Source organism: Trichomycterus rosablanca, chromosome 14, assembly GCF_030014385.1.
Source record: "Trichomycterus rosablanca isolate fTriRos1 chromosome 14, fTriRos1.hap1, whole genome shotgun sequence".
In the NCBI taxonomy this organism is placed as follows: Eukaryota; Metazoa; Chordata; class Actinopteri; order Siluriformes; family Trichomycteridae; genus Trichomycterus; species Trichomycterus rosablanca.
Window position 1 is genome coordinate 25385416 of NC_086001.1, and position 144179 is coordinate 25529594.

The 144179-nt window shown below is 39.7% G+C and overlaps 1 protein-coding gene, 2 long non-coding RNA genes, 2 other non-coding genes and 2 pseudogenes across 6 annotated transcripts; 3 read left to right on the forward strand and 4 right to left on the reverse strand.

The window, feature by feature from the left end:
- Window positions 1–9270: 9270 nt before the first annotated feature.
- LOC134327178 (5S ribosomal RNA) lies at window positions 9271–9379 on the reverse strand (annotated as a pseudogene).
- A 4568-nt stretch (window positions 9380–13947) lies between these two features.
- LOC134326774 (zinc finger protein 850-like) lies at window positions 13948–97709 on the reverse strand (annotated as a pseudogene).
- On the reverse strand, window positions 20336–25170 carry LOC134326831 (uncharacterized). 2 transcript variants are annotated; one of them, XR_010014591.1, is made up of 4 exons: window positions 25082–25170; window positions 23388–23543; window positions 22181–22255; window positions 20336–20695 (listed from the first exon to the last, which is right to left on the reverse strand). It is a non-coding gene; the product is annotated as an uncharacterized LOC134326831 (long non-coding RNA). The 2 variants fall into 2 exon arrangements; XR_010014590.1 differs by having other exon boundaries at window positions 24996–25083.
- Window positions 35761–40980, reverse strand: LOC134326803 (tripartite motif-containing protein 16-like). The gene is made up of 6 exons (XM_063008956.1): window positions 40375–40980; window positions 40163–40258; window positions 39214–39447; window positions 38549–38708; window positions 38193–38252; window positions 35761–36355 (listed from the first exon to the last, which is right to left on the reverse strand). Exons 1-6 carry the CDS (start codon window positions 40963–40965, stop codon window positions 35823–35825), a joined length of 1674 nt encoding a protein of 557 aa, XP_062865026.1. The 5' UTR covers window positions 40966–40980; the 3' UTR covers window positions 35761–35822.
- On the forward strand, window positions 76276–76347 carry trnaq-cug (transfer RNA glutamine (anticodon CUG)). The gene has a single exon. It is a non-coding gene; the product is annotated as a tRNA-Gln (tRNA).
- LOC134326841 (uncharacterized) lies at window positions 94599–95093 on the forward strand. Its single transcript, XR_010014603.1, has 2 exons — window positions 94599–94861; window positions 94989–95093. It is a non-coding gene; the product is annotated as an uncharacterized LOC134326841 (long non-coding RNA).
- A 3306-nt stretch (window positions 97710–101015) lies between the features above and the next one.
- trnai-aau (transfer RNA isoleucine (anticodon AAU)) lies at window positions 101016–101089 on the forward strand. The gene has a single exon. It is a non-coding gene; the product is annotated as a tRNA-Ile (tRNA).
- Window positions 101090–144179: the final 43090 nt, after the last annotated feature.

The following is a 144179-nucleotide window of genomic DNA, read 5'->3' on the forward strand; positions in this document are numbered from 1 at the left end:
TCAGTCCTTACAAACCCAATCATGTCCTCACAAACCAGCCATGTGTCACGTCTACTCTTACACAAACTACTTAGCCTACTGACTGTACATAGATCGTACAGAGCACAATTTAAACATAATGAATACAAATATGAAATGACATCTAAATCACTCCTCAAAGTGTTACAAGTACTGTAATGATCACTGTTTCTGTGCTTCAGGAAACTGTGCTGACTTTTGTACCAAGTCCTCACAAACCAAACTATGTTCTTATAAAGCAGTCTCAAGTCAGGTATACAAATACACATCCCTCATAACTGCCACAATGTTGAGCTGATCTAATTATGAATAGACTGCAATAAGTGAAATATTTATTTATCGGGATGTCTGATTCAAGATGGTCTTGAATTATTACGTTACTTGAAGCAAACACAAGGTCATCGTTTATCTAGTGAGAAAAAGGAGATAACACAATTGTTGTAGAGTACACCAACATGACTGTTGCAGAAATATCAATTAGAAGTAATCCTAAATAAAACCAAGTAACGATCACCGACTATCTACAAATACACTCAATCCCACATCCAGCTCTTACAAACCCAATCATGTCCTCACAAACCAGCCATCAGTCACATTCACTCATACACAAACTACTTGGCTGATTCAGACAACTACACAACACAATTATTATTAAGTTAAATAACTTTTAGCTCATTAGGTGAGCTGCTAGATGTCTCTGTTGCACTAAGAGTTACATGTAAATGCGGATTAAAGAGCTTTTCAGAGAACAATGTTACAAGCTTTTCTAATGGCATCTACAGAGATAAACAACAAAACATATTTGTTGAATACGTAAAAGAGTTAAATTTACATTAACCCTAACATGCATTATTTAAACCTACAGTCAGTATTTATTGATAAACCAAGGCATATAATTATGTATTTGCTCTGTCTGAGTGAAATATGGAATTTAAAATCAAATCCTCCATGTTCTTGAAATGGATGTTTGTCTATTTGTAGAGCACACCACAACTGATTTATACCCAGTTCTTAAATACTGACAAAATGTCATTATACCTCTTCAGGTTCCCCATTAACCCCTTATAAACCAATCCCTGCTCTTACAAACCAGTAGGAAGTAATCCTTAATGAAACCATGCAAAACGTTAATGGTCACTAACTTGATCTACAAATACACTATAAACAAAGCCGTGTTCAGTCCTTACAAACCCAATCATGTCCTCACAAACCAGCCATGTGTCACGTCTACTCTTACACAAACTACTTAGCCTACTGACTGTACATAGATCGTACAGAGCACAATTTAAACATAATGAATACAAATATGAAATGACATCTAAATCACTCCTCAAAGTGTTACAAGTACTGTAATCATCACTGTTTCTGTGCTTCAGGAAACTGTGCTGACTTTTGTACCAAGTCCTTACAAACCAAACTGTGTTCTTATAAAGCAGTCTCAAGTCAGGTATACAAACACACATCCCTCATAACTGCCACAATGTTGAGCTGATCTAATTATGAATAGACTGCAATGAGTGAAATATTTATTTATCGGGATGTCTGATTCAAGATGGTCTTGAATTGTTACGTTACTTGAAGCAAACACAAGGTCATCGTTTATCTAGTGAGAAAAAGGAGATAACACAATTGTTGTAGAGTACACCAACATGACTGTTGCAGAAATATCAATTAGAAGTAATCCTAAATAAAACCATGCAAAACGTTAAGTAACGATCACTAACTTTATCTACAAATACACTCTGAAGCTCAGCATTGTGTATAATTGTGTTGTGTAGTTGTCTGAATCAGCCAAGTAGTTTGTGTATGAGTGAACGTGACTGATGGCTGGTTTGTGAGGACATGATTGGGTTTGTAAGAGCTGGATGTGGGATTGTTCAGAGTGTATTTGTAGATAGTCAGTGATCGTTACTTGGTTTTATTTAGGATTACTTCTAATTTATATTTTTGTACAACAGTGTCGATGTTCTGTGTACATTTTATTTTGTACTTTTTTGCTCTTCATAAATAAGGGGATGGATCAAATGATTATTGCATTTGCTTCTCAAAGTGTCTTGTGTCATGACCATCTGGAGTTAGACATCCCAGTAAATAAATATTAGATTTTTTTAAATCTGTTCCTAATTAGATAGGTTGAGCATTGTGTCCTATTCTGTGCTCGACTAAGGCATTTGTGTGTTTTTGTATACCTGACTTAAGGCTGCTTCATAAGGTTTGCTGATTTTGTATTTCAGGATACTGTGTTGACTTTTGTACTAATACAGTGATCATTACAGTACTTGTAACACCTACAATATAGATACAGTGTATCACAAAAGTGAGTACACCCCTCACATTTCTGCAGATATTTAAGTATATCTTTTCATGGGACAACACTGACAAAATGACACTTTGACACAATGAAAAGTAGTCTGTGTGCAGCTTATATAACAGTGTAAATTTATTCTTCCCTCAAAATAACTCAATATACAGCCATTAATGTCTAAACCACCGGCAACAAAAGTGAGTACACCCCTAAGAGACTACACCCCTAAATGTCCAAATTGAGCACTGCTTGTCATTTTCCCTCCAAAATGTAATGTGATTTGTTAGTGTTACTAGGTCTCAGGTGTGCATAGGGAGCAGGTGTGTTCAATTTAGTAGTACAGCTCTCACACTCTCTCATACTGGTCACTGAAAGTTCCAACATGGCACCTCATGGCAAAGAACTCTCTGAGGATCTTAAAAGACGAATTGTTGCGCTACATGAAGATGGCCAAGGCTTCAAGAAGATTGCCAACACCCTGAAACTGAGCTGCAGCACAGTGGCCAAGATCATCCAGCGTTTTAAAAGAGCAGGGTCCACTCAGAAAAGACCTCGCGTTGGTCATCCAAAGAAGCTGAGTGCACGTGCTCAGCGTCACATCCAACTGCTGTCTTTGAAAGATAGGCGCAGGAGTGCTGTCAGCATTGCTGCAGAGATTGAAAAGGTGGGGGGTCAGCCTGTCAGTGCTCAGACCATACGCCGCACACTACATCAAATTGGTCTGCATGGCTGTCACCCCAGAAGGAAGCCTCTTCTGAAGTCTCTACACAAGAAAGCCCGCAAACAGTTTGCTGAAGACATGTCAACAAAGGACATGGACTACTGGAACCATGTCCTATGGTCTGATGAGACCAAGATTAATTTGTTTGGTTCAGATGGTCTCAAGCATGTGTGGCGGCAATCAGGTGAGGAGTACAAAGATAAGTGTGTCATGCCTACAGTCAAGCATGGTGGTGGGAATGCCATGGTCTGGGGCTGCATGAGTGCAGCAGGTGTTGGGGAGTTACATTTCATTGAGGGACACATGAACTCCAATATGTACTGTGAAATACTGAAGCAGAGCATGATCCCCTCCCTCCGGAAACTGGGTCGCAGGGCAGTGTTCCAGCATGATAATGACCCCAAACACACCTCTAAGACGACCACTGCTTTATTGAAGAGGCTGAGGGTAAAGGTGATGGACTGGCCAAGCATGTCTCCAGACCTAAACCCAATAGAACATCTTTGGGGCATCCTCAAGCGGAAGGTGGAGGAGCGCAAAGTCTCGAATATCCGCCAGCTCCGTGATGTCGTCATGGAGGAGTGGAAAAGCATTCCAGTGGCAACCTGTGAAGCTCTGGTAAACTCCATGCCCAGGAGAGTTAAGGCAGTTCTGGGAAATAATGGTGGCCACACAAAATATTGACACTTCAGGAACTTTCACTAAGGGGTGTACTCACTTTTGTTGCCGGTGGTTTAGACATTAATGGCTGTATATTGAGTTATTTTGAGGGAAGAATACATTTACACTGTTATATAAGCTGCACACAGACTACTTTTCATTGTGTCAAAGTGTCATTTTGTCAGTGTTGTCCCATGAAAAGATATACTTAAATATCTGCAGAAATGTGAGGGGTGTACTCACTTTTGTGATACACTGTACATACATCCACATGATTTATCACCATTATTTGTTATCCACATCCCACTTTATTATACATGATTTATATTTGATTTTTCATAGACCTAGCAGGGTTTTTTTTAGGGGTTCTTAATTGGAGACTGTAAAAGAACAACTGAAAGCATTAGTTTTGGTGATTTTGAAAGTGGATTTTACTGTTTCTCTAGTGTGATTGGCGAATTTTTAACCTGATGACCAGGATGTTATTTGCCATATTTTTGAACTTGTCTACACAGTAGATAACAGTTTATTTTAGTTATGGAATAACTAAAGCTATAGAATAATGTTATTTGGTTCAAGTATTGAACCAGCTTTTAATACAAGAAATGGGTGTTACAGGTGTCTGTGGATTCTATATTCTGTTTGACTTTTTGGCTTTTTCATTGGTAGATGGTGTACCTGATACTACAGTGACAAGAAGGAAAGTAGTTCGGAGGCCATGGACAACAAAGGAGGTCCTTGCTGTAATGAGGCATTTCAAATATCGGTCGTATTCAAACCACAAAGGGTCGTTTGGCTTCAAAATTGGAGTGCGAGAAATGCAAGAAAGCAGAATTTCCCATTTAAGAAGGGCAAATTTTTTTGTTTAAAAAGTGTCTTAGATACTGTTTTTAAGATAGTTGTTCCTGTTGAAAACTACTTCCAATAGTCTCCTCACAAAAATCCCTTTTGATGGTTTTGAGTTCCATATCAAAGGGTGTGAATACTTATGTACCTATTATGTTTAAATGTTTACATTTTTAAAAGATTTACAAAAATGTCTGAAAACATGTTTTCTCTTTGTCATTATGGGTTATTTAGTGTAGATTTTTTTTAAAGAAAACTAAACTCAAATCGGATTTCGAATATGTCTGTAACGTAACAAAATGTGGGAAAAGTGAAGGGGTGTGAATACTTTCTGATGGCACTGTATATTTATATATTGATGACAGATTGGCCAAAACAAAGCTGTCTTTAAAATATTGGTTACATTAGATTGAAAAGACAGGCAGATTATGTGTCCTTTTATGCCTTTGATTGTCCTCTTAAGACAGTATCTGCTCATGTTTGTGTTTGTGTATGTGGTGTGTGCTGATAAACCATGTGTGTCCTTTTAAACACTCTTCAGGTCATGTCTCTCTAAGGCTGTAAAATGTCAGGTATATGATATTTCCATGATTTTAAAATAAAAAGGTGATTCTAATTTGGATGTATCTTTAGCAGGTTTAAATACATTTTTGGGAGTTACTTGCACATTGATAGCATATGTGTAAAGTGGTGTCCCCATAAAGTAGGTACTGAGTCAGGTGTCCTCATATACCATAATTACCAGTATGTGTGTGTATGTGTAGTGTATGTGTGTATTTGTGCAGTGTTTGAGTAGTATTTGTGTATATGTGTAGTGGCTGTGTGTATTTGTGCAGTGTTTGAGTAGTATTTGTCTAGTGTCACACTCTCACACGAACACTTAGACATACTTATAATTACACACACTCACGCATGTATTTGTTTGTGTAGTGTATGTGTAATGTATGTGTGTGTATGTGTTTGTGTAGTGTCTGTGTAGGGTTTGTATGTGTTTGTGTGATTGTGTAGTGTTTGTGTGTATTTGTAGGGTTTGTGTATGTTTGGATTGTGTGTTGCTTTTTGTGTCTGTGTACGTTTTGTGAATGTGTCTTGTTTGTGGGGTGTCTATTTCTGTGTAGTGTTTGTGTAGTATTTGTGTGTGTTTGTGTGTATGTGTAGTGTCAGTGTGTATTTGTGCAGTGCTTGTGTGTGTTTGTCTAGTGCAGCGTTTCTCAAAGTGTGGGGCGCCCACACCTTACTGATGAACACCTGAAAATCTGCTTGAGAATCAGTATCAGCAGCTCCTGTTCAGACCACATAAACCTGACTGATACCATTAAGAGCAAATCATCAGAATAAGGTCAGTGTGATTCAGTCACTTGACCTGTAAGCTAAACATCAATACAGGAACTGAAGCACATTTAAAAAGCTTCAAAGCTTTTTTAAAACATGATGAAAAGTAGATAGAAATGTAGATGACCTGTAGACTGAAACAGTAGATCTCAAGCCATGAAAATGTGGGCACTCTTGGACTAGATTTACAGAAGGTAAATGTGGATGTGGATACAGAGGTATTTGACAGGGATGAAAAGAAAAACAGCCACTAATACAGTGATAAGACCTGAACTCTCACAAATCACGTTTTTGGCACAGATTCAACTATATCTTTTTTGCAAAGTGTTTGCAAAATTTATTTAATTTTTTTATATTGAAATAGAAGACTGATTGAAGGAGCAGTTTAATGATATGTCAAAAAGTGGTTTGATAAAGTACAACAGAAACGACTGGAATAAAGGTGAAAGGAACATTCATGATCTTTGAAGTTATTTCAACAAAGTTAAACTTGATCTATTTTTGTCAGCATTTTGTTGAAGGGGGGGCATGAAAATTCCATCTTCCAAAAGGGGGCATGACAGAAAAAGTTTAAGAACCACTGGTCTAGTGTCACACTCGCACACACTTTAGACATACGTATAATTACACACACATACACTTACACACTGTACACACATACACACTGCACACACACACACACACTGTACATACACACACTGTACACACACACACACTATCTCTCTTCTGTGTTAATTGGTTTATTTTGTGTTTCCTCTCCAGATGTTTGTCGGTTCTCACTGGATCCAAACACAGCATTTCGACAACTTCTTCCGTCTGTCTGAGGAGAACAAAGTGGTGACCAGCAGTAGAACATTACAGTCGTATCCTGATCATCCAGATAGATTTGATTGTTGTCCTCAGGTTCTGTGTAGAGAGAGTGTGAGTGGATGCTGTTACTGGGAGGTTGAGTGGAGTGGGGATCATGGGGTTCATATTGTAGTGTCATATAAAAGCATCAGCAGGAAGGGAGATGATGTTGAGTGTGTGTTTGGATATAATGATCAGTCCTGGAGTTTGTACTGTTTTTCATCCAGCTTTGCATTCTGGCACGATATGGAAATGACTCAAATTCCCATAATGCCGAGTTCCTCTAGAATAGGAGTGTATGTGGATTATGAAGCAGGAATTCTGTCCTTCTACAGCGTCTCTGATACAATGAAGCTGCTCCACAGAGTTTAGACCACGTTCACTCAGCCCCTCTACCCGGGGTTTGGTCTTTCTGCACAATCAGAAGTGAAACTGTCAGATTTAACAAATTAAATGAAAAATTTACATGAAAGTGTAACATTAAATTGTTTGGGTGATTTTAGAATCTGTGAGGCAGTGATACATTTATGAAGACTTCTCAAGTCTATTATAAGAAATATCTTATTATAAAAATGATCATTTTCCTTTTGAACCACAGGTTGGTCGTTTTAGCAGTAGCGAGTGCTTATGAGTAGTAATAACTGAGACATTTGGTGTTTCTAGGCTGTTGTAGTGTCATGGATCTTTGCATTTCTTTTGTCTTTTTGAACATTAAAACTGTGGAACTTCTCCAAGTCGGTCTGGGAACACCAGCAAGATTTTGATCTTCAAAAGTTACGGCATGGACTTCATCTGACACCTCCTTCCTGGTTTACGACCCTTTTAACTAGCAGGACTGGCTCCACAGACCCCTCTTCTCAAAACAAAAGACAGACTTGCACCATTAAAAAAACTTTTTTTTTCCCCAGAAAACATTTTTCCCAGAATTTCCTAATGTTTATTACTCTAGGGACCCCTGGCTCAAGAAAGTTAACCATCTGATGGCTCTTCAACGACTCATCCACAGCTGCATAGACCTACCACTCCAGACATTAAGGCACCAGGCCATTCAAAGCCCCCAAGATCTGCTGGAGGAGTTCATACCTACACACTCACCGAAACACACACACAAAGATCTATGGCAATTGTTTTATGTTTTGTAATGTGTGCCCTGTTTATTTTATATTGCTCAGGGTAGAACTGTTTAAATATTATTCTGATCAAATACAAACTTAAAATCTCAGAAGTATTTCATGCTCTATTGTCCCCACTGAATGTATGTGTTATAAAGTTTATCTGTATGGCATGTATAACTCGTACGGATGAAGTTGTTTTAGTAATCATGTATCAGTCAATGTGTTTGTAGTAATGACTTTATAATCATATTAATGTGTGCTAAAGTTATCCAAACACGACTTGATGCTAAGAGTTAACATATCCCAGTATATCTAGGATTGTTTATACCAGCCTATATCTAGTATAAACGTTTAATTGTAGTAAAAGTTAAAATGTTCAATGCTAGATGAAAGTGGTCATTTGGAAGAGCTATAGCACCAGCTAGTGGTTACTAGTAAGTTACTCTTTTGGTGAAATTTGGGAAGCTAAAATGCCGATGCTCTTGAGTCAGTAAGTCTACCAGACATCTAACAGCCACAAGTGCTTATTATCCAGTTTCGGTCGCGAAGACAGAACCCAACCTCGTCACGCAATGCATGGTGTGAGTCTCCTCGCAGAGCTACTCCAAGGAAGCAGACAACCAGACACATCTTCCCCCGTTGTTGAGCCGACCTGGACAGAGGAGAAAGAAACTGCTCCGTCTGTTGAGACCGGTCAAAAGGGCTCCAACGTGAAGAACCATCGCTGGACACATAAACATCCCGATTAGACGCATCTCCCTAAAAAGGTTCCACTCATAACTTCTTAGTATTGAGTTTAGTTTCTCTGCTCATTCAGCCTACATCAGTTTAGACCCACCACTTATCCACCACTTATCTGCCTCCACGATGAGCCTGTATAGAGAGAGAGATTTGATTTTTAAAATTAAATTTTACAATGTGCAGATATAGAAATTACTTTTTAAAAAACTATTTTGTACAGGAAACAAATATAACAGTAAAATTAAAAAGTAAACTGCAAATTTTGCAAAAAAAGTAAAAAGCTAAATTTTCGATTAAAGTGCATAATGCTTTTATACAACACCATGTTTTTACATTATTTAATGTCAGTTTATAAAATGCATCAGTTTATGAAAACCATAATGTATCAATATTTTACACTTAACCAGAACATAAAATAAAACTACTGCATCATGTCCAGGTTGTTTTTTTATCTTGTTCTTCTTGCTGCTATAAATGTTCATATTGGCTTGATCTAGAATAAAATTCAGTAGAATCAGTAAAATCTGTATGATATGGTAATATGAGTTGTTTTACTGTTTTACTGTACTAAGAATTGAAGTATGAGCTGATCTTTGTCTCATTGTGTAGCTTTGATGAAGAAGAAGCCGCTGGGTCAGTGTGTAACAGGAGGTTTGGTGTGAAGGTGGGTGTGTGTGGATAAAAGCTTCCAGCACCTGGTATTACCAAGCGGTCTCCCATCCAAGTACTAACCAGGCCCGACCCTGCTTAGCTTCCGAGATCGGGTGTTCTCAGGGTGGTGTGACCGTAAGCAAGAGACGCTGCAAACAAGCTGCTTCTTATAGACGTCCGTCGTTCAGCCTTTCACTCCGCTGTGTGTCGTCTTTTACTTTCTCTGTTCTACATGCAGCTTTTCAAATAAAAGATCCTGAAACAGTGACAAAACACACAGAGAACCACACACACCGCTCAGCTGCTGCTGCTGATCCTCTTTCACCTGCATTTAGTACAAAAACAGCACAACAAATCATCTGGATTCAACCTTTTCTTCACCATGTACCAGAAAAGTCGCTCACTGCTGCCTACAAAACCACACAAAACACTTTATACAGAAGAACCTTTAACTCTCTCTTACTTTTATTTTTATTTTATTAATAGATAAATAAGACATTATTATCTTTAAAACATGAACAGTTAAAAAAAACAAACACAACAGCAACAATTTATAATAATAATAATAATAATGTCACAAATCTGTACCTATTGAACAAGATGTAATGTATCTCTAGCACCACTAGATGAGAATGATGAACTCCACATGATTATAAACTCCACTTTAAAAGTCAGTTAAACTGTAAAGATTTTAATTTGGCTTTTTTCAGTTTATCTGATAATAAATGCAGTACAAGGAGACCTTTGATTTTACCTTTGAGTTATTTGATGATTTTTGTTATAATATTTGTTGTAATATTATGTCATATTTATTTGCTCTTTCATATGTACCAGAAAAGTCATCATTGCTGCCTGCAACACCTTACACAACACCTTTTCTTGCTGATGTGATGTTGTAATGAATAATGTCCAAAATAAATAAATTAAAGCCTTAGATGACATAAACAAACATTTGTTTTATGCAACTTTAAACCTGTAATAAAAGATGAACATTTTAAATGTGTCTTTATTTGCTTTAACTAAGCTAAAGTTTTTAACAGGGACAAAAATGAGTTTCTGTAGCAGCTTGTTTATTAGATTAAGTCCAAAAGCGGGTGTGGCCCATATGGGGATCAAACCTGCGACCTTGGCATTATTAGCACCACGCTCTAACCAACTGAGCTAACCGGCTGATGACCAAAGGCAGGGCATATACCCACATACCCGATTCTACACTGACAGCCCTTCAGTTATGGAGCTGCCACACAGAAACGATGGAGAGCTTTACTGTTGTTGAGCAGAACAGATCTTCCTGTGAGATGACTGATGTTCATGTATTTTTCTTTTAAGAATAAATAAAAGCTGATGCTTTTAACCTCATACTTTCCTAATACTTTTATTCTACACGGTCTAAATTTCTTTTAGTCTTCTGCCATGTGCAGTGCAAGAATTCACTAAATTACACAGCAGTTCTCTTTTTATTTACTTATTTATTTATTTTTGCCATTAACAAAATAGATAGTAACCACTTATAAAGGTCATGCCAAGTTCATTAGGTGAAATGAAGCCAGAATTAAAGATGGCAGAAGAACAGGGTGGTATTCTTACTTTCAGTGATTAAATTACTCAGGTCAGAAAGTCCTGATACACAGCACATGCTCACCTGACTCTCTTAAACATGCTCCCCCTAATCGTTAAGGTGAATGTGGCCCGTACGGGGATTGAACCAGGGCCCCTGCCATTATTCACCACATGCTAACCAACTGAGCTAACCGGCCAGTTCATCTAGGCTCTGTAGATCTTTGTACATAATTCTACACTAACTCCATTTACCCAGCTGCATGGCAGCACAAAAACCATTTGAGATTCTGCACACTTACAGTGAAGATCAAAGCAAAACTTCACAACGAGAAATCCAGACTTCAATGAATTTCGTTGAGGAATAACAGAGAACTTGAGTGACTCCCATTCTTAATCCATAGGGTTTAATATGATGTCGACCACCCTTTGCAGCTATAACAGCTTTAACTCTTCTGGGAAGGCTTTCCACAAAGTTTAGGAGTGTGTTTATGGGAATGTTGACCATTCTTCCAAAAGTGCATTTGTGAGGTCAGACGCTGATGTTGGATGAGAAGGCCTGGCTCACAGTTTTCACTTTAATTCATCCCAAAGGTGTTCTATCAGGTTGAGGGCAGGCCAGTTAAGTTCTTCCACACCAAACTGGCTCATCCATGTCTTTATGGACCTTGCTTGGTGCACATTCACAAACTGTTCCCACAAAGTTGGGAGCATGAAATTGTCCTAAATCTCTTGGCATGCTGAAGCATGGCATTTCTTTCACTGAAACTAAGGGGCTGAGATTAACTCCTGAAAAACACCCCCTCCACCAAACTTTACACTCGGCACAATGCAGTCAGACGAGTACCGTTCTCCTGGCAACCACAACACCCAGACTAGTCTATTGGATTGCCAGATGGAGAAGTGTGATTCATCACTCCAGAGAACACGTCTCCATTGCTCTAGAGTCCAGTGGCGGCGTGCTTTACACCACTTTGCATTGCGCTTGGTGATGTAAGGCTTGGATGCAGCTGCTGGGCCATGGAAACCCATTCCATGAAGCTCTACACACTGTTCTTGAGCTCATCTGAAGGCCACATGAAGTTTGGAGGTCTGTAGCGCTTGACTCTGCAGAAAGTTGGCAACCTCTGGCATCCGCTGACCCAGCTCTGTCATTTTACAAGGCCAACCACTTCATGGCTGAGTTGCTGTCGTTCCTAATCACTTCTACTTTGTTATAATAGCGCTGACAGTTGACTGTGGAATATTTAGTGGTGACGAAATTTCATGACTGGACTTGTTGCACAGGTGGCATCCTATCACGGTACCACGCTGGAATTCACTGAGCTCCTGAGAGCGACCCGTTCTTTCACTAATGTGTGTAAAAGCAGTCTGCATGCCGAGGTGCTTGGTTTTATACCCCTGTGGCAATGGAAGTGATTGGAACACCTGAATTCAATTATTTGGATGGGTGAGTGAATACTTTTGGCAATATAGTGTATTTTGTAACTGGACCTCGTGTATTATAAAATGGTTGTTAATAGTGTACTGTCTCTTTAACCCTCCTATTACCTTTAGGGTCAATTTGACCCCATTCAATGTTTAACGTCTTTAAATAATTGATTGACATAATTTTTTTGCTTCATATTTAATGACTTTTCCTAATTTAATGGGGACAACTGGGTAAATATAAAATTAACATGAAAATATGTTTTTAATGCCCTGTACGCATGTTGTACGCATCGGTGTTCTTTTGGGTCAGTTTGACCCCAGGCTTATTTAGCTGTATAAAACATATAAAAAATATCATATTTACACACATTTGTTTTGGTTGTTTAGGGTGACATTGAAGTCACTATGAATTGTAATTTAACAATCTTCAAAAAACTTTAAGGCCCTAACCTCACATACTCATAACTGTAGTAGTGCCAGAACCACTGATAGTTCACACAACATGGGGGAGGGGAAAACATCCTCGTGAGATTTTTGATATTTCCCATGCTGTGGGGACAGGAAAATATGGTTCCCGTTAATAGAGACAGAGGATGATGTTGAGGAGGACCCTGTTGAGAATGAGTCCCTCAGTGTTGACCCTTCTTTTGTCTCTCAACCACCAGCAAACACACTACCTTCCAAAAATGAAAAGTTATTATGGTCTGTCTCCCCACTTAAACAACAGGGTAGACTTAGTGCTAATAAAATCAGCATTTGAGCTCTTACTAACACCATCTCTTGAGAAGAATATACTTCAGATGGCAAATTTAGAGGGGAGGTGTGTGTATGGGGACAGTTGGAAAGACTTGGATGTGACCCACTTGCAAGCCTACATTGAATTGGCTCATTTTGGCAGGACTGTACAACTCAAAAGGTGAAGCAACAGTAAGTCTTTGGACTGCTAACACTGGAAGAGCAATATTTTCAGCCACCATGTCTCTAAACACAGTCCATGTTTTTTCCCGTGTCATACGCTTTGATGACAGAGAATCAAGGCAGGGCCGACGAGAGCGTGACAAACTTGCAACAATATGTACCTAGAAAGTATATAAAGCCAATAAAACACCACTTCAAATTTTAGATTAATCGATGAGATTTTATAGTAATCTGCATATTCCTCCATAGTCGTGCAACAGGTATTCTGGATGTATAAGGGGGGTGAGTACGGGTTTTTTTTTTAAGGCTATTTAAGTGGTCAACGAACAAACATAAAGTATGTGACATAAACTTGGGTAAAAACTTTAATTATAATCATTTTCTAGAGGTTTAAATTCTGTTAGTAAACTTGAAGGTAATAGGAGGGTTAATGCAGAAAAGTACATTGAGATCTTAGAGCAACATGTGCTGCTTTCAAGACATTGTCTTTTCTAGGGACATCCAGCATTTTTTAACAAGATGATGCAAAACCACCTGCTGCACACATTAACAAGGTGTGGCTGAGGAAGAAGAGGGTACGGGTACTGGACTGGCCTGCCTGCAGTCCTGACCTGGCCCCTTTAGAGAATGTGTGAAGAATTTTGAAAGGAAAAATGCGATAGCATTCATAATATGAAGAATTCTTGCAAACACCATAAAGACCAGGGTAAAATTCTTCCACTTGAAAGATAAAGTTGTTCTGTGTTTATTAAAGTAGATTAAACTTGAATAAAGAACAAAAACAGATTCAGATCTGAGGTTGGTACATTTCACCACATTACTTTTAATGATTAATAATCATATTCATACCATCATGTATATTTAATAATTAAACTAGAACAGTTCTAGAAAAAGAAAACCATACAGCTTTACCTCCTGTGTGAATGTGCTGGTGTTGTTAGAGAGAATAATGCACAAACATACTTTCCACACTTTTAACAGTGATGTAGTTTTTTTGTGTGAGTTTGTTGATGTCGTTTAAGATTACTTTCATAAGCAAAAAACTTTCCACACTCTGAGCAGTGATACGGCTTCTCTCCAGTGTGAACACGCTGGTGTACCTTAAGGGCACTACTTTGAATAAAACTCTTTTCACACTCTGAGCAGTGATACGGTTTCTCTCCTGTATGAACATGCTGGTGTACTTTAAGAGCATTACTGTTAGCAAAACTCTTCCCACACTCTGAGCAGTGATACGGTTTGTTTCCTGTGTGAACACGCTGGTGTTGTTGGAGTTTACTCTGTCGAGTAAAACTTTTTCCACACTCTGAGCAGTGATACGGTTTCTCTCCTGTGTGAACACGCTGGTGTACTTTAAGCTCACTACTTCGAGTAAAACTCTTTTCACACTCTGAACACTGAAATGGCTTCTCTCCTGTGTGAATGCGCTGGTGTTTTTGGAGCGTACTGTGACGAGAAAAACTGTGTCCACACTCTGAACACTGAAATGGCTTCTCTCCTGTGTGAATGCGCTTGTGTTTTTGGAGCGTACTCTGACGAGAAAAACTGTTTCCACACTCTGAGCAGTGATATGGCTTCTCTCCTGTATGAATGCGCTGGTGTCGTTGGAGATGACTCTGCTTAGTAAAACTCTTTCCACACTCTGAGCAGTGATATGGCTTCTCTCCTGTGTGAATGCGCTGGTGTTGTTGAAGATGACTCTGTGTAGTAAAACTCTTCCCACACTGAGCAGTGATGAAAGTTCTTCATGTTTATGCTTTGATAAGACTGTAGAAACTGTTTCCTTGGAAAGCAACAGAAACAAAGAAACAAGTCGATTAATTAGAATTACTTTTACTACATTAATACCACAATAATATTAAACTCATCACCTAGTAATAAAAACATTAAATTCACTTCACGTCTAAGTGAGAATCTGAATAATAATGTGAATTATAAATATATTGTCTGGCCCTTTAAGAATGTTAAGTGCACTATAGGGCGCAGGGAGCGAGTGTGTAGGGAGGATTTCGGAATTGACCGTTTCCGACTGTGCTCCTGTTGTTCTGCACTGAGCTTGAGTGATTTAAAGTAGCGTTCTCATTAAACCACTCAAATGTTTGGACTTGAATGAATTATTTTACATTATTTTACATCACCGTCATCGCAACATTAACATTTACATTAATATTTTTTTCTTACCATATAGAACTTCTGTATTACAGGCAGAACTAATCGTACACGTTCATACACTTTTAAGAAATAGCTATAACTAGAAACTAACCAGTTAACTTTTTGAAATATATTGAAGTGTTTAGCCTGCTATTATTGTGTTTTGTGTGGGCAGTGAGAGGTTACAATGGCTATATGTTAATATGTTATATGTTAATATGTTTAAAAGTGTAATTGATACAGATGCATTTACAGTTATGCATATTTATTATAGATCAGATGGGATAAGCAATGTTTGACGTTCTGATTGTTTAATTTTTTTGTAATAAAACATTAAAATATTGTGATTACACAATATTTCGTCTGCACAAAATCCATACTACTGTCCAGGCGTCATCAACTGTTTAAAAATTATCTTTCAATATTTCCTCTTTGGAGTGGAATTATGTTGGGGAATCTACTGACAAAACAGAAAACACTGACGACATTTTTTCAGAAAAAACAAGAGAGACTAATTGCCATGTTGAGGCATGGTTTGGTATAATCAAGCATAACATCCTAAACAAAAAGAAAGGATTGCATCCAGGACAGTTTGTGAGAAAAGTGCACAGTTCTCTTCAGGGCAGGTACACTGAGCACATTGTCAACCACAGTTTCCCTGATGGCCTTCTTGTAAAACCACTTCAATTACAAGACATCAGCCTGTCTCAGGAAATGTGGGCCAAACGTCAGGAGACAAAAAGCACAGAGGTTTCTCGGTCAAAATTTTGGGGCTTAAACCAGAGACCCTCTGATCACTGGTCCAGTACCTTAGCCACTGGGCTACAGCTACAGCAGTGGGACTATTAATTTGAAACGTGGTTGTAGTAACTAGTACGGGTGACTATTTAACTACTACAACCTTTGTCTTTTCAAAATTTGCATTTCTCAATTTTTGTAAATTTTGCAAAATTTTTTATTACTTATTATACACATGCTGGGGGACTTTTAACTTAGATTGTGGTTGTAGTAAGTAGTACAGGTGACTAGTTAACTACTACAACCTTTGTCTTATCAAAATTTGCGTTTATCAATTTTTTTTTTTTTTTTTTTTTTTTAATTATTTGATTACTTACTGCACCCATGCTGGGGGACTTTTAATTCGTTTTGTGGTTGTAGTAACTAGTACGGGTGACTAGTTAACTACTACAACCTTTGTCCTTTCTAAATTTGCGTTTCTCGATTTTTGTTAATTTTTAAAAAACTTTGATTCGTTACTGTATCCATGCTGGGGGACTTTTAATTTGTAATTTGGTTGTAGTATCTAGTACAATTTTTGTACAATTTTTGATTTGTTACTGCACCCATGCCTTGGAATTTTTAATTTGTATTGTCATTATAGTAACTAGTACAGGGGACTAGTTAAGTACTACAACCTACATCTTATCATAATCAGATTTTCTTCATTTTTGTTAATGCTTTTTATTATTTGTTTTGTTTCTGTACTCATGCTGTAGGACTTTTAATTATTATTGTGGTTGTAGTAACTAGTACAGGGGACTAGTTAAGTTCTTCAACCTCAAGTTCTTGATGTGTACTGTACCCATACTGTAGGACTTACAGTTAGGATTGCCAACCGCCCTATAAATACGGAATCGTTCCTTATTTGCAAACTAAACGTCGTGTTCCATATTGAACTGATCCGGGACGCGCTTTGTTCCGTATTTTTATCAGTGGGAGAGAAATGCTGCAGATTAGACTGAGACAGGGTGATGTGTATGAAACAGAAGGAAACGGCTGCTACCGTGGGAATTAGAAAGTGTTTAGTTATTATTTTAAGTAGTGTTCACTTTTAATCTTTGTAACGCCGTGTGTGCGCAAGTTAATCAGCATAACAACCTGTTTATTACTCCGCTGTTTATTTTCAGTGTGAAGATGGATTGTATAAAAATGTTGTTTGCACTATTCAGAAAAAAATGTTACATGATGTTCTTTATGCATGTTGTTTTGTCTAAAATATGGTTCTGATTTATTACTATAAAGAATAATGTCTCTATGACGGTGTAAGACCCTATGCCTTCCGCCAACCCGACAGCCCAGGGTGTTCCTTATTTCCAGTTCTGAAAGTTGGCGACCAGTGGCGGCTGGTGCTAAAAATTTTGAGGGGGGCGCAAACAAAACAACATTAAAAACAAAACAATAAAAAACAAGCCTTTAAAAGTAGCACTATTTGAACACGAATTTTGCCCTTTTTTTCTTCAAGTGAACGCTTTGTGAAAGCGTTTTTTGTAAAGACAAGACTGAATTATCTCTCATTTTGGAAGAAATGCTGCTCCAATCTGCAACTAACTGTTTAACGTGAACCGAGCTGACGAGCCGCAGCTGAATGAATCAGTTAATGAGTCGACTCGGGGATTGTCCAATCACACGGCGTTTAAAAAAAATAAGCCAATAGTGACACACTTCTAATAAGAGTGGGTGTGTACGGTGTGGAAAATTTAAAACAACCAATTAAAGAGCAGCCTCAGACCACGTGCTTGCCAAGAACTTCTAAAACTCAAAAACTCGCTAGAACTTCAGCGCAGATGAACCTCACATTTACTAAATAACATTAAATAAAATTACCAGAAAAACATTTTTAAACAAATTCGATTGTAGTTTGTTCCTTGTTTACTGAGGCATCAGTTCGTGCAATTTAATTAATTTTTGAACGTTTATTAGCCGAGAACGAGCCGAAAGAAAGTGGAATGTCCAATATAAAACTAACTTTACCACGGTGAGCAGGTGAGCTTCAGAGCGTAAGTTGCTATAGTAACTGACACAGGCTCTCTTTAATCCCGGTTTCTGGAACGAAAAACCTCGAGTTTTCATTAATTCTGAGTTAACTTACCCGGTTTAATCACTTAACCCGCTTTCTGGAATACCCCCCACTGCTCAATTGATTCATTTTGGTGGATCGGTTCAAATGAATCGGTTCAGTAATATGAATCGTGTGTGATGCTAACAGTTAGCGGAGCAGCTAATAGTTTGTTTGTTACGCGCTGCAATCAGCGAGCTCCAACCGCCCACCCCTCCCTCACTGTGGATGCGCGCATGTCCTAAAGTCTCAGTTTTCAAGGTAAACCTGAAGCAGAAATTCGGCGCTTCACATTTAAAAAATACCGTCACCATTTTTGAATACCGCGGTATACGGTAATATCGTCATACCGCCCAACCCTAGTCTGATGTTCTTTACATCTAGTTTCTCATCCACTCCCAATAACAGTGCTGTACTAATACTTTTAACTTTTACTATAAACCTGTAAAACAACCTGTAAACAAAGCTACAAGAACTCGCTGTTTCTATCAAACATTACAAACTGTAAACAAAGCTGAAAATGTGACGCGTTTATATCAAAATGTTAGATTTAATAATGAATAAACTCTGAATCCGTTACAATCCACTGATTCATCGGTTCAATGAATCGGTTCATCAGTACTGAATCATGTGTGGTGCTAACAGTTAGCGGAGCAGCTAATAGTTTGTGTGTTTAAATAAAACTGGAGTTAAAGCTCCTCAAATCCTCACAGTGATGTTTTATTATAAACTCTAGTTTTATTATTAATTAGAATGTGGTTATAATTAAATATAAGGGTTATAATTAAATACATATTTTACTTACAGATGAGGCTCTACAGTACAAACACAGCAGCTTCTTGTTCTTCTTATGATGTTTAATGGCGGTTGGCAGAACAACTTAAGACGCACCAGCGCCACCAACTGGACTGGAGTTGAACAGCAGCTTAGCAGTAAAACATCTCCATTAGCCCTGTATCTCTCAGCTACAGTGTTGGGGGGAACGCGGTACAGTCACGTGATTACTTTTTATCTGTAACGAAGTCATGTAACGCGTTACAGTTACATATTTGTAATGACATTACAGTTACTGTGATGAGGGATGAGTCGTTCCGGAATGAACCGATTCTATTGAATGACTCTTTGAAATGAACTAAAAGAACCGAGTCGCTCCTCTAGTATAAGGATAAATAATTAAGGAATAAACTTGTTTAATGATGTTAAATCTGATTGGTTCATGGCGTTTGTGTTTTAAAGCAGAAACAAACACAGACACATCTCTGCACAAGAGAGGATTTTTCTGAAACTAAATAAATAAAGTAAATAAATGGAATTTGTTTGTAGATGTGATTCCAGTATACAGTATTTGTTTGGGTTTTAGAATGTAACGTGAAAGTAAAGTAATGAGGAACGAGATTATATTTTCCAGGATGTAATGAGTAAAGTAATCCCTGATAGCACATATACGTCTCAGAGACGTCTGGAAAAGGTCGGAACATCTTAAATGCATCGCGTTCCATTTAACTTGATCTTACATTGGTCTTATCATCATCACCGCGTTCTACATATTGAACGCATACGCATATACGTCTTTTTGACATCTGCATTATGCAGCAATTTTCACCCGAGCTGCAATTTCCCAGTTCGGATTCTGACCTCGTCGAACTTTCACACCATATGCTCACAACATGAAAAAAGTAGTTAGTATTGTATCCAGTACGCTGGAAGGTAGAATTATTACTGTTTTTTTAACCTCTTTCTTAACTCGCACTTAGGACATAACTACACTGGGCGAGTCGCAGGCTCCTCAGTTCATACAGGCAGGCAGACAGACGTGACCTACCTTACTCAGATTAATCATTTCCCGATGAATTTCTTCACACACCTTTCCGTTTATATCCGTCAGTCAATTCGGGGAGAGTGGGGACGGTTGCAACAAGGGGCAGTTGCAACATTATTAATCACAATATTAATAAAAAGGCTTGTTATAACATTCGAATATATATATATCTCCTTTTACTGGTAGTAGTATTTTTACAGCCACATTAATAAGTGAAAACCCTATCTGTACACAAATACCAGGCCCAAAAAGAGTCTTTGCAAAATTATGTTAAAGAATGATTTTACTACATATCGATGAATGTTGCAACTGCCCTGTTATGGGTCTATTCAAGTATTATTTTTCTACAAAAATTTTTCGCAAAACGAAAACGAAGCAAGACACGTTGAAGGTAAGCACACTTATTTTATTGCAAATAGTAACAGAAGTAGCATAGATCAATGCCTTCAGAAATGTTACACTCTTCTTTGCTCATGTGTTCCATGTGTGTTGTGACATGCACAAATGTAAAGTTCTGCAAGAGTCAAAGTAATTAAACACTTTACGAAGCTCTAAATGTGGTCTGCATTACAGGAGTGAGGAGGGTAGCAGTTTTTATACTACCACGCAGAGATGGTCAAGAATCCATGCAGTGCAGGTGCAGCAGATGGAAATTGGGTTAAAACTCCACTCATCAGAAACTTTCAAGACAACTCAAACCCCTTGCATGGCTGCTACAGGCAACACATATGATGTCTGCATTCACCTAGAAACAAAAATAGCAAGATTTACAATACAAAAAAGGTGCACTGTAGAAATTCTACAAGTAGTAGAAGGAAGTGTCCTTATAACTGTGTGCATTGGTGTGTGCGCACTGCTGCAACAAAACACTTCATCTGGTAAACACACTTTGTATTACTTATATTTAACTTTTAACATTCAACTAAATGTCTTAAGATTCAAATGAGGTTTAAGTTTTTGAGAAATGTAACCGACAAAAAAGCCTGTGCTTCCCTCCAGCTAAAAGAAAGCAGTGTAAACTCACTTCCACTGCATAAGCTTAATAAAGCACCTGAACTAAGGATGCTGTGTGAGAGCTCTGCTGCAGCTGGCCAACATAATGCTCCATTTGGGTCACGGTCATCAGTTGGGCCCAAATAGTATAGCTAACCTTTTTTTTTTTACTCTATCAGCTGGCTAACGGAGCTTCTGTCTGTATCACACACATACCAACAGTTTCTGTAATATTCAGAAGTGTTTAAGCACTGTGATATACTGCATTTTGAGTTTCCTTTTAATTAACCGTCAGTTGTTTGTTAAGTTTTTACCATTTGTCTCTCCGGAATGCCTAAATCCTAAATTATAGCTGTAGTATCTCATTGTTTGAGCACTGTGATATGCTACAGTAATTTGCACAGAGCTGAAAAAAGTTTACACTGCTGCTTTCACTTAACCACAAGGGTTTTTGTGAAAGTTTATTACTCAGCATGCCAGTGATGGAACTAACAAAGCAGCCAGAACTCATTTATTTGTAAGTAGTACTGCAATTTTGAGTTATGCAATGAAGTTCAGCTCTGCATTTTTTGTAAATGAGCAGTGAAATTGGGCATTGATGACCTTCCTTCACTGACTGGTGCAGCATGTCTACTAGAACATGCTTTGCTCATCTTACTATCAAACATTTGTTCCGTTGAAACCGCAGGGTCTGAGATTACCAAGCTGTATGGAGTTCTGTTAGTATACCATCATCTTAGTAAAAGTGAGAAGTCTAATTAAATGATAACCATGGCAACAAAGTTTTAATCTTATGATGTGACGGCTTGAGATTTGATGAACACTTTTGAAACAGGAAATGTAACAGGCAACGTTTATTCCAAACTTTTTGTTTAATGTTAACATTTGTCTGCCATTTCAGAATGATCTACAGCTGTTAACATCTGCTGAGTGAGTGTGTTGGAGGCTCAGGAGGAAGCATTGCAGAGTTACGATTATTGGTTAAACTGTCCAATCGAAATTTTATTCACATTTAGCAAATGCTTTTGTGCTTGTTATTAACTGATAATTTAAGACTGAAAGCAAACCTAAGCTGGTCATTGTATGTGGGCCATAAAATTGAGCTCATATCACAGTTCAAAAACAGAAATCTATTCACCAGTAGAAACTATAACAGCATTAAGGAAAAAACTATAAATAAGATGATTCATTATAGGCAGTCAAGTTAACAACCATACAAATGACCAAGAGAACTTACCAAAGGTGACCAGGATTGGGATTTGGAGTTTCAGCATCCATTACCAAGTGCTGTCAAACAAATGAAATTGAGTCACTAATAAAGAAAGAAGAAAAAAAGGGAGTAATTGTAATCATTGTAATCAATTTGTTCAATTGCAAGTGAAATGGTCATGAAAGGATGCATATGGTCAGCAACAATACTCAAAACAGTCTGTGACATTCTATAGACACAAGGCAGGCTGGGTTTATGGATTCAAGCTGTGTCAAATATGTGATCGGCCATTTTCACAACGTTAGGATTGCAGCAGCTCTGCATGAGGACCCATTGTTCAACTGCCAGATGAAGATACAGACCTTGTGCACGGCTACAGAAACCAGTGTTAATTTTGCTGCTGTGCTGATAGAAAATGTGATCAGCTGGAAAGTTTCTACCAACTCAGACAAAAGACAGCTACCTGTAAAACGTGCAAAACTAACATTCTTCCTGGGGGAGGCAAAAGAAAGGTTTTTAAACACCACTAACCTGACACGACACTCAAGAGTACATCACCCAAGGCACGTAAGTATTACAGCGATCAGAACACAGCACAGCTAGGAAAACCCACAAACAAAAAGAAATCCAGCAAACTGTGGAGACCACATTTGACCAATACCAAAAGTACAGCAACCGGAAGGCTAAAGAAATCACGTCCAAAGTGATGGAATTTTTAGTGCTTAATATTTCACCAGAAGCCACACAATGCCATTCCTATTCTTCAAGTGTTGCCTTTCCCGAGCTGTATCAAGCAGTTTAATCACACAGATTAACTTATGTTACCTCCCTGAGTTTTACAAGCGATACATGGAGTTCTGAGGTCAGTCCCACATCCAGAAGCTCAGTGGATTCATCCCCACTTTGAGCTACACAGTGCAGCTGTGTGGACAAGAATTCACAGGTAGACAAAGTTTCAAATGTGAACGACTCGGCAGATACCGATTGAGGGCAGGGCTTTTAAAAAAGCAAAGAATGTTTCATCTTGAGACATTATGGATGCAACATTTCCAATCAACCACATTTAAAACGCTGTTGAACTCCGAACACTAGTTCAATTTGTGTGCAGAACTGTACTGTGGAGGTATTTTACAAATATTTGCATGAGTCACATATGGCTTACTTAAAAAAAAAAAAAGAAAAAAAAGAAAAGGAAAAAAAGGCCAGACTGGCTATATACACAGGAGTTACCTACATGCACCCTGTGTGCCTAGGAGTCATGAACCAACTTCTTTCTCTTCAGCGGAAGTGAGGTCCTTTCACTAGAAGGGTGTCTGTATTTACTGCCAAAGATCTCACAACCAATGTCTGGAAGAGACCAGTCATCTGATTCTCCACAACCACCTAAGTTCTGCAAACAGGGCAAAGAGAAATTGCACATAATTTTTCAGGCATTAGAAAACATTTGATAATTAATAAAGGGAGCTGTTGACGTCACATTGAATGAACGCATGAACATGAAGCTATGAAATGAAGACAAGAAGCTACCCTGTTACTAAGAAAAATGTATATATTTGATGGAAAATGGGAAAAACGCCAAGAACCATCCTAAATTTATGGGTACATTTAATGCCCAATGTTGGCATTCATATTTTGTTCTGAATATTTTCACAAAAAGATTTACAGCTTCAGGAAAAACTACGGGTCTGTCAGAGAGCAATTCAGCTTAAACCCAGTTACTAATATTGGCGTGACACCGACTACAGAAAAACAACCTGCCTTTGATCGAAATACATGTTCTTATACTAACGCATCTAATCTCATATGCTCTTAATACTTGCATGCATAAGCACGTGTAGTTTGGTTAACACGATAAGCATGCATATGCCTTAGGCAAGAACACCTAATTTCATCATTTTAAATCATGTTGCCATTTAATTTCAATTAGAAAAACTGATAAGGAATCAGGTATGTTTCTGCTTAGTTGATGTTTAAACCTGCAGCCACACTAGCCATTTATGGATAAGACTAGAGAACCATCTTACGATATATAAGCATTAAAGAATTCCACTAGCATTCAATGAGGGAGAGAACAACTTTGTCTTAGAAACGACCAAATATGTTGAGCTTAAAGTTAAATATTTACAGACATTAGCTATAGGTGGCATGAAATGGAGTCCAGTGAATACCAAACCTGGCATTTAAACTCCATATCCCTGTATATTTTGAAGTTCTCACTTTTTATACCAACACTAACCTAACAGATCATCTCATTAGGAGTTATAGCTCAAGCACGAAACACTAATTGTGCGCGTGGATGAGTTAGAATGTTCGTGGCGAATTTAAAAGGTTAGCGCGAGCGAACCAGTTAACGGACACTCAACGGTTTTGTAAGCTATAGCCTGAGACGCTGCTCTTCTACCCGTCAAAACCATCGATTTATTGTAGCATATAGTTGCTTTTTGTATGTAGTAATTCCACTGACTTTTCTTCAATACATCTTCCCTGAGTATAAGTTACACTCGTGTTTGCATACAAAGTATTTACCCCCATTTACAAAGTAAGTAGCACTAGCTAGCTAACTTGGCTAGCATTACGACTTTAGCTTGAAGCTAAAAAAAAAACCTAGCTATAGCGTTAGCTGGAAATAGTTTTGGTATTTGTTAGTTAGAAGTGTCAATTCTGAATATAATTCTATTAACTTAACACTACTAGCGAAGGTTACATCAGTGGCGTAATTACGGGCTAAACAACTTTTGCTGGCTAGCACTAGTATCCTCACTAATTGGCCTTCTAGTCTCATTTTAGCTTTAGCTAACGCTAAGAAACATGCCTTTAGAAAAACACGAAATGTTAGTATTACCTCTCCGCGGACTTTTAAGCAGTGAAAATTTCAACATACTACGTGAAATCACTCCGTTTCTCATCAGCCGCAGCTAAACCGCTCACCTTTAGTTCTTTTGGGTTGTTTATTTTATTTATTTTTTTTGAAGTCACGCCTCTCCACGTAAAGCATGTGATACATGTGATACATGCTTCAGCCAGTTGAATAAATAGTAGGCGGGTTCCCTACATCCGCAAAGGGCCGGTGTGTCTGCAGGTTTTCATAAAGCAGCCTGGGCACATCTGATTCTGCTTGTGTAATCAGATGGCCTCAGTCTTTAAACAGTTAACCTGATGTGCTCTGGCTTGTCTGGAAAGAAATCCAGCAGTTAACTGGCCTGTTGTGGATAAGTCTGGACAACGCTGTATAAAATACACAGGTTCTTTCAAACATCAAGAAACTATATATTAAAGAAGCATGGTAAATTTAGTCATTCAATGGATAGTTAACATTATCTTCCATTTATTATTAAATACATGTGTAAAAATGTAAAAAAACTACATTTAAATATATTTACCTTCACTAAATTTGAGCAGTCGAAAAAGTGCACAAAATCAGGAACTTTGCAAACATTTCAACACACCACAGGGTCAGTGTTCCCAGATAGTGATTAAGATTCCTTATGGAAAACTGTCAAAGGGTTCTCTGAGTGATGCCACAGAGGATCCATGTTTGTTACCATAAAATACAAAGTTTGCACAAGGGACGTGAGAGTGTGAAGAACCTTTAAATAAAAAAAAAAAACACAACCTTTTCTAAATTAAGATTCTTTAAGAATTCTTCACACTCACACATCCCTTCTACAAACATAGTATTTTATGGAACCAAAAGTAGTTCTTCTGTGGCATGACTCAGAGAACCCTTTGAAGAAACAATGATTTTTTTTAAGGGTTCTTTAGTTAAGGAAGTAGTTCTACTTAGAACTATGATTTCTATATGGAACCATTTCATGCTTAAAAGGTTCTTTGCATAGTGAAATGGTTCTTTAGATTGATGGAGATTGTGTTGTGCATGGTTCTATATAGCACCAAAAGGGTTCTTCTATTGTTACAAGCTTGACATTGTAACACTACAAGCACCCTCTTGGTGCTAAATAGAAACATGTACAACAAATTCTCCATTCTATATAGGTCCTTAATGCTCATGGTCATTCACTTTACAAAAGAACCCTTGAAGAACCATTTTTTTTTAAAGTGTGTACACTTATCAAAGGAGTATGGATTATTTACCATATTAACCTTTTTTCATACAATTACTCACAGTTGTCTTCTTATACTCAGGTTCACTAGCAAGACAGGTGCGCAAAAGACAAAGGTATGTAATGAACAAGCAATAGATCCTTTAATAACTTTAATAACATACATTGAATGTGACAACGATTCTGTTTTGTAACTTTTGTCTAACTGTACAGAATGTCTTGCAGAAAACCATCATATTGGACACTTAGGCGAAAAGCAAAAGTATGGGTTGATCGAGACTTAGAGTCAATTCAGGCACAAGGGGGGGGGGGGGCAGAGCATTGATTCAGAAACAGAAAACAATGCTCTACTTGAAGACGAAGACGACGATGATGATGATTTGGAGTTCATGGATTGCCAATCTGCTGTGTGTAATAATGACCTCAGTTGCATAACTAATGATGGATTTTTTGACTGTGAGGACTTTGATTCTGGATCAGAGTCAGAACTGGAGTTTGATTCTTTGCATGATGAACTAGCAAAATGGGCAATTCAACACCACATCACGCACAGTGCAATAAATGCACTGCTAGATGTCCTTGGCAAGTATCACTCAATCTTGCCAAAAGATGCCAGGACACTCTTGAGTACAGCAAGATCAAATGATCTTGCAATTCAGGATAAAGCTGGTGGTCAGTAATACTACTTTGGTGTGCTCCAATCAATTACACACATTCTGCAAAAAAACAAGGGTTTAAAGACCAATACAAAACACCTGAAACTTTAAGTCAATATTGATGGGCTACCACTTTTCAAAAGCTCACCAACACAGCTGTGGCCCATCCTTGGCACTGTTATTAACTTGCCACATCATGAGCCATGTGTCACAGAACCCTGACCTCAACTTTACTTAAAAAAAAAAAAAACCTGGGATAAATTCGACTGTTGGACGCGAGGCATTTTTGTCACATCCGGACGTGCACAAATTCCCACATATACACTAAAGAATCTTAATAGTTGTAGCCAAGTGGAGCTTAATGATCCAGTGACACTGACACACTGATATGCAGCCCCGGTTCTGGCTGTGCTGCTTAGGCGGGCAGTGAGAAAATCCAGGGGGAGCAATGCCCACCCCAGTTGCTTTAGTTTCGCCCTAAGCTGAACTCAAATCTAGAGCAGAAAAATATGCGCTCTACCCACTGCGCTACTCAAACAGCGGAGTAATAAACAGGTTGTTATGCTGATGAACCTGCGCACACACGGTGTCACCAAGATTAAAAGTGAACACTAAACACTTTCTAATTCCCACAGTAGCAGCAGTTTCCTTCTGTTTCATACACATCACCCTGTCTCAGTCTAATCTGCAGCATTTCTCTCCCACTGTTAAAAATACGGAACAAAACGCGTCCTGTAACAGTTAAATTGCAACTATGACAAAAAAACTACTCAATTACAGTAACATGACTAAATGTAATTTGTTACTTTCCACCTCTGTATAAGCCAAACTATAAAAATGTGTGAAAAACAAGTATAAGTAACATCTGTGCCAACATATAAAAATAATAATAATAATAATAATAATAAAACACTTTATTTATAGGCGCCTTTCAAAACACTCAAGGACACCTAACAATACAAAACATCAGTACATAATTAATGACACAGATTAAGGGTAGGCGAGTTTAAAGAAATACGTTTTAATATGTTTTGAAACTAGGGATTGAATCAATGGTGCGAAAGTCAGGAGGGAGAGAGTTCCAGAGATGTGGGGCAGAGTAGCTAAAAGCTCTAGCTCCCATATGAGGTAGACCAAAAAGTTACAATAATCAATTTGAGATGTGACCAGGGCATGAACAAGAACATCAGCACTTCTAGGAGAAAGGAATGGATGTATATGTTACTTAAATGTAGATGTTACTTATGTTACTTAAATGGAAATAAGCAGATCGTGTGATATTGTTAATATGTGCATGAAATGAAAGATTGTGAGTGGAAGGAGAGACGACTGAGTTCTTCATCATCACTGAGAATTTGTTAGATTTAGAGAGAGGAGATTTTCTACCTATAAGAAAAATTTCAGTTTTATCAGCATTTAATTTGAGAAAATTGTAAGAGAACCATGTTCTTAATTCTATTAGACAATCAGATAGAGATGGAGGAGGAAGAGTAGCCGTGGGCACAGTGGACAGGTATAGCTCAGTGTCGTCCGCATAACAATAAAATTGAATGTTGTGTTTCCTAAAGATACGTCCAATGGGAAGCAGGTAAATTATAAAAAGGACAGAGCCCTTAGGGACACCACTAGTGACAGGAGTTACTGTGAACATACTGTACACGTCTAGAAATGTATGAAGAAAACCAATCAAGCACAGTAGCACTAAGACCAATATATACTAGCCGATCCAATACCTTTTATTTTCAATTCATTTCCACTATTAACTGATAGCATTCACTTACATCAAGCTCTAAACCTCCTGGTTCTAACCACCATTCACTCCACTATAGATAATCACATTATTTCCCAGTAATAGTTTAACCTAAAGATTTATACTTTTATTATTACTGTTTACTTATTAATGTTTACTGTGTAATTAATGACCTATTAATTACACAGTATAATTCATTCATTGCTAACCATTTCTCCCCAACACTGTGAGCATCATTTCTGTAAAATGTGAATGCGCTGGTGTTTTCTGAGATTACTCTGAATATTAAAACTCTTTCCACACTGTGAGCAGTGATATGGTTTCTCTCCAGTGTGAATGCGCTGGTGTATTTTCAGATCACTCTGTCCATTAAAACTCTTTCCACACTGTGAGCACTGATATGGTTTCTCTCCAGTGTGAATGCGCTGGTGTATTTTGAGATGACTCTGTCTATTAAAACTCTTTCCACACTGTGAGCACTGATACGGTTTCTCTCCAGTGTGAATGGGCTGGTGTATTTTGAGAGCACTCTGTCCAATAAAACTCTTCCCACACTTTGAGCACTGATATGGTTTCTCTCCAGTGTGAATGCGCTGGTGTTTTTTGAGATTACTCTGTCCATTAAAACTCTTTCCACACTGTAAGCACTGATACGGTTTCTCTCCAGTGTGAATGCGCTGGTGTATTTTGAGAGCACTCTGTTGATTAAAACTCTTTCCACACTGTGAGCACTGATACGGTTTCTCTTCAGTGTGAATGCGCTGGTGTTTTTTGAGATTACTCTGTACATTAAAACTCTTTCCACACTGTGAGCACTGATACGGTTTCTCCCCAGTGTGAATGCGCTGGTGTATTTTGAGATCACTCTGTCCATTAAAACTCTTTCCACACTGAGAGCACTGATATGGTTTCTCTCCAGTGTGAATGTTCTGGTGTCTTTTCAGATCACTCTGTCCATTAAAACTCTTTTCACACTGTGAGCACTGATACGGTTTCTCTCCAGTGTGAATGCGCTGATGTATTTTGAGATGACTCTGTCCATTAAAACTCTTTCCACACTGTGAGCACTGATACGGTTTCTCTCCAGTGTGAATGTGCTGGTGTCTTTTCAGAGCACTCTGTCCATTAAAACTCTTTCCACACTGTGAGCACTGATATGGTTTCTCTCCAGTGTGAATGCGCTGGTGTATTTTGAGATGGCTCTGTCCATTAAAACTCTTTCCACACTGTAAGCACTGATACGGTTTCTCTCCAGTGTGAATGCGCTGGTGTTTTTTGAGATTACTCTGTGTAATAAAACTCTTCCCACACTGTGAGCACTGATATGGTTTCTCTCCAGTGTGAATGCGCTGGTGTATTTTGAGAGCACCCCGGGTACTGAAGCTCTTCCCACACTGTGAGCAGACATTTCCTTCTTCCTGTGTGGGACTGAGAGAGGTGTTAATGCTGACAGTACCAGAGGACGTTTGCTGATTACTGGAGCTTCTGGTGGGCGTCAGATCCTCATGTTCAGTCTTAATCTTCACCAGAGTCTCATATTTAACATGGTTGCAGCTCTTGATGCGATTGTGGAGCTGATTTTGGGTTGTAGAGGAACGTGGACACGAGGAGCAGCAGAAATCCTTGTTCAGTTCTGAAGCAGAAAATAATCAAATACATTTATAACATTATAAATAATCAAATACATTTATAACATTATAAATAATCAGTTACATTTATAACATTATAAATAATAAATACATTTAACATTATAAATAATCAGTTACATTTATAACATTATAAATAATAAATACATTTAACATTATAAATAATCAGTTACATTTATAAAATTATAAATAATAAATACATTTAACATTATAAATAATCAGTTACATTTATAAAATTATAAATAATAAATACATTTATAACATTATAAATAATCAGTTACATTTATAACATTATAAATAATAAATACATTTAACATTATAAATAATCAGTTACATTTATAACATTATAAATAATAAATACATTTAACATTATAAATAATCAGTTACATTTATCAAATTATAAATAATAAATACATTTATAACATTATAAATAATAAATACATTTATAACATAATAAATAATCAAATACATTTATAACATTATAAATAATCAAATACATTTATAACATTATAAATAATCATATACATTTATAACATTATAAATAATCAAATACATTTATAACTTTATAAATAATTATATACATTTATAACATTATAAATAATCAAATACATTTATAACATTATAAATAATCAAATACATTTATAACATTATAAATAATCATATACATTTATAACATTATAAATAATCAAATACATTTATAACATTATAAATAATCGAATACATTTATAACATTATAAATAATCAAATACATTTATAACATTATAAATAATAAAATACATTTATAACATTATAAATAATCAAATACATTTAAAACTTTATAAATAATCAAATACATTTATAACATTGTAAATAATTAAATACATTTATAACATTATAAATAATCATTTTACTCAAGATAAAAAGTATCTTACTGAGTTCATCTTTATCTTCAGGTTCTTCCTTCTTTACAGGCTTCATCTGGAAACCTCCACACTGTTGGTCCTCTGGGGTGAGGTGTTCCTCAGAGGTGACGTGTTCCACAGGGATTAAAGATCCTTCACCTGAAATTCATCAATATGTGAAGAAGAAACTCAACAACTGGAGGAAACTGAAGGTTGTGGGTTTAGTTACCACAAATAAATACTACTTAGATTTAATCCAGACTGGAAGTATCAGCACTTCTACACAGGACAGTACGGTACAGTACAGGTTCTAATCCCACTATCCACATTCTCTTATTATTTCTACTATACTAACCATACTGTACTGTACTAACATGGCAAATTGCTCCACATTTACTTACAGAAGTAACTTCCATCTTCTTCCTCCTCCTTTTTTATTAGTTTCTCTTGGAATCCTTCATTTTGTAGATCTATGGGGGTGACGTGTCCCTCTTCTGCTGACTGCATTATTAAAAGATCTGACAGGCAGACGGACAGATAGACAAATGTACTTTATTCCCTATTAAAGAGAAATCCAGGAATACTCTTTCAGACTGTTTTAACTGTTTATTTTTAATGCTGTGACGCTGTAAACAGAGTGAAAATGTTGAAACTATTGTGGGACTGAGCAGCATCAGACAGAAAAGACTTCTAATAGAACTTTTTGGGTTGGTTTCACAGACAGGGATTAAGCCTAGTCCTAGACTACACAGCATTTTGAATGGAGATTCTCTATTTAAAGCTAAATGTAGTCCTGGACTATAAGCCTTAATCCCTGTCTGGGAAACAACCCTTTGAGTTTGGTGGAAGTGGTTTTGTGGCCCAAAGTGAAATGATGAAGTCTGATGTTCTTTACATCTAGTTTCTCATCCACTCCCAATAACAGTGCTGTACTAATACTTTTAACTTTTACTATAAACCTGTAAAACAACCTGTAAACAAAGCTACAAGAACTCGCTGTTTCTATAAAACATTAAACACTGTAAACAAAGCTGAAAATGTGACGCGTTTATATCAAAATGTTAGATTTAGTAATGAATAAACTCTGAATCCGTTACAATCGACTGACTCATCGGTTCAATGAATCGGTTCATCATTACTGAATCATGTGTGATGCTAACAGTTAGCGGAGCAGCTAATAGTTTGTTTGTTTAAATAAAACTGGAGTTAAAGCTCCTCAAATCCTCACAGTGATGTTTTATTATAAACTCTAGTTTTATTATTAATTAGAATTTGGTTATAATTAAATATAAGGGTTATAATTAAATACATATTTTACTTACAGATGAGGCTCTACAGTACAAACGCAGCAGCTTCTTGTTCTTCTTATGATGTTTAATGGCGGTTGGCAGAACAACTTAAGACGCACCAGCGCCACCAACTGGACTGGAGTTAAACAGCAGCTTAGCAGTAAAACATCTCCATTAGCCCTGTATCTCTCAGCTACAGTGTTGGGGGGAAGGAACCGATTCTATTGAACAACTCTTTGAAATGAACTTAAGGAACCGAGTCGCTCCTCTAGTATAAGGATAAATAATTAAGGAATAAACTTGTTTAATGATGTTAAATCTAATTGGTTCATGGCGTGTATGTTTTAAAGCAGAAACAAACACAGGCACATCTCTGCACAAGAGAGGATTTTTCTGAAACTAAATAAATAAAGTAAATAAATGGAATTTGTTTGTAGATGTGATTCCAGTATACAGTATTTGTTTGGGTTTAAAATGTAACGTGAAAGTAAAGTAATGAGGAACGAGATTACATGTTCCAGGATGTAATGAGTAAAGTAATCCCATTACAATTTTAGTTAAGTAATGAGTAATGGATTACTTTTTTGAGTAACTACCCCAACACTGCTCAGGTAGCTTTAGAGAGGACTACAGTCAGTCTTAGACGTTCTTCCAAGCAGTTTCTCTAATGTCATGTTTTGTTTTCCAACTCACACATTCACACCAGTAGAAGCTTAAAAATAACACTACAAACCAACTAGTCTATAAGCACAAGAGGATTCATCTTTATAGACGGTGCTGTTTATGCTTTTACACTTTAAAATATGAGGAGTTTTTTTTATTACAACAAACACAACGGCAACAATTAATAATTATAAAAATAAAATAATAATAATAATAATAATAGTAAAAGTATTAACTTTAAAAGTCAGTTGAAAGTGTTTTATTGTAGTAAGAATGAAAGTATGAGCTGATCTTTGTCTCATTGTGTAGCTTTGATGAAGAAAAAGCCGCTGGGTCAGTGTGTAACAGGAGGTTTGGAGTGAAGGTGGGTGTGTGTGGATAAAAGCTTCCAGCACCTGGTATTCCCAGGCGGTCTCCCATCTAAGTACTAACCAGACCCGACCCTGCTTAGTTTCCAGATCAGGAGTTCTCAGGGTGGTGTGGCCGTAAGCGAGAGACGCTGTAAACAAGCTGCTTCTTATAGACGTCCGTCGTTCAGCCTTTCTAAATAAATAAATAAATAAGAAATTAAAAGCTTAAAATTGTTATGGTTAGTTAGTTAACAAAAATTTGAAGTGGACGACTATTGAAATTTATTTATAAATAGTGTTTATGGTTTTAAAAATCTGAAGTGGACGACTAATGAAATGTATTCATAAATAGTGTTTATGGTTTTACGCTTTATGTTTAAAAACAACATAAAACAACAGCAGCAATTAATGTTAATAATAATTATACAAAAATAATAATAATAATAAGTCAGAAGGAAAGATTTATGGTGTACTCTCTTGAGTTTTGCTTAATAAAATGCCAATAAAAAAGACAGAGTTTCTTACATTTACACTGATTCTTATTCCACTGCAGATATGAACTCAAGATATTTCATGTTTTATCAGGTCAACTGTTAATATACAGAAACATGCAAGTCAGGCCTGCAACACATTCCAGAAAAGTTCAGACTCATCTGATTAATTATTGTAAGTTGTTTTGCTGGGAATATTGTGTTACTACTACTGCAGCTGTATAACCCATTTATCTGTTGTATAATGATTGCAGTCCCACACTACATACTGCATTCTTAAATATTTGCTACTGTTCAGTTGTATTCAGTTGTACATTGAAGTGTTAGCACCTGAAATTGTACTTCAGCTGTTATTTCTGTAATATGTTATTTTTTTATTATGCAAAATTATTTCTGTTTAAGAATAAAAGGTAAAACTGATTGGACAGTTGTTTGTGTTGATTGAATTGAATGTGTTTAATTAGGGTTACAAAGCTTTAGTTCTTAACTTCTGAATGATTTTGCTAACTTAAAAAAATACTGTGATGTCGCCCTATTGTGGCACTTTTGGAGAACTGATAAATAACAATAATATGATATAGTAGATAGATAAGATAGAACTTTATTAATCCCGATGGAAATTGTTTCGTTACAGCAGCAAAACACAGAACTCTACACAGAACTCTACACATATTACACAACCATAGGATAAAGAACAAAACAGTAAGGGAGGAATATACAGGGGCACCGCTATATACAAATATGGAGTAAAAAATAGTTTACTGTATCAATAAAGTATCCAAATACACATTTATTATTACCATTATAATTACCACTACCATTATCACCACTGTTATCAACATTATTACCATTACTATCACTAGATTATTAATAACAATAATAATAATGACAATAACAAAGTGAGACAGCAAATTTGGGGTCTAGAAAATAGTGACTTCAGTGAATAAGTGGTTTACGATCAAGGAAAAACAGCCCTAATCAGTCCAGCAACATTAGATCTGGCTGCCTCGACTGTGAAGAGACTCGTTGTAGAGTCTGATGGCGGTGGGTAAAAAAGATCATTAAAGATTTTATGGATTTCACTGTTTTTACTTCAAAAGAAAGGAACCAGATCCTGAACCAACCCTATTTCTGAACCCAGCCATAAGATTAAAATATAAAGGAGCAAAAATCAACAGCTAAAAGACATTTTATATGAATTAACACCTGGATTGTTACCCACACAGGCATGCACTGACTTAATGAAAGAAAGTAGTAAAAATAAAAAATAAAATGGAAATTACAAAACAATATAAAAAATATAGTATACTGTAGTATAAAGTGAAAGATTTCTTCTGGAGAAAATAAATATTACGTTGTAATAAAATGTAATTTTAAAAATCAAATCTCTCTCTATATATACAGGGTCACTGTGGAGGCAAACTGATGGTTAAGTGGGTGGGTCTAAACTGCTGTAGGCTGAATGAGCAGAGATAAACTGATGAAGGCTGAAAGAACGCACCACAATACAAATAACTATTTTTGTGAAAGAATCAAATCCCCTCTGAAACCATCCACACGTATCTAAGTTCTGCTGTATTATTCCTCACCATGTGCTGGTTTCACTTTTAAACTTGTGTTTTACAGCTCAGGAGAAATCAGGTGAGAATCAGCTTCTCCAGGAGAGTCTAAAACACTTAATGTGACTTAATGTACTAAACAGCCTAGAAACACCAAACGTCTCTCAGTTATTACTGCTCATAAGCGCTCGCTACTGCTGAAATAACCAACCTGTGGTTCAAAAGGAAAATTATAATTTTTATGTTAAGATTTTGCTTATAGACTCACAGATTTTAAAATCACCCAAACAGTTTAATGTTACACATTCATGTAAATTTTACATTTAATTCGTTAAATCTGACAGTTTCACTTTGGATCCATAACAAACTGTAAACCCCAGGTAGAGGAGCTGAGTGAACGTGGTCTGAACTCTGTGGACGAGCTTCATTGTATCAGAGACGCTGTAGAAGGACAGAGTTCCTGCTTCATAATCCACATACACTCCTATTCTAGAGGAACTCGGCATTATGGGAATTTCATTCTTTTTGTCATTGTTCCAGAATAAAAATCTGGATGGAGAACAGAACAAACTCCAGGACTGATCATTATGTCCAAACCAACAGTCATAACCACATCCCTTCCTGCTGATGCTTTTATATGACACTGCTATATTAACCCCATCATTCCCACTCCACTCAACCTCCCAGTAACAGCGTCCACTCACACTCTCTCTACACAAAACCTGGTACCAGTCAAATCTGTCTGGATGATCAGGATATGACTGTTCTATTATACTGCAGGTCACCACTTTGTTCTTCTCAGACAGATGAAGGTTTTTATTTACTGTGTTTGGATCCAGTGTGAACCGACAAACATCTGGAGAGGAAACACAAAATAAACCAATTAACATAGAAGTGAGAGAGAGAGTGTGTGTGTGTGTGTGTGTGTGTGTGTGTGTGTGTGTGCAGTGTGTGTGTACAGTGTGTGTGTATAGTGTGTGTACAGTGGTGCTTGAAAGTTTGTGAACCCTTTAGAATTTTTTATATTTCTGCATAAATATGACCTAAAACATCATTAGACTTAAGAGTCCTAAAAGTAGATAAAGAGAACCCAGTTAAACAAATGAGACAAAAATATTATACATGGTCATTTATTTATTGAAGAAAATGATCCAATATTACATATTTGTGAGTGGCAAAAGTATGTGAACCTTTGCTTTCAGTATCTGGTGTGACCCCCCTTTGCAGCAATAACTGCAACTAAACGTTTCCGGTAACTGTTGATCAGTCTTGCACACCGGCTTGGAGGAATTTTAGCCCATTCCTCCGTACAGAACAGCTTAAACTCTGGGATGTTGGTGGGTTTTCTCACATTAACTGCTCGCTTCAGGTCCTTCCACAACATTTTGATTGGATTAAGGTCAGGACTTTGACTTGGCCATTCCAAAACATTAACTTTATTCTTCTTTAACCATTCTTTGTAAAACGACTTGTGTGCTTAGGGTCGTTGTCTTGCTGCATGACCCACCTTCTCTTGAGATTCAGTTCATGGACAGATGTCCTGACATTTTCCTTAAGAATTCTCTGATATAATTCAGAATTCATTGTTCCATCAATGATGGCAAGCCGTCCTGGCCCAGATGCAGCAAAACAGGCCCAAACCATGACACTACCACCACCATGTTTCACAGATGGGATACGGTTCTTATACTGGAATGCAGTGTTTTCCTTTCTCCAAACATAACGCTTTTCATTTAAACCAAAAAGTTATATTTTGGTCTCATCCATCCACAAAACATTCTTCCAACAGCCTTCTGGCTTGTCCACGTGATCTGTAGCAAACTGCAGACGAACAGCAATGTTCTTTTTGGAGAGCAGTGGCTTTCTCCTTGCAACCCTGCCATGCACACCATTGTTGTTCAGTGTTCTCCTGATGGTGGACTCAAGAATATTAACATTAGCCAATGTTAGAGAGGCCTTCAGTTGCTTAGAAGTTACCCTGGGGTCCTTTGTGACCTCGCCGACTATTACACGCCTTGCTCTTGGAGTGATCTTTGTTGGTCGACCACAATGGTCTTGAATTTCCTCCATTTGTACACAATCTGTCTGACTGTGGATTGGTGGAGTCCAAACTCTTTAGAGATGGTTTTGTAACCTTTTCCAGCCTGAGCATCAACAACTCTTTTTCTGAGGTCCTCAGAAATCTCCTTTGTTCGTGCCATGATACACTTCCACAAACATGTGTTGTGAAGAGCAGACTTTGATAGATCCCTGTTCTTTAAATAAAACAGGGTGCCCACTCACACCTGATTGTCATCCCATTGATTGAAAACACCTGACTCTAATTTCACCTTTAAATTAACTGCGAATCCTAGAGGTTCACATACTTAAATAAATAAATAAATGACCAAGTATAATATTTTTGTCTTATTTGTTTAACTGGGTTCTCTTTATCTACTTTTAGGACTTGTGTGAAAATCTGATGATGTTTTATTTATGCAGAAATATAGAAAATTCTAAAGGGTTCACAAACTTTCAAGCGTGTGCATGTGAGAGTGTGACACTAGATACAGTGCAACACTATTCAACACCAAACACACAAAAACACAAACACTGCACAGACACACACAAACACACGTGTGTACTGGGAGGTGCAAATACAAAAAAAAAATGTCACTGCACTGTGTATGTTTGTGTCTTTGTCAGAAACTTACATTGTAGAAAATATTCTCTGATTTCAGGTTCAGTAGGTGAAGTAATCCGGACTTTCTTCACTGCAGAAAGAGTAACAATACAATCACTAATCATAGTAAATATATATTTACACCAGACACTGTCATGTTCTCATGTTTGGCATGTTCTCCCAGTGTTTGTCTGAGTAACGGACCAAGTCAGAGTGTATTTCATTCAACCCTGGACTCACTGTGACCATGACCAGTACTGGGTTAATGAGTAAATGAATGATGTTGTTAGATGTAAAATGTTCATGTTGGTGGATTTGATTGTTTTGTTTGATGTTTGAGTACCGTAGTATTTTGGAGACAATGGAACACTGAGGGCTTGAACTCACCTCCATCTGGTATCTTCTCACACTGCTCTTTCCAGAATTCTTCTACTTTCTCTCTCAGCTGAGATACAGACTTTGTAACATCATCAAATGAGAGGAAAGGACTGATTGTGATGTTGACTGATTCTGCAGATCCAGCAGAAGCCGAGAGAGACTGAAAATTCTACATCCAGACAAATAATGTTCACAAAGAAACAACAAGATAATGATGAATCACAAATGATGGGTGACCGACATGAAGCACAGAATGATTTTTCTTCTAATAACATAAAAAGTGTTTCATGATCTCTCAGAAAAGCTGATTCTGATTCTCACAACTTCTCAGAACCCCGAGTGTTACGACTTTATGGGTCATAATGTGTTTTGTGTAGGAGGGTTTTCAATATGTTACAGATTTGTGGAAGATGCACAAAGATGCACAACGTTACCACCAAGGGGAGACAAGAGAGGATGATTTGCTTGTGATGTGGTTTCTGTTGCGTTTCCGGCTCTCCCCAACATGTTTGAATGAATTCTAACAATAATCGAGTTTAAGGGAACAAATTTCTCTACAAAAGGCATCAAGTTTAAAAGATTTTGAGTTTAGGGGACATTAAGTTACAAAGTACTGCTGTAATTTATTACTTGAACTGGTGCAGCAATAATAAAATTATTTTTAGTGCTGTTACCTGGAGGAAATGGACGGGATCCTCTGTGTGTGAAAGCTGTTCCAGTTCAGCATCTTTCCTCTTCAGCTCTACAATCTGCTGCTCCACCTGTTTCAGGAGTTTTTCAGCTTGACTTATTTCTGCTGTCTCTCGATCTCTGATCAGATCTTTTAGCTCAGAGCATCTTCTGTTAATTGAGTTGATTAGTTCAGTACAGATCCTCTCAATGTTCTTCACTGCTGTCTGTGCAGAACACTGTTAGAAGATTCAGAAAGAGGAAACGTTTATCACTCAGATATTTGTCCATCCTTCACATTCATATGTAGCTACTGGCGAGACTAAGACTTTCATCATTCATAGCTTGGTGATGGTGCTAAATGGCTTTATTTTTCATACCCTTGAAAATGTTACCATCATCATCATGTCCACATGATGCAGTATTTTATACTCTACTTCCCAAATATAGTTAGTTTTACTGCATTTATCAGCATGTTATACTTCCTCACAGATTTTATATACAACACACCTGCTCCTGTATGTCCTTAATTCAAAATTATATGTGTGGATTAAATCTGATAAAACCTAAAAACACCATATATACTGTAAAATGTGCTGGTGGCCAGAACTGCGAAATTCAACTTAGTGATCTTCTCAAGTCTTTACCAGAAATCTTATATAGTAATTTATGTTTAAGCATCCTGATCCAAAGCAATAATCAATTATCATTTTGGGTGGCTCAGTCAAAGTCCTAATCTGATCTTATTATCCTTATAAAACAACCTCAGAATTGTTGTACAGCATCACTCACCAAATAACCAGGCAGAATTTGAAGAATTTTTAAATTTATGATAAAAAATGCTCAATCACTTGCAAAGTTACCTGAGATATAAAATATCTCATTTTTAATAGAGATTGGTTTAATGGAGGAGAGTCGGACTGATCCTGAGAGCTTTTTGTTTATAAAACTTACCTTATGAGACTTCACAGCGTTTATCAGCTCACAAAGTTCCTTTTCTCTGTTCTGGATTTTTTCCTGGAATTTTCTCTGGATCTCCAGCAGCTGCTTCTACACAGAATAACAATTCAGAATTTACTTGTATTGTGTACGAGCACCACATAAACAACGTCAGTGTAAATGATAATGAGTTGTTACTTGTTAAAGAGAGCTGTATAATATTTTACCTGTTTCTCAGTTCTTTCTGCTGCAGCTGATATTGTATCATGTCTTTTATGATCATCCATGGTACACAACATGCAGATACACTGCTGATCAGTACGACAGTAAACCTCCAGCAGTTTATCATGCTGAGAGCAGATCTGATCCTGGAGTCGTCTGGAGGCTTCAACCAGCTTGTGCTTCTTAAAAGCAGAAGATTTATAGTGAGGCTGAAGGTGAGTTTTACAGTAAGAGGCCAAACACACCAGACAGGATTTTACTGCTTTGTGTTTTCTCTCTGTACAGAAATCACACTCCACATCTTCAGGTCCAGCAGAACAGTGAGCAGGACGTGGAGCTTGAAGTTCTGTTTTCTTCAGTTTCTCCACAACTCCAGCCAGCATGGTGTTTCTACTCACTTCAGGTCTTGGAGTGAAGGTTTTTCTACACTGTGGACAGCTGTATGTTCCCTTATCATCCTCCTGATCCCAGCAGTTATTAATACACACCATACAGAAACTGTGTCCACATGATGTAGTTACTGGATCCTTCAGTGTTTCCAGACAGACTGAACAGCTGAACTCGTCCTGAGTTACAGAAATTTTGGATTCAGCCATTTTTCTACACGTAAACAGAAACACCAGTAAACACAGCAAGTTATTTACAGCAGCTCAGACAGTAGGTAGTAGTACAAGTGACTAGTTAACTACTACAACCTTCATCTTATCAAAACTTGTGTTTTTCAATTGTTGTTAATCTCTTATATTTTATTATTACTGTACCTTTACTGTAGAACATTTTGATTCGTTACTGTACCCATGCTGTATGACTTTTATAATGTGGCTGTAGTAACTAGTACAAGTGACTAGTTAACTACTACATCATTGGTTATATGAAAAAATCATGTTTTTTTTTACTTTTAATTCTTAATTACTGTACCCATACTGTAGGGTTTGTTTCTGTAATTTAAGTGTAGTGGGTGGTACACTAGGTAACTATTGCATTGTTTATTATATTAAAATGATTGATTTTAGAATTGTTGACACTATATATTTTTACTGTACCCATACTGTAGGACTTTATACAGTTGTATTGAATGGTACATGCCACTGGGTAATAACTACACCTCGGCTTCATGCACTTTTTAGACGCTCCCTTAGCACTTCCTTAGCGTTTCAACACAGATGAATCTCACATTTACAAAATAACAGAAAATAAACATTTACAGAAAAACGTTTTAAACATATTTGATTGTAGTTTGTTCCTTGTTTACTGCAGAATCAGTTAATGCAGTTTCACTCATTTTTGGATGTTTATTAGCCGAGAATGAGCCGAAAGAAACTCGAATGTCAGGCGAATGTCCAAGACTTCCTGGTTTAGTTCGTGAGTGTTATGTTCAAAACAAGTGTGTAAATCAAATCAACAATTTGAACTACATAAAGTAACAATACACAGTAATGTACAGAAGTGTGGAAATGTATAAACTCACCTGCGTTCATCAACTTCAATTATCAACAAAACTACAAACACAGACACGGAACAGATCCGCACTCGAACAGAACAGGATCAGATCAGTTTCACTTCTGCTGAACTAAAGGAGAGAGAGAGAGAGACTTTTTGACTTTTAGAAGGCATTTATTTTAACAAACTGATTACATTAAACAATCAAAATAAATAAATAAACTATTAAAAAACGACACTACATAATTTTAGGGCATGAGAAGTTGCGTAAATCTAAGTTCTTTGTCAACGAGAGAACACAAAACAGTGTTATAACACCAGATATTTGTAAAAGCAGTGAGGTTTTGAGTTTGTTTATAGAAAAAGAAATCGATTAGAATCCTGGACTTGATCATCCCAGTGGCGATTGTCACAACATCATGGCTTCCTTTCTGTTGGGTCTTGTTTTTTCGGCTGATGTACACGGCCATTTTTGCTTGTCCAGTGATGAAGTTTAGCAGCTGGCATTTCGTTCTCCTTTTCTGTGAGTATTTTACCCCCAGTATAAAAGTCTGTACCGAGAACTTTTCACTGAAACCAGAAAACACAGCATTTAAAAAAGTAAAAAGTGGCTTTAGTCTGGCACATTGCATAAAAGTGTGGAAAATGGTTTCTTTCTCTGGACAGAAGGGACAGCTCTGATCTGTTTCTGGAGATAAAATAGAGATAAAAGCATTTACTGCAACAATCCTGTGTAGAACTCGCCACTGCAAGTCTCCAGTTCTTTTGGGTAATGGTGGCTTATAGAGGACTCTCCATTGGGGTCGCTGTTCTTTGCTCAACCCCAGAACAGTTCGCCAGGGAGTGTCTACTCTGTCACATAAGCATTTCTTATTAAAAACATATACACAGGATTTGTAAAGACGTTTTCCATTAACCTCATACAAGTTCATTTTGATGTTTTCTTTACCCTTCAAAAAGAAAAAACTTGCACTTTCCTCCAGGTCTGGTGAAAGAGCCAGTTCAGGAAAAGTCGTCTGATTTCTCTGATCCGCTGCAGTACTCTCTTAGCATTTCCTTTTCTTCGTGTGTGAAAATAGAGTTCCATTTCTGTAAAAGTTGTCCCACAGTCCGTGCTGATCATATCTTTAGTTGTGCAGTTGTTTGGGTGACATTCTGGAGGTCTGGTCCTGCAGCATCCACCAGGTGTCTCAGGGTGATGGTGTTGGTTCTTTGGAGCACTTCACTGAGCGCGTTGCCTGCAATGTCTAGACGAGTACCGCAGAGTAGAGGTTCATTTAGGAGCCAGTATAGGGAGTCTGTGGTTGTTGCTCTCTCACTCTTGAACAGTTTCCAGACCTTGAAAAGATTGTGATAGAAAACTGGAAGACTAGAGGTGTTCAGTCTTTTTGAGTCCATTAAAAACAAGGTTTTGTCACATATTAGGTTTTTAAAACTTTTTAAAATAGCACAGGCTGCAGATTTCCAGCTACAACACATTGTATTTGCTAAAGGTTTTTGTACAAACTGTAGACGGAAGGCAGCGATTCTGCTTTGTAGGTGTACTAATCCCTGACCACCTTCTTCTTTGGGTAGGTATAGAGTGCCTTGGGTCCCAGTGTAGCTTGTCCCAGAAGAAATTTAATAGAGCTGACTGTATTTTGGACAGAAGGGTAACAGGAGGGTCAATGCATGTGACTTTGTGCCAGAGGGAGGCTGCTACCAGATTGTTTATAATAAGTGTGCGCCCTCTGTAAGAAATTTTAGGTAGTAGCCATTTATCTAAACGTCCTATTATTCTATCTAAAACCCCTTCCCAGTTTTTTGAGACAGTTTGGTCGTCTCCCAAATAAACACCTAGGTATTTAAAACCATCTCTTTTCTGATGGAGTCCTACTGGAAGCTTTAGAGTATTACTAGACCATTGTTCTACTAAAAGTGCCTCACTTCTATTCCAGTTTATTTTGGAAGCTGAGATTTTTCCATAATCCTTAGTGATGCTAAGTAGTTTGTCGATGTCTTTTTGTTTATTTATCATTACTATGATATCATCTGCGTAAGCTGACAGGCAGAAAATGTTTTGGCAGTCTGGAATCAAAATACCTTCAAGTTCGGTTCTTATTTTGTTTAAAAGTGGTTCTATTGCCAGGGCATAGAGCATTCCTGACAGAGCACACCCCTGCCTCACTCCCCTACACACTTTAAAAGGAGTGCATAGGTCACCATTAAACTTTAGCATACTCTCAATATCACAGTATAAAACTCTGACTTTGTCAATAAAAGCAGTGTTAAAACCAAAAGCTTCTAAGGTTTTCCACAAATAACCATGCTCGACTCTGTCAAAAGTTTTCTCTTGGTCTAATGATATAAAACCAGTATCCAACCCAAAAAGTTTAGTGACCTCCAACATGTCTCTTACTAGAGAGATGTTGTCAAATATAGACCTCCCAGGTACACAATATGTCTGGTCAGGATGTATTACCTCCTCCAGAACGTTACCCAGTCTGTTTGCCAGCGTTTTTGAGAGTAGTTTGTAATCACTGCACAGTAGAGATACAGGCCTCCAGTTTTTTATATTAGAAAGGTCACCTTTTTTGGGCAGCAGTGTGAGGACCGCTCTCCTGCAGCTCCGTGGTAGGATTCCCTGTGACAGACTGGTGTTGAGGACCTCCAGCAGGTCTCCTGCTATGGTGGTCCAGAAAGTTTTGTAGAATTCCACTGGTATTCCATCGATTCCTGGGGCTCTTCCGCTTTCCATGCTCTGCAGGGCTTTCTGCAGCTCATCCAGCATCAGAGCCTCACCAAGTGCTGTATTCGGTTCTCTGGAGACCTTAGGTAGACTTTCTAAGAAAAACTGTAAAGTTACCTGATCTCCACTTTCTTGTTCACTAGTGAACAATTGCTCATAAAAACTCACTGCTCTTTTGCGTATGTCGGCTGGCTCAGTTAAATCTTCTCCATTTTCGGACTTTAAGCTATGAATGAGGCGTCTTTGACCATTCTTCTTTTCTAGGCTGAAGAAGAACTTGGACGGGGAGTCCATCTGATTTATGTTCTGGAAACGTGATCTTATCAAAGATCCCTGTACTTTGAGGCCTAAGAGGTCTGAAAGTTTAGTTTTTTTCTCTGCCAAGGTCTGGATATGGTTCTGTTTATTACTTGTTTTTGTTAAAAACTGTAGTCTTGTCATTTCTATTTCTAGCTCTCTCATGGATTGTGTGAGTTCCTGTGTGACATTGGCGGTATATTGTTGACATAATTGTCTAATTTGTATTTTTCCATAATCCCACCATTGTTGTATGGAATTAAAACAGTTCTTTTGCTCTCTGAAAATGTTCCCAAAGAAGATAAAGGAATCCGTGAAAGAAAGATCATTTAATAGAGATGTGTTAAAATGCCAATAGGCGCTTTTCAGTTTAGGGGAGTTCAGAAACATTGTACTTGAAACCAAACTGTGGTCCGAGAGGCCTACAGGGTTGATGCTACAGTTTTTAACAACATTTAAATGATGTTTAAAAGTATAAAACCTGTCTAGCCTTGCCAGTGATAAAAGATTGTTGTATGCATGAGTCCATGTATACTGTTTCTGAGAACCATGAAAGGATCTCCAGATATCACCAAGATCATGTTTTTCAATAATCTGTGTGAGACGCTTATGTGAAGCCATGTGAGGTTCTATGTGATTCCTGTCCATGTTCTCTACAGTACAGTTAAAATCACCACCTGAAATAAAAGCTTCTCACTGCTGCATGTCTCTAAAACGGAACATAGCTTATCTAGAAAAGTCATTCTCTCTAAAGGTAAAACCGGGGCATAGATACAGATAAAAACACATGTGTGGTTTTCAAAAAAAGCTTTAACTTTCAATAACCTGCCTTCTATAATCTCCTCTACGTCATGGGAGACTGGAGTTAGGTGTTTTGAGAATAAAATAGCGACACCTCTACTATCAGAGGTGCCGTGGCTTAGAACGCAGGTGCCAGGCCATTCTTGCATCCATTTGACAGTGTTATTTGTGTCACTATGTGTTTCTGGTATAAAAAAAGACATCAATGTGTTTTATTTTTGCTATTTCAAACAGTCCTGCTCTTTTTTCGTTATCTCTTGCTCCGTTTATGTTTAGAGAAGCTATATGCATTTTCTGCATGGTAAGAGAGAAGAAAGCAGACAAACAGTATTTATGTAGCAGTAAGCTTAGAAAAAGGGTGAAAGAACTAAGGCATTTTACTAACATCATTATTTATTATGGAATTAAGCTTTGTCACAATTTTTCTTAGTCTATGGGTCTCTCTATGATCAAAGCACCCTTCACTCATTAGATGTTTAATGTTTTCTAACAGTCTTTTTGAATCGGGGAAGTAGTTTTCTATTTTTACCAGTCGCATATTTTTTGTTGTTTTGAGGAAGAGCTTTATTTCCTCTTGGTTGTACTTTTTTGTGATCCAGCCGACTTCAGTAGAGCTCAATTGACTGGAGTCAGAGAGACCTGTCTCACTTTCGGTTTCTGATTCATGTTGACCGAGGTTAATGTCAGTTTTTTTGCCTGTTTTATAGTTGTGTTGTCTTCTTTTAGGTGTTGGATTAGGTGTTGGATTAGTGTTTGTTTCTGTAGTGGCGTTAGTATTAGCTTCTGTATTCTCAGTCTGTACCGGGGGAGAGGAGGAGGTGGTGGAGGGGGGGAGATGGGCAAGCTGCTGCTCACACCGGGTGTGTGTGTGTGTGTGTGTGTGCTGCTCCGAGTCACCACTATTCCTCACGCTACACTCACCACTTTCACTATTCTCACTGTTTGAAGCCTTGTCACTGTTTACATGATTTCTGTTTGTTTCGTTTTCCCTATGTTCGTTGTCTTTACTTTCACTTTTATCGTTATTTTGCTCGTTTTGCGCTCTTTTCCCTTTCGTGCACGCGTGCACTAAATGATCTTTCTGACCACAGTTTAAGCATCGCATGCTATCGGTTGGCACATAGATTGTGTAACTGAAACCATCTATTTTAAAAGTTAGAATTCGCTCTAGTTCGGTCTTGTTGTTATTCAAAATCATATAGGTGAATCTCCTAAAAGACACTACGTGCTTCAGCAAGTCAGATTTGCTACCGATACTAATCTTTTTAATCGGAGACATGAGTCTACTGAAGCGAGATAGTTCTCTGTGCAACATTTTGTCTTTAATAAATGGGGGAACATTGGAAAGAATGACTTTCCTGGATGGAGTTGAGAGAGGGAGCACATTCGTAAATGAACCCCCAATCATCACTCCCTCTTCAACTAGGTGTCTAGCCATTTCAACAGTGCTTACAAATAAAACTACAGCACTATTCATCCTGGATGCCGCCAGCACATTCTCAAGTTTAACTGATTTTCCTACAGCCAGTATACAATCCTCCACACTAGTGCTGGTGGCCACCTTAACACCGTGGTCCCGCGTTAGTGTGTCTAGCACGCCACCACCGCGGGTCGTCATGCTCTCCAGCCCCACGCTTGTGCAGACGCCCGAAAAAACACACACGCACCAAGGTGTGGTGTGTTAAAATATGCAACTGATGTTTTAAATTGCTTTTGTTATATAGTATACAATGTTTAAATTATATAGAGTAATGACAAACGAGAGAGAAGCACTCAATCGCACATTCGCACTCACGTTCACCACGCTCCGCCCACTCGCTCCCAGCATGCACTCCGAGAGAGAGAGAGAGAGAGATCACCTGGTCAGGGTCACGGTGGGCCCTTCTTTAATTGGTAACACTGAATGTAATTCAGAAATACACGCTGGACAGAGTGCTGATTTATTGGAGGAAATCATTTATCATTTAGTTTGGTTTTAAATAAAACACATACACATATTATTGTCATGCCTTATCCTGCAATTGTTTTCAATGCTTTTTAATTCAGATCAATATTTTTTTCTTAGTAGAGATGATACACTTCTGGAAAACTGGACATTTCAAGAAGAATAAGCTAAATTCTGGACTTTTATATACTTTTGAAAGTAGATTAGCCTAATAAATTACATCTTTTTTGTTAAGTTATACATATTAATGTTACAGTAAAAGTCTAATATAGCCACATTTAATAGTTTGCTATTGGTTTATAGTAGACATACATAAAATTGACTTTATACACAAAATATTAAAAACAAAATGATGAAAAAGACAGCAATAATAATTATTAAAGAGTTGTAGCAATCAGCTATTATGAAAATGAACATCTATGCATCTTCATATATTCAGTGAGTTTATTTATTTTTTATTGAATGTAATAAGATTTTAAGGCTTGTTGATCCTGGTCATCCATGTTATACACTTCTCATACAGCTGTGTGGATCAGCAAGGGCGGCACCTCAGTGGAGTTTATCTAACCAGTCATACACAGATATCCAAAATGCATCGTTCTGGTAACAAAAGAGAGAGTTATGCTGAAGCAGATGATTTGATGTGCACCTTTTCAGTAGATCACAATTCACTAATGATCACACAGAAGTCACTTGATTTTAATACTTTTTTTTAATGAGATCCAAAAAGCTAATGGTAAGTGAAGCTTTTTAAAAGTTTAGGGGTTTTGTGTTTTGCTTTACTGCATGGTGCATCATTATACTGTTATACATTATTTTATTCTATTTTGTATTAGATGAGATGGTTTCTCTCTGTATTTTTAAATGACAGCTAACAATAGTGATCCGACTCTTACGTATTTTGTATAACATATAAAATGTTGATTTCATCAAAAAGAATCGACTCCTTCAGCTTCCAACTGCTCATTGCTGAGTACTATCAACTTAGTGAATCGACTCTTTCGAGTCTATTCCTGTCGTTCGACTTCATGTCACATGTGTCTCTGGTCAAGGTAGCTACTTGGACTGTGCTAAGGTATTTCAGTGGACATTGTCTAATGTTAAGCTTGTCATGCAACCAGATGCAAAGGAGCCTCCCATATTTAGGTGGTTCAGATAAGTTTACAGTACAAGAATGGGAAAATGTAATGACCTTATATTTAAGGAAAAGGGCTGTTCCAAGTCATGAGCAATCACAAGAAATTCTGGATAGGTTAATGGGCAAAGCAGGGGATGTAGTCAAGATAAAGCTGCGTAATAACACATCAGGTGACCATACTAATAACCCAAATGTAATTTTTGATATTCTGAAACAACATTTTGGCGAACTCACGTATTCGAGCATGTCTTTAGCCGATTTTTATAATACATTGCCACTGCTAGGTGAGGATGCCATGGAATACTGAATAAGGCTCAACAAGACCATGGATGCTGAAAGTGAATGTCTGAAAAGGCAAGGCCGCTGCATTGGTGACCCAAGCCACGAGGTCAGTATGATGTTTATCAAACACTGTCCAGAAGAGTCTCTTGCAGGTGTCTTTAAGTTCAAGTCTGCAGATAAATGGTCAGCCTGTGAAATCCAAGAGAGACTTGATGACCACATGCAGGAAAAGAAAACTCGAGCAGCAGTCAGACCTCAAAGACCAAGCACAGTCGAGCGTAAGATCCATACTCAATGCCCTGTTGATGATGTGCATGCTTTAAACACATCCAAGCCAACTCCATTGACTCCAGCCCATGGCAGTACAGAAAATGACTGCATGAAAAGCTTAGTTTCTTTGTTAGATCGACTAGTCACACAGCAGACACAAGGATTAGCAGACCCAAATACCAGAGCAGCAGTTCCTCAGTCTTTCCGGAGGATGTGCAGGGTCTGTGGGACTGGTGAGCATTCTACAATGTTTCATTGCAGACAGGAGGGCCGATGTCTGAAATGCTTGGCTCCTGGTTACTGGAAGAGGGATTGTCCCGAACAGACTAACCAGCAATGCTCTCAGCCTCACAACAGTAATGCCAGTCAGAACCAGCAGTTAAACTAGATCACTCACACCTGGAGAGGGGTGGTGTGAGTGCTAGGAATGAAGCCCTCATTGAAGACGGTGATTTGGCACATTTGTATAAAGAGAGTTGTGCCAGTGTCCCCAAGGGGTCTATAGTAATTGTCCAAGCAACACAAAGGGTGCAAGCTTTCAGTGAGTTGTTCTATACTCCAGTTCTAGTCAATCACCAAGTACAGCTTAAAGGGATGCTAGATTCCGGTTCAATGGCATGTACAATCAGTGACCGTGCAGAGGAGAAACCTTGTGCTGCTGGTGTTTTACCTGAGAAGCAATATTCAAAAGAAAACATTGTTTTAGTTAGTTGTGGTGGTCTGCAAACACAGCCAGATGGCTTTTATGACTTGGAGATCAAACTTCATGATATATGTTGCGTCGTACCATCGTTAATTGTGCCTGGTCAACATGACGACATGATTCTGCGTTCGAACATCATTAAACATCTAATTCATGACCTGAAGACCGACAGTGAATACTGGAACATAGCATCTAGGCATGAACATCAGTCCAGCCCCGGCTTTGAGCAGTTCTTGTTTACAGGTGTTGAGCATTGGAGAGGGAGCAGTATTCCTGAAAGTGGGCACTGTCAAGCTAACTCAAGCAGTCACACTTCTTCCCAAGCATGAACACTTAGTCTGGGTCAAACTACCAGCCAATGTACCCTTATCACCAGGGAGCACCGTTGTTGTAGAGCCAACGGATTCCAAAGTCAAACCGTGAGGTGTTCTCATTGGTCGACTTGTCACACCCTTGTGAAGAGATAGGTGGGTGCCCATGACAATTGTAAATCCATCCGACAAAGCAATCACACTGAAAAGAAACAGCAAGTTAGCTGATGTTTCACCTTGTTTGGCAGCTAGATGTGTTCCAGGGCTTACGCCTCATTTCAGAAAAACAGCAACCTGACAATTCTGCGGGTGGTTGTATTGCTGATCAAGAAAAAAGCTTGTTGGAGTTGGGACTTGGAGACATTAATATTGATTCATGCCCAGTAAGCCATGCCTGTAAATCTAAACTGATTCAACTGTTGATTGAATATCAAGATATTTTCTCCAAACACTTACTGGATTGTGGTGAGGCTAAGGGCCACACACACCGCATCCGTCTCACTGATGAACGCCCTTTTCGTTGACCATAACGGAGAGTGCCTCCAGCCTATTATCAAAGATTGAGGCAAGCTCGTACTGACATGGAGGAAAGAGGAATTATCAGGAAATCTTCAAGCGAGTATGCGTCGCCACTGGTGATGGTGTGTAAGAAGGATGGTGGGTTATGTATTTGCACAGATTTCAGATGGCTGAATGCCAGAACGCTAAAAGACGCACATCCTTTGCCGCATCAGTCTGACTGTCTGGCCGCCTTGGGTGGAAGCTTGCTGTTCAGTACGATGGACCTCACATCAGGGTTTTACAATATTCCAATGCACGAAGGTGACAAACAATACACCGCTTTCACAACTCCTCTTGGATTGTACGAGTATAGCTCCAGTGATAGCTCAGTGGTTAAGGTACTGGACTAGTAAACAAAAGGTTGCCGGTTCAAGACCCGCCACCACCAAGTTGCCACTGTTGGGTCCCTGAGCAAGGCCCTTAACCCTCAATTGCTCATTGTGTTCCGCTCACTGTGTAAGTCGCTTTGGATAAAAGCGTCTGCTAAATGCTGAAAATTTAAATGTATAATCGTATGCCACAAGGACTCTGTAATAGTCCGGCGTCTTTCATGAGGATGATGCTTGGGATATTTGGTGATATGAATTTCACAAAACTCTTGTGTTATCTTGACGATCTTCTTGTCTTTCTTGTCATCTGAGAGCGAAGCTCTATCCCGACTCGGTGTTGCAGAGGCTGCGAGAGAACGGCTTAAAGTTGGCCCCTAAAAAATGCCATCTGCTACAAAGGCAAGTCAGGTTCCTCGGCCATGTCATTGGTGGTGGTGTGTCCGTTGACCCTGCCAAGGTAAAGGTCATTACAACCATGAAAGTGCAGGACCTTATGGAGGATGATGGAGCTACACCCTCTGTTAAAAGGATCAAATCATTTCTTGGCATGGTGTTTTATTACCAGCATTTTATACCCAACTGTTCCTCTATCGCAAAACTCTTGCAATAGAGAAGAGGGAAAGTGGCTAAAGACAGGAATCTCAGGGCATGTACAGAAAATTTACCCCCTACAGATTGGATAGACAAATGTCAGCTTGCTTTTAACCAGTTGAAGACTGTGCTGCTGGAAAGTGTTGTGCTTGCACATCCCGATTTTGATGAGCCCTTAATCTTGTCGGCTGATGCATCCTTGGATGGTTTGGGGCTGTGCTTTCTCAAGTGCCCAGGGGAGAATCCAAAGCAAGACCTGTAGCTTTTGCAAGCAAGACTCTCAGTGCATTACAGCGGATGTACCCAGCTCACAGACTTGAGTTTATGGCCTTGAAATGGAGTGTCTGTGAGAAATTCAGCCACTGGTTGAAGGGCCATAGTTTTACAGTCTGGACAGATAATAATCCACTTACTTACCTCATGACGAAGCCAAAGCTCGATGCATGTGAGTTGTGCTGGGTTTCGAAGCTTGCATCTTTCTCTTTTGATCTTAAACATCTACCTGGGAAAGTGAATGTGGTGGCTGATGCTTTGAGTCGCGATCCCTTTGCTAAAACCATTGGGCAGAGGTTACTTCAAGAACCATACCCTACACTCATTCAGCAGTCCAATGGGGTAGAGGAGGATTCTGTGCAGGATGTTTTTAGAGCCAGTTGTCAGTCTCAAATGTTTAGATCAGCAAATCATACACCACCCAGGACTCAGTATAATGCAGCTGAGATCAGAGCTCTCTGCCAGACTCATTGTGATTGGACTGATGCAGTGGAAGTCAGAGCAGTTAACTTAGCCCAGCATGTTCAACAACTGTCAAGCAGCCAAGAAACAGTACCCATAATCTCTATGGAAGAGCTTAAACTAAGTCAAGAGCAGGATCCAGTCATCTCCAAAGTATTGCCATTTGTCATTGCTAAGAGGCGACAATCTAGGCGAGACAGACAAGGTGCTGATTCTAAGGTCCTCAGGCTGTTCAAGCAATGGGACAAGCTGCATGTTAGTGATGGTGTTTTGTATAGAGTGACAAAAGATATTTCAACCAAGCAGAAACAATTCCAGTGTGTGCTACCTAAAAGCCTTAAGGACAGAGCGTTGTCCAGCATCCATGATCTGGCAGGCCATCGGGGTCAAGACCGTACATTATCACGTGCAAGACAGCGCTTTTATTGGCCTGATATGGAGAAGGATATCAGAGAACATGTCAAGTGTTGTCAAAGGTGTGTATTTGGCAAGTCACCTGAACCAGCTGCATGTGCGCCCTTGGAAAGTATCAGTATTCTGCCCCAATGGAGTTAGTATGTATAGACTTAGTATGTATAGGTCAGCAGAAGATAGCAAACAGCGACCAGTGGATGTTCTAGTGGTTACTGACCACTTTACAAAATTGGCTCATGCATTCCCTTGTGCCAACCAGACATCAAAGCAGGTCGCCAAGAAACTTTGGGATAATATATTCTTTGGGATAATATATTCTGCATATATGGGTTTCCAGAGCGGATACATTCCGACCAAGGTGCAAATTCCGAGAGCAAATTGATAGCAGAGCTTCTACATTTAGCTGGCGTTGAAAAATCCCACACAACAGCTTACCGCCCTATAGGCAACGGGTGCACAGAGCAATTCAATCGCACATTAGGTAACATGCTCCGTACTCTGCCCCTTAAGGCAAAAGACAAATGGCGACAACAAATCCAGACCCTCACCTTTGCCTATAACGCTACAATTCATGAGACCATGGGATACGCACCCTTCTTTCTTATGTTTGGGCGTGTACCTAGGCTGCTAGTGAACCTCATGTTCAAGCAAGTTTTGAATAGTCCTGAAGTTGCTGATTACAATTTGTATGCAAAGTCACTGATTTCTGGTCTTAAGAGTGCTATGGAGATTGCTCAGAAGCATTCTTCTGCTGAACAGCTACGTCAGGCCCAGCATTACAACAGGCGCATCAATGGCACCTATCTGTCTGTGGGGGATCGTGTGCTGGTAGCAAACAAGGGAGAACGAGGCAAGAGAAAGTTGGCTGACAAACGGGAGGATGGACTTTACACTGTTGTTAGTGCAGACCCTAAAATTCATGTCTACAAAATACAGGATGTAACAGGACGTACAAGAGTTGTTCACCGGAACCTGTTGATGGAGGTTAACTTCTTACCAGTTCCTGAGCTGTATGAGCATGAAGATGCTGATGAGTCTGACCAATCACTGCTTAGTACAGAATCTGGTCTAGAGGACTATGACAGTGAAGAAAAGACGGCTTCAGTTTCTGGAGTATTAGCTATTGTCAGAATCTAGTGATGGAGAGGAATCAGCACCTTGTTCACCTGAAAGTTCACTCAAGTCTGATATGACTGCTTCAGAAAAGCCTGACCCTTGCTCTGAAAACACTGAATCTAGCTTAGCTTTACCAGATTCAGACATGCCGCACACACTACAGGATACTTTGTCTTTCACTGGCTCGTGCACACCTGCTGAGGTTGATAGTCGTGTTAGAACACATGCAGGGAGATTAGTGAAAACAGTGAAATGGGGTTTCCCCATGTGCGTTTCTGTTAGTAGGGGGCGGATGTCCTGCATGTGTACATGGGAGAGTAGTGTTCATTCCTGAGCTACACATTTCTGCAAGGTCTCCAGAACCTTAATGCTAGATTTATTTCTTTATACAGCACCGGCCAAATAAAAGAGATCAACCAGCAGTGGTTGTGGTCGGAGTCCTTCCTTAAGCACCGCAGCACTCAACAAACACAACACAGAGTATACATATAGTAACGGATGTGCAAAGAACAGTGTTGAGAAAATTGAAGTTGAGCACACCCGTTACATATCTAATTCACAAAGAGGTAATATGTATTTTTACCTATCTTTACCAGGGCTGCCAATAATTGTTAAAGGAGCTGTATGTAGCATATACAGTTGTGCGTATATATAACCCCAAATCAGAAAAAGTTAGGACAGTGTGAAAAGTGTTTTTATATGTTTACTTTGGCTTTGTTAATGTACAACCTCAAATCAGAAAAAGTTGGGACAGACAGGAAAATGCAAATAAAATAAAAACACAGTGTTTCTTACATTTACTTTGACTTTTATTTGATTGCAGACAGGATGAACCTGAGATATTTCATGTTTTATTTACTCATCTTAATTTAATTTATTAATAAACAACCATTCCTGTATTTCAGGCCTGCAACACATTCCAAAAGAAGTTGGGACGGGGGCTATTTAGGGCTAGTAATGATGTGAAAAAACTAAATAATTAGGTGATTTTAAACAGGTGATGTCAGCAGGTGATTGTAATGATGGTTTGGTACAAAAGCAGCATCCAGGAAAGGCTGAGTCTCTGATGAGCAAAGATGTGTGAGAAAATGATTAAAATGTTTAAAAACAATGAACCTCAAAGAAATATTGGAAGGGTTTTGCATAGTTCTCCATCTACAGTGCATAATATCATTAAACCATTCAAGGAATCAGCAAGCTTAAGAACGAGACAAAATAAAAGCTGAAACACTAAATCACTTGGTCTCCTCAGTGCTAAAACGTCTTTTAAGTGTGGTGAAACGGAATGGCGACATTACAAAGTGGTAAATGCTTTCCTGTCCCAACTTTTTTGGAATGTGTTGCAGGCAAGAAATGCAGGAATGGATGTTTATTAATAAATGAAATGAAGTTGAGCAGATAAAAGATGAAATATCTCAGGTTCATTCTGTCTGCAATTAAATAAAAGTCAAAGTAAATGTAAGAAACTCTGTGTTTTTATTATTTGCTTTTTCCATGCTGTCCCAACTTTTTCTGATTTGGGGTTGTATTTACTTTGGTTTTGTTAGTGTACATAATGTGTCAGTTTGCAGGAAGAATAAGACAAAATAAAAGCTGAAACACTAAATCACTTGGTCTTCTCGGTGCCAAAACGTCTTTTAAGTGTGGTGAAAAGGAATAACAACATTACAAAGGTGGTAAATGCTTTACTGTCCCAACTTTTTTTGGAATGAGGAAAGCCAGAAATGCAGGAATGAATATTTATTAACAAGTGAAATGAAGTTGACCAGACAAAACATGAAACATTATGGTTCATACAATCTGCAGTTAAAAGTCAAAGTAAATGTAAGAAACTCTGTGTTTTTTATTATTTGCATTTTCCATGCCGTCCCAACTCTTTCTGATTTTGGGTTGTATTTAATGCAGGTACATGTGTCGAGTAGTTTCCATATATAGTAATGCTAAATTCAAGCCTACAGTGAAAGGCGCTCTGCAATCTTCCGGCATTGTGACATCACTCTGACATCACAGTGGATGTGAGCTCCAGTGGAAGAGCATTCTGTATTTAGTGAAGCTTCACTGTCTCGACTCCTCACTCACGATGGCTTCTCCTGTGATGCAGAGGTTCTTGTGTTTGATATTTTGCGGTGCTCCTCCTCAAACTTTTTCTCAGGACGATTGGAACGATGAGGGGAGACAGGAGGACGACGTGGGCGTGGAGAACAGGATCCTCATGGAGGGATTTCTGTATAAGAAGAGCAGCAGTGTGTTTAAAACATGGAAGAGGTTTGTGGAGAGCTAAATCATGTGCTGGGCTGTAATATTTAGTATATACACCGACCAGGCATAACATTATGACCACTGAGAGGTGAATAACACTGATTACCTCATCACCACGGCACCTGTTAGTAGGTGGGATATATTAGGCAGCAAGTGAACATTTTATCCTCAACGTTGATGTTAGAAGCAGGAAAAATGGACATGCGTGAGAATTTGAGTGAGTTTGACAAGAGCCAAATTGTGATGGCTAGACGACTGGGTCATGTTATGCCTGATCGGTTTATAAAGACTGTTTAATTCCTCTTTAATCATTTTATACAGGCATAGATTAGAACTGATCACATTTAAAGCTTTAAACCAACTTCACTCAAAAACTATCACAAATGCACTTAAAACAATAAAATAATAATAAAAATGTTTCATTTCTGTGTTTTTCTCTGCAGGCGGATGTTTATTATCCAGAATAATCAGCTGTTGTACGAGAAAAGGTTTAAGGTTAGTCACACGGCAGTTCTACACTGAGATCAGCTCTCCTGGGGGCTTTGTTTATTTATTTATTAGGATTTTAACGTCATGTTTTACACACTTTGGTTACATTAATGACAGGACAGGTAGTTACTGGTTACACAAGATTCATCAGTTCACAAGTTTGATATCAAACACAATCATGGACAATTTTGGATCTTCAGCTCACCTCACTACACGTCTTTGGACTGTGGGATGAAACCGGAGCTCCCGGAGGAAACCCACACAGACACAGAGAGAAAATACTCTACTCCAAAGGACCCGGACCGCCACACCTGGGGATCGAATGCTGTGAGGCGACAGTGCTACCCGCCGAGCCACCATGCTGCCTCTGAGGGGCTTTGTGAAATACCCATAATGCACTACAGTCATATGTCATTCATGACAGGGTGGAGGGTTAGGGTGGGGATTTGATTAGGAGAGAGCTTATTAAAATTGGGAGACGTTTTAAAGCACAAATCCTCATAATGAGTGAGTGTACATTACAACAGTAACTGAATTATGGGCTGTGTCCGAAACCACATGCTATAACCACATGTATTACATTTGATCTGATTTGGGATGCAACCAGTCTGATCATGCCAGATGTGCAGAGAACATCTTTGCTGGCGGCGGCACGGTGGCTCAGTGGGTAGCACTGACGCCTCACAGCAAGAAGGTCCTGGGTTCGATCCCCAGGTGGGGCGGTCCGGGTCCATTCTGTGTGGAGTTTGTATGTTCTCCCCGTGTTTGTGTGCGTTTCCTCTGGAAGCTCCAGTTTCCCCTAGAGTACAAAGACAAGTCAGGTGAATTGTAAACATGACGTTAAAATCCTAACAAACAAACATTTTTGCTGCTTGTTTCATCTGTGCTTGATTTTACTGGCTTGACTTCCAACCTGATGTGTTTTTTCCCAGCGTAACCTGACAGTTCTGATGGAAGATCTGCAGCTGTGTTCAGTGCAATGCTGTGAGGACGTCAGGCGCCGCTTCTGTTTTCAGGTGGTTTCACTAACAAAGTAAGTCCAGTTTTATAGTAATCTTAATTTTATTTTATTTTTATTTTATCCTATTATTAATAAATAAGCTTTCCCTAGCTGTGGAAAATATGGTAAGTCAAAAAAGCCGGTTCTAGCTTGTCAGGATGGCAGTGAGAGCAGCTAAACTGACCCAGACCAAGTAAATCAAACAAAGCGATTTACATTATCAGCATTTATCCAAAGCGACTTACAGTACTGTGACAGTATACTGTCTAAGCAATTGTAGGTTAGAGGCCTTGCTCAAGGGACCAACAGTGGCAACCTGGCAGTGATGGGGCTTAAACCAGCTAACTTTTGATTACTAGTCCAGTACCTTAACTGACCTTTAGGCTGGCTCAAGCTGCTTATATAATCCACCAGCTTCATGGAGCTACCAGGGGCGGCACGGTGGATCGGTGGGTAGCACTGTCGCCTTACAGCAAGAAGGTCCTGGGTTTGATCCCCAGGTGGGGCGGTCCGGGTCCTTTCTGTGTAGAGTTTGCATGTTTTCCCAGTGTCCTGTTTCCTCCGGGAGCTCTGCTTTCCTCCCACAGTCCAAAGATGTACAAGTGAGGTGAATTGGAGATACAAAATTGTCCATGACTGTGTTAACATGACGCAAAAATGCAAATAAATAAATAAATAACGTGGTGCTGCCATATAGCACCACAATAGCAACACTGGGGCTCTTTTTAAACTGTCCTTTCCACCCACCCGTCTAGTCTGCTGCGTTTTTGTGTAATATGCAGACGTGTTTATGCAGCATTTGAGCTATCCCACCTATATAAACATGACATAACCGTTAGAGGTATCTCAGGTACAGTATGTGTTATCTGTTAGTGTCAGTATGTAAGTTTGCATTCCAGATGATACGCTTATATCACTACGTGTGTCCAGGAGCCGTACGTTTCAGGCCGATTCAGAGGCGAGCAGACAGGCTTGGATCGAAGCTATTCGTAACGTGGCTCATAGTGAAAGAACAGAAGAGACTGGGGTACATTTTTTTAATTCAACATACACACAACCTTTAGATTTACACAAATTTACACAAGTTTGCATATAGGTGAATGTGTGTGTGTGTGTGTGCCCTGCGATGGACTGGCGCCCCGACCAGGGTGTTACTGTGTGCCTTGCGCCCATTGAAAAGCTAGGAAAGTCTCCAGCTCCCCCCTGTGACCCTAATTGGATAAACGGTTAAGTGAGTGATAGATAGATAGATCACGTTATTAATCCCAGAGGGAAAGTCAAGTATTACAACAGCTCAAGGTACAGTAGAAAAAAAAGTGTTAAGTAAATAAAAGACTCAGTTCAAAATTATTAATTAAATAAGCTCAAGGTACAGAAGAAATATTAAGTAAGTAATAAGTGAGTGAAGAAAGTAAAGTGAGTGAGTGTGTGAGTATTTAACACTAGTTTAATGTGTTTGACAGAAATCAGAAGGGTGCGAAGTTCGTTCTGAGTCAAATTCCATTCAAATCGTATCGAATGGTGAAATTAAGTTGGAGGTCTTGGCAGACTCCCACCAACCACAAGCATCATCTAAACCTCCAGGTACCTTCAAAACCACATTTGAGTCCAACAATCTGAGCAGACTATTAAGAACTAAGTTTCCTCCATCAGAAATCTAACTTCTTGGCTTTTCTTTCTTTTACCCTGCATCCTTTCACTCTTTGACCTACGTATGTAGCTATGGCCAGTCTTGAAGAAGTTATCTGTGATGCTGCTGATGAGAACAATGGTAAGTACAGCAAGATCCATGCTACCAGCATCACCTATTATGCCGGTGTTTTTCACATACCCAGCTCTCTATGGGCTTGTGTTAATGTTTTTTTTTCTTTATTTTATTTCTTTATCTCACATTTTATTAAGTAGAAATTTTACATTTACACAAATGTAGTCGATAAGCCAGGATGACTTTAGTGTCTTTGAGACCTACAAAGCCAATGTGTATATGTTATATTAGCAGTGAAATACAGACTGCATGCTTAACCCTTAGACAATTACTTGTAATTGGTATTTATAGTGCATAACTGCTGATGCTAATAGAAAAGGTGTGTGTGTTAAAGATGCTGAAGGAAAAATCGACAACGAAGGACGCCAAGAGGAAATGACCACCAACACAAACCTAAACAACCTGAACCCCAAAGGTCAGCCACATCTCCACTAATCCCTGTTACATATTTTCTTTCATGTGGGTAAGCTGGTGAGGTTTCATAATTAAGTGTGTTTAGTGTTTCATGCACATCCATTGCTATCAGTTCTCTAATATGATTCATATGTTTTAACCCTATTTAGCCCTATCTTGTTCCAACCTGACTTCTGGTCATATTAACATATTAACACGTTATATATTGCTGAAGGCAATAGTAATATAGAGCTGAATCTGTGCCTGATATAAATGATATTATTTACTAAACATAACTTCTATCAAATAAATCATTCACAGAGAGTTTTGATAGCCAGTATAGCACTGGAAAGCTGCTGGGAAAAGGAGGCTATGGTTCGGTCTATGAAGGAGTTTGTAAGGCAGATGGGAAGCAGGTGAGTATCAGTTGTACTGTTTTTATCATGTCAATACAATCTTCAAACTTCTTCAAGCTTCTGACAGTATATGTGCATTTACATAATAAAGGTTATTCGGCTTTCGTGGTAAAAAGCTAAAACTGGTAATTCATTCACTAAACTGTCACTTATACCTCTACAACCAATCAAGAGAGTTTTTTTATTTTTTATTTATTGCTTTGGAGTAGAAGAACAACTGAAATTCTGCCCAAAATCTGAATTCGGAAGCTCTGATTGGTTTATACAGGACTGAACCACATGACTGCACTTTGGAACACATGAGCACTGATTCATGGAGTTGTTTACGCTCTCCGTACACACCGCTGAGCTGCACTGCACTCGTCAAAGTGTAGGTGATAAGATGCATACGGCATGCTGCCCACGTGTCGGAGGGGGCGTGGGTTAGCTTTGTTCTCCTCAATCAGAGCCAGGGATCGGCATTGGTGGAGAGTAAGCATGACACAATCGGGCAGTTGGACACTCTAAAAGGGGAGAAAAGTGCATAAAGAAAAAAAAGACATGATTTGATTTGTTTGGTGAGGACGAGTACGTTACAATAACACTTGTATTAAAAATCTACTAATATTTTTACTTGTGTGTATAGGTCGCCATCAAATATGTGTCGAAGATTCACTACCAACGATTTACCACTATTGTAAGTGACATTTTCAGTTTACCTGCCTGCTTATCTAAGGTTAAATCTATCGACTCTAAAACTCTTACTCGCCTCGTCTCTTATACTATTAGCCCGAGGAGACGGACTCGCTTCCTGTAGAGGTGGCATTGATGCAGATGGTGTCCAGGCCGCCTTGCAGTCCACACGTGCTAAAGCTTCTGGAGTGGTTTGACACGCCTCAGCAATACATCCTGATTCTGGAGCGACCCGTTCCCTGCATAGACCTCTTACACTTAGTAATCAGTAAAGACAAACTGAGTATGGAGCTCGCTCGACACATCATGTGGCAGGTGGTTCTGGCTACACGCCACTGCCATGATCGTGGGGTCTTACATAGGGACATCAAGCTTCAGAACGTCCTTATAAACACAGAGACTCTAGAGGTCAAGCTGATAGACTTCGGCTGCGGTGACCTGCTCAAGGAAACTCCCTACAAAACATTTGCAGGTAAGTACACATTAAGGGTGAACGTTTACAGCACAGGATAAACCGGTTTTAGGGGAAGAAACTTATTTCTAAGTGTTTTTTCTCTGTTCATGTAGGAACGAGTCTATATGCTCCACCTGAGTGGATTACAAATGAAGAATATCATGGCTGCCCTGCAACCGTCTGGAGTCTAGGTGTATTCCTGTTTCTGTTGGTTTGTGGACGCTTGCCTTTTCGGACTAATAAGCAGATTGTTGATGGGCGTCAGGTATTTAAACATGGTGTGTCTAAGGGTAAGAAAATATTTACAAAATATTCACATAACAATATACAGTATATATTCTTACATTTACACAAACTATATTTTGAATTTGCAGTGTAAGTCAATAAGTCAGTACTCACTTTCTTAACCGCTTCTCCAATTGGACAATGGGTGCAAGGTACACAGTAACACCCTGGACGGGGTGCCAGTCCATCGCAGGGCACACACACACACACACATTCACCTATAGGGCAATGTCTCCAATGTCTCCAATGAACCTGACTGCATGTTTTTGGACTGTGGGAGGAAACCGGAGTTCCCGGAGGAAACCCACGCAGACACGGGGAGAACATGTAAACTCACTGCACAGAAAGGACCCCGGACCTTCTTGCTGTGAGGTGACAGTGCTACCCACCGAGCCACTGCGCCGCCCATAAGTCAATACTATGTCAGAAAATTTATTAACCCTTGATTTGTCTGCTCAACCATTTGAGTCTAAATACTTGTGTACAAATTAGCTGTATTTAAAAAATCTTGTTTGGGCCGTATCGACTTTCAAACCTATATGTCAACTTAAACAAATCATCCATGAAAAAAATCATATTCGTGATCATCTTAACTGTTTGGTCGAGGCCAGTGGTGTATAGTAACGAAGTAATAATACTTCGTTACAGTACTTAAGTAGTTTTTTGAAGTACTTGTACTTTACTGGAGTATAAAAATTTTCGGCAACTTTCACTTTTACTCCACTACATTTTCTAAAGAAATTGTGTACTTTTACTCCGTTACATTCGCTGTATGTAAATTCGTTACTCGTTACTACAGAAAGAAGTTAACTGATGTGAGATGTGTGACGGACTGCACGCTGGTTTGGTGATTCTGCGCTTGTAAATTAGATGGTGGTTAAACACATTAATGCGCATGTGCAAACGTTCTCTAAAAGCTATCGGAGTGTTCTAAAAGTGCGTCGTTCACCCAAAGACCCGCAAATATGGACATTTCAGAAGCTCCAACACACTGATGTAAGTTAACAATGATTAACAAAGTAAAGCTGCAGCACCAGTGTTTTTTTTATATTATTAGCATTAACATGTGGTTGTGGGGGACATTGTGTTAAAAACTAGGGATTCAGTTACGTATTTAGGATGTATTTTAGATAGATATATATCAGGTAGGGGTCAGGCAGATAAGATTTTGGTTAAGGTTAATCAAAGAATTAGGTTTCTTGCAAGAATTTCAAAGTTCTTAGATAGAAAAACTATGATTACCTTGTCAGGGGCTTTGGTTCAGCCTTATTTTGATTATGCCTGTTGTTCATGGTATAATGGCATTGCAAAACAGATTAAAACTAGGCTTCAAACATCTCAAAATAAATTAGTTAGGGTTATTTTAAATCTCCCCATGAGAACCCATTTGGAAATTAATCATTATCAAATGATTGGGTGGTTAAAAGTTCAGGATAGGGTTGCTCTGATAGAAATGTGTAATGTGTATAAGATTATACATGGAACTGTTCTACAGTATCTTAACAATTATTTTATTCAGGTGAGGGATGTTCATGGTTATTTTACAAGAAGATCATCCACAGATTTAGTACTTCCATGCTGTAAAAGTAAAGTGGGTAGGGATTCTTTCAGGTTTAATGCAGAATCTTTGTGGAATCTTTTGCCAGGGCCTTTTATAATATGTGACAGTTTGCGAGGGTTTAGACAAGCTGTTAAGGAATGGTTGTATGAAAGGGGGACGTTAGCCAATTAAAAGTTTTAATAATGTTTATGAATTAAATTGATTATATTGTGTTATGTTATAATGATTGTATTATGATGTCAAGCTTGCTTTGCTGCTGATTGATGGACTAGATTATGTATAGGGACCACAATGGAAATAAGTCTACGGATTTTTTGTGTTATCCCTGACTGTTTCAGTTTCTTATAAGAGGCATTGCATCTATTTAGAAAATGTGAAATGGTTCAATAAAATCAATCAATCAATCAAACATTGTTCAGATATCTACCTACCATTTTTACTGAGTACATTCGAACCACAAATAAAACGTTTCATAAATCATTAAATTTGTTTGGAATTCATTGACTGCAAAACTCATGAAGACACGTCCATTATTTTTAAAAACTCACCTACAGACAGGTATTTCCTCAGATAACTTCTGTATTAGACCAGTAGAGGAGAGATTCATGGTGCTGAGGAACATGCAGCACGTCTTTAACCCTGTAATCATCTCAACAAGAACTCAACTTATACAACTTATTATTCATGATTTTTCAGCTGTTGGCTTCAAGTTAGAAATGGTGTTTTGTTAAAGTAAGAATACCAATATTTTTTTTCAGTTTAACACATGCCATACAGTGAGTAGATACAGCCCAAAAAAGATGATTTAAATACAGCTTATTTTACTCAAATATTTTGATTTAAATTAATGGTTGAACAGATCATTAAGGGGATAAAAGTGACACACGTTTTGTTAAACTCTTTTGAGTTTTGCTTTAGATTAATTATGCCAGAATTATTTTTTTGTTATTGAAATATATTACCCAAATAAAAAAAATGGGACAGTATAGAAAATGCAAATAAAATAGATGCAGTGTTTCTTACATTTACATCGACTCACATTCTAAAAACGTTGGAACAGGAACATTTAGGGCTAGTAATGAGTTAAAAAAAAAAAACTAAATAATGTCATGATTTCAAACAGGTGATGTCAACAGTTGATTATGATCATGAATTAGCACAAAGCATGTTCAGATGAAAGGAAGAAAACAGGTTAATTGTTAAGGTGGTTTACAGGCTTAAAAGAACAATCTTTATATTTAAAATGAGCGCTTCCATTTATACTAACAGCATTTACTTTTACTTCTACTTTTAATACTTAAGTACATTTAATATCAAATTACTTTTGATACTTAAGTACATTAAACATCAGATACTTTTAGACTTTTACTCAAGTAATATTCTAAAAGGTGACTTTTACTTCTATCAAAGTAAATTTCTGGTAAGATACTTGTACTTTTACTCAAGTATGGCCTTCAGGTACTTTATACACCACTGATGGAACCACAAAAGAATAATTGAGCACAAAGGTTAATAATTACACCCATGGCTGGATTACTGACCGGGCCAGTGGGGCCAGCGCCCAGGGGCCCTTGAGGTCAGGGGGCCCCGGGGGGGGCCCTGGCCCAAAACATTTTGCGATCCCCATCAACATTTATGATACAATATATTTTTATTTCCGAGGGCCCTCCATTTTAAGGATCCTCTGACTATTAGGGACTTTGACCCCAGGGCCTCTTGGGGGCCCTAGCCATGCTTTTGGGGCCCCTAGCCATGCTTTTGGGGCCCCTAGCCATGCTTTTGGGCCCTAGCCATGCTTTTGGGCCCCTTATGAAAATGGATGAGGCGTTGTGGCACTGCTCTGACTTCGACTTCTGGCTATTAGGGGTCCTAGGAAAGAGGGGGTTATGAGAGCCCCTACCAGGGGGCCCTAGAGAAGAGCAGGGCATACCATTAGAGGGCCCTTGATCACGAGGGCCCCTGCTATGGGGCCCTTGACTTCCATAGAAGTCGTTTACCATGGCTCCTTGACTTTCTAGGGACCTACAAATTGCCAGGCAAGCTACCATATTTCATAACAGACGTTTTGTTGCAAATATGCGATTCAGGCCCTTACTTAATGTTTCTGAATTTGTATTGTTTCAAAATTATTATGTTCAATTTCTCTTAAGCGCAGAGACAAACCTGAGGATTATTTATTGGAAAACATATTTTATTCAGCTTGTTATTCAATGACTATTCAATGACAGTTTGACATGACTTGACATGTTTCAAGGCAGTGTGAAGGGGTCTCGACAATAATTAAACTTGATTTAATATCATTAACACAGCATTTTTAATATACTCAAAACCTTCCCCCTGTCTCCCATTCCATGCCTCTCTCTCTCTCGCACACACACACACACACACACACACACACACACACACAAAACAGCATTTTTTGTAGTAGATAGTGGCTGCACCTCCCCCACTCTCTCACTCAGTGGTGAAAAAGTGTTACATTGCCCTAAATTCCCACGGGGGCTGAGCCAATCAGGTGTTGCGAGAACTTACAAGTGAATATGCGAGATCTACTGTATATAAAACCCCCTGCCAGTATCAAAACTCCTCACATTCAGACAGTTCAGCTTGCGAACTTGCTCTGTGCTTTTACTACAACTTTTACCTTGCTATTACCAGATCAGCAACCAACAGCCTTTTTAAAGGCTCATTGCCCTTTATACTGCATTATATTATTTTATAATATATATAAATATTTGTATATTATATTATACTATACTATATTGCATATATTCTGTTACATTCTTTTCATAGTCTTTTCAAAGGCTTATATATTATATTATATTATATTATATTATATTATATTATATTATATTATATTATATTATATTACATGATATAATATTATATTACTATATATAATATATTAAACTTTGAAAGGTTCAAAGCCTTTTTCAAGGCTAGTGTAACGTTGCTAACTAGCAACTCACAGCTTTTTTAAAAGCTTATTGTTATTTGCGTATTACATTATTGATAATAGTAGAAGTGTAAGCTTTATAATATTAGTACATACATACAATACATTTACAATAACAACAATTTATAGCTAAATAGTTATAGGTCAGCCTTTTTTTATTACATATTGTATCTGGTTCTACAATGTTGTGATTGTATTTTTTTCCTGAACATACAACATAGAAACAACATAGTAAGTATTGGATAGGAATAGGAATTTGCAAGACAAGCTTCTATATTTGCATCTTAAGAAACACTTGCCATTAATAACATGGATCCCAAACAAAAAAGTGGTGCCTCAAAAAGAAAAGCAAAAAAGATTAAGGAAGCAAATCAGGCAGATTTCCTTAAAAGCGTTCCTTTGATCTCAAACTTCTTTGAGAAACCGCTGGATATGAGTGAGACAAGTATTGTTAATGTTAGCAGTGATCAGAGTTCTAGCAATGAAGATGTGATCACCACTGACTTAGTGTCACCTGTCAGTGACTATGTACCTTTGCAGACCCAGTCAGGTGCAGAGCAGGAATGCCAGCCCTGCCAGGCTACCACAGACCAGCAGCAGAAAGACCATGAAAGGAAAGTTGCAGGTGTGTCAGACCCACAATCAGACCAGCCAGCTGCATCGTGTGAGTGTCGTTTTTCAAATGAGGAGGGCAAGGACCCCAACTCCTGGTGTGAAACGATCAACGACCCTGCTTTATGGCCCAGTACCATTACCGACCAAGCCAAGTCGATTCTTGTTAGTAGAGGAGAAGCTGCATTTCAAAACAGAAGTGCTAAGTACCCAGCCTCAGTCAGGGATAGAGGCATTGGGGGTACCAGTAGGAGCTTTACAAATGCTCTACTCAGTTGCTCTCTACCCAACGGACAAACTGTGATTATAGGAGATTATAATCCTCTGGTTATAGGAGATTCTCAGCTCCGACACGTGCGTATTGCAACCCCCATAGAGACACCAGCAACCATAGTCACTTGTATTCCGGGGGCCAGGGCGCCTGACATCAGAGCAAACCTGAAAGTGCTGGCTAATGCTAATCGTAGATTTTCGAAGATTGTTATCCACGTCGGCACTAATGATGTTCGTTTACGGCAGTCTGAGGTTACTAAGAGTAATGTTAAAGAGGTGTGTGAGTTAGCTAGGTCGATGTCTGAGGCAGTAGTGTGCTCTGGCCCCTTACCGATTCGACCCAGTGGCGAAACCTACAGCAGGTTGTTGTCGCTGAACCGCTGGATGTCTAAATGGTGCTCAGAAAACTGCATTGATTTTGTAGATAACTGGTCCACCTTTGAGGGAAGGCCTGGTCTTTTGAAGCGGGATGGTGTCCACCCCACGTGGGAGGGTGCTGCTCGCATTTCTTGCAGCATAGGTGACAGGCTTTACCACCGCGTTAGTGTAGCGGCAGATAGTGTTAAATGACTATCCAGAGCCAAGACCAGGCAGCAGACTAACAGGCCTAACCGACTGTCTGCGAGTCGCCATCGGACGTCACCTGGAATCCTTAGGTCACAAACCATTGAGACTGTGTCTGTTTACCGTGGCAGGTGTAAGCCAAAACAAAATCAAAAAGTATGTCATAATAACTTAATTAAAATTAATCTAAATGAGCATCATGAAAACCCTAGTAAAGTTAAACTAAAGTTAGGACTTCTAAACATCAGGTCACTTGCATGCAAAACAGTAATTGTAAATGAAATAATTACAGATAATTGTCTTAGTGCCCTGTGTTTAACCGAGACCTGGGCTAGACCTGATGAGTATCTAAGTTTAAATGAAGCATCTCCTCCGGGTTACAGTTATGAACATAAGCCACGTCTTAGCGGTCGTGGTGGAGGAATAGCCACAATTTATGATAAAGACATAGGTCTTACTGTAAAATCAACTCCCATAACAAACTCGTTTGAAGTTCTTATCTCTGACATAACCAATAAATGTTCATCTGATAAAAATAGTATGTTTAAACTGGTTACTGTTTATCGACCCCCTGGTCCTTACTCAGAATTTCTTAACGAATTTGCCGATTTTCTTTCTAAATTAGTTTTATCAACTAAGAAAGCTTTAATTGTTGGTGACTTTAATATTCATTATGAGGATAAGTGTAATCCACTCAAAATTGCGTTTGACTCTATTTTAGAATCCTTAGGCATCACCCAAAATGTAACGGGACCCACTCACTGCTGTAAACATACCTTAGATTTAATACTTACTTATGGTATAAACATAGACAACCTGGAAATTGTACCACAGAATGACTTAATCTCTGATCACTCTCTACTAATATATGAAGTGTCCCTGTCCAATAATATACAGCAACCACACCGTTTTAAATGTAAGCGCACTATTACATCTGCAACTGCAGCAGCGTTCATAAACTGCCTACCAGAATTACCAAATATATCAGCATCAGAACCTAAAGAACTAGATCAGGCAACTCAAAACCTAGAGACCGTACTGCGCACAACCTTAGATAACGTAGCCCCACTCAAAACTAAACTGATTAGGGAGAAAAAACTTGCTCCATGGTACAATGACCACACATGCGCACTTAAACAAGCAGCACGGAAATTAGAACGTAAGTGGCGTCACACTACACTGGAGGTGTATAAGATTGCTTGGAAAGATGCTCTAACTGAGTATAAACATGCACTTATAAAAGCTAAATCTGTATATTATTCATCCCTAATAGAGAAAAATAAAAACAATCCTAGATTCCTTTTTGAGACAGTGTCCAAATTAACTAAAAACGTTAATGAAACTGAATCTAATATACCGCCTGACTGTACCAGCCATGATTTTTTAAAATTCTTTAATGACAAGATAGAAAAAATACGACTTCAGAGTCAGAGTGTGTCACTTGCCAATGTTAAGTATGGACTCACTCCGAGCAGCATTGGTGATAATAGTAACGAGTTAATCCAACTAAATTCCTTTAATCCAATCTCCCAAAATGAACTAACTGTGTTGATTAAATCATCGAAGTCATCATCGTGTATACTCGATCCTGTTCCAACTCGTTTACTTAAAGATTTACTCCCAGCTATTGTAGAGCCCCTGCTTACATTAATCAATGCATCCCTTAGCCTTGGGTATGTACCTAAATTGTTTAAAAGTGCTGTTATTAAACCCCTGATTAAAAAACCTAATCTTGATCCACATGTTTTATCTAATTATAGGCCAATTTCAAACCTTCCTTTTGTCTCAAAGATATTAGAAAAAGTCGTTTCCAAACAGCTATGTTCTTATTTGAATGAAAATTGTATTCATGAAAAATTTCAATCAGGATTTAGACCCAACCATAGTACCGAAACCGCATTAATTAGAGTAGTTAACGAGTTGTTAATGTCTTCTGATAATGGATGTGTCTCTTTTCTTGTTCTATTAGATCTTAGTGCAGCGTTTGATACGGTCGATCATAACATTTTACTGGAGAGGCTAGAAAATACAGTAGGTGTTAAAGGACTCGCACTCTCTTGGTTTCAATCATATTTGACTGACCGCTCTCAATTCGTTTATGTAAATAATAAATGCTCAGAAACTACAAAAGTAAAGTGTGGTGTTCCACAGGGGTCGGTACTTGGACCGCTATTATTTACACTCTATATGCTTCCACTAGGTGAAATTATTCATAAACATGGCATAAACTTTCACTGCTATGCAGATGACACTCAGCTGTATATATCAGCCAAACCAAATGATACCGACACAATCAGTAAGATAGAAGATTGTGTAAACGACATAAAAAACTGGATGTCGTGTAATTTTCTTTTACTTAATTCAGATAAAACTGAGGTTTTACTTGTTGGCTCTAAAGCTGCAAGAGACAAGTTGTCTAACCTGGTGCTAAACTTAAACACGTTCTCTGTTACTCCCAGCCCAGATGTAAAAAACTTAGGTGTCACAATAGATTCAGATCTCTCCTTTGATACACACATTAATAATATTACTAGAGTTGCTTTCTATCATTTGCGTAATATCTCTAAAATAAGAAATATACTATCTGTTAATGACGCCGAAAAACTGATCCATGCGTTTATAACTTCTCGGTTAGATTATTGTAATGCTCTTCTAACTGGATGCTCTGGTAGATCCTTAAACAAACTCCAGTTAGTTCAAAATGCAGCAGCTCGAGTGCTAACTAGAACTAAAAAATTTGATCATATCACTCCTGTTCTATCATCTCTACACTGGCTGCCAGTTAAATTTCGCATTGATTACAAAATACTTTTACTAACCTATAAAGCGCTACATGGTCTGGCTCCACAGTATCTGAGTGAGCTTATTAATTACTACAACCCAGCACGTCCACTTCGTTCACAAGATGCAGGGTTACTTATAGTTCCTAAAATTAAAAAGACCAAAGCTGGTGGAAGAGCATTTTCTTACAAAGCTCCACAACTTTGGAATAATCTTCCTGCCTCTGTTCGGTATTCGGACACAGTCTCAATGTTCAAGTCTAGACTGAAAACATATTTATTTTCTCAGGCTTTTGATTAATATAGACAAAGGCACAGAGCTTGGGGGTTCTTGGTCATAGAAACTTGTGGTGATCAGGGATGTTGGGTCGCTGTCGTTCTGCCTCTCTTGTCCAATCACTCTGGTTTGGGTAGGAGAGGTGGGCGCTGATGTCCTGTGAAAGCCTTCATGACCTTGTTACCTGCTCGCTCTCCCTTTTAGTTATGCTGTAATAATTAGGGCTGCCGGAGTCTAAAACTCTCTGTAAAACTGTTTGTCAACTAGCATTGTACATTATTAACTACATTCTCTGTTGTTTTACCCCGAGGGCATTCTGATGGAAACCTGTTTACCCGCCGAGGTTAAGGATTAAAGTCGAGACTGCTGGGACAACGATGCTGCTCCTGTCAGATGTGACGGGTCTGGAGTAATTGCAATGACAAGAAATCACTACAGACTTTATTGAAGACTAGAGCGGATAACAACTCTATTATTATTTAATTGTTTATTTATCTATTTATTACCACTGTATGACTTTTAGATCATTCAATTCTGTGTTTGTATGATTTGTGTAAATCGTGTATTTATTTAAAGTATCCTCCAGACCACCCAAGAAGGATGGGCCCTGTTGAGTCTGGTTCCTCTCAAGGTTTCTTCCTGTAATTTTCAGGGAGTTTTTCCTTGCCACAGTCGCCCTCGGCTTGCTCAACAGGGGTTTTTGTATCTGTTGGTCCTGGATTTTGTAAAGTTGCTTTGAGACAATGTATATTGTAAAAAGCGCTACATAAATAAAGTTGACTTGACTTGACTTGACTAGGTACACTTCAACTGTGAGAGACAGAATCTAAAAAAAAAATCCAGAAAAAAAACATTAAATAAAGGTTATAAATTAATTTGTATTTAATTAAGGGAAATAAGTATTTGATCCCCTACCAACCAGCAAGAATTCTGACCCCCACAGACGAGTTATGTGCCCATGAGGCACACAAATTATTTCTGTCCCTGTATAAAAAACACCTGTCACAGAATCAGTTTCTTCCATTCAAATCTCTCGACCACCATGGGCAAGACCAAGGAGCTATCAAAGGATGTCAGGGAAAAGATTGTAGACCTGCACAAGGCTGGAATGGGCTACAAGACCATCAGCAAGAAGCTTGGTGAGAAAGAGACCACTGTTGGTGCGATCATTCGAAAATGGAAGAAATACAAGATCACAGTCAATTGCCCTCACTCTGGAGCTCCATGCAAAAACTCCTCCCGTGTAATTCTGGGCTGACCTCACCTTTCTCAGAATCATTCTTACCCCACCGGGTGAGATCTGTGGGGGTCAGAATTCTTGCTGGTTGGTAGGGGATCAAATACTTATTTACTTCAAATACTTATATACTCTGCTTTCTTTTCCTTTCTCGCCATTTCTTTCTCTGTGCTCTCTTCTCTCTTTCACGGAGGTCTGACACTTCTTTTTTTCTACCTTCATCTCTGTCCTTTATCCACCTCTCCTTCTCTTTACTAAGGTATCTCTGCCTTTTTTCAGGGTCTGCATCACGATGTGCCCTGTAGCGCCTCTGCTTTTCTGCAGCAGACAATGGTGCCATTCCCTGACAAATATATGCATCCCATTTAACTAATCTTTTTCAACAAATAAATTCATATTAAATTAATAATAAATACTAATACTTCATCTTACTTTCACACTATTACTATGTGTCCACCCTGTTACTGTGCAAAACAGTAACAGGGTGGACAGTAACAGGAGGGACATTTTATGCTAAAGTTAGCAATACTGCTCATGTGATATACAGCAAGCTAGTTCATGGCGAACACAGACAAAGATTTTTAACCTGTTAATTAACCATATGTTTTAAATTACAAAAATGTATAACTTTCCATTATAAATTAGCATAACAGAGTGGACATGTTATGCTTTACCGCATCAGTAAACCTTTCTAAAACATTGAAAAAAGAATGAATAAAGTATGATACCTACTCTGTTTTTTTGTGGATGATTTCCCTCCAAAAATGTATGCTACTTCCTGGTAGTCATGTGACTAGAGGAAGAGTCAGGGGGCATGTCCAGACAAATTTTCCATCACAGTAACAGGGGGGGACAGTTGACTCAGGGACATAATTTATTTTAAAGACTTTAAATATTAAAAATTTATTAATAACAAAATATAACATTTGGTGAGAGATATTATAAATAAGGCTATACAACAATAATGAAAAATGTAGAATTTGTTTGATTTTTATTACTTAAATTTGTAAATGAATTTGAGAAAACATGATTGGGGACATGGCAGTTAAGCCTACTTGCACTGAAATCAGAGTGTTTTTTTTTTTTTTATTAAATAATCCTGGGAACACTTCATTGTTTTCTATGGTGGACGGGGGTTAATCATGTAAGACAAGCTTATAGAAATAAGTATTAGCCTATTTTTACACAAAATATACCATATTACGTCATGGGGACTCAAATGGCACCGAATGCTAGGAATGACCCTTTCTTGTTTTTCAACTTTGGGATTTGAGATGAAAAACGAATTACCAAAGGTACACCGACCACAGTAGCTGAACTTCCTAAAACCCAGAATCTACACGTACAAATCCTACATTCAATCCACAAAGTTCACAAACTACATGATTTAATGAGTGAAAACTTGATGTTTGGAGCCCCTCTGGTGTGCAGGCTGGTACTGTGTATCAGCACTACTTACTGTGTGCAGGACCTGAGTCGTATCTGCTCCAGTCACTGGTTGGTGGCATTAAGCTCAGTCATGAACTTTAAGAAATATATAGTGTAGATAGTTCACACCAGGGCTGGACTGGGAACAAAATTCAGCCCTGGACTTTTTTCTTGACCAGCCCACTACAAGCACATTGCGCCACACATATCACCCCCTAATGTTAGATGATTGATATTAATAGTTTTCATCTATCTTACCACTAAAGTTAATAACTCACTATATTAAAAATTAAAATAATAAAAAAATAACAACAAACAAATATATATATTTCCAACACTTTCCTTTGGGATTAATAGTTCTATCCATCTATCACACACATAAAAATTACAATTTCTTAAATGGTTCTATTGGATTTCCCCATCCTGTCTCATTAAACCGCAAGAAATAAAATTAAACCTTTCTTTCATTAAACTTTTTACACTGGTAAATATGCTTTTTTCACACTTTTATTTACACGTGATTCACGTTTGTTCCAAATTAGTGCATTGCTCCGATGAGCAAAGAAATAAATACTTTATATGTTGACAAGGGAAATTAACCATGTGAGCTATGCACATAATCACTCAAAAAAATTTCCTGAACAACTGCATTTTCCTTTTCTGTATTATAGAGGACACGATAGTGTTTATTTTTTCTGAGGAGCAGAGACTAATGGTACCATCTCAAATTATATCCACCGCCCTATGTAGTGCACTATGTTGGACATGATATCATAGAACTTTCACAAGAATCGTCCTTAAAACGGCAGGTTTAAAGCCCCTGGTATTCAACAGTAGCTTAGATAACTACTTATTAATCATTCAGCGACTGTTAAAAGAAATGTTTTGTACTGTTAGGAAGTACCCTAAGTAGGGCATAGGCGACATTTGAGATGGGCCCACAGTCTCTTCTTAAACGGCGTTACTAACGAAGCAGAGTCACTGAACACTAACTTTTCCTTTTCTGCTCTTTGGCTATGCTGTAGTTCCTCACTGCCAAACAGGTTGTCCAGTTTCCTGCACTTTCTGCATCTGCTTGCAGCTTTTTCTGTTTTTTAATCACGGGCTTTTTCTGCACCTCCTTTACGCTTTTTCGACCCTTTCTCTATCTCGCACTCATTCATAGTTTTTGTACCGGTGGTTGTGATTGCGGTTTATCCTGGGGGAGGGACATTTCTGTGATTGGCCAATGGACATGCAGTGAGGATACTGTGGTGGGCCAATGCACACTTCAGGATTATTATTCAGGAATATTAAAACAGAATTTATTTTTCACTCCCTCTCAGTGGCCCACATACAGAGCGGCCCACCGGGAAAACTCCCGACCCTCCCGATGGCCAGTCCATCCCTGGTTCACACATATAAGAACCCACAAAACCTCTTAGATGTGTATTATTGAAGTCCGTTTCAGCTAGTTGAATGGGGTTAGTGTAGAATTATGTACAAAGATCTAAAGAGAACAGATGAACTGGCCGGTTAGCTCAGTTGGTTAGAGCGTGGTGCTAATAATGCCAAGGTCGCATGTTCGATCCTCGTACGGGCCACACTCACTTTTGGACTTAAACTAACAAACAAGTGATCCTTCTCTAACTAGCAGGTCCTATTAACCTGGGCTTCAAACGTTGTCTCTGACAAGTGTGAGATCTTTTTAATGCCCCTCTCATTCAGGTCAGAAACATGCCATTATTTCAATTAGCCAAACTTAATGACCCTTCTGTAAATGGTTTAATGTGCTCACTGCTGCTACTGGCTTGTTTTTCTTTTCTACAATGTAAGTTCACACCTTCAGGTTCATGTTATTTGAGATCTCTACATAGATTCTTCCTCATGTACAGAAAGATGCAGTTCAGTTTGAGAAGCTCACAGCGGGAGAGCGAGTGAGTCTGCGCGTTCAAATGAATCAAATGAGTCGATTCTTTAATCCGGTTCTTTAAGTCGAACGACAGGAATAGACTCGAAAGAGTCGATTCACTAAGTTGATAGTAGTCAACAATGAGCCGTTAGAAGCTGAAGGAGTCGATTCTTTTTGATGAAGTCAACTTTTTATGTTATACAAAATACTTAAAAGAGTCGGATCACTATCATTAGCTGTCATTTAAAAATACAGAGACAAATCATCTCATCTAATACAAAATAGAATAAATAATGTACAGTATAACAGTTTAATGATGCACCATACATACAGTGAAGCAAAATGCAAAACCCCTAAACTTGTAAAAAGCTTCACTTAAATAATAATAAAATGTCAAAAATACATCAAATCACCTAAATATTATCTACATAACACATACAGCAAAAACATGTGAATGTGGAAGCATATGTGTGTGTATTGTGTATGTGTGTGTGTGTGCAAAAATTATTTGGACACCTTACATGAGCTTGTTGGACATCTAATTTTAAAAAACAAACAGTATTAAAAATCAAGTGACTTCTGTGTGATCATTAGTGACTTGTGATCTCCTGAAAAGGTGCACAAACATTAAATCATCTGCTTCAGAGCGACAGGGAGGGACGGGCCAACTGCATCCTGAACTTAGTGCAATTTTCCAACAGTGGAACGTTTTGTTGTGATTTTGATACTTGGGTGGCAATGTTTAACTAAAATCACTTTTATTTAGTGTTTAAAACTTCTAAATTACCTCAGTTTTGTCAACTGATTTCAGTCAATTATATAAATCACGTAAGTTTAAATCACTTGAGATGTAAAAGTAAAGTCTGAAGTTGTGGTTTTGCTTTATTTACTCAGCAAATGGCGAATCATTACGTTTAGTTTATATGGTGTCAGGGTTCCATGGTGTAATGGTTAGCACTCTGGACTCTGAATCCAGCGATCCGAGTTCAAATCTCGGTGGGACCTTAATGCTTTTATTTGGGGCCCGGTGTGAGGTCCAAGATTGGGAAACATTAGCAGTTTCAGGATGGTAGCATTCAGCGCATGTGCAGTACAACAGAGCATCACAATTGCTTGTGCTAGTTTAGAGTCACCTTAACCGAACCCATGGCCTTGGTGTTATTAGCACCACGCTCTAACCAACTGAGCTAACTACCCAGTTCATCTATTCTCTGTAAATCTTTGTACATAATTCTACTCTAAACTTTAAATCAATTTAAAATTTTTAGCAGGAGAAATAACTCAAAGCATGCACAAATTGAGACGTGTCCTGAGTAGGGTGGCCAGATGTTACGGTTTTAGGCCAGACAGTCCGGCTTTTCAGCTGCCAGTCCTCCATTCACGCAACGCTAGGACGGACACTTAAAATCCTCCTTTTGGAGTGAACTGGTTTCATTTTTGATCAATATTATTTACCATTGGCTCAGGTACATGTCAGAACAAATGCTTTGTATTTCATTGGTTTAATAGCCTCATTTGACTCCTTATAGAGCTACCACTGGCCAATCGGAGAAGGTCCGCCCTCTAAATTCTAGTTTGTGATTGGGTGGTTGAATTTCGCCCGCCCTCTCTGTCCTGTAAACACCGCTACCTGAGTCCATCACTCAGCTTTCATGATCAGGAACGCGGTGAAAATGCCAAATAGTAAACTTTTGGAGGCAGCGAGAAACGGACTTAAATATAAAAAGTAGACACAACATTTAGTGAGTAAAACAGTAATTTGATGTAGAATTCTTGCTTAAATTGGTCAAAAACTCTGTTATATGGGTTCTGGATTCATTCTGTATGTTGCAGTATCATGTCCCCCTGTTCCTAATATGACATCCGTCTTTTTGGTGTAATGTCCGGCTTTTTGGGGTGTACTGTCCTCCTTTTTGTTACTCTGAATCTGGCCACCCTAGTCCTGAGGCAGCTGAGGTAAACGGTACAGACTTCTCTATACTACCTGATTACAGTTTCACCTCACTCACTTTTAATTACTTCATTTTCTTTATTCTTTTACACTATCATAAATTGTTTTACACTAACACACCATGTCAGTGTCACTGCAGTGCTGAGAATGATCCACCACCTAAATAATACCTGCTTTGTTTTTCAATGTGACCATTGACTAGGTGGACTACAGTCAGTAATTGTAGAACTAAATTGTGAACTGAAAAGAGATCTGAACACAGTGGTGTAGTGTGAACTTGGTATTGGTGGTTAAGGTACTGGGATAGCAATCAAAAGGTTGCTGGTTCAAGCCACACCATTGGTGGATTGTCACTGTTGGGTCCCTGAGTGAAGCCCTTAACCCTTAATTACGAGAACTGTGATAAGTGTAAGTAAACATTGGAGTAGTAAATTGGTTTATTTGCCATGTACAGCTTCTGGACACATTTATTTCCTCTGTATTGTGTCCACATTCCAGTTCCTAGTTTGTTCCCAAATCTCACAACTCAGATTCCCTCAAAATAAAGAGCAGCATGGAGAGCAACTGTATCTTTAATCTTCTATAAACCTTTCACTCTTATTCTGCCTCCGTCCCAACTTTTTATAGCAATCAGTGAAATAAAGACGAATAAAGACGCCAGAGAATGTGCCAATCAGAGTTTCTTCTTTTTATTACATTTTTACAGAACATTTTTACACATCTGGATCTGGTCCACAAAGTCATCCGGGCGTTGTCTTGATATAAAGACGGCGTCTTAATGGCAGCACGTCTCTCTGAGATCCCGATACATGTTTCCACATTAGTGGTATCTTTACATGTCGCCCATGTCTTGGGTCCTGATGCACCTGTGAACTGTTAACACACATTAACAACACGTCAACCACCAGACCTGCATTCCTAACACTTAAATAAAGGTTCCAATCAAGGTTGGCCTTTAGATGTCATCTGTTTCCAGCCTTTCATGAAACCGTCGGAGGCTCCGCCATAAAAGCGTCTCCAGTGCAGCAGCCAGGGCTTCAGGTTCTGCATACAAAGACTCGTCCAGAGTGAAGATTTCATCCAGGAAGCTCAGCATCTCAGTCTGAGAGAAGAGAAACAACATCAGGGGGCTGTTAATAAATAACAGATTACTAGTTCAAAATCATTTGTGGTGAAAAAAAAAACACACACCTGAAGATGGAATAAATAATGCTCTGTCTCCTGACGTTCAATCCATCTGGGTGTAACGCACGAACAGATGAGAGCAATCAGCCGGTCCAGAAAGAGCCTTCGTCTCCGGTACTGCATCAACTAAACAATGTATAGGTGTGTTTGACTACACTTGTAGTGCAGCACAGATTAATTCTAGACTCTATAGAGCACAGACTCTCTTACTGAGATGATCTGATGCACCCTCGCTCTTCCCAGAATTCCCAGCAGCACCAGCTCAAAGACGATGTCCATAAAGTTGATGTGCTGGATCTGCAAGTAGAAGGAAAATAGATTTTCTTTTAGAATGGTCGGACTGTAGTTCTGACTGATGCCGTAGTCGCTATGGGTAACCGCATCGGTGGGATCCGGCAGTCAACAAATATATCAGTAAATATGGTGCCAGTTTCAGTTTCAGAGTCAAACTCACCCCGATCTGCACCAGCTCCACTTCAGCCCACATCCGATTAGTCTGATTCTCCAGCATCTGTATCAGCCGGTCGTACCTTCGCTGGAAGACGCGCAGATCCTAGGAGAGAAACGCTCAAGACGTTGTTAAATCATTCGTACAGCGCTTGAATTATTTGATACATGTTTTGCTGTCGTGTTACCCTCTTTTTTGCAGCCACCAGTACGAGTAAAGTCATTCTTCCCACCACGCAGATGTAACTGTAGTTCGGAGGGTGACTGAAAACGATCTAAAGGAACCAAAACAGAGATATTAAAGTAAATAAGGAAGTAAGAGATGCTGGGAGTGAGGGAATGGACGCACCTATGGAGGGAAAATTGACTTACATTAAAGGCTTGACGCAGTGCTGCTAGTTTATGGGTGAAGTTTTTGATTCCTTTCATTTTGCAGTAGTGACTGTGTAAACAGGAGTGTATCATTTATTTATTAATAAATAACGTCATTAAAATATGTTCATATTGCTCTAAAACTGTTGCAGTACTCACAATAAAGCAGGAACATTCCTTATTTCTATATGGCCGCTCTCCACATCCACCTGTAATATTAGATATTTAGTGCTTATTACAGTCCCACAGATCCTGAATTACACTCAGGTAATAACACCATGTTTAATTTTACCTCAGGGCCGGTCTGAGGTCTGGAAGTTTCCTCTGGCTGGTGAGGAGCCCTGGGTTCTGGATTGTACAGCACGACTTCTGAGCCACAGGGAACCGTAACGACACAACGATTGTCACTAATGAGAACGCCTTGGCTTGACCAAAAAGTGTCTTCAGCCTGTAGAACATCGTTTCATTCAATCATCAATTAATCATCAATATAATGCAATAACAAAATCAGATCTGTATGAAGCTCACCTGAACACCCCAGGATGATACAGTGGCATGGCGTTTAGTGAAAATGTAAGATGCTACCCGAGCCAGACGTCCGTCAATGTGCTAAAAAGACAAAGTGATTAAAACACGTCCAGTCATGTTTAATAGACCTTCCAGAATTATAGTGTTGGATATTTTACCAAGTGTCACCCTGTGTGCTGAGCAGAAGCATTGAAGACCCTGTAAGAAGAGAATCACACGAGTCTTCACACAAGAACAGGACCGTAAGGTGTGTAATGAACACGACTGGAGGAGCTTCTACCTCATCTGTGGCTTTATAGAAGTCGTTGGTGAGAACCCACCACGACTGTGACACCGCCCCACGTATCTGCAGTGTGTAGTGCCGTCTGACACGGATCATCTGTGGAATACGAGTACACAAGTTAAGACTCTCTACACACATTATTACTTTTAGATAAACAAAGAGATAAACAGAGATGAATGGGGATACCGCAGTACGTCTGTCGTGCCATCGGCTATAAGACAAACGCAGCGTCAAGTGTGAAGGCTGAACTTCTCTGTGGTGTTGAGGATTGATCTGATTTTCCAAAAAACAAACAAGAGCAAAATTGAATCCAACAGTGGGAGTCAGAATGACTGAAATGTTTTAGTTCAGATTATTTACCTGGTACGTGTCCGAGATCTGTTCATCTGTGTGAACCCCGTCAGTGTGGGAGTCTAAAACATCTGAAGAGATATAAAGTACAAACACATTTCCTTTATTTACATTCAAATTTTAAATTATTAAAAATATTAATGAGCTCGTCTAATCAATTCACGTGTAAAAATAATTATAGCTTTTTTTCAATCAGGGTTTGGGTGATAATAATAATAAATAATAATAAATAATAGCTGATAGATCAAAACCTTATTGGTAAAATTGCATTGTTTACTGTTCATAATAATAATAATAATAATAATGACAAAAATAATTATTATTAATAATAATAATTTATAATAAATAATAATAATTCATTTTTATGACTAAAATAAGAAGAAATCAGGGATTAAAATAAGAAGATATCAGGGACTAAAATAAGAATAAATCAGATACTAAAATAATAGCTTTCTAGGTAAAATTGCATTTTTGTACTGACATTGGCTTGTTCTCTTTATATTATAACTAATATGGGGACAGTGATAGCCTTGTGGGTAAAGCTTTGGGCTATCAACCGGAAGATTGGTTGTTCAAATCCAAATGAGCAAGGCCCTCCACCCTGTCTGTTCCAGGGGCGCCGTACAATGGCTGATCCTGCGCTTTGACCCCAACTTCCAAACAAGCTGGGATATGCGAAGAAAGAATTTCATTGTACTGTACACCTGCATATGTACAGTGTATCACAAAAGTGAGTACACCCCTCACATTTCTGCAGATATTTAAGTATATCTTTTCATGGGACAACACTGACAAAATGACACTTTGACACAATGAAAAGTAGTCTGTGTGCAGCTTATATAACAGTGTAAATTTATTCTTCCCTCAAAATAACTCAATATACAGCCATTAATGTCTAAACCACCGGCAACAAAAGTGAGTACACCCCTTAGTGAAAGTTCCTAAAGTGTCAATATTTTGTGTGGCCACCATTATTTCCCAGAACTGCCTTAACTCTCCTGGGCATGGAGTTTACCAGAGCTTCACAGGTTGCCACTGGAATGCTTTTCCACTCCTCCATGACGACATCACGGAGCTGGCGGATATTCGAGACTTTGCGCTCCTCCACCTTCCGCTTGAGGATGCCCCAAAGATGTTCTATTGGGTTTAGGTCTGGAGACATGCTTGGCCAGTCCATCACCTTTACCCTCAGCCTCTTCAGTAAAGCAGTGGTCGTCTTAGAGGTGTGTTTGGGGTCATTATCATGCTGGAACACTGCCCTGCGACCCAGTTTCCGGAGGGAGGGGATCATGCTCTGCTTCAGTATTTCACAGTACATATTGGAGTTCATGTGTCCCTCAATGAAATGTAACTCCCCAACACCTGCTGCACTCATGCAGCCCCAGACCATGGCATTCCCACCACCATGCTTGACTGTAGGCATGACACACTTATCTTTGTACTCCTCACCTGATTGCCGCCACACATGCTTGAGACCATCTGAACCAAACAAATTAATCTTGGTCTCATCAGACCATAGGACATGGTTCCAGTAATCCATGTCCTTTGTTGACATGTCTTCAGCAAACTGTTTGCGGGCTTTCTTGTGTAGAGACTTTAGAAGAGGCTTCCTTCTGGGGTGACAGCCATGCAGACCAATTTGATGTAGTGTGCGGCGTATGGTCTGAGCACTGACAGGCTGACCCCCCACCTTTTCAATCTCTGCAGCAATGCTGACAGCACTCCTGCGCCTATCTTTCAAAGACAGCAGTTGGATGTGACGCTGAGCACGTGCACTCAGCTTCTTTGGACGACCAACGCGAGGTCTGTTCTGAGTGGACCCTGCTCTTTTAAAACGCTGGATGATCTTGGCCACTGTGCTGCAGCTCAGTTTCAGGGTGTTGGCAATCTTCTTGTAGCCTTGGCCATCTTCATGTAGCGCAACAATTCGTCTTTTAAGATCCTCAGAGAGTTCTTTGCCATGAGGTGCCATGTTGGAACTTTCAGTGACCAGTATGAGAGAGTGTGAGAGCTGTACTACTAAATTAAACACACCTGCTCCCTATGCACACCTGAGACCTAGTAACACTAACAAATCACATGACATTTTGGAGGGAAAATGACAAGCAGTGCTCAATTTGGACATTTAGGGGTGTAGTCTCTTAGGGGTGTACTCACTTTTGTTGCCGGTGGTTTAGACATTAATGGCTGTATATTGAGTTATTTTGAGGGAAGAATAAATTTACACTGTTATATAAGCTGCACACAGACTACTTTTCATTGTGTCAAAGTGTCATTTTGTCAGTGTTGTCCCATGAAAAGATATACTTAAATATCTGCAGAAATGTGAGGGGTGTACTCACTTTTGTGATACACTGTATATATGACCGAAAAAGTATATATCTTAATAACAATAATGCAGGATTCCAGCTTGAGGAGGATTTCTTTCTAATCTGACCTGGTATAAAGCCCAGATTATTATAAAGATAATTTGTATAAATAGTATTTAATGTAAATAATGAATCTAATATAAATAAGAACATGAGAATTAATCATAATGATCAATAAAATCACTACAGTCAAAATAGCAACTAAATACTAAGTAAATGAATAGAGTATTATTAGAAGCTGTTTTATTACTTGTGTGTGTGTTTCCACCTCCGTAACCTTCAGGACCAGGATCAGTCTGGACCCCCGCATCCTCCTTCACCTCCCCCCGCCGCCCACCAGTGAACCTCTTATACAGATAATAAGCTCCTGCGGTGGCGGTTGCGGCTCCGGCCACGAACAGCAGGGGGCGCAGGTTCACCTCGCTCAGTCCTGCAGAGAGATGCGACAGGAAAGCCTTCATGTTGTGAAATACTGCAGTAAAAGATGGTTTTATCTGAGAGAAAGAAAAACGCTGTGAACGCTGTGAGGGTCAGAACACAAGTGACCCGCCGCCCGTCTCACCCCCACCTTATAGACCTGTACTGTGACGTCACACAGCTGCTGCTTTAATGTGAATCAAATGAGACCAACTCAGCACAACTGTTTATTTATAGCAATATTACTAGTGATACTTCTGCTATTAATATTTATTATTATTATTTATTTAGTATTTATGCAATAAAACAAGAATCTGTGATTTATTATTTCTTTTTTATTTAACTGAAGATGACTTCTGGTCATTTGAAATGTGATTTTGATCCATGTACACCATTTGGGGAGTTGGCAAAATAAAGTATGGAAGGCCATGGGGGACAAAACAAGTGAAGGTGTTTTTTTCCCCCGTTATTAAAAGCTCGGAAGCCTTGTTAGAGAAGATTGATTCTTTGCGTGCCCCCCTGTCGTGGCTCATTGGTCAAGCGACCTTTTCTGGTACCGTTGACAAGAAGGTTGAGGGTTCACTGTCGGACCCTTAATCTGGGCCGTAAACCACAACTCGGCAACCGGTGATGGTATTCTGATCCTCACAGCCATGGGCATGAATTCCCGCATACACACTCCAAAGTCATATTAATGCCAGCAGCATTGTTGTTTCAAACAGCGCTAACAGGGGTCGCGTTCCTAATCACAAGAGACCTATAAAATCCCAACAACACTGCTGCACCTGCTACACTCATTTATACACAGAGCACTTCACAGCATCAGATGTGGTACAGTCAGTAATTGTATACCCACAGTGTTTATGTATGGTAGGTTTAGCTTATAATCAAATAATGCAGGTACCAGATAGGTGTTCCTAATAAAGTGCTCGATGAGTGTAGAATGTCTGAAAATATACTGGACCTATAAAATTAAATAAATAACAACAAAAATAATAATAATTCATCAGATCACGGGTTCTAGCCAAACAAAATATTTAGATGTTTATTAAACGGCATTAACACAGACACCACACACATGTTCAGGAACAAAATCAGGTGCTAGAAGCTCAGCATCTCACTCTGAGAGAGAAAAAGAAGAAATGACAGGTTACTGGCAAACAGGTTTATTCCAGATCATTTGTGGTGTAAAGAACACGCACCTGTAGATGGAATAAATAACGCTCCGTGTACTGCAGTTCAGTCCATCTGGGTGTAACACACGAATAGATGAGAGCAATCAGCCGGTCCAGAAGAGCCTTCGTCTCCGGTACTGCGTCAACTAAACAACATAGGTGTGTTTGACTACACTTGTAGTGCAGCACAGATTCATTCGAGACTCTTTGAAGTACAGACTCTCTTACTGAGGTAATCTAAGAGGCTCTGGCTCTTCCCATAATTCCCAGCAGCACCAACAAAGACGATGTCCATAAAGTTGACATGCTGGATCTGTGAGTAGAAGGAAAATAGATTTTCTATTAGAATGGTAGGACTGTGGTTCTGACTGATGCTTAGCTGCTCAAACAATCTCCTTGGTGTAGTCGCTATCTGCACCAGCTCCACTTCAGCCCACATCCGATTAGTCTGATTCTCCAGCATCTGTATCAGCCGGTCGTACCTTCAGTGGAAGACGTGCAGATCCTAGGAGAGTCGTGTTACCCTCTTTTTTGCAGCCACCAGTACGAGTAAAGTCATTCTTCCCACCACACAGATGTAACTGTAGTTCGGAGGGTGACTGAAATTGATCTAAAGGAACCGAAATAGAGATATTAAAGTAAATAAGTAATTAAGAGATGCTGGGAGTGAGGGAATGGACGCACCTATGGAGGGAAATTGACTTACATCGAAGGCTCGACGCAGTGCTGCTAGTTTATGGGTGAAGTTTTTGATTCCCTTCATTCTGCAGTAGTGACTGTGTAAACAGGAGTGTATCGTTTATTTATTAATAAATAACGTCATTAAAATAAGTTCATATTGCTCTAAAACTGCTGCAGTACTCACAATAAAGCAGGAACATTCCTTATTTCTATATGGCCGCTCTCCACATCCACCTGTAATATTAGATATTTAGTGCTTATTACAGTGCCACAGATCCTGAATTACTCTCAGGTAATAACACCGTGTTTAGTTTTACCTCATGGTCGGTTTGAGGTCTAGAAGTTTCCTCTGTTCTGGATTGTACTTCTGAGCCACAGGTCACCATCGAGCTCAGGTCAGTGTAAACAGATTATATCACCTGTAAACAGGGTGAAATAAATGAGACACGAGGAGTCACAGCTTCACAAATGCCTCACAAGTCTTTATTAAACAGTCTCTTCTAACATAATCTCTGCACTAGTACATTTTCCCCAAATGTATTGTAGTTCAAAGCTTTTTGCATTGTGTTAAGTAACATTAACACATCAGATTTTACAATAACATACACTGTGCAGTTACATTCACACATCTTGACACTCAATATAGTCTGTGTTTGTCCCTTTTACAAACTCTTACTATTGTCTCATACGTTATATAACGAAAAACACTCACTTTGATGTGATGGTAAATTAACACAAGCTTATGACCATTCCTGGTTAAACATTATTTCATAGATACAGAGAAAATTATTAAAGGGTTAAGAATAATATTTTACTTTAAATTCTAAGCTAAAATAGTAACCAAACAAAATGGCTTGCTTTCAACATTACCAACTAACATTAGAAAGATGTATTTAGTTACTCTGAACAAAGTCATATTCAAATAAGTATAGATTCAACAGTATAATTGTATAAACAGTACAAAAAATAGTGCATTGTGTTATTATTCGCTTATAGCAATATGCATCCACACGTGCAACGCGTGTCGGCCTCTCAACACTTCACACTATTTGCAAAGATTATAAACTTCTTTTGGATTCATTTATACATCCACTTGCAAATATAATCATTTACAAGTTAATGTAAAGCCCTCAGTATACTTCCAGCGAAATTAAGTTCGCGAACGTCGCACGAAGACGAAAGCGCCTTCGCGAGCTTACAAGCTGGCATACTTCTAGCGGTTTTGCTTTGCCTGTCGCGTCTGCTCCACAGCTGTGAATGTTAGGTTTCCATGACTACCGAAAATGGCGACGTGCGAGGTGTTGGAGGCGTATAAAAACATGCTAGAAGAAGAAGCAGAGGAAGAACTGTTTTTGCTGCTTTGTCTTTATAAGAAGAAAAGAGAAAGGTGCAGGTGGTACGTGAGACCTTTGAACAGATCGAGGGTTGACGATGGAGAGTTTATAATGTTGGTGAAACCAATTAGATACATTGACGAGGAGACGCACTTTTCTTATTTCAGGATGTGTGCAAGTCGGTTTGACAGCTTACTGAGCCGACTTACTCCCCACGTAAAATATGCAAGAACGCATAGATCCCCGGTAGACTTGGCAGAAAGACTTGCCATGACTTTACGAATTCTTGCCAGTGGTAGCACTCAGCAAAGTGCCGCAGAAAGCTACAAACTGGGTCCATTGACCGTACGTGCTGTCGTATCTGCATTGTGCAAAGCTATTTGGCATGCTCTTGAAGATTTTGTGGAGTTTCCAAAGCCGACACAGTGGGCGGATTTAGCCCAAGAGTTTTGGAGTTTATGGAATTACCCCAGTTGTGTTGGATCAGTTGACGGCAAGCATGTGTACATATGAGCCCCCCCAGGAGCTGGTAGCGATTACTTTAATTACAAAGGCACGCATTCCATTGTGCTGTTGGCAGCATGTAATGCCAGGTATACATTTACAATGGTGGATGTTGGTGCTTATGGGTGAGAGAGTGATGGAGGAGTTTTTCAAGAGAGTGAATTTGGATCAAAACTCTTGCAAGGAAAATTAGGACTGCCAACTTCATCTCCCTTGACTGGTTGCCAGGTCACCTTCCCATATGTGTTTGTGGGGGATGCAGCTTTCCCTTTGCATGTCAACCTTATGCGTCCTTATCCAGGTAAGTACTAAAATCTAAATATTTCATTTGTCATGTTCACCAATAGGACACTACAGCTTTACACAAGTCTATATATTGTTTAAGTAGTACAGTTGTTTTATCATATACTTGAATTAACATATTTCCAAGTAATTGCACAAAAGCAGTGGTAATTTTATATACTCATGTTATGTTGGTGTTGCAGGTATACTAGCTATATTTATGAATGTCATTTATCGTTTTACATTTCACAGGATCCTGTTTAACAAAGGAGCAAAGAATTTACAATTACAGGCATTCTCGGGCATGACGAGTTATTGAAAACGCATTTGGAATTTTGGCTGCAAGGTGACGAATACTTGGGCGGCCAATTGAGTGAGCTCCTAAAAAAAGCAGTGGACATTGTGAAAGCATGTGTTGCACTGTATAATTACCTGACATGCACTGATGCAACCAACACACTCTCCACATCATACATTCCACCAAATTTTGCAGACATACCTACTGCATCTGGAAACACACAGCCTGGAGAGTGGAGGAGACTGATAGAGGGGGACAACAACCTTCAGGACCCAGGAAGATTGTCAGGTACCCGAGCTAGCAGAGCAGCCATTGGCACACGAAATACCTTGGCACAATTCTTCTGTTCAGCCCATGGATCTGTGCCCTGGCAGGATGCCATCATCAACAAAGGTGCACTTAATCAAGAGTGAAAAAAATTCAATGTAACCTGTCAAAGCTATACACTTACACCAAGAATCTTAGATTATTCTTAAATGTTTTATGTAAATTTTGCTAAATATTGCTTATAATTTAGAAATGTAAGAGACAAAATTTGCTTCCAAGGTCATATTTATTTAAAGAACAAAAGTAAGTAATGTTGTACAATGTACATCCGTTCAACTGTAATCTAACATAAATAAAACCTTTCAAACATTTACCGAATTTAATTTTTGTACCCATCAAAGTGTATAACATTTGAACAGTTAGTGCAAATTAACATTCAGAACAGCTTATGAATGCCACCCAAGTGTGCAAAACGACTAAAGCTCACTTCACGTAGGTTTGCTGGTCAGGACTTGTTTTTCTGTCTCAAACATGAGATTCTGCAATTTAAATTTAAAGTCGCAGCACACCTCTGGGGGTAGGGACCGCATGAAATCAGCTACATGCTGGACATAATGAGAAAAACTATCATTACTTTTCAGGACTTTCTCAAACTGCTCATCTCTTTCTGCCCGTCACTTATTAAGCATCTCTGTAATGTTTTTTAAGCTAAAGTCCTCAGAGGAGTCTCTTTTTCTTTTATGTCTTTGCTGGTTGTTCCCTTTTTTCTCCTCTGAAATATCAGAGGATGCATCAGATGAAGTGGATGGTGCACTGGGCAAGGAGATTGATGCTGAGGGTGTAGCTGTTGGAGGTGTCAGTAATGGGCTGTCAAAATCTTCAAAGTTTATAGTCATTTCACAAGGTGGGTCAGATTGTGGCATGGAGTTTTCAAGGAGATCTGATGCTCCTAGACTTGTAGGTGAGGACATTTCCTCTTCTTTGTTTTTCTATTGGGAAAGGGAAAAGAGATTATTTCACAGCTACTAACTAATATATATATACAGTATATATACAGTGGGGCCAAAAAGTATTTAGTCAGCCACTGATTGTGCAAGTTCTCCTACTTAGAAAGATGAGAGAGGTCTGTAATTTTAATCATAGGTACACTTCAACTATGAGAGACAAAATGAGAAAAAAAAATCCAGGAAATCACATTGTAGGATTTTTAAAGAATTTATTTGTAAATTAGGGTGGAAAATAAGTATTTGGTCACCCAAGTCAACCAAGCAAGATTTCTGGCTCTCACAGACCTGTAACTTCTTCTTTAAGAAGCTCTTCTGTCCTCCACTCGTTACTCCAAACTCAACCATGGCCAAGACCAAAGAGCTGTCGAAGGACACCAGTAAGAAAATTGTAGACCTGCACCAGGCTGGGAAGAGTGAATCTACAATAGGCAAGCAGGTTCAACTGTGGGAGCAATTGTAAGAAAATGGAAGACATACAAGACCGTTGATAATCTTCCTTGGGGTCAAGATCTCATCCTGTGGGGTCAAAATGATCATAAGAATGGTGAGCAAAAATCCCAGAACTACACGGAGGGACCTGATAGGACTCTGCAGAGAGCTGGGACCAAAGTACAAAAGCCAACTATCAGTAACACACTACGCCGAGAGGGACTCAAATCCTGCAGTGCCAGGCGTGTCCCCCTGCTTAAGCCAGTACATGTCCAGGCCTGTCTGAAGTTTGCCAGAGAGCATATGGATGATCCAGAAGAGGATTGGGAGAATATCATGTGGTCAGATGAAACCAAAATGGAACTTTTTGGTAAAAACTCAACTCGTCCTGTTTGGAGGAAGAAAAACATCCCAAGAACACCATACCTACTGTGAAGCATGGGGGTGGAAACATCATGCTTTGGGGCTGTTTTTCTGCAAAGGGGACTGGACGACTGATCTGTGTTAAGGGAAGAATGAACGGGGCCATGTATCGTGATATTTTAAGCCAAAACCCATCAGTGAGAGCATTGAAGATGAAATGTGGCTGGGTCTTCCAGCATGACAATGATCCCAAATACACCGCTCGGCAACGAAGGAGTGGCTCCGTAAAAAGCATTTCAAGGTGCTGGAGTGGCCTAGCTAGTCTCCAGACCTCAACCCCATAGAAAATTTGTGGTGTCTGTGTTGCCCAGTGACAGCCCCAAAACATCACTGCTCTAGAGGAGATCTGCATGGAGGAATGGGCCAAAATACCAGCTACAGTGTGTGCAAACCTGGTGAAGACTTACAGGAAACGTTTGACCTCTGTCATTGCCAACAAAGGTTATGTTACAAAGTATTGAGTTGAACTTTTGTTATTGACCAAATACTTATTTTCCACCATAATTTACAAAAAAATTCTTTAAAAATCCTACAATGTGATTTCCTGGATTTTTTTTTTCTCATTTTGTCTCTCATAGTTGAAGTGTACCTATGATGAAAAGTACAGACCTCTCTCATCTTTCTAAGTAGGAGAACTTGCACAATCAGTGGCTGACTAAATACTTTTTGGCCCCACTGTAATTATAAACTGACTTCACCATTCAACAGTTCATGGGGCCACAGTGTCACAAAGTCTTGTGTGTCGCAAAGTGTAGATCAACTTTCCATTTTGAAGAATGGATGTTTTTGTTATGCCAAACCAATTCTCAACATGACAGTTCATGTCTCTTGTTTGACCTGAAGTAAGGTCATCATCTGTTCTTTTATCCCCTAGCATTGTCCCACTTCACAGATGAAAGATTCCAAAATTATTGTCCAAAAGAACTTTCAGGACAATGACAGGCATTGTCTTCATCATTGTCTTTTAAATCCACTGTGGTTTTAACTTCTTCTTTGCATCATCTCAGACTTCTGGCTTGTCATCATCTGTATAATACCCAAGGAGTTGTGATCTTTCCTTGAGTGTAAGGTCCTTGAGAATTTCAAGACAGCTGCTTTGCCAACAAAACAGTACTGAAGTGCCTAAAACTCTCACAGCCTTCCTCCAAAACAAGAGTGTTCTGCAGTCTGGTAAAATATAGGTGGAGAAATCTTTAAGTCCACGGTCAATATTCTACTGTGCAATAACAGAAACAACTGCCTTGATAATATGAGCAGAGTGAAGATGCAAAATTGTAAATGACTTTATTTCTGCCCATGACTTGCACTTCTTGGTAACTGCATATGTTCTATCCAGGTACACATCAATGTGCTCTCTGTTAAATACCAAAATACCAGCCTGCATCAAAGCTCAGCTGTAATCAGTCTCCACATTATGAACTCTGAGGCTGGTATACCTGGACAATTTAAGCACCAACTGTTTTAAAAATGTTAGTGGGGGAGTTGATAGAGGAGAAGCATCTCGATCTTTTCCAGGTAAGGTAAGGGAGTAATACAGGATTCTTCAATTTTGTTTAGGTATTGTAGGCGCCACACCTCCTGTTGCATCTAAGTACAGTAGTACAGGTGTACAAGATGCTAATCCCTGTTTCTGTGTAACCCAGTGTACTGAACAAACTGGTCTTACTCATTCATAACTTGCAGTGTGAGGTACAATTCCATCAGAATGTTGTCATGTATCTGGATGGATTTTCTTAATTCTGTGGCAATTGTTTTCATGATGTTTGTATTTACACCATCTCTTCAATTGGTGGTGTTCTTGGTTGTCTGTGGTACTCCTGGCTAACTCCATGAACTTCATGTTCTCCCAATTTTTCCTCTGCGTCTGTTGCTTGCTGGAGTAAACCATGTCTCTGATTTTAGATGACGAATCGGTCCATGATGGAGAACAGTCACTGTGATGTGTGTCCGAAGTGGGTTGGGCTTATTTTGTATTGTAAATAAATACAGAGCATTGCAGGATGTAAATTTGTAAACGGTATGTCCTCTCCTCTCAGGTAGGGAGTAAAGATAAAGTAAAGATTTCACTTTTTAAACTGGTTTGGCTCAAACAAATCCATAATGTGTCTCTCTGTTTGAGGTTAAATCTTCAGATGGTTCTTCTAGGTCTTTAATGGATACTATATTTACCTCGTTCGTTATTTCCAAAGATATCCACACTCAATCTTCAGACCATATATCAGAACTGTAGGTCTGCTCTTCCAGCTCCATTTCCTTTGTAGGACTTTGGCATCGTTCTAATGTGAATAAGACAGTTATTATTATAATATTAACAGTTATTATTATTTGTATTATTATTAGCAGCATGTTTTACACACTACACTGAAAAAATGAACTTAGTAAATTGTACATAATAATGAAAGTAAGCTGCTTAAAGTGTAATATAAATTATTATGTTGGGTCATATGGTCAAAACTGCACATGTGCACAAACAACTTTGACGTGCACGAGAATTTGAATATCTGAGATACTTCATCACCTTACAATAAAAAACATGGTAAGATATTACATATTATCTATTATTTCACGTTATTAACACACTTCTAACATCTGAATGGCATTTATGTACATAAATATAGTTTGTTAAGTAAAAAGTTAAGGTTAAAGGAGAACTTAATTTTTGATGGTTAGCTAGGTAGCTAAACGGCTTAACGCTTTTAGGGCTAGACTGGACAAGAGGGGGCGGACACACAGAGATGTTTTACAAAAAGATACTTAATAGTAACAAAAGAAAAGCCTAATATACACAAAACCAAACACAAACACACGACCTATGCTGACTGCTAAGCTAAGTACTAAACTAAACACACATGAACTAAGCTAAAGGCTAAACTAAATGTTAATGCTAATCTAAACATGAACTAGACTTCTAGGAATGAACAAACAAGAACATGAGCAAACTGGACCAACCTGACAAACCAAACCGCTGCAAGAGAGCCAATACAACATAAGGCTTGTTCGAGATGAACTGCGCCTCGCCTTGGTGGTCAGCGAGAGCTGCCGGTTGCAGTTGGGGGAGGAGGTTAAAAGAAAGCCGTCAAGTCGGACAGTCGCCACCTGCAACAAACGTGAGCTATAGCGGATCTCGCGGCGTTCCTGTTCTACGTGGCTGATGAAGTGGATGCAGTAGAAATCGCTCTGCTTTTGCGTGAAATCGAACTAAACATTCTTGATCATTGAGCAGGTTAAGCCCAGCGTTTGTTTTCCAAATCCATAGTGGTGAATATAGATGACCATAAAGTGTCAAACTAAGTTTCTGTAAAATCTGTAAATAAATATAGTTTTACTCATCATTCATTTATCTTGTAGATTGGTGAAAAAGAAAAGTTCTAACAAACATGTTATCAAACACATATTTATGTTATTGAATAGATTTAAATATTTGTCTACAACAGTTTAAATGAATAGACCGAAACTAAGTAGCCTATTTTTCAAGACTGTTTATTGAAACATTTCACATGAAAACGTGTGAATACATAATTCCAAATATACAGTTTGTTCAAGGTAGAATCAGTGAATATGATAAACAATGTACGTAAAAGTGTTCTAGAAATAATTAGATGGAAATTATAAAGTGCACTCAATCAGACCTTAATCATTATGTTTGTGTATATGGTAAATAGACTGCAATTATATTGTGTCAAAGTGGCTTAAAGTCCAAACTGTCTAATTATTTTGTCTACGTAAGGACTTAATCACATTTACCCTTCTTTAGGCTTGTTCCAAAAATACAACATTTTGTAGAGGATGTTGTCCCCCTCTATAGTCTCTCAGAATTTAGAGGTCATTTCAGACATTCTGAAAGCAAAGTTTAGGAGACTCCGATGCCTGCACTTGAGGAATGTCCAATCCATCAGCTCAGCGGTGTCAGCTTGTTGCATTCTACACAGTGTTTGCTTGGAGCCAGTAGACCATGGTGATGATGTGCAGGATGAAGAGGATGATGAACAGCATTCACTACAACCTCACAACCAAGATGCAGTTCATTATAGAGACATAATAAAAAAAATGTTTTGTGTCATCTTTAACTTTATGCCTTTTGGAGATAATTTTATCTTCAACTTGCTTAACTGTTCACAGTAACAGTAATTTTAACCGGGGTGCCCAAATGTTCGCATGCCACTGTATTTTATAGATGCATTGTTAAACAGTAAACTTCAGTATGCACACCGATGTGCCCAGTATGAATCACTAATGAATAATGTGGTTAATATGCACATTGTACAATTGTGTAGAAGTTTGTGCTTCTTCAAGCACTGACAAATCAGTTATTTAGGCATTGATAATGAATAGTGGCTGTGGTTTATTGAAGATGAATCTCTTAACACAATTATCTTCTGAACAAGATTGTTTTGTTCTTCCAGAACAGCTTACCTTCTGGCCTTGGTTCTTGTAAAGAAACATGACACCATGCACATCCACACATTTTTATTTATGTAGCATATTTTAAAATGTTTACAAAGTTTACAGAGAAAAATGAAAAATAAATCAAAGTGTAATAGTGATAGTGGTATTAAAACAGTTAAGATATAAAATATTAAAGCAATTTAGATTGCTTTATATTAATAAAATTAGAAGACAAGAACCATCAGAAGTTCTAGAAAAACATCAAGATAAAAATATCTGTTACATTAAAGAAATATCAGGTAGCTTACTTGAGTCTTTTCATGATATGGAATGATAATTATAAAATATGTTGCAATTTGTACGAAAATAAACTGTCATGCTACTAGAAAGCATGATAGTATTTCGCACATATCAGGTCTTTAAGACAAATAAACTGAGATTTACATTTTAGAATGAAACGAAACAACCGCCAGAGGATTCAGCGGAGCTTTTAGCCAATGAGGATTAAGCTCTGTCGTCATCAAGCCGTCTCCCAGGCAGCGCAGCCCGTGGAGAGCAACTGCAGGGACCGGTTCCACCGCCTGCAGCCGCCCCGCTCTCGCGAGATTATAACCAGTCTGTCATCGTGACGCGCCGGTGGGGCCGACGCAAGTCGGACAAAAAAAACTAACCGGCATGCACCGTACCGAGCCAGGCGGCGATCGGTCTGCGCAGCGCCGGGTTAAGTCGAACAAGCCTACTGTTTATTCTGCTCTAGCACTGTTCTGGAAACTGCTTTTCGTGATGCCACTCCTGCTGCCTGAGAGAATCAATAAACCATTTTTAACCAGGTAAACGTATTTAAACTACAGTTACTTTTTTCTTATTCAATATTTCTTTTCCATCATTAAGTGGAACTGAAAAATTTAAATAAGATCCACATTGATCTGTGAAAAATAGTTTTTGTTTTCATTCCAGAATTACAGACCAGTGTCAGGAGGCAGGAGATCAGCAGTCAATTATGGCAGGACAAAACATTTTCTAATAAATAAAAATACTTGAAATAAAATATTGAAAAATGTGTTTTGGTGTACATCTGTTTTTTTTTCCTGTTACTGTTTTAATTGTACTCTTATTATTATTACTATTACTTATAATTATAATCAAGTATATATATATATATATATTTTACAGAATATTTTCATAGCAATAAGAAGCAAGAACAGTTGTAGAAGTCCCAGTGACCATTAAAGGGGGAAAACCTTTTAAAAATCTACTGCAGGCCAGAACTGGGCCATATTTGGCCCGATAATGGCTGTTCTGGCTAGCAGGTGGTTAAGTGCTGGCATATTGCTGGCAGTCATGGCTGGGATCCGGGCAGCCGTATACGGGCCACAGTCTAACCGTCATTCATTTTGACACCGGGCCAGATCCGGCTGCCAGATGTGGGCCGACACAAAAAGTTCCGGCATGCCAGATATTTATATCATAATTTTTTTTGCTAGCTAGGTACCCACCCAGTTCTTTACATCTATCTTCTATTGTCACTCCAGCTCAAGCCTACATACAAATACATGGACCGTGAGTTTAGTCCCATTTAACAACCATGGACACATTTGCTGACATCAGATTCAAAACCAAACTCTCATCACACAGAGGACTCGGATGGAATTTACAGTTTAACAAATACATTTATTCATCAATAAAGAAACACTTGTCTCCCGACCCCTCAGTTTGTCTTGGTCAGTTGGTCACCTCCATGATAAGAAAACATCTGAACTACCACAATAGTATTTATTTCTTTTTAAATGTAATTTTAAAACATGTCAGTGCAGTCTGTATTAGGATTTATATGAACTGGGTTTTATGCACTAGAAGATGGTGGGATAATTAAACGTAAATATGAATATTTCTTTTAACAAAGGAGTTTAGCTACCACTAATCTGGTCTACAGATAAACACAAAGAACAAAGACTCATGATGATAGAACAATGCAACACTGTTCAGTCCACAGCCCTCCATTCACACCTTCTCATGTACATTCTGGTTGAGGACGGTTTATTATTTGCTAAGTGGATATCATCTAAAGACTAGAATTTTGGAGTGTAGACCTAGAAGTGTTAAAGTAAGAGGCTATTCATTTATGAAAACTTTAAAAACACCATAAAGACCAGGATAAAATTCTTCCACTTGAAAGTAAAAGTTGTTCTGTGTTTATTAAAGTACATTAAACTTGAATAAAGAATAAAAACAGATTCAGATCTGAGGTTGGTACATTACACCACATTACATTTGATGATTAATGATCATACTCATACCATCATGTACATTTGATAATTGAAGTAGAACAGTTCTAGTGTATATTAGTAAAAAATGACCGTACTGGTGTCTATTAAAAATGCTGCTTCCAGTAAAACTTCCTCCACACTATAAGCAGCAATATGGGTCGTTCTCTTATGTGAATGCGCTGGTGTGGTGTACTTAAAGGATATTCCTTTCACTAAAGTTTTTACAGACAGTAAACGGTGATACGACCTCTCTCCTGTGTGAATGCGCTGGTGTTGTTGGAAAACATAATGTGCAATTAAAACAATTCCCACAGTCTTAACAGTGATGTAGTTTCTCTATGTGAATACGCTGATGCTGTTTGAGATTATTTTCATGAGCAAAAATCTTTCCACACTCTGAGCAGTAATATGGTTTCTCTCCTGTGTGAATACGCTGGTGTTTTTAAAGGGTACCATGTTCAGCAAAACTTTTTCCACACTCAGTGCAGTTATATGGTTTCTCTCCTGTGTGAATACGCTGGTGTTTTTGAAGGGTACCATGTTCAGCAAAACTCTTTCCACACTCTGAGCAGTGATACGGCTTCTCTCCTGTGTGAATACGCTGGTGTTTTTGAAGGGTACCATGTTCAGCAAAACTCTTTCCACACTCTGAGCAGTAATATGGCTTCTCTCCTGTGTGAATACGCTGGTGTTTTTGGAGGTTAACTTGTTGAGCAAAACTCTTTCCACACTCTGAGCAGTGATACGGCTTCTCTCCTGTGTGAATACGCTGGTGTACTTTAAGGGCACTACTTTGAGTAAAACTCCTTCCACATTCTGAGCAGTGATATGGTTTCTCTTCTGTGTGAACACGCTGGTGTACTTTAAGAGCATTACTGTAAGCAAAACTCTTTCCACACTCTGAGCAGTAATATGGCTTCTCTCCTGTGTGAATACGCTGGTGTTTTTGGAGGTTAACTTGTTGAGCAAAACTCTTTCCACACTCTGAGCAGTGATACGGCTTCTCTCCTGTCTGAATACGCTGGTGTACTTTAAGGGCACTACTTTGAGTAAAACTCCTTCCACATTCTGAGCAGTGATATGGTTTCTCTTCTGTGTGAACACGCTGGTGTACTTTAAGAGCATTACTGTAAGCAAAACTCTTCCCACACTCTGAGCAGTGATATGGCTTCACTCCTGTATGAATACGCTGGTGTTGTTGGAGATGACTCTGCTTAGTAAAACTCTTCCCACACTCTGAGCAGTGATATGGCTTCTCTCCTGTGTGAATGCGCTGGTGTTGTTTGAGATTACTCTGCGTAGTAAAACTCTTCCCACACTCTGAGCAGTGATATGGTTTCTCTCCTGTGTGAATGCGCTGGTGTTGTTTGAGATGACTCTGCTTAGTAAAACTCTTCCCACACTCTGAGCAGTGATGAAAGTTCTTCATGTTTATGCTTTGATAAGACTGTAGAAACTGTTTCCTTGGAAAGCAACAGAAACAAAGAAACAAGTCAATTAATTAGAATTACTTTTACTACATTAATACCACAATAATATTAAACTCTTCACCTAGTAATAAAAACATTAAATTCACTTCACGTCTAAGTGAGAATCTGAATTAAGGGAACATCAGAATAAAATACTTATAAATACAGCAGATATGAATAATTAAATAATTATAAATAACTTGATATAAATAAAGATATAAGAGATCTGACTTTCTCAACATCAGTCCTGCACCAAGCAAATCTAATCCAGTTCATGACTAATAATTAGCTCACAAGTGTAAATCTTTGGTGTGCTGGGAGTAAAAAAGGCTTCATAAAACACCACAATTATGAGCATGAAGCTATTTTAAACAGTCTATATATATTAACCTGATAATATTAAATAACATAATAAAATAAAAAGAACAACAAATGCAACATAAATGTAAAAGAAACCAACAAGAAAACCCTTTACCTTCCTGTTAGAATCCTGGCAGCCACTTTAACAAAGCTGGTGTCTCCAGCAGGTCGTTTCTAATGAAGAACGTGCAGAAGATCCTTCTTACCAAGTGACTCAGCTACAAGTCTAGAGTTTAGTCCTTAAATAGAGCTGAGGACAAAGACCCAAGACCAGTTAAAAACTCTGCATTGGTCAATCGTCAGCCAACCATTCACACCTTCTTGTGTGAAGTACTAGCTCATTATCTATGGAACGTGTGCAAATGATGTAGATGGAGCCACAAAGCATGATGGTTGAAGTCAAACTACACCTATTTATCTCAGCAGAAAAGTTATTTACATTTAATCCTAAACACAAACAAGGAATTGAAAGGCTATTCTGTAAAGTGAAATGACATGAACTTAGATAAAGCTTTTATGATAAGAATCTAAGTCATGTAAAATGCTGTATGTATATTTGTGTGAATTAGTTTCTACTGTATATGAGGAACAATAAGAAAACTAGAAGAGGAAACACCCACCTATAGATTTATCTGTATTTATGGTGTAGAAATATTTACTGTGCACTTGTGTGTGTGTGAACTCTTTGATTTACTACTGCGGTCAAGCCTCCACTTCAAAATGCTCAGTCAAATCAGCTCCCACGTTGTTTGTGAAGATGTGCGTATACTAAACATTACGGTAAAAGCGTCTGGCGGAACTATTTAGGATAGAATTTCAGGGTTTAAAATAAAAGGTTTGGTAACAACTGGACAATATGATTTTACTTTAAATTTAAAGTCAACTAAAACATAATCTAAGATCATTACTGTTTTAATTTAGATTGTTATTAAATGAAATAATCTTGATGACATGATTTACAAATACAAAACGCCACTGTTGCAAATGCATATGTGACTTTCAAATAAATGCACAGCTGTTTTCTAATACACTGCATTTCACAAACAAATAGAACACGTTTTACAAATACAAACGCTGTTCTGCAAATGCCGTTTGTGAATCACGTGACTGTTGGCACTGTTCTGGCGCCTTGTGTCATACCCCTTTTCCACCAACGCGGCACGGACCCCGTTCCGGTTCCTGAACTTGACTTTGAACCGATTCCGTGTTTTTCCACCAAAAAAAAGAAGTTCCAGACAGTGAACTAGCGGGCCAATCTGGCAATCTGGCAGAATACTTGGTTTTTTAGCCCGAACCGTGACGTCCGTCTGAGGGCGTGTCATGTTATACAGCATAGCGCGTTAGCAACAATGGCGTCCGCTGGAGTCTCGTATGGAGCTGCATTTTTATCTTTTAAACTTTACCTGATCACATTTTGAGCCAGTTTGCCGCTTATATTTTCAAAGCGCATTTAAAAAGATGAACTGTGTGATATGACGTGATAAAAGTGACCCGGACAGAATGAAAAACGCTTAATGTAAAAAATAAAGCGTGAAGCTTTTTCAACTCCCCGAGCTGCATAAACACCACACATGTAAATCCAGCTAAACACAGATACATGTGGTATTTTAGAGTAGATTTGATGTTTATTTCAAACAGATGGATGTTCATGTGGTGTAACTTTAGTGTTTAGCGTTGAGCTAATCGGCTATTTGAGCCGAGAGTCGCGGTGAAACCGAAGCGCAAAACGCTTCTCACGTTAACAAACTAAAAAAAAACAACAACTGAGACAAACACATCGCGTCTTCTTATCACCGATTGTTAGATCAATGCTTTTTACATAAAATCGAACATCGGTAACAGCAGCACAAATGCTCGCACATAATCTACACACTCCGCCATGATATTACTACTCTTAACTTTTGTTCAGTAACGCCCACCGATGATGACGTTGCTTGGTTTTCAAGAACTGGTGGGAACGTGCGTCGGTTCTCTACAGAACACCAAGGTTCAGAGAAACCTGAACAGAACCAGCCTGCACACCAGAGGGGCTCCAAACGTCAAGTTTTCACTCATTAAATCATGTATTTTGTGAACTTTGTGGAATAAATGTAGGATTTATACTTGTAGATTCTGGGTTTTAGGGAGTTCAGCTACTGTTAAAATTTTTCCCCAATTGAACTAAACCTGAATTGATGTTTTAATTGTTCATTAAGACTTCACTAGGAGTTATTACCATCAAGCAAATGTAAAGCATATTTCTATATGAAGAGCATCTGTTTTCAGATAATATACACTGAAGTTTAATTGTTTGATCATCAGGCATGGCTGTGCAATAAAAGGCTCTCGTCCATGGGTGGGCTCGAACCACCAACCTTTCGGTTAACAGCCGAACGCACTAACCGATTGCGCCACAGAGACATGAGCAGAGCCAACAGCACAGCTGTTTCATTGGACGGTACACACAAAAAATCTAATCTCTCTCTCTACAGGCTCACTGTGGAGGCAAATTGGTGGTTAAGTGGGCTGGTCTAAACTGCTGTAGGCTAAATGAGCAGAGATAAACTGATGAAGGCTGAATGAATGTACCACAATACAGTATAGTTTAGATAGTTCACACATATAAGAACCTACAAAACCTATTAGATGTGTATTAAGAAAGTCTGAACATAAGAAATGACTAGAAAGAGATGTCTGAAGTAGGACTGAGATCTCAGATAATTAAATAACATGAAACTGCTGCATTTCTGGTACAATAACAACCAAATTCAGTTTAGGAGCCGCTCATTTCTGCAGATCTTCACTGTAAGTGTGCAGAATCTCAAATGGTTTTTGTGCTGCCATGCAGCTGATTGAATGGAGTTAGTGTAGAATTATGTACAAAGATCTAAAGAGAGAATAGATGAACTGGCCGGTTAGCTCAGTTGGTTAGAGCGTGGTGCTAATAACGCCAAGGTCGTGGGTTCGATCCCCGTACTGGCCACACCCACTTTAATGATCTGTTCTGCTCAACAACAGTAAGGCTCTCCATCGTTTCTGTGTGGCAGCTCTATAACTGAAGGGCTGTCAGTGTAGAATCGGGTATGTGGGTATATGCCCTACCCTTGGAAGTCGGCCGGTTAGCTCAGTTGGTTAGAGCGTGGTGCAAATAACGCCAAGGTCGTGGGTTCGATCCCCGTATGGGCCACACCCCCTCTTGGACTTAAACTAACAAACAAGTGATCCTTCTCTAACTAGCAGGTCCTATTGACCTGGTCTTCAAATGTTGTCATTCTGGTAGGACAATAAAATCGATATACTACTTTTTATTCAATGTATTTAACTACATAGTGTTGTGCAACATTACATGTGTACTTAATACTTTTGTATTTGAATACTTGCAAATTTGAATACTTGCATACTTTAATACTTGCTTACTATAATACTTTGCATTAATATATATTGAGCTGCTGTAATAAATGATCTATCTATAGATTCATTTAATTTGATCTGTAATGCTAGTGATGGGCTATCCTAAACTATCTTTAGGAAGGTAGATATATCTAGCTTTGGGGTTGTTGAGGCTAAATATTCATGATTGTTGTAATGTTGCTACACAGTCACATTAGAAATCTCTTTTAAAACTAATGTTTGATATTGCAGGGTCTGATGAAGACACAAAAAATCGTATCCGGTGGAGAGTGACCAACCAGGCCCTCTTCACTGGAAAACAGAATGCAGCGGTTCGAGGGTTTGAGTAAGTGACTGTTTGTTTGACGTAACAAAATTTGTGTTACATCTTATGCATAATAATAATTACAAAGGGTGGTATAAAGACAAGTTTTAGTATTCAAGTTTTGCAAACTTTTTCAAAGCATTAGAAACTTTTAATGACTAAACCTTTTTTGAAGCAGTGTATGTTATATACATTAATAACTGTTATGTGCATTATATTGTAGAGTCTTTGTGTTGGAGAACCAAATGCAGGGGAAGGTGACTCCCACTTATGTGAAGAAGAAGTGGGAGAACCTCAAACAAAAATACAAAGTAAGCTTCGTTTGTTGGTAAGAATTTAAATAAAAATATCAGAAAAAAGATTTGTAATACAAGTTAAGGTCCTTGTACTGTGTTTATAAATCTTGTACGAACTTAAGTGTCCACCTACTGGGATAAGTACAGAGGGTGGTGAAGCAACAGCAGCATCCTGAAAATGGTATGCGGATATGGATGAAGCAATAGGTGGGAGCAGAGCCGTAGATAGAGAGAGTTGCGACACTCCTTGATCTCGCCGCTACGCGGTAACGTGGTTCATGTAACCCTCCAATAGTTCCAAACAAACCCGGCGCTGTCATGTTCTCATATGGGACAGGCAGCAGTAAATGAAATATTAAACGCTAAATAATACACATTTGTACAATTTCTGGGTATTTTCAACTGCGTTTACATTTACTGCATCTGCTTTAATGTCAATTTGGTATATAAAGTGGAAGATTGATGTTTAAAATGACTTGTTAATAGGTCGTTCTTGTGAACACACAGTACATTATATTAGCATACATTACATAATGCGATATCATTAAGTAGTAGAGACAATATAGGAGGCGCATGCGCGAGAGCAGCGTGCAGCCCGTTACAGTTGCTCATTGTTTACAGTCGCTATTACTTTATTATCTCTATTTATACCTAATTTAAGTTTTTATACTTTTAGTTAGTAACTTTGTGAAGCTGTGCCCTCTCGAATCATGCTACTAGAGAGAGTTTTGGTTTATTTTTTCGTTGTGAAAATACTTTTTTCACTAACTGCGGCGCAGAAGCATGTCCGTTTCGCATACAGCCGCGAACAGCTGATCGCGATGAAGCCGGCCGGCATAGCGGACATTACAACAAACATTCCGGCAGAATTATGGAGACGAACACACAGGGGATGCAGAGGAGGAATGAACCAACGCACAGCTAAAGCGAGAGCGAGACGACGGCGAATTATGGAGAAAAAAGCATATAAACCGCGCGTCCCCTCCGTTGTTATGGGCAACGTGAGATCACTCGTGAATAAAATGGATGAACTTACAGCACTAACCAGGAGTCAACGGGAGTACCGGGAATGTAGTTTAATGTGCTTTACGGAGACATGGCTACACCAGGACATTTCGGATAACATCGTTTACATCGATGGTTTTCAAACTGTTCGTGCTGACCGGTGCAGCGCGGCGAGCGAGAAAAGAAAAGGTGGGGGTCTCGCCGTCCTTATTAATAACCGCTGGTGTCACCCTGGTCATATAACCATCAAGGAACAAATCTGTTGCCCCGATTTTGAACTGCTTGCTGTAGGACTCAGACCATATTATTTACCGAGGGAGTTCTCGCACGTCATAATGGTGGCTGTTTATATTCCCCCCTCGGCAAACCCGACATCAGCCTGTGACGCTATACATTCATCTATAGCACGTCTCCAAACCCAACACCCGAATGCCTTCATAGCCATTTCAGGTGACTTTAACCACGTCACTATGACGAAGGCACTACCACACTTTACTCAGTATGTGGACTGTTCCACCAGAGAGGAGCGAACACTGGATCTGCTGTACTGCAATGTTAAAGATGCATACAGCTGCTCCCCCCTCCCCCCTCTGGGTAGATCTGACCACAACCTGGTACATCTCAGCCCCTGTTATGTGCCCATTGTTAAGAGCCGACCTGTGACCACACGAACAGTGAGGAGATGGTCAGAGGGGACTCATGAGGTACTGCAGGACTGTTTTGAGACCACAGACTGGCAGGCACTCTGTGAGTCGCACGGAGAGGACATCGACGGGCTCAATGAGTGCATAACAGACTACATAAATTTCTGTGTGGACTCCATTGTCCCAACCAGGACTGTAAAGTGTTACCCAAACAACAAACCATGGGTAACGAAAGACATTAAATCCCTCCTTAACGACAAGAAGAGGGCATTTAGAACTGGAGACAAAGAGGAGGTGAGAACGATCCAGGGGAAGCTAAAGACCACAATCAGAGAGGGTAAAGACAATTACAAGAGAAAGCTGGAGTGTAAACTCCAGCAGAACAACATGAGAGAGGTTTGGAGTGGAATGAGGACCATCACTGGTTTCAGGTCCAACGACAGCAGAGAAGTAGAGGGCAGTGAAGACAGGGCCAACGAACTAAATCTGTTCTTTAACAGGTTTGACACTGCAGGCCCTGCCCTCCCCCGTCCCGACTCCACTGCTATCTGTCCCCTGCAGCCCACCCCACTCACCCTCCCTCCAATCCTTGATTGTCTGCCCCCCTCCTGTGATAGCCCAGCTCACACCTCCAACCCCCTATCACAAATCTCCCCTACTGTGTACATCACTGCTGACCAGGTGAGGAGACAGCTGAATAGACTCCACACAAACAAGGCTGCTGGCCCCGATGGGGTCCCCCCCAGGGTCCTTAAAGCCTGCGCCACCCAGCTGTGTGGAGTCCTGCAGTATGTCTTCAACATGAGCCTGAGTCTCCAGCGTGTCCCCGTGTTGTGGAAAACGTCCTGCATCGTTCCTATTCCGAAGACGCCGCGCCCTAGTGACGTCAAGGACTACAGACCAGTAGCACTGACGTCCCACATCATGAAGACCATGGAGAGGCTAGTCCTGGACCAGCTCCGACCCATAGTCCAGCCACTTCTAGACCCACTCCAGTTCGCCTACCTGCCACGTCTGGGAGTTGAGGACGCCATCATCTACCTGCTTGACCGAGTCTATACTCACCTGGACAAGCCAGCCAGCACGGTGAGGATCATGTTTTTTGACTTCTCCAGTGCATTCAACACAATTCATCCGGCTCTTCTGGGTGAGAAGCTGACAGCGATGCAGGTGGACACCCCCCTCGTGTCCTGGATTACAGACTACCTGACCGGCAGACCTCAGTACGTGCGCCTGCAGCACGGTGTGTCGGACAGAGTGATCAGCAACACCGGAACACCACAGGGAACTGTTCTCTCTCCCTTCCTCTTCACCCTCTACACCACGGACTTCAGCTATCGGACTGAGACCTGCCACCTTCAGAAATTTTCTGATGACTCAGCGATAGTTGGATGTATCAGCAAGGGTGATGAGGACGAGTACAGGGCTACGGTGAAGGACTTTGTCACATGGTGCGAGCTGAACCATCTACAGCTAAATGTGACAAAGACAAAAGAGCTGGTTGTGGACATGAGAAGAAAAAAGGCACCGGTGACCCCTGTGTCCATCAATGGGGTCAGTGTGGACACTGTTGAGGACTACAAATACCTGGGAGTGTACATAGACAATAAACTGGACTGGAGTAAAAACACGGAAACCCTCTACAGGAAGGGCCAAAGTCGTCTCTACTTTTTGAGACGGCTAAGGTCTTTCAACATCTGCAGGACTATGCTAAAGATCTTTTATGAGTCTGTGGTGGCGAGTGCTATCCTTTATGCAGTTGCATGCTGGGGCAGCAGGCTGAAGGTGGCAGATGCCAACAGACTGAACAAACTGATCCGTAAGGCCAGTGATGTGGTGGGTGTGGAGCTGGACTCGCTGACGACAGTGTCAGAGAGGAGGATGCTGTCTAAGCTGAAGTCCATTATGGACAATACCTCTCACCCGCTGTACAACACACTGGAAAGACACAGAAGCACGCTCAGTCAAAGACTCATTCCACCCAAAAGCACCACGGAGCGCCACAGGAGGTCATTCCTACCTGTGGCCATCAAACTTTACAACTCCTCACTTAAGTAATAGACCTTACAATACGTGCAATATGATAGTTGTATCATAAATAGTGCAATATATGTCACCACTGCATCTGCCACTTTATTTTAAGAGCGTTTTAAGTGTATTTTAAGAGCGTTTTGCCACTTTATTTTAAGAGCGTTTTTACTTTACTTTACTTTTTAATATATTCTTACCTTTTAATATTCTTAATACATATATACAATCTGAGCAACTGTAACATCTGAAATTTCCCCTCGGGGATCAATAAAGTATTCTGATTCTGATTCTGATATACAGAGATAAAAGTTTTTTTATGTTTTGTTTTTTACATAAACTAATCTCCCTTCACTTTCCTGAGGATTCATAATAATAATCATTTTGGCTAAACACTCATGTCACTCAGTCATGTGCTGGATTCATAAGGTTTACCTGCACTGAATGAACAGATTGATAAACACACCACCGTACCTTTAAGGTACAGGAAATAGCATTAATTCATCTCTTATTTCATGAGTGATTAATAATTGATTCCTACATGTAATACATTAATGAATTCATTATGAATATACACTAGTTCATTTTGTCTAATGTAAGTGGTGGACAAGGTACACAAACCATGTAGTTGAGTTAAAGTAGAGATATCCAAGGTAACATATTACTCCAGTAAAAGTAGTAGTAAAAGTAAAAATACTCTTTACCTCCACTAAAGTACTAAACTAAATTTACCTTCAAATGTACTTAAGTATGAAAGTAAAAGTATAATGATTTATTATGGTTCTAATGTTTTATGATCATTTCTGTAACAAGACTCTTGATTAATCAACTCATTTTAGGTGAAAAGACTCGTGTGTCATTAATTAAGCTTAACTGACTAAGCTAAATTCAGTTATACCTATTAATTAAAATAAACATGTAACATTTAGTGCTGAGCAAATGCTAAACAATAACAGTATTAAGTATATTAATGACATTAAATTCATAATTTTTTTAAAACAAAGCAACATACAGCTAAAAATGTTTGATAAGTAGTGGAAATGAATGGGGCTCTATGGGTTGTTTGGAACTATACAGAGCTCCACAACCCGGAAGCTGCGCAGAAAAAATGTCCCGCCCCCTTTCCAACGGTTCCCTATGGGAGTGTCGCCACTCTGTTCTCTCTACCACTCTGGGTGGGAGATAATCAATTAGCCCAGCGACCCTTATTTCCTCATCTGGCCAGGATGCTGCTGAAGCTTCACCATCCTCGAGAAGCATGGAAACCCCAGCCAAAAAGAGACGAGTGGAGAAAGATGTAGTTGAGTATCTGAGGGAGATGGAAGAAAGGGAAAATAAGAGGGAGATAGAAGCAGCAGAGAACGAGGAGAGAAGATGGAGAGAGGATGAGGAGAGGGAGGAAAGAAGAGAAAGGGAAAGAATAGAATGAGAGGAAAAGAGAGAGCAAGAGGCGCGCCAGAGAGAGGAAAAGCGAGAGCAAGAGACGCGAGAGAGAGAGAGAGAGAGAGAGAGAGACAGACTGACTTTCAACACACATTTAATACAAGATTATTTACAAATTAAAACCAGTAGCCAATTCCAAAAACACTAACTGAAATAAAACAAATAAAAACACACACACAATAAAAAACAACAGTCCAGTCACAAATTCAACACAAAACCAGCCAGTCCATCAGGCTCACAAAGCAGGCCCCCATCCCCCCACACGGTAAAGAAATAGTCCACATTGTCAGTTACAGTGTAGTAGCTAAACTCCACAGTGAGCCTCTTCAGAATTAAACCCCTGACCATTAGGACAGGGTCAATACCCCCAGTACCTTTCAGTTTATTTTTCCTTGTGCACCAGATGGCTAGTTTCGCAGCACCGTATAGAAAATTTAAAATCACTACTCTGTCCTTATTAGAAGCTGAATACTTGGGACCATAAATGAAAAGACAATCAGTAAAGAAGCCTAAAAATTTCACGCCCCATTCTTTAATCACACCCAAAATGGGATGTAGCCGGGCACACAGCAAGAACAAGTGAGACAAGGTCTCGGTCTCACCACAAAAAGGACAACCGTCCCCAAGTGCGGGATCAATCCGTGCCACGTGTCTGTTTGTGGCTATAATCCCATGCACAATCCTCCACTGGAGGTCACCCACCCTCTTTTCAATGGGTCTTTTGTACAGGGACCGCCAACTACGTTTAGGGGAAGCATCAGCCGAAACAACCTCAGCCCACCCAGACTCCTTCACATCCCTCAGGCTGCGGTGATGTAGAGTTTTAACACAAGCCTGGTACAGGGCCCTCTTGTGTAGAACACTGAAAAGTCCCAAAGCAGGGGTGTCTGAAGACAGGAGTGTCCCCTGTCCCTCCTGCCGGTCCTCCTGGTCCATGTCCATTACCAGTTCAGGGAAGGTGACATTTTGACTCAGATGTTGCTCCACAGGGGTAGCGTTCAGGTACTCACAGGCATCAGCAGAGAGGTCATCCAGCAGCCGGTCCAGCAGCTGTTGAGCTACACGCACCGACCTCAGACCGACCATCTCAGCCAACTGCTCCGCATGCACCCAGTCCCTACCCCTCCGCAGGTCACGAACCTTGACAAGTCCACCTTCCAACAGGGCAGTCCTCAAAGCCCCTGAGACCCGTTGCAATAATGGAAAAGAGGGGTTGTGGAACAGTGGCTCCTCAAAGATCCACGCTGAAGGCAGAGTGGAGTCGTCCCTCGAAAAAGAGAACAGACGCCATGCTTCCAGCGCTGCTGTGTAAAATGGAGTCAAACCTCTCAAATCCACGGCCTTCCAGCCCTGCTGCCCTCTGTACAGCAACCGCTGCACAGCTTGCAGCCGCAAGGTTGCAGTTCTGGACCGGATGTCGATAAGACCCTGTCCCCCCTCCTGCACAGGCAGAGACAGGACAGCTGCTCTGAGCCAGTGTTGTCCAGACCAGAAAAAGTTCACCAGTATTTTCTGGATGTCGTCGGTCAGTTGTCTAGGTGGGTTGAGAACAGTAAATTTGTGCCACAATACTGACGCAACAAGGTTGTTCACGACCAACACTCGACCCCTGTACGATAACTGGGGGAGCATCCAGGACCATGAAGACAACCTGGCACGAACTTTCTCCACAACACCTTCCCAGTTCATTGCTATTGCCTCTTCAGAGCCCAGCCAGACCCCTAAAAACTTTATGCCATGCCTGCTCCACCTAACCCCTCCCGGGAGTGATGGCAAAATACTGCATGGACTCTGAGAGCCACACCACAAAGCCTCTGTCTTATCCCAGTTAAGTTTAGCGGAGGTGGCCTTGCTGTAAACTTGCAGGATATCCTGCAGGGACACAACATCCTGGTCATTTTTCACTATGACTGTGATGTCATCAGCATAGGCAGAGACTCTATATAAACTGTTCATAATGTTTAAGCCCGACAGTCTTTTCCTAATTAAAACCAGAAGGGGTTCCACTGCAAGTGAGTAGAGTTGTCCAGACAAAGGACAGCCCTGCCGTATCCCCCTACTGACGGGGACGGGGACACTCAGACCCCCTCCCGCCTTAATCAGACAGGAGGCCCCTGAATAAAGCAATTTCACCCAGGACATGAAACCATCCCCAAAACCAAAAGCACTTAGAGCAGTAAAAAGATAATCATGATCTACACGATCAAATGCCTTTTCTTGGTCCAGAGATAACAAACCAAACTCTAAATGAGACATCCTAGCAAAATCACATAAGTCTCTAATTAAAAACAAATTATCATAAATAGAGCGTCGAGGCACTCAGTAAGACTGGTCCTTATGTACAATCACGCCTAACACACCTTTTAGTCTGTTCGCAATACATCGGGAGAGTATCTTATAGTCTGAACACAAGAGAGAAACAGGTCTCCAGTTCTTTAAAAGGCAGAGGTCTCCCTTCTTCGGTAAGAGGGATAAGACGGCACGCTGACAGCTACTCGGGAGCACCTTGGCATCAAGGCCAGCCAGCAGAACCTCATACAAGTCCCTCCCGATGATCCCCCAGAAAGCCTTGTAAAAGTCCACCGGAAGACCATCAATACCAGGCGCTCTCCCAGACGAAAGCTGAGTTACAGCTGCAGTGAGCTCCTCGAAAGTCAAAGTCGCATCCAGGTCCTGCTTGTGTTGATCATCCAGTTGAGGTAGATCCTCGAGCAGGGTCCTGGAGCAATGCTGATCCCTAGCACCTGCTGTATACAGTTCAGAATAAAAGTCCACAGCCAATCTTCTCACCTCCGCCGGTTCTGTCGTAATAGTTCCGTCAGCTTTGCGGACAGACACCAGTGATTTATGTCGATGAGAAGATTTCTCTAAATTAAAAAAGAAAACAGTAGGAGCATCCATGTCCCGCACAGACATGAACCTGAACCGCACCAGAGCTCCCTTTGCCTTCTCCTTTAAAATATAACTCAGTTCCTGTAACTTAATCGTAAGATCCGCCCGCAGATCCAGTGAATTTTGAAGGAACATAGAGTCGTGTATTTTAGAAATGTCTTGTTCCAATTTACTAACTGCTGCCCTCAATTTAGAGGTGGAATATGCGGTAAAGTCCTGACAGAAGGCTTTAATTTGGGCCTTCCCCACTTCCCACCATTGCATAAGGTTTACAAAATCACCCTTCTTACCAACCCACTCTCCCCAAAACAGTTTAAAATTATCGCAAAATTTTTTATCTGCTAAAAGTGCCTTATTAAAATACCACATTGGACTACCAGAGGACTGAGGAACAACAGAAAAGACTACAGTACATAAATGATGATCAGAGAAAGAGGTGGGCTGAATGGTAGACTGACTAATCATATTCCGAGCACTATTAGAAACATAGAACCGGTCCAAACGGGCCGCATATACACCTCCTTCAAAAACCCTAACCCAGGAGTACTGCTTGACTGAAGGGTGTTTTTCCCTCCAAACATCAACTAAATTAAAACCAGATAAAGTAATGGCCAAAGTCTGAGCAGACTGGGGATGAGGCTCTTCGCCGTTTCTATCATTGACAAAATCCAAAGTGCAGTTCCAATCCCCTCCCAACACAACTGTGCCGTCTGAAGGTAGGGATTGCAATAACTGCTCCAGCCTCACAAACAGCTCACCTCTTTCTGCACCTCTGTTTGGGGCATACACATTAATAAAAATAAACACATGATCACAGAGTCTAGCTTTAAGCATGAGAAGTCGTCCAGCTACAATTTCATCAACAGACAGTACGTTCACTCTACTGGACTGAGAGAAGAGAATAGCAACACCTGCGCTAACATTCAAACCATGGCTAAGAAACAATTCCCCTTTCCACCACAGACCCCACTCAGAAGCTGAGGCATCATCACTATGTGTTTCTTGTAAAAAACATACATTTAATTTCTTAAGAGAAAAAAATTCATAAAAAAGGGCCTGTTTATCTTTGTCTCTAAAACCATTAACATTCAAAGAGCCCACCCTTAGAAAACCCATAATGATAGAAATAAGAGAGAGACAACAGTAGAACAGGAAACAAGCAAAAAGATCAAGAGAGACCCTCTTCCTACGTGCTCCGTGTTCAGACATTTTTACGAACAGACATGCGACACACACCAGACTTAGCCCTTTTTACCTTCCTGATTGCAGTAACAAGTTTTTTTAAACGAAAACGCTTTTGCTTCGAGAGGATGTCATATCCAACATTCTTCTGTGCCATTAAAGCCGAACATACAAACCTGTCCAGGTCAGGGAAAAAATCACTGACCTCAACTGGTCTGCCCTTAGTATCATCCAAAAACGAGTTTATCTGCTCCACAGAGTAAACCATCCCACCTCCAGACTGACTCCCTCCAAAATCAGATACCTCAGACATCCTGTCCTCCTCCATAGCCTCCTCCTGAGACACAGCTGAACTAGACTGAGATTCACTGACAACCTCTGACACCAGCACCTGAAAACTGCCACCTGCAGTGCTCGGGCCAGCCTCTTCAAAATCTCCGCTCACCTGAGCTCCTACACCTCTGCTCACCTCAGCTCCTACACTACTGCTCATCTGAGTACTAACACCTCTGCTTACCTGAGCTACTGCACTACTATTCACCTGAGCTCCTACACCTTCGCTCACCTTCGCTCTCATACTACTACTCACCTGAGCACTAACACCTCCACCACCGCTCACCTGGGCACTAACACCTCCACTCATCAGATCACCTACACCACCACCCACCTGAGCACCAGACTCAGTACCTATATCCACACCACAGACTCTCTCCATATTCACCTGACTTTCAACTATATCCCCCACCTGACCACTAGACTCAACCCCTGTGACTACACCACTTTCTACCCCCATGTTCTCCTGAGAACCAGCTCCACTCCCCAAGTGATCACCAATCTGAACCCCCGAATCCGTGCCACCACCAGTTCCCAAATTCATCTGTTCACTGGTCTTAACAACCCGGTCTACCCCATCACCAACTGCCTCTCCCTCTTGAGCACCAGCCCCAACCTCATTACCTACTCCACCTGCTACCCCACTGATAAGGGTGCTAGGCTTTACACCCACCTGCTCGGCTGTAAGCTGGTCAGCCTGAACCTGACCATCCCCACTGCCGATACCACTGCCCTTCAACCGCTCACTCACCTCCTGTCCACGCCTTGCCTCCGGAGCTAGAGTCACTGACGAACCCTCTCCAGCATCTGCAGGAGCGTCACTCACAGCACCCTTCTCCAGAGCCCCACTCGGTTCAGCTGTAGTAGAGGCCTGGTCCTTCTGCGCTGCCCTCTGTTTGTTTAAAGGGCACTCAAATCGCTTATGTCTACTGCTCCCGCACTGAAAACATTTCAGACTGTCCGTGGTCGCGTACATAATGTACGAGTTATTATCATGAAACACACGGAACGCAGCGTCAAGCGTTTTATCTGGGCTATTTAGAAACATGAACACCTGCCTCCTGAAAGACAGGACGTGCTTCAGTGCCCCGTTCCTACAGCCCAGAGGAATCAGCTTCATTTCACCCGCAAACTTCCCAAAACGGCTTAGTTCCTGTCTGATAGACTCGTTGGAAACGAAAGGCGGGACATTAGAGACGGTGACCCTCGACGCCGGTGTAAACAAAGGAGACACCGGCACAAAAGTCTCCAAAATCTCAATGCCACTCTCCACCAGTACAGCAACCAGCCGCTCTTCCCTCACAAACACCACCACCGCTTTATTCATCCGCGAAGCGGAGTAGATTTTATCATGTCCGACTTTCTCTCCCACCGCGAGCAGCACGTCCTCCACCGTAGCCTGGGCTGGGGGGACGCACCTGAACCCGTTCGCGCGGGAGAGAGACGGCATCTCCGCCGCGAGGCGAGAGGCCATTACTCGCCTCACACCGCTCGCGGCGGATTATCGAAAACACTAGTGTTTAAGGTGAAAAGGGTGGACACTCAGAAAAACCCAACACCAGGGTAAAAAAGTAACTGAGAAAAAAGAAAAGAGCTCAAGCTCACCGCCACACACACCACCGTTCTCACACACTCACAAACGCTCCGCCCACTCCCAGCATGCAGAGAGAGAGAGAGAGAGAGAGAGAGAGAGAGAGAGAGAGAGAGAGAGAGAGAATTTTTTGAATTGAATTTTACAAAAACCTTTATTCAAACATTAAAAAACATCAGGTTGATTACAGAAAAACTAAAACAAAACATAAAAACACATTTTCAACACCTGACCATTAGCTCCATGGGCTAGCAAAGATCAACTCACCCTCTACCACACTGCATAGGACATCATTATAACACCATTCAGACTCAAATACCTCAGTATTGTTCATGTTCTTGTAAAACCCAAACTCAAAAACAATTCTGGATCTTACCAGAGCCATGAACAACTGTAAAACATTCTGACCAAATTTGCCTTCTATCTTGTTTTTCCTTGAATTATAAATAGCAAGTTTTGCTTGGCCTACAATAAAATTAAGCAATTGCCATTTAAATCGAGTTTTTTGACTGTAGCCAGCTCCAAAAATGAATGCAAGTGAATTAAAAACCTCCCCACATTTCAAAAACAGAACAGACAGGGTATTAAAAAGAGAGCTCAATCTCTGACATTCCATAAAACAGTGAAATATCGTTTCTCTAATTCCACAAAAAACACATACATCACTTACGCCTGGATTAATAACATTCACAAAAGAGTTAACAGCAATAACCCCATGTAATATTCTCCACTGGAGGTCCCCAGATCTTTTTGTGAGTGGCGGCTTGTACAGAACCCTCCAGACAGGTCGTCTGTCCATTTCCCCACCAAACTTGTCCCTCCACACTGTGTCCGGCCTGCCATCCAAAACGGACTTATTAAAAGCCTTAACCAAGCACCTGTATAAAATCTTGCCCGACACAGTGTGAAGGTCCAAGTCCCGTAGGTCAGAAATATCTAACAAAGGACCTGAGCCTTCGCCTAAGGCCGGTGTCAGTCCAGTTTCTGGGAAAGGATCTTCCCCGTTGGGCACTGCCCTGCCACTCCCATAGTCCTTTAGCAAAGCCATTTCTTCTTGTGAAAGCCTTTGTGTCCACAGCTCAAGTATGGTCCTGGTGTGGCGCAAGGACCTCTGTTTCAACACTGAGGACACAGCGTGCACATCATTCAGGTTTGATCCTGCCACAGTCACTAAATTCTGTAGTAACATAGTCCCAGATGCACAAAGTCTCTGAGTAAGCCCAGGTACTCCATCACCTGACACATCCAGTCGAGCTCCTTTAATTAAAGGTTCTTTCAGCAACCAGAAAAGTGAGGTGGTCAGTCGACGACTCTCAAAAAATCCCCATATTTTAAAAAGTCCACGGTAAAAAAGCGGTAATCCATTTAAATGCAATTGTTTGTAATCCATTAAAAACAAAGCAATGTCCAGTCCCAGGCCATCCACCCTGTGCAGAATAGAACAAGTGACCCTTCGCCACACCAGATCAGCAGGCCCAGTCAGGAAATCCTGCACAAACTGCATACGAAAAGTTGCCAGTCTACTCGCAAGATGCACTAGGCCTTGTCCTCCCTCTTCCTTTGGGAGAAAGAGCACAGCTTGAGGAACCCAATGAAGCCGGTCCCAAAAAAAATCCACTAATATGGTTTGCAGCCGCGACAGTAGTCCAACTGGGGGATCAACACAGGACAGCCGGTGCCACAGTACTGAAGCCACCAAATTGTTGACAACTAGTACTCTCCCCCTAAAGGATAGCTGTCCGTGAATCCATTTCCACCGTGCTAAACGACCAGCCATTTTCTCCACCACACCATCCCAGTTTTTAAGCTGTGTGACTTCATCCCCAAGATACACACCCAGATACTTTATCCCCCCAGTCTTCCATAACAGACCACCAGGTAAAACTGGCAACCCTTTTGCCCAGTGACCCACTGCTAAAGCCTCACTTTTTCCCCAGTTGACCCTTGCCGATGAAATAAGTTCAAAGTCCCATACAATGGCAACCAATCTATCAACATCTTGCTGTCCATTTACCATAATCATCACATCATCTGCATAAGCAGATAGGTGATGCCGATACAAATCACTTTTACTTAGAACTACCCCTTCACTCTGTGTGCGAATTTTATTCAGCATTGGTTCAATGGCAAGAGAGTATAACATGCCTGACAAGGCACATCCTTGACGTATACCACGACCAGCCTGAAATGGAGCACTTAAGCCCCCATTAATTTTCAGCAAACTTTCAATATTTTGGTACATTACCTTAACCATGCCCATGAAAACTGGGCCAAAGCCAAAAGCTTCAAGAGTATGCCAAAGATACTGATGTTCAATTCTATCAAATGCCTTCTCTTGATCGATAGAAATGAGACCCAAGTCAAACCCCAAAATCTTAGAGATTTCCAAAGCACCTCTAATTAGGTGAATGTTGTCTCTAATGGACCTACCAGGCACACAGTAGGTCTGGTCTAGATGAATGACCTGCCCCATCACATTTTTCAGTCTATTAGCCAGAGTCTTGGAAAACACTTTCAGATCAGTGCACAGGAGACTCACTGGCCTCCAGTTCTTTATGTCTTGCAGGTTACCCGCCTTAGGCAGAAGGGTGACAACAGCCCTCCTGCAACTTAATGGCAGGGAACCATCATCCAAACTCTCATTGAGAACAGCTAGCAGATCGGTCCCCAGCTCTGTCCAAAAGGCCTTATAAAATTCCACAGGAAGGCCGTCGATACCTGGGACAGTACCACCCTTCATGTCCTGCAGGGCAGCATACAGCTCCTGCTTGCACAGAGGCCGTTCCAGCTCTGCACATGAGCGCTCAGAAACCCTAGGTAAACCTGAATAAAAACCAGAGGCCAGTTCTCCATGATCCACATGCTCACCTCTGTACAATTCGCTGTAGAACCGTACAGCTCTCTTCCTTATCTCAGCGGGCTCTGTCAGCTCTAGTCCTTCCTCAGAGCGCAGAGAGTGAATGACACGACTCTGACCATTCTTTTTTTCCAGACTGAAGAAAAACTTGGATGGGGCATCCATCTGTGACAAGCTCTGATAACGCGATCGGACCAGAGCCCCCTGTGCCCTGATGCCCAAAAGATCTCTAAGAGCAGAAGTTTTTGATCTAAGAGTTGTGACATGACTTTGGTCTCTAGTTGTATCTATAAGGCATTGCAACTGAACTATCTCATGTTCTAATGTTTTCATTGATTTGGCAATATACTGTGACATATTGAAAGTATACTGTTTACAAAGTTGCTGTATTTCAACCTTGCCATAATCCCACCACTCACGCAGGTTACAGAACTGACCCTTCCTTATTTTGAAAGCATTCCAAAAAACTGAAAAAACACGTTTAAAATTCATGTCACTTAACAGGGAGGTATTAAAATGCCAGTAAGCACTTTTAGGCCTAATGTTAGCAATAAAAGCCGAACATAAAATCAAGCTATGGTCAGAAAACCCAACAGGTGCAATCATACAACCCTTAACAATGCTAAGCTGGTGCTTAAAACAATAAATCCGATCCAATCTAGCCAGTGACATAAAACCATCCCTTGCATGGGCCCATGTGTATTGTCTTGTATTCTGATTAAAACCCCTCCATACATCATATAACTCACGAGCTCTAATTAGCTCACAAAGGGTACGCTGAGATGCAGCATGTGGTTCAGTGTGATTACGGTCCATGGTGTCATCTTCAGTACAATTAAAATCACCCCCCACAAACAGGTAGTCATCAGTGCTGCAGTTCTGCAGAGCTGTACTAACAGTACGTAAGAAGGCCACCCTGTCAACACCAGTCGTGGGAGCATAAACATTAAAAATAACAACTTTAAAATGTTCAAGTTGTGCTCGTACAATCATGCACCTGCCATTCATCACCTGCTCAATATCACAAGATGTTGTCCTGAGATTTTTAGAGAAGAGAACAGCCACCCCACCTCTGGTAGAACTCAAATGACTGAGGAGAACTTCACCTTCCCATTCCTTTTTCCATTCAACTTCATTATCATCATCACTGTGTGTTTCTTGGACTAGCATGATGTCAATCCCCTTCTGTCTGATCAATTCATATAACAAAGCTCTTTTATAGCTGTTCCGTGCCCCATTTAGATTTAAAGAGCCCACCCTTATCCTGCTCATGAGTGAAGAAAAGAGGAACAGTAGAAACAAAAAAAAGCTAAAGCTAAGAGGTTTCATAACCATCTTCATTCTTCAGTCCTAATTTCAATTTTGGAACAATTTTTTTTAATCGATAAATTTCCTGCACAGTAAACTGGTCCTCCCCTTCATTTCTCATAAGAGCCCGGACAGAGTCTATGAATAATTTCCTGTCAGGAAAGAACTCCTCAACAACTACACCTTTCATGTTTTTTGTTTTTGTCAAAAAAGACCTAATCTTGTCGAACATGTATGCACTTCGACAGCTCCTCTGACTTTTAACATCAGACAGATCACTGTCAGTGTCATCAGGGGTACCAGAACCAAGAACCTCCTTCTGCTGCTCACTCTTCTGCCCACCTGCCTTCTGTGTTTTCCCTTTCTTTTCCCCATCTTTAGTCCACTTTGTTTTCAATTTTCGCTTTCCAGAAGGAACTCTGAAAAGTGTCTCCTCTACCACGGAGTCAGTCTCCATGTCCTCCCCATCCAAACTATATTCTGCAGTATTAATAGCTGCAGCACCACCTTCAGCTACAATAGTAGCTGAGTCCCCTTGAGACCCTGAGCCTTCCTGCACATCATTTTTACTGTCCACACCAATGTCCCCAGCGCCACCAGGCCCAGCCACAGCATCATCCTCCCTAACCTGAGTCTGTGTGCCTGAGACAGTGTTCTCATCCACACTTTCAACCCTGTCCCCTTCTGCACTAGACCCAACATTCTCCCCATGTTCCCCAGTTCCAGCACTCCCAGGTCCAGCGTCTGCACCACCCGTGTGGTTTACACCTCCCCCGTCAGGTGCAGAATCTGAGGCCCGTGATGTACCTTTACTTGCCTCAAAAGGACACGAACGCCTCAAATGCCCCTCTTGCCCACACCCAAAACACTTCATGTTGTCAGAAGTGGCAAAAACAACATAATCAAAACCATCAATTTTGAATTTGCAAGCAATGTTCAGATCTTCAACGCCACTCTTCAAAACCATGTATACCTGCCGTCTATAACAGACAACATGCCGTGAACGTTGACTTTTTCCACCGTAGTGGATCATTTTTATGGTAGACATAACTTGACCATAACGTGAGAGTTCTACAATCAGTGCTTCATCAGACATGAATGGTGGAACATTTGAAATAGTTATTCTTTTAGCAGGTCTAACGAGGGGCATTACAGGTGTAAACGTGTCCTTAATCACAACACCGGTCTGTACCACAGAGTTTACTTTCTCTACACTGTCCAGAAAAATAACAACTGCACCATTCATCCTAGATGCAGCCAAAACACTGCTACAGTCAACTACATCTCCCACAGCCAAAACACAGTCCTCCACTGAGCACCTCATCTCAGGTGCGAGTCTAATCCCATGACGGCGACTGAGCTTCTCCAACTTAGCTTTATCTACCGCCGCCATGGCGACCGGTAAAAAACGCCGGCACCCGGCGAGTATAAACAAAAACACCCCTCCCCCCTCTAACTACAACCCCACACCTCCACTAATACTGAAACAACTTTATAAACAATCTAGCACAGCACAGAAAGAAATAGAAAAGTTAGAAACTCACTCAAACTGCAGCAGTAGAGAACGCTCACACTCAGCTCCACTCACTCACGCACGCACACACGCGCTCACTCACTTCCGCTCAGAGAGAGAGAGAGAGAGAGAGAGAGAGAGAGAGAGATACCAGTCCCCTCATCCAACTGGTCCTGAGTCACTGCATTAACACACCACTAACACAGACTAACACTATTAAGACTCAAGACCAGAACCTAATCAGAACTGATCAAATTACACATGAATTAAAGATAAACTATTTGGCCTATTGGGAAACACAAACTAAACTCCAAAGTAAACTACAATGTTATTTGGCTCTAAATAGACAGTATAGTGTGGCAGATTATCTCAGCACTACTGTATAACTGATCCAAAACTCAGAAACACCTTGACAAGGTACAGACTCAGCGAACACAGCCTGGCCATCGAGACGGGACGACACAGACAGTCCTGGATGCCCAGAGAGGAGAGAGTGTGTCAACACTGCTCTTCAAACCAGATAGAGACAGAGCTGCACTTCCTCACTGAATGTACAAAATACACACACATTCGAAAACAATTTTTTACCAAAATCAACAAAATTATCCCCAATTTTAATTCTCTCTCAAACCCTGACAAGCTGCCCTACCTATTGGGGGAGCACAGAGCGAGCTGCACACTCGCAGCTCTCTACCTACACACCTGCCACCAGGTGAGGGACAGTGAGTGACCTTATACTGTATCCCATACACACTCACACATACTCGCACACACACACCATCATACACACACACCATCATACACACACACCATCATACACACACACACAAACACACACACACTTACAAATACTTTTTCCACACATACATATACACACTTTATATACTTGTTGTTCTAATTTGTTTCTGTTATTTTTTAAGGCTAATTACTAATGTTATTGAACATTCTTTAAATTAATATAAATGTTTATGTATGCAATTTTTTTTTTTTCCCATTTATTATCTAGTTTGTAAATGCGCTTTGGCAATACAAATGTGAATATTTGTCATGCTAATAAAGCACTTTTGAATTGAATTGAATTGAGAGAGAGAGAGAGAGAGAGAGAGAGAGAGAGCACCTTATTTTTAGCACCTGGTCAAGGTCATGGTGGGTCTTTTTCTAGTTAACACTGAATGTAAATCAGGAACACATGATGCACAATTATTTGAAGGTAACCTATCAGTTTAGTTTTAAATAATACACACTACTTTTTATGTCTCATCCTGAACTGTTTCACATGTCTTTTCATTTAACGAAATATTTTATTTATATAGGAGAGATGCTACACTTACCCATTCCGCTCGTACTACAGGAAATTATAGTGTAAATATTACAATAAATAAATAATAATAAGTCTGTTTAACTGCCTTGGACATTAGCTTTGATGAAGAAAAAGTCGCTGGGTCAGTGTGTAACAGGAGGTTTGGAGTGAAGGTGGGTGTGTGTGGATAAAAGCTTCCAGCACCTGGTATTCCCAGGCGGTCTCCCATCCCTCTCTCTTACTTTTATTTTTCTCGCCAGCTTCGTGTTGTTTTGAAACTAAAATAAATAAATACGTAATTAAGAGCTTAAAATTGTTTAGGTTAGGTTTGTGTATGTATGATTTGTGTACATTTTATTATTTTAAATTATCCTCTAGGCCACACAGGGAGGATGGAGGTCCCTGCTGAGTCTGGTTCCTCTCAAGGTTTCTTAGTCCTTTCTTAGTAGTCCTCTCTAAAGCTACCTGAGCAGTGTTGGGGTAGTTACTCAAAAAAGTAATCCATTACTCATTACTTATTACTTAACTAAAATTGTAATGAGATTACTTTACTCATTACATCCTGGAAAATGTAATCTCGTTCCTCATTACTTTACTTTCACGTTACATTCTAAACCCAAACAAATACTGTATACTGGAATCACATCTACAAACAAATTCCATTTATTTACTTTATTTATTTAGTTTCAGAAAAATCCTCTCTTGTGCAGAGATGTGCCTGTGTTTGTTTCTGCTTTAAAACATACACGCCATAAACCAATCAGATTTAACATCATTAAACAAGTTTATTCCTTAATTATTTGTCCTTATACTAGAGGAGCGACTCGGTTCCTTTAGTTCATTTCAAAGAGTCGTTCAATAGAATCGGTTCGTTCTGGAACGACTCATCCCTCATCACAGTAACTGTAATGTCATTACAAATATGTAACTGTAACGCGTTACATTACTTCGTTACAGATAAAAAGTCATCACGTGACTGTACCGCGTTCCCCCCAACACTGGAGCTGAGAGATACAGGGCTAATGGAGATGTTTTACTGCTAAGCTGCTGTTCAACTCCAGTCCAGTTGGTGACGCTGGTGCGTCTTAAGTTGTTCTGCCAACCGCCATTAAACATCATAAGAAGAACAAGAAGCTGCTGTGTTTGTACTGTAGAGCCTCATCTGTAAGTAAAATATGTATTTAATTATAACCCTTATATTTAATTATAACCACATTCTAATTAATAATAAAACTAGAGTTCATAATAAAACATCACTGTGAGGATTTGAGGAGCTTTAACTCCAGTTTTATTTAAACAAACAAACTATTAGCTGCTCCGCTAACTGTTAGCATCACACATGATTCAGTACTGATGAACCGATTCATTGAACCGATGAATCAGTGGATTGTAACGGATTCAGAGTTTATTCATTATTAAATCTAACATTTTGATATAAACGCGTCACATTTTCAGCTTTGTTTACAGTGTTTAATGTTTGATAGAAACAGCGAGTTCTTGTAGCTTTGTTTACAGGTTGTTTTACAGGTTTATAGTAAAAGTTAAAAGTATTAGTACAGCACTGTTATTGGGAGTGGATGAGAAACTAGATGTAAAGAACATCAGACTTAATCATTTCACTTTGGGCCACAAAACCACTTCCACCAAACTCAAAGGGTTGTTTCCCAGACAGGGATTAAGGCTTATAGTCCAGGACTACATGTTGCTTTAAATAGAGAATCTCCATTCAAAATGCTGTGTAGTCTAGGACTAGGCTTAATCCCTGTCTGTGAAACCAACCCAAAAAGTTCTATTAGAAGTCTTTTCTGTCTGATGCTGCTCAGTCCCACAATAGTTTCAACATTTTCACTCTGTTTACAGCCTCACAGCATTAAAAATAAACAGTTAAAACAGTCTGAAAGAATTTTCCTGGATTTCTCTTTAATAGGGAATAAAGTACATTTGTCTATCTGTCCGTCTGCCTGTCAGATCTTTTAATAATGCAGTCAGCAGAAGAGGGAGACGTCACCCCCATAGATCTACAAAATGAAGGATTCCAAGAGAAACTAATAAAAAAGGAGGAGGAAGAAGATGGAAGTTACTTCTGTAAGTAAATGTGGAGCAATTTGCCATGTTAGTACAGTACAGTGTGGTTAGTATAGTAGAAATAATAAGAGAATGTGGATAGTGGGATTAGAACCTGTACTGTACCGTACTGTCCTGTGGAGAAGTGCTGATACTTCCAGTCTGGATTAAATCTAAGTAGTATTTATTTGTGGTAACTAAACCCACAACCTTCAGTTTCCTCCAGTTGTTGAGTTTTTTCTTCACATATTGATGAATTTCAGGTGAAGGATCTTTAATCCCTGTGGAACACGTCACCTCTGAGGAACACCTCACCCCAGAGGACCAACAGTGTGGAGGTTTCCAGATGAAGCCTGTGAAGAAGGAAGAACCTGAAGATAAAGATGAACTCAGTAAGTAAAAATAACATTCATTATTAAATTTATTTGTGTCTATCACTAATACTAACACTAACAGCACCACTAAACCCTCACAGTCATGCAAACGACTCTAATCTCTATTTACACAAATAAATAAAACCGTCGACCCCAACTTGTGAGAATCTGTTCAGCCATGATAATAGAGACAGCAGCTGCACACAAACTACAATAATAATAATAGTAATAAGTTTAACTTATATAGCGTCTTTCAGCAAACTCAAGGTCAATGTACAATGACAAAACAAACATAACAGAAGGATTAACACAAGAGGAAGAACGATTACACATAGAATTCAAGAAGAAAAATGAAAGTATTGTGTAAAGAGAAATTCACAGAGAGAAGAGATCCAGCCCGACTTGAATTATGCCACCAGTATGCTTCTGAAATTGCCCCTTTGAATGAATTTTCATGTGCACCATTGCTGAGTGTGCCATGTTGGCAGTTAGATTTTAGGTATAAAATGAACTTGGGCCAGGCTAAAATCAACTTTTCCTTACAGAGAGAGATCAGTTCTGTATAATGGATTTGTTATTTGTCTGGCCCGACTTGAATTATGCCACCAGTATGCTTCTGAAATTGCCCCTTTGAATGAATTTTCATGTTGCACCATTGCTGAGTGTGTCATGTTGGCTATAGATTTTAGGTATAAAATGAACTTGGGCCAGGCTAAAATCAACTTTTTCTTACAGAGAGGGACCAGTTCTGTATGATGGATTTGTTATTTGTCTGGCCCGACTTGAATTATGCCACCAGTATGCTTCTGAAATTGCCCCTTTGAATGAATTTTCATGTGCACCATTGCTGAGTGTGCCATGTTGGCTATAGATTTTAGGTATAAAATGAACTTGGGCCAGGCTAAAATCATGTCTGCGAGATATCTCACAATGGATGTCAGCTCATCTTCTAAAACTTAATCCCAGCAAGACAGAGATGTTGCTCATTCCTGGAGATCTGTCTCCAACCCAGGACCTAGTCATCTCTCTGGATGACTTCCAGATTAGACCATCTGATAAGGTAAGAAGTCTTGGTGTTGTCCTGGATAACCAGCTGACCTTCTCTCCTTATATAGCCAACATGACGAGATCGTGCCGGTTCCTCCTGTACAACATCAGGAAGATTCGTCCATTTCTCTCCAGAGAAGCTACCCAGATTCTGGTGCAATCACTTGTAATCTCTCGGTTGGACTACTGCAACTCCCTCCTGGCAGGAGCTCCCATGGCCACTATTAAACCCTTACAGCTCATTCAAAATGCAGCTGCCCGTCAGGTCTTTAACCAACCTAAACACTGCCACATCACCCCACTGCTGCGTTCTCTTCACTGGCTTCCTGTAGCTGCAGGCATTCAGTTTAAAACACTGACGCTCGCCTACAAAGCCAAAAATGGACCAGCCCCAAGCTACCTTCGGGGTCTAATCAAACCCCGCTCTGTACCACGCAACCTCCGAGCCTCTAGTCTCGCTCGACTTGAGCCTCCATCCAGGACTAAAGGAAGACAAGCATCAAGGCTGTTCTCTGTTCTAGTGCCCAAATGGTGGAACGAACTTCCTCTGTCTGTCCGAACATCTGAGTCTCTTGCTGTCTTTAAAAAACGATTAAAAACACACCTTTTTACTAAACACTTAGGCTGATTTGTACTTATTTACTAACATTTTATTCCAATCTTTTCCATTTAAAAAAAAAAAAAAAAAAAAAAAAAAAAAAGGCACTTTGGTTCTAACAGGTTTTAGCAGAGTTGTGTTCTTCGACTGTTGTCTATCTAAACTTAAGGAATGAAATGTTCACTATGGAAGCACTTCTGTAAGTCGCTCTGGATAAGAGCGTCTGCTAAATGCTGAAAATGTAAATGTAAAAAATCTGTAATTATTGCAACAAAAAATTATGTCTGTTATGTCTTTCAATATTTAGTTTGATAATCTTTTTTTTTATAGATCTACCAAAAGTATTGCTGTTAGGTGACAGCTACATTCGGCATGGAAAAGAAAGAGCAAGGAGGACCATAGGGACAAGCCTGGGTGTCTATGCCGAGGTTGAGTGGCTTGGCTTGGGTGGATTGAGGTGGCATTCTGTTGTCCCTCGTTTCAACAACTGGCTTTCAGGAAGAACTCCACCAGATGTTCTGCTTATTCACTGCGGTGGGAATGACTTGGGGAAAATAAAGTCCTTGCATCTTGCTGCAGCAATGAAGCGGGACCTTCAGGATCTCCAACAGCGTTTTCCAGAAATGCAAATTATATTATCAGCCATCACCCAGCGACGCTGCTGGGGGTCTGTACACCCGAAAAAAATTGAACGGTCTCGTAAGTGGGTGAACAGTAAAATTACAAGTTTTGTTTTTGGAACTAATGGGGGTATCGTGCATCACCATGACATACATTTTAACGACCGTAAGCTGTTCCTTCAGGATAAGGTTCATTTGAGTCCTTTGGGCAATGACATTTTTTTTAATAATATATCAGAATATCTCAGAGCCTTGTTCCTGTAAAGAAAAACTTTTCTAGCAAGCTAATGTGAGATATTATGTAAGTTAGATGTACAATGTGAAATGTTTACATTGGCAGCCATTATACATTTACTGAACCCGATATTTTTTAAATATTTGAATGTCCAACCCCTTTTCCCAAATATGATTTAAATATTTTTTTTTTTTATCAACATTTGTACGTATTTAGTTATTAAATAATAAAATTGTTGTTGGAAATATTATCCCTGGCTATTTCTAATTTTCTATTATGTGCCAAATAAAATATTGATGTGACAAGGTTGTCTACTGTAAAATATGCATACATTGTCTGGTAATGTTTTTCATGTTTATATGGCTTATTGCAGCTCAGTGATTAAGGACCTGAAATTGTAAAAGAAGGTAATTGATTCAACCCCCTCCAAGTTTCCACTATTGCCCTTTTGCTACCACCACCAAGTTGCCAATGTTTTTATTGATTTAAGTCTCTAAAATAATTAATATTTTAAGCAGAGACATAAGGCTCACTTTAAAACTCTTAAACTAATGTTGATACTACAAAGATATCAACAATTCTGAGAACTTTTGGTCATGTAGCTAGTGGTGTAGGAATACTTTTGGTCATGCTTTGGTGGTGTTTGCCAAATACATTTGGCCATGCAGTTGGTCATGGAGTTGGTGGTGTCCGAATACTTTTGATCATGTAGTTGGTGATGTCTGTATATTTTTGGTCATGCTGTTGGTGGTTTCTAAATTATTTTGGTTGACGATTTAGACAATTTAGAGTTGGAACTACGTCGATATCTCGAACTTTCAAAAAATGAATGGAAGTAAATAGTGCTGAAAAACGGGTGTGGTAGGTGAACATGGGTTTGAATCCCCATACTGTATCCATATCGGGATGTCATCAGTGAGCTTTACAATGTAGAGTTGGAACGACATTGATATCTTGAACTTTCAAAAAATGAATGGAAGTGAATGTGGCCAAAAAATGGGCATAGCAGGTGGACATGGGTTTAAATCCCCATGCTGTATCTGAGTCAGGGTGTCATCAGTGGGCTTTACGATTTACAGTTGGAATGGCGTTGATATCTCAAACTTTCATAAAATGAATGGAAGTGAATGGAGCCGAAAAATAGGCGTGGCAGGTGGGCGTGGGTTCGAATCCCCATGCTGTACCCAAGTCTGGGTTATATCAGTGGGCTTTATGATTTAGAGTTGGAAAGGCGTTGATATCTCAAACTTTTAAAAAATGAATGGAAGTGAATGGACCCAAAACCGGGCGTGGCAGATGGGCGTGAGTTTGAATCCCCATGCTGTACCTGAATCGGGGTTACATCAATGGGCTTTACGATTTAGAGTTGGAACGGCATTGATATCTCGAACTTTCAAAAAATGAATGGAAGTGAATGGACCCAAAACCGGGCGTGGCAGATGGGCGAGAGTTCGAATCCCCATGCTGTACCTGAATCGGGGTTACATCAATGGGCTTTACGATTTAGAGTTGGAACGGCATTGATATCTCGAACTTTCAAAAAATGAATGGAAGTGAATGGACCCAAAACCGGGCGTGGCAGATGGGCGAGAGTTCGAATCCCCATGCTGTATCTGAATCGGGGTTACATCAGTGGGCTTTACGATTTAGAGTTGAAACGGCGTTGATATCTCAAACTTTCAAAAAATAAATGGAAGTGAATGGGGGAAAAAAAACGGGCGTGGCAGGTGGGTGTGGGTTCGAATCCCCATGCTGTACCTAAGTCGGGGTTACATCAGTGGGCTTTACGATTTAGAGTTGGAACGGCATTGATATTTCAAACTTTCAAAAAATGAATGGAAGTGATTGGAGCTGAAAAACGGGCGTGGCAGGTGGGTGTGGGTTCGAATCCCCATGCTGTACCTGAGTCAGGGTTACATCAGTGGGCTTTACGATTTAGAGTTGGAACGGCGTTGATATCTCGAACTTTCAAAAAATGAATGGAAGTGAATGGGGCCGAAAAACGGGCATGGCAGGTGGGCGTGGGTTCGAATCCCCATGCTGTATCTTAGTCGGGGTTACATCAGTGGGCTTTACAATTCAGAGTTGGAACGGCGTTGATATCTCGAACTTTCAAAAAATGAATGGAAGTGAATGGGTCCGAAAAACGGGCGTGGCAGGTGGGCGTGGGTTCGAATCCCCATGCTGTACCTAAGTCGGGGTTACATCAGTGGGCTTTACGATTTAGAGTTGAAACGGCGTTGATATCTCGAACTTTCAAAAAATAAATGGAAGTGAATGGAGCCGAAAAACGGGCGTGGCAGGTGGGCGTGGGTTCGAATCCCCATGCTGTACCTAAGTCGGGGTTACATCAGTGGGCTTTACGATTTAGAGTTGAAACGGCGTTGATATCTCGAACTTTCAAAAAATAAATGGAAGTGAATGGAGCCGAAAAACGGGCGTGGCAGGTGGGCGTGGGTTCGAATCCCCATGCTGTATCTGAGTCGGGGTTACATCAGTGGGCTTTACGATTTAGAGTTGGAACGGTGTCGATATCTCGAATTTTCAAAAAATGAATGGAAGTGAATGGGGCCGAAAACAGGCTTTGCAGGTGGGCGTGGGTTCGAATCCCCATGCTGTATCTGAATCGGGGTTACATCAGTGGGCTTTACGATTTAGAGTTGAAACGGCGTTGATATCTCAAACTTTCAAAAAATAAATGGAAGTGAATGGGGGAAAAAAAACGGGCGTGGCAGGTGGGTGTGGGTTCGAATCCCCATGCTGTACCTAAGTCGGGGTTACATCAGTGGGCTTTACGATTTAGAGTTGGAACGGCATTGATATTTCAAACTTTCAAAAAATGAATGGAAGTGATTGGAGCTGAAAAACGGGCGTGGCAGGTGGGTGTGGGTTCGAATCCCCATGCTGTACCTGAGTCAGGGTTACATCAGTGGGCTTTACGATTTAGAGTTGGAACGGCGTTGATATCTCGAACTTTCAAAAAATGAATGGAAGTGAATGGGGCCGAAAAACGGGCATGGCAGGTGGGCGTGGGTTCGAATCCCCATGCTGTATCTTAGTCGGGGTTACATCAGTGGGCTTTACAATTCAGAGTTGGAACGGCGTTGATATCTCGAACTTTCAAAAAATGAATGGAAGTGAATGGGTCCGAAAAACGGGCGTGGCAGGTGGGCGTGGGTTCGAATCCCCATGCTGTACCTAAGTCGGGGTTACATCAGTGGGCTTTACGATTTAGAGTTGAAACGGCGTTGATATCTCGAACTTTCAAAAAATAAATGGAAGTGAATGGAGCCGAAAAACGGGCGTGGCAGGTGGGCGTGGGTTCGAATCCCCATGCTGTACCTAAGTCGGGGTTACATCAGTGGGCTTTACGATTTAGAGTTGAAACGGCGTTGATATCTCGAACTTTCAAAAAATAAATGGAAGTGAATGGAGCCGAAAAACGGGCGTGGCAGGTGGGCGTGGGTTCGAATCCCCATGCTGTATCTGAGTCGGGGTTACATCAGTGGGCTTTACGATTTAGAGTTGGAACGGTGTCGATATCTCGAATTTTCAAAAAATGAATGGAAGTGAATGGGGCCGAAAACAGGCTTTGCAGGTGGGCGTGGGTTCGAATCCCCATGCTGTATCTGAGTCGGGGTTACATCAGGGGGCTTTACGATATAGAGTTGGAACGGCGTTGATATCTCAAAGTTTCAAAAAATGAATGGAAGTGAATGGGGCCGAAAACAGGCTTTGCAGGTGGGCGTGGGTTCGAATCCCCATGATGTATCTGAGTCGGGGTTACATCAGTGGGCTTTACGATTTAGAGTTGAAACGGCGTTGATATCTCGAACTTTCAAAAAATAAATGGAAGTGAATGGAGCCGAAAAACGGGCGTGGCAGGTGGGCGTGGGTTCGAATCCCCATGCTGTACCTGAGTCGGGGTTACATCAGTGGGCTTTACGATTTAGAGTTGGAACGGTGTCGATATCTCGAATTTTCAAAAAATGAATGGAAGTGAATGGGGCCGAAAACAGGCTTTGCAGGTGGGCGTGGGTTCGAATCCCCATGCTGTATCTGAGTCGGGGTTACATCAGTGGGCTTTACGATATAGAGTTGGAACGGCGTTGATATCTCAAAGTTTCAAAAAATGAATGGAAGTGAATGGGGCCGAAAACAGGCTTTGCAGGTGGGCGTGGGTTCGAATCCCCATGATGTATCTGAGTCGGGGTTACATCAGTGGGCTTTACGATTTAGAGTTGAAACGGCGTTGATATCTCGAACTTTCAAAAAATAAATGGAAGTGAATGGAGCCGAAAAACGGGCGTGGCAGGTGGGCGTGGGTTCGAATCCCCATGCTGTACCTGAGTCGGGGTTACATCAGTGGGCTTTACGATTTAGAGTTGGAACGGTGTCGATATCTCGAATTTTCAAAAAATGAATGGAAGTGAATGGGGCCGAAAACAGGCTTTGCAGGTGGGCGTGGGTTCGAATCCCCATGCTGTATCTGAGTCGGGGTTACATCAGTGGGCTTTACGATATAGAGTTGGAACGGCGTTGATATCTCAAAGTTTCAAAAAATGAATGGAAGTGAATGGGGCCGAAAACAGGCTTTGCAGGTGGGCGTGGGTTCGAATCCCCATGATGTATCTGAGTCGGGGTTACATCAGTGGGCTTTACGATATAGAGTTGGAACGGCGTTGATATCTCAAAGTTTCAAAAAATGAATGGAAGTGAATGGGGCCGAAAACAGGCTTTGCAGGTGGGCGTGGGTTCGAATCCCCATGATGTATCTGAGTCGGGGTTACATCAGTGGGCTTTACGATTTAGAGTTGAAACGGCGTTGATATCTCGAACTTTCAAAAAATAAATGGAAGTGAATGGAGCCGAAAAACGGGCGTGGCAGGTGGGCGTGGGTTCGAATCCCCATGCTGTACCTGAGTCGGGGTTACATCAGTGGGCTTTACGATTTAGAGTTGGAACGGTGTCGATATCTCGAATTTTCAAAAAATGAATGGAAGTGAATGGGGCCGAAAACAGGCTTTGCAGGTGGGCGTGGGTTCGAATCCCCATGCTGTATCTGAGTCGGGGTTACATCAGGGGGCTTTACGATATAGAGTTGGAACGGCGTTGATATCTCAAAGTTTCAAAAAATGAATGGAAGTGAATGGGGCCGAAAACAGGCTTTGCAGGTGGGCGTGGGTTCGAATCCCCATGATGTATCTGAGTCGGGGTTACATCAGTGGGCTTTACGATTTAGAGTTGAAACGGCGTTGATATCTCAAACTTTCAAAAAATGAATGGAAGTGAATGGAGCCGAAAAACGGGCGTGGCAGGTGGGCGTGGGTTCGAATCCCCATGCTGTATCTGAGTCGGGGTTACATCAGTGGGCTTTACGATTTAGAGTTGGAACGGTGTCGATATCTCGAATTTTCAAAAAATGAATGGAAGTGAATGGGGCCGAAAACAGGCTTTGCAGGTGGGCGTGGGTTCGAATCCCCATGCTGTATCTGAGTCGGGGTTACATCAGTGGGCTTTACGATTTAGAGTTGGAACGGCGTTGATATCTCAAACTTTCAAAAAATGAATGGAAGTGAATGGAGCCGAAAAACGGGCGTGGCAGGTGGGCGTGGGTTCGAATCCCCATGCTGTATCTGAGTCGGGGTTACATCAGTGGGCTTTACGATTTAGAGTTGAAACGGCGTTGATATCTCAAACTTTCAAAAAATGAATGGAAGTGAATGGAGCCGAAAAACGGGCGTGGCAGGTGGGCGTGGGTTCGAATCCCCATGCTGTATCTGAGTCGGGGTTACATCAGTGGGCTTTACGATTTAGAGTTGGAACGGTGTCGATATCTCGAATTTTCAAAAAATGAATGGAAGTGAATGGGGCCGAAAACAGGCTTTGCAGGTGGGCGTGGGTTCGAATCCCCATGCTGTATCTGAGTCGGGGTTACATCAGGGGGCTTTACGATATAGAGTTGGAACGGCGTTGATATCTCAAAGTTTCAAAAAATGAATGGAAGTGAATGAGACCGAAAACCGGGCGTGGCAGGTGGGCGTGGGTTCGAATCCCCATGCTGTATCTGAGTCGGGGTTACATCAGTGGGCTTTACGATATAGAGTTGGAACGGCGTTGATATCTCAAAGTTTCAAAAAATGAATGGAAGTGAATGAGACCGAAAACCGGGCGTGGCAGGTGGGCGTGGGTTCGAATCCCCATGCTGTACCTGAGTCAGGGTTACATCAGTGGGCTTTACGATTTAGAGTTGGAACGGCGTTGATATCTCAAAGTTTCAAAAAATGAATGGAAGTGAATGGGGCCGAAAACAGGCTTTGCAGGTGGGCGTGGGTTCGAATCCCCATGCTGTATCTGAGTCGGGGTTACATCAGTGGGCTTTACGATTTAGAGTTGAAACGGCGTCGATATCTCGAACTTTCAAAAAATGAATGGAAGTGAATGGGGCCGAAAACAGGCTTTGCAGGTGGGCGTGGGTTCGAATCCCCATGCTGTATCTGAGTCGGGGTTACATCAGTGGGCTTTACGATTTAGAGTTGAAACGGCGTCGATATCTCGAACTTTCAAAAAATGAATGGAAGTGAATGGGGCCGAAAACAGGCTTTGCAGGTGGGCGTGGGTTCGAATCCCCATGATGTATCTGAGTCGGGGTTACATCAGTGGGCTTTACGATTTAGAGTTGAAACGGCGTCGATATCTCGAACTTTCAAAAAATGAATGGAAGTGAATGGAGCCGAAAAACAAACGTTGTATTTCATGGTAACAAACGTGGATCTTCTGTGGCATCACTCAGAACCCTTTGATAGTTTTCCATAAGGAAAAAAGTCATCCTGGATTGATCTTAATCACTATCTGGGAACACTGACCCTGTGGTGTGTTAAAATGTTTTTGCAAAGTTCCTGATTTTGTGCACTTTTTCGACTGCTCAACTATAGTGAAGGTAAATATATTTAACTGTAGGTTTGATCATTTTTACACATGTATTTAATAATAAATGGGAGATAATGTTAACTATACATTGAACAACTAAATTTACCATGCTTCTTTAATATATAGTGTGTGTTCGAAAAGCTAGTGTGCTCTCTACATAGGCAGCATTTTACGTCATCCTGTGCGCGCTCCCGAGAAGGAGGCTGTTCGAAATCCTAGATGCCTTAAAATCCACACTTCTGAGGCATCTTATTATTTCAATGTTATTTTGGCTCAAGAACGAGTGAGCATCGGACGCTGCCTTAGTGATCAAGACAATCCCAGCATTCGTGGCTGACGGGGCGGAGAAACGAATGGAGTTATTTTCAAATGTAAATAAAATATTACTGATTTTTAACTTGTATAAACTTGTACCGAGTGTTTTTATTTGCAAGTTCGGGCTTGTCAGGAAATGTAACCGTTATCGGTACATGAAGGGAGATGTTATTGACGTTAGCGTGCTGTGCTACCTCAGTTTATTGGTTTTAATGGCGAGATGCTAAATGCTAAACGCGAAATGCTAAACCCGATGGAATCGCTATCTAAGTAGTGCGTTCGTATAACCTGACTTATAAGTCACTGATTTATTAGAATCCTCTCTACTAAGTCAGCTGCCTATGTAGACAGTAAGATAGCAAGGCAGCTCCCTAGGTTTTCGAACACACCCATAGTTTCTTGATGTTTGAAAGAACCTGTGTATTATTATTCAGCGTTGTCCAGACTTATCCACAACTGGCCAGTTAACTGCTGGATTTCAGAGCACAGGTTAACTGTTTAAAGACTGAGGCCAACTGATTACACAAGTATGTGCCCATGTTACTTTATGAAAACCTGCAGCCACACCGGCCCTTTGCGGATGTAGGGTACTCGCCTACTATTTATTTAACTGGCTGAAGCATGTATCACATGTATCACATGCTTTATGTGGAGAGGCGTGACTTCAAAAAAACTAACAAAAAAAACCCCCAAAGAACTAACGGTGAGTGGTTTAGCTGCAGCTGATGAGAAACGGAGGGATTTCACGTAGTATGTTGAAATTTTCACTGCTTAAAAGTCTGCGGAGAGGTAATACTAACATTTCATGTTTTTCTAAAGGCATGTTTCTTAGCGTTAGCTAAAGCTAAAATGAGACTAGGTTAGCTAGCTCGCTAGAAGGCCAATTAGTGAGGATACTAGTGCTAGCTAGCAAAAGTCGTTTAGCCCGTAATTATACCACTGATGTAACCTTCGCTAGTAGTGTTAAGTTAATAACAGAATTGTATTCAGAATTGACACTTCTAACTAACAAATACCAAAACTATTTCCGGCTAATGCTATAGCTAGTTTTTTTTTTAGCTTCAAGCTAAAGTCGTAATGTTAGCCAAGTTAGCTAGCTAGTGCTACTTACTTTGTAAATGGGGGTAAATACTTTGTATGCAAACAGGAGTGTAACTTATACTCAGGGAAGATGTATTGAAGAAAAGTCAGTGGAATTACTATATACAAAAAGCAACTATATGCTACAATAAATCGATGGCTTTGACGGGTAGAAGAGCAGCGTCTCAGGCGATAGCTTACAAAACCGTTGAGTGTCCGTTAACTGGTTCGCTCGCGCTAACCTTTTAAATTCGCCACGAAGATTCTAACTCATCCACGCGCACAGTTAGTGTTTCGTGCTTGAGCTATAACTCCTACTGAGATGATTTGTTAGTTCAGTGTTGGTATAAAAAGTGAGAACTTCAAAATATACAGGGATATGGATTTTAAATGCCAGGATTGGTAATCACTGGACTCCATTTCATGCCACCTATACACTGTAAAAAAAAAAAAAAAGCGTAAAAAAACGGTATTTTTCTGGCAGCAGGGGCGCCAGAGAATGTCTGTAAAAAAACAGGAAAAAACTGTAAAATTTAAAACAGAGATAAACTGTAAAAAAACGGTAATTATATTTACCATAATTAACATCTATCACTGTAATTTTACAGGAAATTGTCCTATAATTTCATGAAATCTTCTACTTTCAACATATATTCATTGTTAGAACAGTGTCATACACCTCTAGAAAAACAGAATATTTATCTTTATAAATAATAAAGAAAAGTTTAAGTACAGATAATTACTACTGTTTTCACAAAATATTTGCATATAAAACAAAAAAAAACATGTAATTTTACTTAGCAAAAGCCCAATTTTAAATTAACTGTCAGAGGTATTGCAAAAAATATCTGTTAAATTGTCTTATTATCTAAATACATTAATAAACTGTCAAAATAAAAGCATTTTCTTTCTCTAAAACATAAGTTAACTGTACTTTTAAATTGTTATTCTTCATTTAAAAAAATATACAAAATACAAAAATGTTAAGTAGGTTAAGATTTGTCTGCATAATACTTACTGTGAAATTTTGCAGCTGTTACATGTTATATAGAACTTTATAAATGCAGTATATAAATAGCTTTTGTTAAATTCAGCTTCAAAATTGATCAAAATCCACCACAGTTCAGCTATTTTTTACCCAAATAATTTTCACACAAATGAACAGTAAGTGTAGAAACAAGGAGGTTTTAATGTTATGGCTGATCAGTGTAAGAATCAGATGTCTAACACAATACAGCATACAATAAGTGCAATCAGAATTCATTTCAATGGAAAATGTTTAACAAAGCAGCACACAGTTAAGTGAAATGTCTGCAAAACATGGGCATGAAACACTTATAAATCTGAATTATGTACAAAAGTCAGTGCCAACATTGAAGTTTTCAGAAAGTGCAACCACAGTGGGATTCGATAAACAGTACGTCACAAGTGTAATACTCAGTATGGACTACATCTCACTGAACAGCTTGGTATTTAGTAATTGAGCTTTATGAGAGTTTGTTAGCATCTAGTTCCAGAAACAGTTTTTGGAGTACATCAAAAGTGTATCTGAATGTAGGAGGGTAACTCAAGTTCTAAATCATAAGGTTATAAATATATAAGGCATAAATCAGCCCGGACTGCAAAGGCAAGGAACACACTGCCCAGGTCTTCTAGAACCACACCACCTAATACCACTCCAGTATTGGCAAGGGGGTCCATGGCTTCAGCTCCCTCAACTCTAGTCACATAGATCCCAAGAACAGTCTCCTCAATCACCAGTTTAGTTGCTGCCATATTACCATTCTACAATGGAACAGAGGGGAAAATCACTTTCTTGAACTTAACAGTACACAAATTTCCATTTAGGACTTAACATATCTGACATCTCACTTCAACCTTTATTTTAACTCAGACGTACATTGAGCCGAAAAGATGGGGTGGTTGATGTAACAACTCAGAGGAAACTTGTGCTTACCTTCACCCTCCTAGTGCTGATGGTATTGCGTGATTGGGGGAATCCTAAATTGTAGATGAAATTGGATCAAAATCAGCAAGACAAATATTTATAAAGAAATGACCAGCTTAAATAAGAAAATAGACATAAAATACATAAAACGAAAAAGTAAGTAAAAGAACCAAACAGGATAAATAGTAAGAATTTCCACATTTTTTCTTCTTCACTTAATCTAAACTTAATCACTCAGTGTTCAATCAAAAGTAGCTCAATATTCTTCAATTTAGCATAAAATGTAGAAAAAAAATTACCAGTAAAAGGTCAGTCCAACTGCAAATACACATTTCCAACCATCTGTAAACAGAAGATACAAGACATCAATTATTTTGTTGTAAATAACTAAAATATTATTTCTATAGTAATTACTTTAACATTACAAATTCATTGATTATCCGATACTGTTCACATGTGTGTGCTTTCCAGGATAACAGTCACAAAACTCAGGTTTGTAATGATACTAACGTTACAGAATCACTTTGTTTTAGTTTGTGCAGAACGTGAGCGCCAAATGAAAAGCCGTTCCTCTCAGGCTCGAGCTGCCTGCTCACATCTTAGCTAGCTAGGTTGTGTCCATGTTTTTTAATGCACTGATACCGCAAATATTACACATCTTTTTATTTTCTACCTTCTTCTAATATACTTCCGCATGAAATAATTTAAGCCATTTTTACCTTTCGGGAAAGAATCTTACTGCCACAAGTTGAGAATACTGGCTGTTGAACTTGACTAGCTTAGCACTAGCTAGCACCACGGCAGTGCAACGTTATCACACACAGCGCAGCCAGACTTAATATACAGTCAGCCAACAGCAATCCATTAAAATCTGCCTCAAGACTTCAATATGATTCACAGAAACCCTGAAAAGATGTTAATAAATAAATCACTATAAGCAGGTCCGCCGTTAGTGTTAGCATTAGCACGCGCGAATTAGCGTCAGCATTCTTAAACAAATAAAGCATGCACAACAATAAAACTTGAATATTATTCAACTAAAGAGCTATATTAAACAATATAATAAGATAAACATCATGATTAGCATGCAATTAGACATATGGAAAAAGATTTTGTAAAGCTTCACATTACCTGAGATGCCACTGAAACACAATGTGCCTTCACGATGTATCGCGTAATCCCCGGTGCGTCATATCCGGTTTCACCTGATAAACTCATTGCATTAAGTGGTTCCAAGAAAATAAAGCAACTAAGTTAAGTCTAGTCCATGAATGGTTCATTTATTTGAGTTAAATAAACACAATGCAGTCATGTTTAAATCTAAAATGTAATTGATTGAAAATGCAAAACCAATAGGCACTCAAAACCCTTTTTTTGAGTGTGTAACTGGTAGGTTAGAGCATCATTTTATATCTGTGGTGCTCTGGTTGGAATGTGCACCCAACATGTTGCACAGATGGACTGTAATACATTTTTCTGTGTTTTGGGGAATGTGGGGATGGGTAAATTATGCTTGATTTAAATATTATAAATGTGAGAATAAATCACAGTTAATAACGTTTTAAATTTGACTATGTTACACAGTTTGTATAAATGCACTTATTTAACAATTCAATCTTTAAATTAATACAAATGCATAAATAAAGTAAAAGTTTAAATCTGTTTAAATTGTATTGTTGCCTGTCTAATAAGGTAGGCAATACCTTTGTTTTTCCAATTTATGTATACAAAGTAGTGGTTAAGAAATGCAAAATTACAAAATATTTCTTTCTTTGCTCACATATTTTCTTGCAATTGTAAATTTTTAAATGCATTATTAACAGTATTTTTATGTATTTGACAGTGATATATCGGCATAACAAAAGGTTTCTTTTTGAAAATTACAGAAGATTCTGCTATTTTTGTCAATGAAGATTACTTTATTTTTACAGTTAGTTTTGTTAAAAGTGTCATCTAAAAACTGTTAAAAAACAGATTTTTTATGTATTTCATTTATACAGATTTTTTTTTGGTAAATCACATGACACTTTTCAATATACAGTTTATTTTTGTAATTTTACAAAAAATTTCAGTTTTTTTATAAAAACAGGGAAAAACTGTAAAAATGTACTGGGGAAATCTGTAAAATAATGTTTTTTTTTTTTTTACAGTGTATGTACTTTGTTATAGTCCCTTTAAAAGATGCACTTTGACAATGTACTTAACCCTGGTGTGTTCTTAAGTGGCCCTCTACTATGTTTAAGAGCAGAGAAAAACCCCTAAATGATCTTTTTTTTTACTTAAAACTTCTTGACTTTTAATAGTGAGCGCAACATTAGAAAACCTTAGAACCTAATCACATTCATGCACGTGTCTTTCTTTTACAGATTGAGTGTTTTGGTTTTTGTAGAGATGCGACTGGAAAGGAAACTGTAACAAACGACCTGGTAAATCATCAAGTTTTTAAAATTAATATTTAAACTGAATTCATTCATTAAGTCTCCTCTCCTACAGCCGAGACGAACTTGAGACCAACAGTAAAGCTCTCCATCGTTTCTGTGAGGTCCATAACTGAAGGGCGGTCAGTGTAGAATCGGGTATGTGGGTATATGCCCTGCCCTTGGATACAGGCCGGTAAGCTCAGTTGGTTAGAGCGTGGTGCTAATAACGCCAAAGTCGCGGGATCGATCCCCGTATGGGCCACTGTCTCTCTTGGACTTAAACTAACAAACAAGTGATCCTTCTCTAACTAGCAGGTCCTATTGATCTGGGCTCCAAACGTTGTCTCTGACAAGTGTGAGATCTTTTTAATGCCGCTCTCATTCAAGTCAGAAACATGCCATTATTTCAATTTGCCAAACTTAATTACTCTGCTGTAAACCTTAGCAAGTCATGTGACTTGTGTGTACCATCCAATGAAAAGTCTGTCTGCGTGTCTCTGTGGCGCAATCGATTAGCGCGTTCGGCTGTTAACCGAAAGGTTGGTGGTTCGAGCCCACCCAGGGACGAGTGCCTTTTATTGCACATCCTGCCTGTTGATCAAACGATTATGAGACACAAAAACAATGTGTATTCTACAAGCACAAATATCCACCTGATAAGTCACCAGAGACCGGCTGTCCAAAGTGGAAGAACGTTCTTTTGGTTTCAGTAGATGTTAAAAGAAGATACTCGCCCAACGTGGGGCTCGAACCCACAACCCTGAGACTAAGAGTCTCATGCTCTACCGACTGAGCTAGCCGGGCTTAAGCAGCAGTTCAGAACCGACAGCTCATCGATCAGACCATCAGAGAGATGTAGGTTTAATTCACTAACATCACGACCAGATTAAGAACTAATCCACAGTTTACAAACAAACACAATTCAGAATAAGTAACAGAAACACACACAGACTTACTGTCGCTGTATTGTATTGTATTATAGTGTTAAATTGTAGCGTATTTTATTGAGATTATGCTTTAATGCTGTATTTTCTTAAATGTATTTAATCCAGCACAATGGTTAAACTGCACAACCCAACAAGTTAAAATAACCCATCATGTGTTCTGTCCAATATTTACACAGTGCTGGTTGCCAAATAACACATTTTCACCTGCATTTGGCCTTTTCTTTCCTGTATACCAAAAACAGTCGCCATTGCAGGTCTACAACACGTTACAAAAACACTTGGGACACATTTTTGCTTTCTTTATCTTGCCGGTGTCACGTTGTACTGAAACTAAAATAAATAAATAAAAACTTAAAATTTAAAAGCAAGTGTTTAGGTTCATTCATCATCTTAACACATATTACAAACTAATCAAGCTCGTCAAATTTTAAACATTGTTCACGTAAACAAAAATCTCAAGTGGAAGCACAAGATTCATTTATTTATAGACGATGCTGCTTATGGTTTTACACTTTAAAACATGAACAGTTAAAAAATAACAACAAACACAACAACAACAATTTAATAACAATGTTACAAATCTGTACCCAAGCAACAAGCTGTAATTTATCTAGCACCACTAGACGGGAACGATCTCTGTACAACATTTTGAACTTCACTTTAAAAGTCAGTTCAGTGTGTTTTACTGTAGTAAGAATAGCTCCACATGTTTTGTACGTAGTGTTTATGGTATTTAAGCTGGATGGATAGATGGAAGTTAATATGTCAGACATCCCAAGTTGCAAAAACTCATTTCAGGGAGCTAAAAAAAAAAAAGCTAAAAACCTCTCGCACAAAGCAAAGGATATGGGTGATAACAGAACTTTTAGGAGCTGCTTACTGAGCTACTAAGCTAACTGTTCGTGTCACAAACACATTAATGTGTGCTACATAGTGAACTAAATAGTGAGAAAGATAATAGATTTATGTTCCCTACATAGTGCACTAGATTGTACATTAGAAAATAATTTGTTTTTTACTTAGTGCACTAAGTAAACTTTTTCTGTACTTTATTTTACAAAAAGCCAGAGTGTACAATGAGAGGGGGAATTATGTTTCTTATTATATAATTGTTTCTCAACAAAAACCCCAGACTTCATTAGTTTATTACATTAATAAAATTACTTTATATTCACCTATAAACTGTAGTGGGTTTTCACTGCACATGATGAACTAATAAACACAAAATCATTTATTAGTCAAAGCAAATTGATGATACATTCACCTCATAAATCATGATACACTGCTCTTCCCTACATGAAAGTATCGGTATCTGATCGATATCGGCGATACTGGCCCTGTATTTACTTGGTATCGGATCGATACCAAATTTTGCAGTATCGCAAACCACTAATACAAATGTGCTAATGGAGATGTTTTACTGCTAAGCTGCTGTTCAACTCCAGTCCAGTTGGTGGCGCTGGTGCGTCCTAAGTTGTTCTGCCAACCGCCATTAAACATCATAAGAAGAACAAGAAGCTGCTGTGTTTGTACTGTAGAGCCTCATCTGTAAGTAAAATATGTATTTAATTATAACCCTTATATTTCATTATAACCACATTCTAATTAATAATAAAACTAGAGTTCATAATAAAACATCACTGTGAGGATTTGAGGAGCTTTAACTCCAGTTTTATTTAAAAAAACAAACTATTAGCTGCTCCGCTAACTGTTACCATCACACATGATTCAGTACTGATGAACCGATTCATTGAACCGATCCAGCAAAATGAATCAATTGAGCGGAACTGATTGAGTTTCTTCATGATTAAATCTCAGTTTTATATAAACACGTCATATTTTTAAACTTTGTTTATAGTTGAACTTTGTTTACAGTTGAAATTTGTTTATAGTTGAACTTTGTTTACAGTTGACAGTTGTTTACAGTTAAACTTTGTTTACAGATGAACTTTGTTTATAGTTCAACTTTGTTTACAGTTGAACTTTGTTTACAGTTGACAGTTGTTTACAGTTAAACTTTGTTTACAGTTGAACTTTGTTTATAGTTGAACTTTATTTATTGTTGGTATTTGTTTATAGTTTATAGTTGAACTTTGTTTATAAGTGAACTTTGTTTATAGTTGAACTTTGTTTACAGTTGAACTTTGTTTATAGTTGAACTTTGTTTACAGGTGATCTTTGTTTATAATTGAATAGTCTGTCTGTCTATTAGATCTTTAATAATGCAGTCAGCAGAAGAGGGAGACGTCACCCCTGTGGATCTACAACATGAAGAATTTCAGAAAAAAATAACACAAAAGGAGGATGATGATGATGATGATTTCTTCTGTAAGTAAATATAGAGCATGATGCCACTTTTCCACCGTGAGGTACAGTACAGTGTCTGGATTTAAGTTTTAATCTAACTAGGATTTATTTATGATTAGTGTTAGGATGAATCTTTTGGTTCAAAAAGGTCCTGAAGAAAGCAGTCGGGAAGTCCAGAAAGTACTCTTTAAAACACTTTATTAAGTGTAAAAATGATCTGTGAATATATATCAGAGCTAAGCCGACCGGCGCTCCTTACTCCTGCAGTCTAGAAAAACCACGTAAGAAAGAGGCAGACCTGAGCCCGCCATCCTTTTTTAAACTAGTCTAGGCTCCTCCTCCTTTACTGCTGGTGGAGCCAATGAAGTGTGCTAAAAAGCCCCGGGCTCCGCCTCCCCCCTTCGGTATGAGTCAGGGGGGGGGGATCCGGGTCACGGCGTCATTTTGAACACTAGACCATGTGGCCTGGATGTAATTTATGTTTAATAATGATGTTATGTTAAAAACCTAACAACCCCCCTTGAAAGCATCTTAATGCTTTCACAATAACTTTTAACTATAGGTTAGGTGTTTCTAGATCCCAGGAGATAAGGATAGCCGTCAGCAACCCCCCAATTTAACCCCTTCTGACTACATGGCCACTGGGCTGAATTTTATACAATAAAACGTTTCTAAAAATAAAAAGGCTACCAATTAAACTAAAGGAACCGTACCTATCGCAACAGCTCCTAACCCTAAAACAAACGAACAAACAAAAAATAATAAAAACAGGAAATCAAAATAAAGTAATTAAAAAAAATAGGAAATCAAAAAGAGAAGAAAAATAAAATAAAAACAATGGGTGCGTAGCTTCTACAGGAAGTCCGTTCAGGTTGTCCTCCACCAGACGGAGCTGCAGATATTCAGAAGGGGCCCATAGCTCCTGTGTCTCTGCATGACTCCTAATGTCTTATGGATTCTCCCCTGTCGGTCTTACCTGTTTCCACAGCAACACAAACATTTAAACGATGTAACACAGAATATCCTTCCTAAAAGTACCAAACATATATACATTGTAAACAATCCTGAACTAACCCCTTGCGTTTTGTAGTTAAACTATGTGTGTTGCACTTAACTAGTGTTTTCAAAGATGGTCTATGTGTCTGCGAACTATATGTTTATGTTTTTTTTTCTCCTAGTCTAACTAAATTCTCCCCCCTCGTCTTGTTCCGCTCCGTTGATTCCGCTGGACTCTTCTTCCACATGGTTGGTTTTGTCGGGCTTTCTGCTGTGTTTAGTTCCCTGTAGGCAGGTCCAGTTAGTGCCACTTCTGTCCCTTGGAGTGGGTCTTCCAGTCCCCTCAGTGTCTGCCTCTGCCAGTCCTTCCAAGTCTCCTTCCTTCATCACGGTGTGTGATTAGTAGTGCTGGTCCTCTCTCCTCGTCTTGTCTGGTCGGTTTTACCTTTAATTAAGCAGAGTTAGTAGCACTTATGCCGCTCGAAGTGGGTCTTCCGGCCCACCTTCAAGGGTATCCTCCTCATCATCATCTACCTGATATCTCGACAAATCAGCCAACACCATCTGGATAACTGGTGGATCCTGCCCCCCTCTGCTTCCTCTACACACTACTTCTATCACAAATTTTTCTATTAATACCCTGATGCACGGGATACCACAACAACAACATATCACTAAAATTATCAATCCTACACATACTGACCTCACCAAGACCCCGGTAAGTAGTTTCCCTGACCAGTTCTAGCCTCACTGACTTTACTAACCAATTGCTAACCATGCAATAGGAAACTTAATCAATTCCACTGATTATTCCACAAAGCAATTGCTATATTGGTTTTCAGGGCCGACTGCTCGACACGGACCAGAAAATAACTTACCACGCAAACGGTTGGACTTTAACCAACCGACCTGAACCCGTTCAGGCTTTCACAGTTGGACTCGGACCAACTGACCTGGTACCAGGCTTTGAGTTTGGACTCTAACCAAACTGGCATGGACTCTAACCACACCGGATCCTTTTGGACTCACCAGGAGTCAAGGCATGCCCACCATACCTTTGTCAGTGAAAGAGGAACCACACCTTAACATTTATCAGTAATTATTTCTAATTATCTACAAGAGAATTCTCAACATACCACTAAAATTGCCAATCCCACCCTCTCATACTGACATCACTAAACCCGTAATAACTTCCTTCCATGGCTCAAACATCCCTTCTAGCCACTTAACCCATTCATACACACATACAATCATACAACAGACAAACATATAAGCTACTTACCCAGCCCTCACCGTAGCCACCCCACTCCCAACAACGGGATACACGGCCACGGTGAGCTTAGACACCACTGCCGCAAGGCTTTCTGGGTAAAGCCTGTGCCAGACCCAGTGGCGACGCTACACTGTCCCCTCCCTAATGGTCAACCGTCCCGGTGACCCACTCACCAGCGTCTACTGGGTGGCTCCATGTCTGGACCGCACCCCATTACACTGCCGAGTCGCTCTTCCACCCACTGCTGGACCGGGCACCCTGCCCCTACAGCCACCTGGGCTAGCGCACTCGGACAGACCGGGCATATTGGCTCACCAAACCATCAGAGCCACCCAAACACCACGATCCCACTTCTGACACCAATGTGGCGCCGGCGAGTAAGGAAGGTTAGCGTCAGGGCCGCAAGTGAGCTGCCTTTGGCAGTTCATTCAGTGTTTCAGCGACAGACACCCATTCATACACACATCCCTTCTGAAAAATGTCCCCTGTTTATCGGTTCTGGTTTGTTGCTCCTATAGACATTTTAGACCACTTTAAACAACCTTTCGAGCAAAATCTGTAACACGTATTAAGAAAAAGATAAACTGATAGGTTTTAACGAGACACACCCTAGAACAGAAGATTCCTGCCTAGTCGAAGAATACGAGTATTCTTTTAACATTCACTGGCACAACTCACTCCGTTGTCCAAACACAACTCAGACAAAAGAACGTAAACCTCAGTACAACAACAGTGTCTACTGGAAACAAACAATTACTTCACCGCGACCGACAATGGCCCTATGGAAACAAACATATACTTCAGGGCAATCG

Excerpts from the sequence above, each read along its gene's own strand:
- LOC134326803 (XM_063008956.1), bottom strand. The coding sequence starts at position 40,965 with ATGGCTGAATCCAAAATTTCTGTAACTCAGGACGAGTTCAGCTGTTCA. Across the intron at positions 40,259-40,374 it reads CAGAAAGAACTGAGAAACAG|AAGCAGCTGCTGGAGATCCA; the intron begins GTAAAATATTAT and ends TATTCTGTGTAG. Across the intron at positions 38,709-39,213 it reads ATCCCGTCCATTTCCTCCAG|AATTTTCAGTCTCTCTCGGC; the intron begins GTAACAGCACTA and ends GTCTGGATGTAG.